Source organism: Lutra lutra, chromosome 4, assembly GCF_902655055.1.
Source record: "Lutra lutra chromosome 4, mLutLut1.2, whole genome shotgun sequence".
Taxonomy (NCBI): Eukaryota; Metazoa; Chordata; class Mammalia; order Carnivora; family Mustelidae; genus Lutra; species Lutra lutra.
Window position 1 is genome coordinate 79,542,382 of NC_062281.1, and position 143,907 is coordinate 79,686,288.

The 143,907-nt window shown below is 38.3% G+C and overlaps 1 pseudogene; it reads right to left on the minus strand.

The window, feature by feature from the left end:
- Positions 1-21,262: 21,262 nt before the first annotated feature.
- On the minus strand, positions 21,263-97,850 carry LOC125097290 (DNA polymerase epsilon subunit 2-like; annotated as a pseudogene).
- Positions 97,851-143,907: the final 46,057 nt, after the last annotated feature.

A 143,907-nucleotide genomic window follows, 5' to 3' on the forward strand; every position in this document is an offset into this window, starting at 1 on the left:
CCCCCAAATCCCTCACTTTATGCTGAAGACATGGAGATTAGGTGCTTTTCCCTAAGTCATTGCTTGTTTGGGGAGAAATGGTCAAACTGTGCCCCTGGGAAAGAGAGTTGAGGTACCACATTGAGCTGGAGCTAGAATTAGTCTCCTTGTTGCTCAGGTTAGAGGCAACAGACTGGGTTCTTCAGGGAAGGGGTTACAGCTTATCCATTTCATGTCCTGAGTCATTTAGAATCAAGTCCTAGTCTAGTGCTCTTTCCACATTGTCAAAGTGAATTTATTTTTATTTTTTTAATTGTTTTTGTGTCTTGTCTTTTTTCTTTTTTTTTTAAAGATTTGTTTATTTGGGCAGAGGGAGCAGAGATAAGGGGAGAGAACCCTCAAGAAGACTCCTTGCATGGAGTCCAACACTGGGCTTTATCCCAGGAGCCTGAGATCATGACCTGAGTTGAAATCAAGTCAGATACTTAACCAATTGAGCCACTCAGTTGCCCCTCGTGACTGTTATTTGAAACAAAGTGAATTTAATATAGGTGTTTTCTGTTTTTACTACACTCAGTTGGTTAGGTAGGGGAAAGTGCACTCCCCTTCTCTCCTGTGAAATTAATTATAAACTGTTGTCTCTTGTGTGACCTCAAGGCAGTGCCGAGAAACACAATGCACCTCTTATATACCCTCTTTGCTTCTCAATATAAGGAAATTAATTTGCACTTGGTGATCTAAGAATTGTGTCATTGGTTTTGGATAAACCCTTCCTAGCTCTTCACTGTGCTATTTTAAAGTGTTGTAATTACTTGGAGTCAGTGGGAAGGCTGTACTTTTTTTTTAAATGTTTTCTTAAGACTTGGCAGCTGCAGTTGATAAATGGTAAAAACAAAACAAAGCAAAACAAAAATAAAAACAAACCCCTCCCAAACACTGCCTTTCTACCTCTATCTTCAATTTCCAACATGTTATCTCTCTGATAGCTAAATTCTACAGAGAGTTTAAGCTATGTGGGAAAAGGTAGCAGGAACAATTACTTTATAGATTGTCTTGCCCCCTGACAAGTGCAGCTCATGGCTGGTCTGCCCCAGGCAGAAGGGTGTTGTAACTAGTTCTTATTAGCGTCATTTAGCAACTATGAGATGGTCACTCAATGTGGTCAAGGAGAATAATAAAAAGGTAAGATATTTAATAAGAGGTAAGATATTGAATATTCATCAATGGAACTTCTTTCCATGTTTTCAACCATTCCTCTTCAGATCCTTTTTCTTTTGAGTGATTTGTTGAGCTGCTTTTTCTGGACCAGAAGTGCTAGAACTTCCTGAAGTTCGCACACTCTCCCTTTCCATGCACTGCCCCATCATAAACATGTCCTGAGTCCAGGCCTCAAAGGGGTTCGGGATCCTGTCCACAATCTTGTAACACCCATTGTTCCTCTCCTTACCTGTTATCTATTTATTATGTTTTCAGTAACAAAGAAACAAAAATTCCATTCTAAAGAGGCTCAAACAATATGCAGATTAATGATCTACATATTGAAAAGTCCCAAGGTAGAGTGAATGCAGGCAAGGTTGATTCAGTGACTGTGTAAAGTCATTGAGGACTGAGGTCCCTTTCATCTTTCCATTCTTCCATCTTTAGGGTTCTCATCTTGTCCTATAAAACATGTTGCTTTCAGGGTGCCTGGGTGGCTCAGTGGGTTAAAGCCTCTGCCTTTGGCTCAGGTCATGATCCCAGGGTCCTGGGATAGGGCCTGGCATCAGGCTTTCTGCTCAGCGGGGAGCCTGCTCTCCCCCACCCCCACTCTCTACCTGCCTTTCTGCCTACTTGTGATCTCTATTTATTTCAAATAAATAAATAAAATCTTAAAAAAAAAAACAACGTGTTGCTTTCATGGTCTTGTCTATAGGGGTATGGTGTGGAGGCTAAGCTTGGCCTTGGGTTCAAATCCCAACTCTGCCACCTAGAGGGTTGTACTTCAGTCTCTTCATATGCAAAGTAGAGGAAAATCAAGGAACTTAGCCTACTTGTTTGCTATGAGGAATAAATGCTCTATGAGTTATCATTTTTATAACTAGAGTTTAACTACATAATTGCAGACTTCGCAGTCCAGCCCAGCAATGTATAATGGAGGAAAGAGGGATGGTTCCCCCCAGTGTCTTTGTCCAAGGCCACTGTCAATCTACAGGATACCTTAGGACTAATTAGCAAAATTGTTTTCCCCCTAGAGTAGCCTTGAGAGCTGAGAGTGATTTGTATTCATTAGACAACAGTGCTTCCCACCTGCACGGGCGCATCCCAGTGCCCCACATCTGGGTGATTTGATGTTGCCTTTGTGTAAAGACAAAATGTTCTTTTTCTGGGTAGGTGGCTTCTCCATTGTTCATGGCCTGGTACCCTCAGTTCTCTGATAATACTAGGGCAGAACAATGTGAAAGAGATTTGAAGGGCCATGCAGTGAGCCTCAAAACCCTCTGAATATGCATTTCCAAATGCTGCTTTCATAAAAAAGTAGCTATAATTTATGAATGTCTACTATGTTTTAGGCATTGCTCTAGATCCTTTATATAAATCACATCTAATTTTCACAGTAACCTGGCAAGATATATATTATTATACCCACTTTGCATATAAGACAGAGAGATATTGGCTGCGGGTGGGTGTGTGGGGGGGAAGCTCAGTGGAGATTGGAGGTTTAGATGACTAGAAGTTGAGACTAGGATACAGTTATTAAGAAAGGCCAGCTGGCATGATAGAAGTCACCTAATATAGCCATTAAGTCATAGGCCAAGAAGTTTTGTAAGCGTCAGAAACCTCTGTAAAATATTCATAGAATGTTAACTTGTTATTTTATTTAGGAAACTTTCTGCCTATTGAAATAAGATTTGCTTTATGGTCTGAATAACTACATTTGTTCTGAATATGTTTTAAAAGAATGTGTGTTTTGCAGTTTTTGAGTGCAGTGTTTTATATAAGCCCATGATACAGTGTGTTTACTGTGCAAATAAAAACTTCCATGTCTTTACTGATTTTTATCTGCTTGTCCTATTACCGAGAGAGGTGCATTAAATCCACTATGATTTTCTGACTTATATTTTAACACAGATTCCCAGGTTCCCATATCATCACACATTCTTCAAAAACATGTTAACTTGTGTGTACTGTATTTCTCTGTGTGTACATGCCATGATTTATTAATCACTATTTGGATATGTAGACGGTTTCAGTTTTCCCCAAAGTTTTCACATATACTACTGATAATCCAATTTTGTGTGTTATCCACACTATTTCTATTTCAATTATAAGGCTTTAATATATTCTTGATAAATTTTGTTTTGTTCAAACACCCACACTTTGTCCCACATTTAAAATGCTGGGAGAGAAGAAAGGAACATTATATCCACATGTTTGCAACTATTTCAAGGGAGAGTGGGGCTTGGGGACATATTTCAGAATTTAGGGCTTCTTTTGGGACAATGCTGCCTTCCTCCTAAACTTTGTAACCCTGCCTAATGACAAACCCTTCTGAAAGTAACACAAACACACACACACACACACAACCAAGCCATCTTGATAGCAACAGAAACAAATTTATAAAATATATAAGTCAATACATTGTAAGTACATTCATAAAGTATAAAAATCATTATAAGTATATATACAAAATATATAAGTATGTTTAGGGTAAAAGGACATTCAGGTAAGTGGTTCCAAGGACAGGAAGCTTCCAAGTTTCCAAGTTTCTAAGTTTCCAAGTTTCCAAGTCCAAGCTATTTCCCAGCCTGCTTTTCTAAGAATGCCACATTAGTTTTTTAGTTCAAATAGGAACTACTCTCAATCAAAACTGACCGAGAAATTTACATCTTCTGATCTTCAGGATCTCCACCTATACTAAAACCGCTGACTTTTTTCTAATGTCATTCACCACTGTACCTAGAGCCTCTGGTGTTATTTTTCTCTTCAACTCATGACCATGTTGGTTTTTACCCAGAGAAGTCAGAGTCATGTCTTGCTTTCTCCTAAAGAGCAAACTGCTCACACACCTCAACAGAGGCTCAACAAGACTCACACACCTCAACAAGGCTGCCGGAACAATGCCATACAGTCTATATGCCACAACAAAAAAAGATGCGCATGATAAATGTTGGGGCAGGAAAATATGTGGGTACAAGATAATATGAAATTCCTTAGAACAAAGATAAATTGTTTTGTAATGCTTCATTTTAGGCTCCCTGGGAATGAGGGACTCAGCAGCAGCAGCAGCGCCCCCTCTTGGGCAGAGATGGAAGAGCCACAGAGGAGCCCAGACTCCCCAAGGCAGGAGCAAGGATGGTTAGTTAGCTCTTCCACAGGTGCACTCTCTACCAGGACTACCACATATTATTTTTGTGAAGATTGAAGAAAATAAAATATAAAATATGACTATCATTTGTCTAGCACATATAAAGCATTGAGAAATAAAGTAAGATGGTTTGTGGCATAAGGAAATTTCCTGAGAAACTACATTATTTTATTTTTGTAGAAAACGTGGATCTGATTTGGTTTTCCCTGGCTGTTCTGCAAGAGCCATGACAAGTTAAAACAAAAGGTACAAGATTGACAGGGTTGGAGAAAGCAACTGTGTCTAACATCTCCTGACATTCGAGAGAAAAAGAAAGGATTAGGTGCACAGCTTGCAGACTGAAGGAAAAAGCATTGCTTTTTGTCACCAGTTGGTCTTAGGCTTCCATGGCCCTGGGCACCTGTCCCAGAGCCCTCGGCTTGTTCTGTGCCAGCTGCTCTCCCCAGGCCATATCTTTCCCTCCTTCACACAGAAGGGTGACCTTGGGGGACTTCTGTGCAGATGTTTCTTCCTCCTGTGGCTTCCTCAGGGCTGGATTTTTGGGGAAATCCTCGGTGCTGAATTTCTTTGGAAATTCCTTTCATTTATGCAAGACACCAAAGGACAGGGATTGTCTCCAAGCAAGCACTTTAAAATGCAAAACACACCCTCATCCATCTCTAGGGGCCCAAAGCCCTTGACAGGAAGTGGCCATGATCAAGTGTGGTTGCTGTCTGCAGGGCCTAGTCAGGGAGACAGATGGGCTGGGCTCTGTCGGAACATTCTAAAAAAAAAGTGCTTATTTTATTTTTCAGTGCTTCATATGCACTTGACACAATAATAGCAATAATTTATATTTTGGGATGCCTGGGTGGCTCAGTTGGTTAAGGGCCAGACTCCTGCTTTGGCTGAAGTCATGATCTCAGGGTCATGAGATGGAGCCTGCTCTCTCCCTTCCCCTTTGCCCCTCCCCTTGCTTGAGATTTCTCTGTCTCTCTCTGTCTTAAATAACCAACCAACCAACCAACCAACCAATAAAATCTTTAAAAAATAATATTTTATTTGCTTTAATTCTCACCAAAATATCCTATGTGGTAGTCTGGATATTCTGAAATCAGAAATGGCATCTGGCAGGGCTAACCATCCTCACCCCTGCTCTGGGAGCCTGTACTCCTCCGCGTCTATTCCATCTCTGCCCCAAAGGGGGCGATGCTGAGAAAGGCGGGCTCACCTTGTGCAGCTCCGTGTTTGGGTCTTCAGGTGCAACAAGGAGATGGAGAGAGATGAGCAGTAGAGGTGGGGAAGCCAGTGAGAAGCTGACAGCAGCGTACACGGAGGGAGTCGCTGACATCCTAGGATATGAGGAGGCTGGTCTGGCCTGCCTATTCCTTTTCCCTCCCTCTCCTTCCTCCCCTCCTCCCTCCCTCTTTCCAGTGTCTACTCGAAATTGTATTTGATGGTGCTTCTGGGTCGCTCAGTGCTTAAGTGTTTGCCTTCACCTGGGGTCATGATCCCAGGCTCCTGGGATCGAGCCCTGCATCAGGCTTTCTGCTGGGCGGGAAGCCTGCTTCTCCCTCTTCCACTGTCTCTGCTTGTGTTCTCTCTCTAGCTGTGTGTCTCTCTGTCAAATAAATTAATAAAATCATTAAAAAAAGTATTTTATAAGCTCAGCAGCATTCTCAGTTTTACTAACTAAAAGCAGGCTTCATTAGAACTAGCTAAGTCTTCACCCTTAGATTTCAAGATTGTTCGGTGTAACTCTCTGGTCTTCTTCTGCTGCTCTCTCTATTCCTACATTGCCTGCTCTTCAACTGTCAAGAGTAAGAGATAGGAGAAACCAAGGGTATTTGGGAAGCTGAAAAGTTCTTTTTTAATTTCTGTCTTCCAATTTGGTCAGGGAGGAAGAATCAGTGGGAAAATCTTTTGAGCATTTGTTTGCTTTACAGACAAAGGAGCCTCCTCTTAATTGTATCCACTGGGGGAGGGGCGGGGGTGGCTTCTCTTGGTTTCATTCTGGAGTTCCAGTGGCACTGTTTCAAAGGTTGGGGATGTGTCTGGTTTTTAAAAATTAGTTTTTGAATTTCTTTGCAGTGGTTATGTTTGAAATAGGTCCATTCTCTCTCATTTTCTTTTTAGTTTTTCCAGGGTGGTTATAGATTTTTTCAATGCTAAATATGAAATGGATGAAAGAGAAGAAGAGAAGACTCAGGAAAGATAAAGACAAACATAAGCAAGTGCTAGCTGCCCACCCTGGCCAGGTGGGGTTTCTCAGACCACATGCTCCACTCACCACAGAGCCTCCCTGTCCCTGCCTTGATGTTCAGGGCCAGGGAACAGTCAAGTCCTGGAAGACACAGCTGAAGGACTTGAGACTCACTGTGCAGCTCACGGGTAGCCCACCCCCAGAGCAATTCGTAGCATCTGCTGGTGTGAGATGGCCACTCTCTTGGAGAGCCAGGAGGGGTGCAAGGAGGTGACATGTGGGGACACTGTACCTCTCATTCCCCCACGAGTACTTGTCATTGTCTCTCTTTATCCCCTCCTTCCATTGTTTTCTCTAATTCTTTAAGAAGGAAATGAACAGCCAGGCAGTGGATAGTGTCGCACAGATTTGGGCAGTTGTCATTCTTACCCCAGTCTGTTTCTCTTCAGGCTTAAGCTCATGATCACTAAGGTCACAGGGATTGAACTTGGAACCCTTGAAGCCTTTAAGACTCTGATACTAGAATTCCAAGGGGATGTACTGTCTGAACAAAGTGGGTTCTAATACCCAAGAGAAGGTTTCAGAAGGAGGTGAGTATTGTTCTCTAGGACTTTGTGGAAGGGTATCATGTGGTTGTGGAAGGGAGAGAGGGGTATGTTTTCAAGTGAGGATGAATTCAGAGTCTGGATATTCCTGGCTCAGCTTTCCTTTCTCTGTAGAATGTGCAGCCTGTCGGGAATTTTAGGGAACCCCATTCCCTAATCCCTTCTAGGGAGGCTGTACAATGAGAAATGATTGATCCATTGATATTCTTTGAAGTTTTGAATAATAATCGGCCATAAGACTAGCTTTGGTTATACCTCTCCAAATGTGTTATTGCATTTATATATATATGTATATATATAGTATAGATATGTATTTATAAATATTTATCTATACTCATTATATGTCTATTTAAATATGTATTTCTATTTATTATATATTTATATTTAAAACAAATTTATATTAATTTTATATATTTTAATATTTTATATATTGTATAAAGTACATATATGTACATTAAATATATATTTACTTATATGCATCTATGCTACTTATATGCATCTATGCTATATATGTATCTATAATATATATGTTAAATATATATATTTAATGTACATATATGTGCTATATATAGTTACACTATATATTATATATTAATGTTATGAATTATTTTAAAAAGTCTTTTTTGATGGGGAGGATACTATAAAACATATCTCAGCAGTCTTTTTATGAACCATCTGATGAAAATAAAAAGTTCATCAGAACCATCTAATGAAAATAAAAAGTTCACTAATGTTTCTTATTTGATAAAAAAATATCAATATTACAAATGAAGATTAGTTGCATGGCCATTATAAACAAATTAGGAGCCATAAATTACCTGATACTTTCCTCACACTATTAAATCTTCCACTCATTCTTTCTACAGTCTCTTCATATTTAGCAAATGTCATTACCTGATACAAAACTTTGCTGAGATTGTTATTGTTGTTAGCTTTAGAGTAATAATATGGGTGAGCTATGATGTGTTTCAGCAAGAAAAAACAAGTTAGGTAGGTTCTTAGTGATGACCTCAAAGCAGAAAATTGTTTCAGTGCAGAATCCTAATGGAATTTTTTTCCTATTGGATATACTGGAAGAAATCACATGAAAATGATCACCAGAGTGATGCTCAGTTCGCACTTCTTACAGTTTGATTCAAATCTAATTGATAATTAGACATCAACTTCACTACCAGATAGTCTTAAAAATTTAAATTTTACATGTCTTATGCCCATTTCTTGACTGGATTTTTTGGCCTTTTTTTTTTTTTTGGGTATCAAGTTTGATAAGTTCTTTGTAGATTTTGAATACTAGCCCTTTATCTGATAAGACATTTGCAAATATCTTCTTCCATTCTGTAGGTTGCCTTTCAGTTTTGTTTGCTGTCTCCTTTGTTGTGCAAAGGACTTCTAGAAGAAGTCCCAACAGTTCCTTTTGCTTTTGTTTCCCTTGCCTTTGGCAATGTTACTAGGAAGAGGTTGCTGCAGCCGAGGTCACAGAAGTTGTTGCCTGTGTTCTTCTCTAGGATTTTGATCTCACATTTAGGATTCCCATCTCACATTTAGGGCTTCCATCCATTTTGAGTTTATTTTTCTGTATGGTTTAAAGAGGTGGGCCAGTTCCATTCTTCTGCATGTGGCTGTCCAATTTTCCCAATATCATTTGTGGAAGAGACTGTCTTTTTTCTTTCTTTTTTTTTTTTTTAAAGATTTTATTTATTTATTTGAGAGAGAGACAGTGAGAGGGAGCATGAGCGAGAAGGTCAGAGGGAGAAGCAGACTCCCCATGGAGCTGGGAGCCCGATGCGGGACTCGATCCCGGGACTCCGGGATCATGACCTGAGCTGAAGGCAGTCGTCCAACCAACTGAGCCACCCAGGCATCCCGAGACTGTCTTTTTTCCATTGGCTATTCATTCTCTCCTGCTTTTTCAAAGATTAGTTGACCACAGAGTTGAGGGTCCATTTCTGGAGTCTATTCTGTTCCATTGATCAATGTTTGTTTTCATGCCAGTACCATACTGAAATTTCTCCAAAGAAGACATACACATGGTTAACAGACACATGAAAAAATGCTCAACATAACTGGGCATCGGGGAAATACAAATCAAAAACCACAGTGAGATACCACCTCACAAAAATTAGAATGGCTAAGATTAACAACTCAGAAAACAGCAAATGTTGGCGAGGATGCAGAGAAAGGGGAACACTCTTGCATTGTTGGTGGGAATGCAAACTGGAGCAGCCACTCTGGAAAATAGTTTGGAGCTCCCTTAAAAAGTTAAAAATAGAATTACCCTATGACCAGCAATTGCACCACTAGGTATTTATCCAAAGAATACAAACATTGTAATTTGAAGGGACACATGCACCCCAATATTTATGGCAACAATGTCCACAGTAACCAAACTATGGAAAGAGCTGAGATGTCCATCAACAGATGAATGAATAAAAAAGAATGAATATGCAATGGAATACTATGCAGCCATCAAAAGAAATGAAATCTTGCCATTTGCAAAGACATGGATGGAACTAGAGGGTTTTATGATAGGCAAAACAAATCAGTCAGAGAAAGACAAATACCATATTATTTCACGCATATGTGGATTTTAGGAAACAAAACAGATGAACATAAGGGGAGGGAAGGAAAAACAAAATAAGATGAAAATTGAGAGAGGGGCAAACCATAAGAGATATGAACTCTAGGAAACAAATTGAGGGTTGCTAGAGGGGATGTGGGGTGGGGCAAGGGATAATTGGGTGATGGACGTTAAGGAGGACACTTGATGGAATAAGCACTGGATGTTATATGTACCCGATGAATCACTGAATTCAATCTGCATCTGGAACTAATAAAAACATTTAAATTGTAAAATATATCATAATAAAAAAAGAGCATGTAAGCTAAAATAAAGCAAATGCCCAAGGGCCCATGACCCAAGGTAGAAAGAGTGCAGTCTTTAGACATCTACCCTGGGCTCGTCTTCATTGTTTGCCCATCTCACCCCAGCAAGTTGACTGCTGTCCTATGTCTGGTTTTCACCACTCACTTTTTTAAATAAATGGTTTTAATACCTATTCATGTATCTCCAAGCAATATCTTACCATTTTGAAAAAAACTGAGTAATAATTACTTATCTAGCTTTGTAATCGAGAGGCAATTTGTCCAGGATCAGATGAAAGGAAAATTACTGTGGCAATCATGTGGGACCTGGAAGACCTTGTCTCTCAGAGTTGCTAAGAGTGTCTGTCCAAGAAGCTTGCAGGTGAGGTGGTCAGTCCTGGAAGTACTTGCATTCTGCAGGTGGAGCATCATGCTGGTTTTGGTGTGGGCTGGGTACTGAACATGGGGCAGAACTGGGGTATGGAGAGTGCTGCTTTGCATGGTTCTGCTTCCAAGCTCCCTGTGGCCTCTCTCTAACCCTCTGGTGCTATCAGAGCAGAGCCTTTGGTGAAATAAAAGGAGCATATGTACTGGGTACGCTGGTATGCTACCCCTCAACAGGTGTGTCTCTCCAGTAAGCCCCATGGACTCTTGATCCAACATAAGCTCTCATTCTGGGACATTCTCCCCCATCCTCCCAGGAATTGCCTTGACATTCCCCTGTAGTGGATTCCCTGTTTTCTTTATCTTGTGTCTTTCTTGCCCTTGGATTTTGCTCCTATTTTGCTGAAGCACATTCTGTAGTGGCTTTTTTTTTTTTAAGATTTTATTTATTTATTTGACAGACAGACATCACAAATAGGCAGAGAGGCAGGCAGAGAGAGAGGAGGAAGCAGGCTTCCTTCTGAGCAGAGATCCCGATTTGGGGCTCAGTCCCAGGACCCTGGGATCATGACCCGAGCTGAAGGCAGAGACCTTAATCCACTGAGCAACCTAGGCACCCCTGTAGTGGCTTTTTAAGAAAAAGTCCAAAGGTGAAATATTTTTTTGAGGTCTTGCAGGTTTGAAAAATGTATCTATTCAATCTTTATATTTTATTGATAGTTTGGATATGGACTTATAGGTTAGAAATCATTTTCCTTCAGTGTCTTGATGGTTTGGTCCTTGTTTTCGGGTGTGTTGCTGAGAAATCCAAAGTCTTTCAAATCCTCGTTTTTTCTATATAAATTGTTCTTCCAACCACTGATGGAAGATTCTGGAATTTTCTCCTTGGTTCCAGTATTCTGAGATTTCATAATGGCATTTCCTGTTATTTATTTAATTTATCTATTTTGCTAGACATTTGGTGGACCCTTTCAGTAATAGGAAGCTTTCTTGAATTATTTTAGTCATGATTTCTTTTCATGTATAGTCTCTGTTCTGTCTTTCTGAAATGCCTATTGTTTGGATATTGTACCTCCTGATATTGTCCTCTGGTTTTTCACTTGGTTTTTCTTTCAAGTTCCCATTTCTTAGTCCCCCTTTTTGGGAGAGTACTTTGACTTTGTCCTCTAGCTCTTCTGTTGTGTTGTAATTTTGTGCTTTTACTTGTCAAGTACTTTTCAAAATGTTTCTTTTTGTTCTCTGAATATTTCTCTTAATAATATTCTGTTTTTGTTTCATGGATACAGTGTCTTACTTTGTACCTCTGATATTAATAAATTTTAATTGATATTTTCTTTGCAGAATCTCTATTACATCCATTTGCTTTTCTCTGCTTCTTTTTAGTTTTACTTTCCTATGTAATGAGTTCTTGTAAATCTGGTAACTTTTGCTTGTCTGTTCATGATTAAGAGGGAATTAAAAAGCCTATCAAAGCTGTGACTCTATGGCAATCACTTATTGATTTTGAATTTATTATGGGGTAATCTGGGTGGGCAATTTGTTACATCTATTCTGGTAAGGATCTGTAGAAAGGATTCTTTCTAACTTTCATGTCTTGAGGCTAAAGAACTGGCTTCTAGCATTGTAGGAACTAAAAAGAGAACAGGAACTAGGCATCTTAAATTTGGCTTTCAGTACACATGTGATTATTTTTTTTTAAAGATTTTTTTTTAATTTATTTATTTGACAGAGAGAAATCACAAGTAGGCAGAGGCAAGCAGAGAGAGAGGAGGAAGCAGGCTCCCTGCCAAGCAGAGAGCCCGATATGGGGCTCGAACCCAGGACCCTGGGACCATGACCTGAGCCAAAGGCAGAGGCTTTAACCCACTGAGCCACCCAGGTGCCCCCACATGTGATTATTTAATCTCCTTGCTTTCTTTATAGGACCAACCGCTTTTACTTGTGAGGCATCATTCATTTCAGATATTCTTGGTTTAACTCTTTCTAGGAAATACACTAAACTTTCGTTGGTAGGGTTAGGTTTGTTATTCAAAGGGGCACTAAATAGGAAAGGTGATCCAGGGACTAGTGGCTTATCCAAGAACTCTTACGCACTCTCCTTATTTTATGCATATAAAGGACTCCTCCCATCCCACTTTTTCTCTAGTTTTGCTTCCTGTATTTCTGTATCTTTTAAGGATTCTGATGTATAAATTGGATTAGATCTTAGCTTTCTCTTCTGGAGGCTTTGTGTTTTGTGCTGTTGGGCTGCCAAGCCAATTATCATGCATCCATCTGTTGTTGTTGACTCTTCCTATGTTCTTTTAACCTTCAGTGAGCATGTCTTAATTTGTGTGTGTATGTGGTTTTACAGAGTTTTCAGGAGGGAGCAAAATTTTATGCATATGTTCAATTAACTGTCATTTAAAAAATATTTTATTTATTTATTTGTCAGAGATAGAACCCAAGAAGGGGGAGCTGCAGGCAGAGGGAGAGGGAAAAGCAGGCTCTCTGCTGAGCAGGGAACTGAATGTGGGGCTTGATCCTAGGACCCCAGGATCATGACCTGAGCCAAAGGCAGACACCTAAATGACTGAGCCACCCAGACATCCCTCAATTAAATATCTTAACACAGAAATTGGTCAGCAGTTTTTTTTTTTTTAAGATTATTTATTTATTTATTTATTTGACAGAGAGAGAGATCACAAGTAGTCAGAGAGGCAGGCAGAGAGAGAGGGAGAAGCAGGCTCCCTGTTGAGCAGAGAGCCCGATGTGGGGCTTGATCCCAGGACCCTGAGATCATGATCTGGGCTGAAGGCAGAGGCTTAACCCACTGAGCCACCCAGGCACCCCTGGTCTGCAGTTTTTATAGTACAATTCATTTTATGTCCTATAAAAACTGTTGGGTTGGCGGCTTCGGGAATGCAGGAGGAACAATAGAAATGACCGCTGGGGCCGCCATCTTCCAGCCCCCTACCCCCTCTTCCTTAACCCTTGACTCTCCTGCCAAAAGGATGTATACCCAGGTCAGGTCTCCATAGGTAACCCAATACCTATGTAGGAAATAGGAGTATCCGGAGCCCCCACCCCATACCCTCTGATCACCAAATACCTTACCATATATGGACATGAGCCCATGCCCTGCCTTGGCCCGATAAAAGACCCCGGCTGACTCTCTCCTCAGTGCGACTTCCCTGACTCTCCTTTCCGGAGTCGTGGAACCTCGCCCGAGGGTGCCCACCTCCTCCCGACGAGACTTTCCTGGCTCCCCTTCTCCTGAGCCCTGAAACTTCGCGGGAGATTGCCTTTAATAAATCTTGCCTTGCGCCTACCTCGCCTGTGTTGTGCTTACCTCGCCTACAAAACTTTACATTTGGTGCTGAAACCTGGGAGGAGATTGAGCCCCCACCCCAGTGAGGAGGCTCTCTCCTCTCCCTAGCCGGACCTGGACCTGCCTTTCCGAACGCCACTTCCGAAGCCATGGTGAGTTTCCCCCAATTCCGCACCTCCCTCTGGAAAGCCCTGCCCTAATCGCGGCTGCATCAAGGCGGACCCTGCTGATCACCAGGTGACCTCCTTGACTCTGAGAGGCTGGGAGATGTCCTAACCTCTACGGCAGTTGACACAATTTTTCTGCAACCCAGTGGTGGACCAGAGGACACCTTCCTCCAGCTCTCGGGTTGCCCGGCAATGAATCATGGGGACCTCCCAATCCAAATTAGACCCTAAAACATCCCTGGGGTGTTTTAGGCCTGTTGGCCAATCTTAAAACCTGGAACTGGACCAAGACCTGTGAACATGACGTTATTATGCTGTTGCTTGGCCACAATACCTATTAGACAATCAGTCCCAATGGCCTCTGGAAGGCACGTTTAATTACAGATTCTGATGGACCTAAATAACCTTGGCAGACACCAAGGCAGATGGGCCAAGCTCCCTTATGTTCAGGATTTCTGAACCGGTGCCCTCGTCTACCCCTTCCCCTCCCCACTCCTATCCCAACTCCTGACAAAGTTATTAGCAGTAAACGTGAAACTTCAATCAAAGTTTACTGAAGGTCAAATTGATGAGGGAGCAGAAGCCTGGCTGAGGACAAAACAAAAGCTGGCACCTTTCACCCCCTCTCCCTCCCACCTCGGTAAACTCCTATGTATATAATCAACCATTCCTCAGGATATTAGGGCAGCATCTCCTCCTACCCATGGGTCCTGTCTCCGTGCTTTAAAGTTGTAGAAGTTTTGTGAAGGGAAATCATTTAGGAGACCAATGAAAACCTGGCCATGTTTCTTAACCAACTTACCGAGGCACTGACTCAATACGCTCGCCTAGAACCGGCCTCTCCAATGGGGCGACTGTTTTAACTACCCACTTTATTTCTCAGTCAGCTGCAAACATTCGGAAAAAATTAAAGAAAGTGGAGGAGGGCCCTCAAACTCCCATTTCTGATCTGGTGAAAATGGCATTTAAAGTCTTTAACTCCTGAGAGGAGGCAGCAGAACTTAAGCACCAAGCCAGACTCTCAACAGAAGGCCCAACTGCAGACCCAAGCCCTGGTAGCAGCCCTGAGGCCGGCAGGTTCTGGGGGTCCATAGAAGGGAGCACCTAACTGCGTCCCTCCAGGGGCCTGTTTCAAGTGCGGAACCAAGGGACACTAGGCCCGTCAATGCCCCAATCCAAAAGCGCCTACTAGGCCGTGCCCTCAATGCCGCATGATGGGCCACTGGAAATCAGACTACCCCAGCCTTGGGGGATTCCTGGCACCTCCATGCGGGGGAGACCCTGAGACAGTAAGCCCCGCCTTCCAACTTCTCGGATTGGAGGATGACTGACAGAGCCCAGACTCAGACATCCTTCTCACCCATGCTGAGCCCAGGGTCACACTCCAGGTAACGGGTAAGTCCATTTCCTTTCTGTTGACACAGGGGCTACCTATTCTGTCCTGCCTTCCTACTCAGGTCCTACTCATCCCTCCCCAGTTGCAGTTATGGGAATTGATGGTACTTCCTCCACTCCAAAGGCCACCCCACCCCTTACGTGCAGCCTGGATGGGTTCCCCTTCTCACACTCCTTCCTCATTATCCCTTCCTGCCCTGTTCACATCCTCCACTTCAGGCCACCATTCGCCTCTCTCCCTCTCCCTCGACTTCTGCTCACCTCATCCTCCCTCTACTCCCCTCTGACTTGTCCTCTATCCTGGACCCGCAGGTATGGGACATTTCCAGACTTACAGTAGCAACCCACTGGTGAGGACTTAAACCCATCATCGACCACCTCCGGAAGCAGGGTCTCCTTATCCCCATTAACTAGATGTCACTGCCCGGGGATGGCAGCCCTGCCTCAGGGCCCTAGTGGCAGCTGCTTCTCCAACAAAGGAGGCTCTCAAACTTACCTTAGGACAGCCCCTCACGGTCTTCTCCCCCCACTGACTGACTGACTTAGTCAGCCACAGATCCTTGGCACAACTCACTCCTTCCCGTCTCCAACTCTAACACCTGCTATTCATAGAAAACCCCCAGGTCACACTCTGTCTCCCCTCGACTAAATCCCGCCACTCTCTTGCCAACACCTTCATTTACCCCCCACTCCTTCCCACTCCTGCTCTCAATTCCTGGAAGAACTCTCTCCCCCCAATCCAGGACTTTCAGACTGGCCACTGCCTGACCCTGATTGCACTGTGTTCATGGATGGGAGCTCCCTCATAGCGCCAGATGGACAGCGACACACGGCCTATGCAATGGTCACCATGGACGCTGTCATATAAGTGGCCCCCCTTCCCATTGGGACTACTTCTCAAAAGGCAGAACTCGTGGCTCTCACCAGGGCCCTTCACTTATCTGAGGGCCAACAGGTCACTATTTATACTGACTCCAAATATGCTTTCCTTATTACTCACACTCACTCTGTCCTCTGGTGAGAAAGGGGATTTCTCACGACCAAGGGAACCCCCATAGTCAATGGGCCTCTTATTGCCAAACTCCTTGAGGCTCTCAATTACCCTACCAAGGTGGGTATTGTCCACTGCTATGGCCATCAGGCCTCCAAGGACCCCATCTCTTTAGGGAACAACAAGGCCGACTCTATTGCCCAACAGATGGTCTTAAACTCCTCTCCAGCCCCTCTCCTGTTTCTCAACACTCCCCACAGTCCCTCATACACTGATGGGAAGACTCGGGCCCCCAAAACATTAGGTGGCAGGTTGGGAGACAAGGGATGGTATTATGTCCAGGACAAAATTGCCCTCCCGAACAGCCTAATCCACACCCTCATTACTGACATCCACCAGTCTCTCCACATCAGTCCTAAGGCACTATACCAATTTCTCCAACCTTTCACCACCCTCTCCCCCAAAAAACCATTAAGGAGGTACACCAGGCCTGCAGAATCTGTTCTGTGGTCTACGCCCAGGGTGGCCTCCGCAGACCGGGACCCACCCACCATCTCCGCAGGCATCAGCCAGGTGAGGACTGGCAACTCGACTTCACTCACATGCCTTGACACAAAACCTTCAGATACCTGCTAACTCTCGTGGACACCTTCACAGGCTGGATCGAGGCATTTCCCACTGCTAGGGAAACAGCAGACGTGGTTGCCATGGTTCTCATTGAACACATCATCCCGAGGTTTGGACTCCCTTGAACCCTATAATCTGACAGCGGACAAGCCTTCATCTCCAGCATCACACAAGTCTCTGAGAGCCTCAACATGACTTGGAAACTCCATATCCCCTATCCGTGGGTAAGGTCAAGAGGGCCAATGGCCTCCTCAAGGAACAACTCACCAAACTCACTCTTGAAACCTGCCTCTCTTGGCCAACCTTTCTCCCACTAGCACTCACCCGTCTTCGGGCCTCTCCTCGTGGCTGGTCAGGACTCAGCCCCTTTGAGCTCCTGTATGGCAGGCCTTTCCCACTCAATCACAACCTGCCTGCCTCTACTCCCCCCCTCCTATCTTATCTGCCCTATCTGGCCCTCTTAGGAACCCTCTTAAGGGCTCATGCAGATGCAACCATCCCCGCCCCGGACAGCCCTGGTGGAGACTTCCCCCAGGCCCTAAATCCTGGGGACCAAGTTCTCCTACAAGAACTTCACCCAAAGTGAAGTTCACCTTAAAGCCCAGCTGAAGTGGCCCCCATACTGTTATTTTCACAACTTCCACAGCGGCAAAACTCCTAGGGAACCATCCGTGGGTACACATCTCCAATCTAAAACCAGCCCCACCACAGGATGGCTGGACTTCCCAAACCCTGGGGCCCACGCAGTTGTGGATTTCCTGCACCACTTCTCCTTACCCTCCTCCTTCTACCCCTCCATACCCCTCCTCTGGTGACCCTGGGTTCAGGTGGCACTTATTCCTAGTGGAAACCTGGACCCATGGGGACACCATACAGTCTAGTCAGCTGGTCACCACTGATTGCCAGCTCAGAGGGTGCCAGCCCTAGCGGAAATGGCCATCCTCTCCACCCCCCTCCTGCGACAGAAAAGGGCTGTGTTTCTTCCCCTGGTTATTGGGGTCTCCTTGGCATCTTCCCTAGTGGACACCGGGCTGGGCACTGGGGTCCTAGCTCACTCCATAGATGCTGCCCGAGATTTATCTGAACAGCTCCGAACAGCCGTGGAGGCCTCAGCTGAGTCTTTGGCATCCCTACAATGACAGATTACCTCAGCGACCCTGTAGGTAGCCCTACAGAACTGACGAGCCCTGGACCTGCTCACTGTAGACAAGGGAGGAACCTTTGTATTTCTCAATGAAGAATGTTGCTATTATATCAACAAATCCAGTATAGTCAAAAACAATATCGGTGCCCTGGCAAAAATCCGTGACTCCCTCATGGCCAGCATCACCCTGAAATAAACCCCTCTCAATGGTGGCTCTCCCCCTTAACGACCTGGCTCCTTCAATCCTAAGTCCCCTTATTCTCCTCTATTATCACTAATCACCCCCTGTGTTCTTCACTTCATTCAGGATCATATGAGGTTTCCAGGGTCACTGTCAACCAACTTCTCCTGCATCCCTATACCCACCTACCCACATCTGAAGGACCCTATGATGATGCCCCTTTGCCAGCAGGAAGTAGCCAGATCTGAATCGCTGCCCCTATTACACCAAAAAGGTCGGGATGTTGGGTCAGCGGCTTCGGGAATGACGGAGGAACAATAGAAATGACTGCTGGGGCCGCCATCTTCCAGCCCCCTACCCCTTCTTCCTTAACCCTTGACTCTCCTGCCAAAAGGATGTATGCCCAGGTCATGTCTCCATAGGTAACCTGATACCTATGCAGGAAACAGGAGTATCAGGAGCCCCCACCCCATACCCTCTGATCACCAAATACCTTACCATATATGGATGTGAGCCCATGCCCTACCTTGGCCAAATAAAAGAACCCCGCCGACTCCCTCCCAGTGTGACTTCCCTGACTCCCCTTTCCAGAGTCATGGAATCTCGCCCAAGGATTCCCACCTCCTTCTGGCGCAACTTTCCTGGCTCCTCTTCTCCTGAGCCCTGAAACTTCGCGGGAGATTGCCTTTAATAAATCTTGCCTTGTGCCTACCTTGCCTGGTGTTGTGTTTACCTCACCTGCGAAACTTTACAAAAACCATAAAGTTTAAAGTAGAAAAAAAGTTTGAACTTTATATAGTCTAATGACCTCATTTTATGTATGGAAACATTGTCTCCAACAAGGAAATAGCTTGTCTAAAACCACACAGTTTGTGTTAATGCCCAGACTTACAGAAAGAAAAAAGTCAAGCTCGAATTTCTAGATTGTCCTAATGTCCGAAGCTGCTAATGTATCAAAATTTAGCTGCTTCTGTAGATTTCCTGAGCATAGTATGTAAAAGGTGATATGAAGATCATGAGTTGTAGAGACTGAAACTTTGTCCTATAGGAAATTATGGGGTTTACCAGACCATAGTATTGTAAATAAATAATGGGACCTCTCCAAAATTAAACAAATATTTGATATAATCCAGGAACAGATAATTAATTTGGATTATGACAACACAGAAGTAAGTCTATATCTAAGCCAATGACTGCAGAATCACCATGCAGGAAAAATAAATCTGATGTTTTAAAAATGTTCAGAAACCATGGTATGTGCAGAGAGTACTGCCATCTATTCTTTTCATTGTTCCTCTGAATTTTGGGACCTCCCTTCCTTTTCCTCCAGGGCCTCAATATCCCTTTCTTTTCCAAGGCTCTTCTAGCGCTAATGTGCTGGGTTTCCTTTTCTACCTTTCATTTCATTAACAAAACAAAACAAAAGACTCTAATTGTGCCAACATATGTCTCAAAACAGCCTTTCTGCATAATTGACTAACTCTTCTTTGAAAATCTTTTGTTGTAATTCTCAGTGCCTGAAGGATAGGACATCATAATAAGCATGAAGGCAATAGGATGTCTGTCATGAGTTATGTGACTTGGCCCAGCTATGACAGGTCTCTCCCTTTCCTGATTTGCACAGTGATCCTTGCAGCAGGATTCCTCAATTATTTTAAACAAATAATTATTGGTTATGTAGAGTTCACAATCAATGGAATGGATTTCTAAGTTGACATTTTACTCTGTTGTGGAGGCCGGGATGTTTGGATTTAGGGCTGTGGGAGAGGAACTACAAAATCCCAACATTTAGGTGATTATCTTTCCTCCCAAATGGAGACCATCCAAAAATCTGAGGTGCAAGGGAACAGGTGTGATTTTGTGGTCATAAAAACCCATGAGATACAATTTTAATCTCCATATATTGATGACAGATGTTTATTTTGCAGCTGTACTACTGATGATTTAAAATTTAAGCTTTCACTTATTTTCTCTTGAATTAAGAAACTAAAAATATGTATGGAAAATAACTTGTAGTTAAATTCTGTCTTCCATAGGGAAATGACATTTATACTGTTACAACCTTGATAAATATATATATTACTTCCCAACCAATGAGTGATAAATCAGTGATTTAACTGTCTTTTATGTTGACTGCTTTGGACTTTATAGGCATTTGGTTTTGAATTAGCCTAGTAGTACATCATCCTGAGAAGGAATCACATAATTTAAAAAAAGGAACTAAAAAATTTGCCTTGTTGGGCAGGTTTGATGTCTGAGTTATGAGTGTTATGCTTTTATGCTTGTTTGTTTTTTGTTTTTTGTTTTTTTTGATGTCAGAGGGGTGGCTGGAAGTTTCATTGGTGCTCTGCTTTTTAGAATTTTTAGAGTATTAGTTTTGAATTATTACTGAATTGTTATTAGAAATAATTTATCATGAACATCAAAGTGAGTGAAAAGAGATTTTAGGAGTCATTAAAAAAATAAGCATACGTTCTGAGCTGCTCCAAGTAATTATTCTTCCTTGCTCATTCAGTTGTCTTCTGTTTCTGCTTCCTACAGTCTAAGCCCACAACCTCCAGGCAGCTCTTAAATGTGGCCCATGATTTTGCAAGACTGAGGGTCAGACAACAGTCCTAAGGGGCTTCAAAACACAGAGCCCTTAACCCCATATGGAAATATTCAGATGGTGGCTTTCAGCAGGATGACAGGAAGGAAATGAGATGTGTTTCCCTATATATCTGCTAAATTGGAAGCCCAGTATTTTTTTTAATGGAAACATAGTTGATATCAAATATTATAGTAGTTTCAGGTGTACAACACAATGTGACCACCATTAAATGCATTAGGAAATGTTCACCATGATGTGTAGTTACCATCTGTCACTGTACAGTTATTATAAGTTATTTGACTATATTCCCTATGCTGTAATTTTCATCCCCCTTATTTATTTTATAACTGGAAATCTGTAGCTCTTCCTTGCCTTCGTGTGTTTCACCTGTACCCCAATCCCTTCCTGTATTTGTTTTGAAGACTTTTTATGAATTGTTTGTTTTTGAGTCAATGGTGTACAGATGACACTGGGCTAGGTTCCTGCCCCTGGAAGTGTCCTTAATCACTCCACATGTGGTTCACACCAGGAACATCTTCTTCATTGCTCTCACAGGTAGTAGTGATGTTGTTCACTGTTATTTTCTTGCCACGCTCATCGTCTTTGCTACTGAAAACAGAAGAAGGAAGACAGGATATTCAAAAACCAGGAAGAACAGTGACCTTCCTCCCACCCACAAACAAAATTGAAGGAAATGATGGGTGACTTTAACAGAGACCCTTTAGCTTGCTGTGTCTCCTGATACAGATAAATGATTCAATTTCAAGAAGACAAAATGTGAAATGGAGAAATAAATTTGAATAAATTGGCATTTTATTTATTTATTTATTTTGTAAATGACAATGAGTTTGATACTAAACCATGGTTTTTATTTTTTTTTCAAAGATTTTATTTATTTATTTGACAGAGATCACAAGTAGGTAGAGAGGCAGGCAGAGAGAGGGTGAAGCAGGCTCCGAACTGAGCAGAGAGCCCAATGCAGGGCTCAATCCCAGGACCCTGAGATCATGACCTGAGCCAAAGGCAGAGGCTTAACCCACTGAACCACCCAGGCTCCCCCTAAATCATGGTTTTATTGCATGGTTCATATACAGAAGTTTTTTATGTTTTGTCAAGCTTGGATAATTTCCAGTATAAATGGGTCTTCCCCATTTGTTATTTAACTTCACTTTGTTTCTTAAGTTGGTTTCAAAAATGCTAATTCCCAAGGACAACAGCATTGGTCAGTTTCTCTTTGGTGCTTTGGTTTTACAGTTATCAGCCATAGATGCCAGATATTTTTCTCCTGTGAATATCAGTTATATTTGTTTAACCAGATTTACATTGTTTTTCTTTTATTATTGGCATTCTTATATAATTGAATGATTGTAGGCTTAGCAATAAGGAAAAAAGGAAAAGCTTCTTTAGTGTTAACATCAATCCCTGTGGAGTAGGAACATTATTCTACTGAAAATATGTATGTATGCACTTAGTGAGGGATTTGCACTTTAGAAGATATGATGAGTAAAGCAATACCCTTACTCATATGCTTTCAGATTGATGAGACAAACATGTATACCCTGCAATGAGAAAAGTACGAAGTATACAGGAGATGTGGCAGAAATTGATCTGCAGGTCCACAGTGTGATGACATTTTCCATAGGAAATGACATCCACAGAATGTGGGCCACTTTAATGGCTGTTGTATAAAACTCCAGTGAGTGCCCCTTATGGATTCTTTTTCCAATAGCTGGTTGCAGATGACAATGAAACCCCAGGAGACAGTAATTCCTCAAGTGGAAGGCGCCCAGGTCCCTAAATGGAAGAGAGTCACCTTCACATCCAGGACAATAGTCCTGTCAGAAAAGTTTGGTGAGCAAGAATTACACTCACTGTTCTGTGAGACTTTGAATTTGTGAGATTTATATTGTTCACACTGTTTAAGCTAACTGTAATAAGCTAAGTCCATGAAGCTGACAGGAGAGAACTAGAAGAACAACAGCAAACATCTACACAGGTGTTGTTTAAGTCCTTTTGTTTAGCTATTATTATCGCTACTAGTAGCTATCATTTTAATAATGAGTGAAGTGAAGCTCACAGATTAAAAACAACAACAACAACAACAACAACAACAACAACAACAACAACAACCAACATTCCATGCAACAGAGTTATTTGGGAGGACAGCTCAGCTGAAAATTTTGCCTACCAAATAATCTATAAGGAAGAGCCATGCATTTTCTTAAATTTAGAGTGACACATTGAAGGTAAGATGGATTCAAAGCTCAGAGAAGTACATATTTTAAAAAATTCAATACAAATATAGTCAGATGAAACTAATAAACTTTACTATACTCTGTGAAAAACTTGTCCAGAGAACTTAAGTAGACAAAATTTAAGATGCTTTAAGTGCCACATCCTTGTCCTTTTTTTTTTTTAAATTTCTGTATCCCAACCTCCAGAAAGCCCTGAACATTAGATACTAAAATTTAAAAAAATACAGGTTACCACAGATCTATTTAAGGGCAAGTTACAAATAGGTCCATATTTTCAACAGCTATAGCAATGGAGGCATTGCTATAAGTATAATGTATATTTTATATATTTTCCAGGAAACTCTTAAAGATGCAATGTTGCAGATCAGCTAATCTAGGGCTTGGCAAACTGTTTCTACAAAGGTCCAGTTAACAAATACTTTGAAGTTTGTCAGTCAAGTGGTAAAATGAAAGATGCTATGTAATTCTGTCATCCTTTAATAATGTAAACACCATCCTTTCTTTGTGGACAGCACAAAAGTAGGTAATGGATTTGTCCCACAAACCTCTGAGCTAGCAATTCTGGAGAAATATATTCATATTGTGTGTGTGTATGTGTGTGCATACACATGCCTATGAGACTTATAAGACATTTACAAAGGGTATTGGTAACATGGTTTAAAACTGCAGCCAGATGAAAAGCACTTCATTGGTTAATATGGGACCATAGAAGATGATGCAGGCTGAGCTCGTACAGCACCAACAGAACTAGATGAAGGAAATATGACTGGTTACTGATGGGTACACTTTTCCTGGAGGGGGCAAGGCAGGAATGTTTATGTGATGCTAGTAAAATAATTTTTACAATTTTATTTCATTTTCTTAACTGACTTCTCATTTTAGTGACCCATAGGTGTCGTCATACCCTTAAACATGACTAAAACATAGTTGAACTGAACTAGCAGACATCCACAAGCACCTCCCTACATAGCTTGCTCAGCCTCAGATTCCCCATGTGGGCCTGGATTCCTAAGACCTCCCAACATGGTAGGAGAGAGGCAGATGAATTCGAGCTCTTGTCCTGGAAAAACAGCTGCTATGGACAAGAAAATGTTTTCTGAAAAACAGTATGGAGGGTCCTCAAAAAGTTGAAAATAGAGTTACCTTATGACCCAGCAATCACACTACTGGGTATTTACCCTAAGGATACAAATGTAGTGATCCGAAGGGGCACAAGCACCCAAATGTTTACAGCAGCAATGTCCACAATAGCCAAACTATGGGAAAAACCTAGATGTCCATCAACAGATGAAGGGATAAAGAAGATATGGTGTATATATGCAATAGAATACTACATAGCTATCAAAAACTCCTGAAATCTTGCCATTTGCAATGATGTGGATGAAAGTAGATGGTATTATGCTAAGTGCAATAAGTCAATCAGAGAAAGACAATTATCATATGATCCCTCTGATATGAGGAATTTGATAGGCAGGGCAGAGAGTCATGGGGGGAAGGGAAGGAAAAAATGAAACAAGATGGGACCAGGGAGAGAGACAAACCATAAGAGACTCTTAATCTCAGGAAATAAAGTGAAGGTTGCTGGAGGGGAGAGATGTGGGAGGGATAGGGTGGCTGGGTTATGGACATTAGGGAGAGTATGTGCTATGGTGAGTGCTATGAGTTGTGTATGACTGATGAATCACAGACCTGTGCCCCTGAAACAAATAATGTATTATATATTAGTAAAAAAATAAATTAAAAGAAAAAAAAGGAAAGAAAGAGAATGAAGTTGCAAATTGGGAAAGCCAAGTACTCAGGGGTCCTCATGGATTGTTTTTCAAAATATTTCATAGTGCAAGTAATATTCCCATTATAGAAAATTTATAAGAGAATAAAATCTTTTCCAACAATTCTACTCTCATACTCATGATTAGTATTTTGATGTGCTTCCTTCCTTAATACTTTCTTATGTGTATTCTTAAGTGGCTGAAATCTCATAGAATGTACAAATCCAAATTTGCTCTTTGTTCACCTGATTATATAAACAGTATATATACATTTTAAAAGATTTTATTTATTTATTTGACAGAGATCACAAGTAGGCAGAGAGGCAGGCAGAGAGAGACGTGGAGGCAGGCTCCCTGCTGAGCAGAGAGCCCTATGCAGGGCTCAATCCCAGGACCCTGGGATCATGACCTGAGCTGAAGGCAGAGGCTTAACCCACTGAGCCACCCAGGCGCCCCTATAAACAATATTTTGCTCGTTAGTACAAAATCTTCAAATGTCTTCAGTATAAAAAATAATATATGCTGATTAAATAAAATTGGATAAGAAAAAAATAGAATGATCTCTCTTGTGACCATCACTCAAACATAATCAGAATATTCGACCTCATGCACTCAGTATGACATTATAACGATTCTATGCTTTTATCTAAGCTTTAAAAACTATGATTGGTAATTATGAAACAAATACATATTCTTTGCTCATTACTGAAGGACACAGAAAAGCAAAAAGATAAAATAAAATGCCTTACAATCCTACCAGTGCAAGGTAAATAATAGTAAACAGATACATTTGCAATGTCTTTGTCTACTAATATATTTAAATATATGCACATAGTTTTTATAATGGTAGCATATCATACACATCATTTTATAGACTGTTTTTTTTTTTAACTTCGTACTATATCTGTGTTGGTTAATTTTATATGTAAATTGGGTAGGGTATAGTGGCCAATTGTTTGGTCAAACACTCCATATTGCTGTGAAGATATTCTGTAGAAGTGATTAACATTTACTATTGGTTGACTAAGTAGTTTACACTTGATAATGTTGGGGAGCCTCATCCAGTTAGTTGAAGACATAAAGAACAAAAGCAGAAGTTTTCAGCCTGCCTTTCAGTCTTACAAATTTCAGTCTTAAGACTGCAAATTTAAATTTTGCCTGAGTTTCCAGACAGCAGACCTGTTATGTAAATTTTGGACTTGCCTGGTCTCAGTTGCAAAAGTCAATCCTTAAAAGAAATTTCTCTATATATCTGTACCTGTATCTATCTGTATCTGTATCTATATATATATCCTATTAGCTCTTTTGCTCTGGAAATCCTGACTGATACAATATCACTGGTATTTTCCCATGTTAATATTCTCCTACAAAATTTTAATGGTTTTCTAATATTTAATTAAATGGTAATCATCATATTAATAAGTAGAAACATAATGTTCAGTTGAATGAATGTTACATTATTTATATATCCATTTATCTACTGTTAGACGCTTGGATTGTTAACCATTTTTTTCTTGTGGTAAAAATACATCGAACATAAAATTTACCATTTTGGCCATTTAAAGTAAATGATTCGGTCGTTTACATTCATAATGTTGGGTAACCATTGGGACTATCTATATCCAAAATGTTGTTTTGGTTTTTTTTGGTCATCCCAAAGAGAAACTCTGTAACCATTAAGCAATACTTCTCCAGTGCTCTATCCTTCCCACTGGTAACTTTTAATTTACTATCTGTCTCTATTAATTTGTTTATTCTAGATTTTATTTTTTACTCTAGATGTTTTATACTAGTGGAATCATACAACATTTATCTTATTGATCAGTTTATTTCATTCAGCATAATGTCCTCAAAGTTCTTCCAGGTCACATCATGCATCAGAACTCCATTCTTTTTTATGGATGAATAATATTTCATTGGATGTATAAATCACATTTCATTTATCTATTCATCTATTGATGGACACTAGGATTGTTTCCTTTCTTTGGCTTTTGTGAGTAATACTGTAATGAACATTGGTGTACACATGTTTGATTTGAGTGCTTGTTTTCGTTTCTTTTGGATATATTCCCAGTAGTGGAATTTCTGGGTAGGATGGTAATTCTATGTTAAGCTTTTTGAGAAACTGCCAAACTGTTTTCTACAGTGATGCATAATTTTACATTTCTACCATCAATGTACAAGGGTTGCAATTTCTCCAAAATCACGTCCTGCCAACATTTGTTATTTTCATTTCATTTCTCTACTTTTCCATTATAGTCAACCTAGTGGGTCTTCCATATAATTCTTTTTTTTTTTAAATTTTTTTAAATTTTTTATAAACAATAACTTTTTATCCCCAGGGGTACAGGTCTGCGAATCGCCAGGTTTACACACTTCACAGCACTCACCATAGCACATACCCTCCCCAATATCCATAACCCCACCCCCACCTCCTAAGCCCCCTCCCCGCATCAAACCTCAGTTTGTTTTGTGAGATTAAGAGTCACTTATGGTTTGTCTCCCTCCCAATCCCATCTTGTTCCATTTACTCTTCTCCTACCCCCTCAACCCCCCATGTTGCATCTCCTCTCCCTCATATCAGGGAGATCATATGATAGTTGTCTTTCTCCGATTGACTGATTTCGCTAAGCATGATACCCTCTAGTTCCATACACGTCGTCGCAAAAGGCAAGATTTCATTTCTTTTGATGGCTGCATAGTATTCCATTGTGTATATATACCACATCTTCTTTATCCATTCGTCTGTTGATGGACATCTAGGTTCTTTCCATAGTTTGGCTATTGTAGACATTGCTGCTATAAACATTCGGGTGCACGTGCCCCTTCGGATCACTACGTTTGTATCTTTAGGGTAAATACCCAGCAGTGCAATTGCTGGGTCATAGGGTAGTTCTATTTTCGACATTTTGAGGAACCTCCATGCTGTTTTCCAGAGTGGTTGCACCAGCTTGCATTCCCACCAACAGTGTAGGAGGGTTCCCCTTTCTCCGCATCCTCGCCAGCATCTGTCATTTCCTGACTTGTTAATTTTAGCCATTCTGACTGGTGTGAGGTGATATCTCATGGTGGTTTTGATTTGTATTTCCCTGATGCCGAGTGATGTGGAGCACTTTTTCATGCGTCTGTTGGCCATCTGGATGTCTTCTTTGCAGAAATGTCTGTTCATGTCCTCTGCCCATTTCTTGATTGGATTATTTGTTCTTTGGGTGTTGAGTTTGCTAAGTTCTTTATAGATTTTGGACACTAGCCCTTTATCTGATATGTCATTTGCAAATATCTTCTCCCATTCTGTCAGTTGTCTTTTGGTTTTGTTCACTGTTTCCTTTGCTGTGCAAAAGCTTTTGATCTTGATGAAATCCCAATAGTTCATCTTTGCCCTTGCTTCCCTTGCTTTTGGTGATGTTCCTAGGAAGATGTTGCTGCGGCTGAGGTCGAAGAGGTTGCTTCCTGTGTTCTCCTCAAGGATTTTGATGGATTCCTTTCTCACATTGAGATCCTTCATCCATTTTGAGTCTATTTTCGTGTGTGGTGTAAGAAAATGAGCCAATTTCATTTTTCTGCATGTGGCTGTCCAATTTTCCCAACACCATTTATTGAAGAGGCTGTCTTTTTTCCATTGGACATTCTTTCCTGCTTTGTCGAAGATGAGTTGACCATAGAGTTGAGGGTCTATTTCTGGGCTCTCTATTCTGTTCCATTGATCTATGTGTCTGTTTTTGTGCCAGTACCATGCTGTCTTGATGATGACAGCTTTGGAATAGAGCTTGAAGTCCGGAATTGTGATGCCACCAACTTTGGCTTTCTTTTTCAATATTCCTTTGGCTATTCGAGGTCTTTTCTGGTTCCATATAAATTTTAGGATTATTTGTTCCATTTCTTTGAAAAAAATGGATGTTACTTTGATAGGAATTGCATTAAATGTGTAGATTGCTTTAGGTAGCATAGACATTTTCACAATATTTATTCTTCCAATCCAGGAGCATGGAACATTTTTCCATTTCTTTGTGTCTTCCTCAATTTCTTTCATGAGTACTTGATAGTTTTCTGTGTATAGATTCTTAGTCTCTTTGGTTAGGTTTATTCCTAGGTATCTTATAGTTTTGGGTGCAATTGTAAATGGGATGGACTCCTTAATTTCTCTTTCTTCTGTCTTGTTGTTGGTGTAGAGAAATGCAACTGATTTCTGTGCATTGATTTTATATCCTGACACTTTACTGAATTCCTGTACAAGTTCTAGCAGTTTTGGAGTGGAGTCTTTTGGGTTTTCCACATATAGTATCCTATCATGTGCGAAGAGTGATAGTTTGACTTCTTCTTTGCCGATTTGGATGCCTTTAATTTCCTTTTGTTGTCTGATTGCCGAGGCTAGGACTTCGGGTACTATGTTGAATAGCAGTGGTGATAACGGACATCCCTGCCGTGTTCCTGACCTTAGCGGAAAAGCGTTCAGTTTTTCTCCATTGAGAATGATATTTGCGGTGGGTTTTTCATAGATGGCTTTGATAATATTGAGGTATGTGCCCTCTATCCCTACACTTTGAAGAGTTTTGATCAGGAAGGGATGCTGTACTTTGTCAAATGCTTTTTCAGCATCTATGGAGAGTATCATATGGTTCTTGTTCTTTCTTTTATTAATGTGTTGTATCACATTGATTGATTTGCGGATGTTGAACCAACCTTGCATCCCTGGAATAAATCCCACTTGGTCGTGGTGAATAATCCTTTTAATGTACTGTTGAATCCTATTGGCTAGTATTTTGGCGAGAATTTTTGCATCTGTGTTCATCAAGGATATTGGTCTGTAGTTCTCTTTTTTGATGGGATCCTTGTCTGGTTTTGGGATCAAGGTGATGCTGGCCTCATAAAATGAGTTTGGAAGTTTTCCTTCTATTTCTATTTTTTGGAACAGTTTCAGGAGAATAGGAATTAGTTCTTCTTTAAATGTTTGGTAGAATTCCCCCGGGAAGCCATCTGGCCCTGGGCTTTTGTTTGTTTGGAGATTTTTGATGACTGTTTCAATCTCTTTACTGGTTATGGGTCTGTTGAGGCTTTCTATTTCTTCCTGGTTCAGTTGTGGTAGTTTATATGTCTCTAGGAATGCATCCATTTCTTACAGACTGTCAAATTTGTTGGCATAGAGTTGCTCATAGTATGTTCTTATAATTGTCTGTATTTCTTTGGTGTTCGTTGTGATCTTTCCTCTTTCATTCATGATTTTATTTATTTGGGTCCTTTCTCTTTTCTTTTTGATAAGTCTGGCCAGGGGTTTATCGATCTTATTAATTCTTTCAAAGAACCAGCTCCTAGTTTTGTTGATTTGTTCTATTGTTTTTTTTTGGTTTCTATTTCATTGATTTCTGCTCTGATCTTTATGATTTCTCTTCTCCTGCTGGGTTTAGGGTTTCTTTCTTGTTCTTTCTCCAGCTCCTTTAGGTGTAGGGTTAGGTTGTGTACCTGAGACCTTTCTTGTTTCTTGAGAAAGGCTTGTACCGCTATATATTTTCCTCTCAGGACTGCCTTTGTTGTGTCCCACAGATTCTGAACCATTGTGTTTTCATTATCATTTGTTTCCATAAATTTTTTCAATTCTTCTTTAATTTCTGGTTGACCCATTCATTCTTTAGAAGGATGGTGTTTAGTCTCCATGTATTTGGGTTCTTTCCAAATTTCCTCTTGTTATTGAGTTCTAGCTTCAGAGCATTGTGGTCTGAAAATATGCAGGGAATGATCCCAATCTTTTGATACCAGTTGAGACTTGATTTAGGACCAAGAATGTGATCTATTCTGGAGAATGTTCCATGTGCACTAGAGAAGAATGTGTATTCTGTTGCTTTGGGATGAAATGTTCTGAATATATCTGTGATGTCCATCTGGTCCAGTGTGTCATTTAAGGCCTTTATTTCCTTGTTGATCTTTTGCTTGGATGATCTGTCCATTTCAGTGAGGGGAGTGTTAAAATCCCCTGCTATTATTGTATTCTTGTTGATGTGTTTCTTTGATTTTGTTATTAATTGGTTTATATAGTTGGCTGCTCCCACGTTAGGGGCATAGATATTTAAAATTGTTAGATCTTCTTGTTGGACAGATCCTTTGAGTATGATATAGTGTCCTTCCTCATCTCTTATTATAGTCTTTGGCTTAAAATCTAATTGATCTGCTATAAGGATTGCCACTCCTGCTTTCTTCTGATGTCCATTAGCATGGTAAATTCTTCCCCCCCCTCTCACTTTAAACCTGGAGGTGTCTTCGGGTTTAATATGAGTTTCTTGTAGGAAACATATACATGGGTTTTGTTTGTTTATCCATTCTGATACCCTGTGTCTTTTGATTGGGGCATTTAGCCCATTAACATTCAGGGTAAGTATTGAGAGATATGAATTTAGTGCCATTGTATTGCCTGTAAGGTGACTGTTATTGTATATTGTCTCTGTTTCTTTCTGATCTACTACTTTTAGGGTCTCTCTTTGCTTAGAGGACCCCTTTCAATATTTCCTGTAGAGCTGGTTTGGTGTTTGCAAATTCTTTCAATTTTTGTTTGTCCTGGAAGCTTTTAATCTCTCCTTCTATTTTCAATGTTAGCCTAGCTGGATATAGTATTCTTGGGGCATGTTTTTCTCATTTAGTACTCTGAATATATCATGCCAGCTCTTTCTGGCCTGCCAGGTCTCTGTGGATAAGTCTGCTGCCAATCTAATATTTTTACCATTGTACGTTACAGACTTCTTTTCCCGGGCTGCTTTCAGGATCTTTTCTTTGTCACTAAGACGTAAATTTGACTGTTAGGTGATGGGGTGTGCACCTATTCTTATTGATTTTGAGGGGGGTTCTCTGAACCTCTTGAATTTTGATGCTTGTTCCTTTTGCCATATTGGAGAAATTCTCTCCAATAATTCTCTCCAATATACCTTCTGCTCCCCTCTCTGTTTCCTCTTCTTCTGGAATCCCAATTATTCTAATGTTGTTTCGTCTTATGGTGTCACTTATCTCTCGATTTCTCCCCTCGTGGTCCAGTAGCTGTTTGTCCCTCTTTTGCTCAGCTTCTTTATTCTCTGTCATTTGGTCTTCTATATCGCTAATTCTTTCTTCTGCCTCATTTATCCTAGCAGTGAGAGCCTCCATTTTTGATTGCACCTCATTACTAGCCTTTTTCATTTCAACTTGGTTAGATTTTAGTTCTTTTATTTCTCCAGAAAGGGCTTTTATATCTCCTGAGAGGGTTGCTTTAATATCTTCCATGCCTTTTTCAAGCTGGCTAGAACCTTGAGAATCATCATTCTGAACTCTATATCTGACATATTACCAATGTCTGTATTGATTAGGTCCCTAGCCTTTGGTACTTCCTCTTGTTCTTTTTTTTGTTGTGAATTTTTCCGCCTTGTCATTTTGTCCAGATAAGAGTTTATGAAGGAGCAAGTAAAATACTAAAAGGGTGGCAACAACCCCAGGAAAATATGCTTTAGCCAAATCAGAAGAGATCCCAAATCGTGAGGGGGGAGAAAGGGGATAAAAAGGGGTTCAGAAAGAAAAAAAAAAAAAGAAACTATTAAAAAAAGAAAGCCGATAAAGAAAAAATATAAAAAGAGGAAAAAAAATATATATATCTTAGATAAACTATTTAGAAAACGTTAAAAAAGAAAACGGTAAAAGTTAAAAAAAATTTAGCAGAAGAAGAGAAAAAGAAAAAAAAATTAAATTAACTGCAAGGCTAAAAAATCATGGGGAGAAAGCCATGAGTTCCGTGCTTTGCTTTCGTCTCCTTGGAATTCCGCCGCTCTCCTTGGTATTGAAACTGCACTCCTTGGTAGGTGAACTTGGTCCTGGCTGGGTTTCCCGTTGATCTTCTTGGGGAGGGGCCTGTTGTTGTGATTCTCAAGCGTCTTTGCCCCAGGCGGAGTTGCACGCCCTTACCCCGGGCCGGGCTGAGTCATCCGCTCTGGTTTGCTGGGTTTGCTTTCGGGAGCTTTTGTTCCCTGAGCGCTTTCCGTAGAGTTCCGGAGGACGGGAGTGAAGATGGCGGCCTCCCGGTCTCCGGCCCGGAGGAGCCGAGAGCCCGGGGCCCCACTCTCAGTGAGCCCTCAGAGAACAGCGCCCAATGACTCCCGTCACCCTGGCCTCCCACCACGCTCCGAGCTGACCGAGACTGTGACCGGTTCAAGGCAACCCCGAGCTGAGAGTCACTCCTCGGCTCTGTCTCTGTAGCCGGCTTCCCCGTTCTAATACCGGTAAGCTCTGCGACACTCAGACACCCCTGATCCTTCTGCGACCCTGCGGGACCTGAGGCCACGCTGACCCCACCTGGGCTTCACCCCAGTTAAGCCTCTGGAGCGATGTCCCTCAGCGGAACAGACTTTTAAAAGTCCTGATTTTGCTCCATTGCTCCGCCGCTCACCGGGAGCCGGCCCCTCCCCCCGCGGTCTATCTTCCCGTCGCTTTGGATTCACTTCTCCGCCAGTCCTACCTTTCAGATAGTGGTTGATTTTCTGTTTCTAGAATTGCTGTTCTTCTTCTCTTCAATCTCCCGTTGGATTTGTAGGTGTTTGCAATCTTTAGATAAGCTATTTAGCTGATCTCCCGCTACCCGAAGTAGTCTCAGCCTGCTACTTCTCCATCATCTTGACTCCGTCCTAATTCTTTTTTTTTTTAATTAACATATAATGTATTGGAGGAGAGGCAAGATGGCAGAGAAGTAGGAGACCCTGTTTCAACCAGTCCCTTAAAGTGAGGTAATTATCTATCGGAACACTAGCACCCATGAAATCAGCAAAGGCCAATATCCGAGATCTATAAAGCACTCCTCAAACTCAGCACACACAAAACAGATAATCACATCAAAAAATGGGCAGAAAACATGAACAGACACTTTTCCAAAGATGACATACAAATGGCTAAGAGACACATGAAAAAAATGTACATCATCATTAGCCATTGGGGAGATTCAAATCAAAACCACACTGAGATACCACCTTACACCAGTTAGAATGGCCAAAATCAACAAGACAGTAAATAACAAGTGTTGGAGAGGATGTGGAGAAAGGGGAACACTCTTACACTGTTGATGGGAATGCAAACTGGTGCAGCCACTTTGGAAAACAGTGTGGAGATTCCTTAAGAAATTAAAAATAGAGCTACACTATGACCCTGCAATTGCACTACTGGGTATTTACCCCAAAGATACAGATGTAGTGAAAATAGGGGCCATCTGTACTGCAATCTTCATAGCAGCAATGGCCACAGTCACCAAACTGTGGAAAGAACCAAGATGCCCTTCAATGGATGAATGGATAAAGAAGATGTGGTCCAAATATACAGTTGAGTATTATGCCTCAATCAGAAAGGATGATACCCAACTTTTGTATCAACATGGATGGGACTGGAAGAGATTATGCTGAGTGAAATAGGTCAAGCAGGGATAGTCAATTACCATATGGTTTCACTTACTTGTGGAACATAAGGAATAACAAAAATATTGGGAGAAGGAGAGGAGAAGTGAGTTGGGGGAAATTTGAGGGAGACACGAACTATGAGAGACTGTGGACTCTGAGAAACAAACTGAGGGTTTTGGAGGGGAGATGGGTGGGGGGTTGGGTGACCCTGGGCATGTATTTAGGAGGGCAAGTATTGCATGGAGTACTGGGTGTGGTGCATAAACAATGAACTGTGGATCACTGAAAAAAATTAAATTAAATTAAGAAAACATAATGTATTATTTGTTTCAGGGGTACAGGTCTGTGAATTTTATAATACTTTTTATTTCTGTAAAGTCAGTAGTTGTATCTCTAATTTCACTTTTGATAGTAGTTATTTGCATTTTCTTCTCTTTATCAGTCTAATTAAGATTTGTTAATTGTTTTGATTTTTTCAAAGAACCAACTTTTGGTTTTATTGATTCTATTGTGCTCTATTCTTTGTTTTTAGCCCCATTATTTCTTTCCTTTTGTTAGCTTTGTGTTCAGTTTGATCTTCTTTTTCTAGTCCCTTCTGGTGTAAAGTTAGGCTTTGAGTTGGGATATTTCTTCCTTTTTAATGCAGGCATTACAGCTAGAGATCTCCCCCCAATTGCTGCCTTACTTCATCCTATGAGTTTTGCTAAGTTGTTTTTTCATTTTCATTCATCTCTAAGTATTTTCTCATTTCTTTTGTGATTTCTTTTTTGACTATTGTCTATTTAGCAGTGTGTATTTAGTTTTGATATACTTATAAATATTTCTCTTTTCCTTTTGTTATTGATTTATTCTGATTATTGTGGTTAAAAAAGGTACTTTATACAATTTTAATCTTTTAAATATATTGAGATCTAACATATTGTCTATCATAGAGAATGTTTTGTGATCTAACATATTGTCTACCATAGAGAATGTTCTGTGTGCACTTGAGAAGAATGTGTTCTGTTATGGTTGAGTGGAGTGTTATATGTATCTCTTAGGACTAGTTGGTTTATAGTACTGTCCATTATTGAAAGTGATGTATTGACTTCTTCAAATACTATTGCAGAGTTGTTTATTTCTCTCTTCAATTCTAACAACACTTGCTTCATATTGGGACTCTCTTGTTTGTATGTTTATAGTTGCTATATCTTCTTGAATTGAAACTTTTATCAATATATAATATCCCTTTTTGTCCTTGTAACAGTTTTTGACTTATAGTTTCTTTCATCTGATATTAGTATACTAATAGCTGCCTTGTTTTTAACATGTTGAATATTTATTTGTCCTCAAGGGGAAATTGCCTGAAAAAAACACCTGTTCATTCATACTTTTTAATCTAGAGACAAAACATATCTCAGGAAAACTCAATTCAAAATTTGCATTGGTTGTGCCCTAGAAAAGGACACTTAGTTTGTTCATACTTTGTTTAATGTTGGATATAAAAACAATGTCTCTGCATCTTGCCAAATTCATTGAAATGGTGCAGTAAACTCAATCTAATTATAAGAGATAGATTTCATGGCTTTATTTTGGAAAATCCTAATTTCCTCACCCCTCAAAACCTCAGATTCAATTTCTGCCTCTTTCCTCTTTCTCATTTTTAAAAATCTAAGTGTTGTATGTTCCTTGTAGTGTCGTATGCATCCATCTCATTCTTTCTAGGGTCATTGCCATAGGCACAGATTAATTTTTATGAGGAGAGGGATGACTGGGTGGCACAGTTGGTTAAGCACCTGACTTGGTTTTGGCTCAGGTAGTGATATCAGGATCCTGAGACTGAGTCCTGTGTTGGGCTCTGTGCTTAAGTGTGGAGTTTGCTTGAGATTCTCCCTCTTCCTGCCTCTCCCCCTTGTGCTCTCTTTCTAAAATAAATAAATAAGTCTTTAATTTTTTTTTCATAACAAGAGCTTATATAATTAAAAGGATATGACTAAATAGTATTGCTAATTCCATTAATAAAGGTTGTTGTACTGAATTATCTAATTTTTGTTTATCTGAAAATTCCTTTATTGACCTTTATTATTAAAATATAGCTTCCTTGGTACACATTTCTAGACTGACAGGATTTGCCCCCCCTTTATTATACAGATTATTCACTGGTTTCAGACTACTATTTTTGCTCTACAGATTCCAAGATGAATTGTGTTTGAATTGCTGTTAATCCACTCACTGATTTTTAAATTTTCATCATCTTTAATTTCTACAGGTTCTATTTAATTTCTACAGGTTCTATTTAGAAATTTTCCAAACCTTCCTGTTTATTCTTGATAGTCTCTTGCACCTTTCTAGTTTTATGATATTTTTAAAACCTTTCAGTCATAGTTGTTTTATAAACTTGTATCTGATGATTCTATGACTGAAGCTTCTGGAATCTACAACTATTGTTATTTCTTCTGACTGATAGTCAGGGTGGATGATCTTGTCTGTGCATGGTGATCTTTTTTTCTGATCTTACAACTGACTGTTTTTCAATGTGCAAACACTGGGCCTTGAAGTTGAGGATGTTTTCCTCTGGAAAGGAATCACAACTACTTCTTCAGGTGAGCCATGGCCAGCTCCCTCCAAGTTTCCTCCACTAATTACGGGTTTCCATGATTTCCAGTTATAGTCCATGAGTTCCATGACTAATCAGATTTAGTTATTTCAACTTGTTTGGTCTCTGTCCTCCTACCCTAATACCTATATGAATTTCTGCTTTTAAGAGGATCCTCCCTGTCATATAGATTCCTGCCTTCACTTTCAGTTCAATATTTTCTTATGATAGAAACAAATGTTATGTATACCTCAGATTCTCGTGACAGCCTTCTCTTCCCCAAGGTGCTGTCCAGCCATCTGGCTGAGCTGTGGTCATCTTCTGCCTAACCTGGTTGTAGAACCAGTCTGCAGCCCAGGACTACAAGACCGCTGTCCTATGGGGTGTGGGATTTGGTATTGAGAGGAGCCACCTGAGGGGACAGATGACTCAACTGAAAGGGACAATTAATTCTTCACTGGGTAAATGTTGAGCCTGGAAGAACTGGAGATGAAAGGGAGCAAGGAAGAGAAACTTGCTCTCTTTCTTCTTGCCTGAGAATCAGTCTGAGGCACATTTTTTCTTTTTAGCCTTCCCAAGGAGTCTTATGTGCTCAACGGATGCACCAAGCATCTCAGTGTATCCACTCACAGATGGTGAGGGGTGGTAATTGGTGGATAATGCATCACACTGCATCGCTTCACATCTCTCTTTATTCTGGTAGATTATTTGAAAAGATGGTTTTAATGTCTCCTCTCCTCCTTTTGCCCATGTATGTTTGCAATGTAACCTTGACAATCTTCCCATGAAGTGGGAGAGTCCCTGCCTTTTGAGTCTGGGGTGGTCATGTGACCTGTGTTGACCAACAGAGAGTGATATTGTGCTTGACCTGGAGACCTTGTAGCTTTTGTTCTTTTGGAATAATGCCCTCTAAAGATGACTACGTAAAGAAATCTCTATGAACAAGAATCTGTGACAAGAGAAGCCTGGCCATCCCCGAAGTTCTAGACAAGCACAATGAAAGCCCAAATATGTAAACGATACTCTCATAGGTCATCTAGGCTGAGTTGGGCCATTTGCTAGCTACAACCTCACAAGCAAGTGAGACCAACTGAGGAACTGCCAGATAGACAAAAATTAATGGGAAATTACACACCAGCATTCTTTTAAGTTGTTAGGTTTGGGAGTGTTTGTTACATAGACATATATCTATAAAACACATAAATTGGTACCATGAATTGGGTGCTATGAAGAAAAATGGAAAAGAACTGTCATTGGTCTTGGGAATGGGCAGTGGGCAATGCTAGAAAAGTGGTGAAGAGGCTGCTATAGCCATTGGTGTAGGCAGAAACATGTGTGAGAAAATTCACTTGTTGAGGCTGGGAAAAGGGTGATCTGTGTTAGGTAGGAATGGACTAACTGGCAAATATGTCACCTGTACTAACTAGGGAGACAGGAAATGTCCCTAATAAACTTGGGTCTCTGGTTAAGGAAATCTCTTGATAGAATGTTGAAAATGTCAGTTGGGCACTTCTATCTGCGTATGATAACCTGCAAAATGCTCGAGAAATGCTGTAAACAGAATTTTTCAATTTCCAAGCACAATTTTGAGAAAATATAGAAGATGCAGTACTTTGTGCGTTGGAAAATAAAGCTGTTTCTCATTTGCCATGTTTCCAGTCTCTCAAACAGTCACAAGGTTTTTTAGAAATAAGAAGTAGCCTCAGGGTAAAGACCAAATCAAGGTTGTGGTTATAAGAGCCTTTGTACCTTGGAAAGATTTAAGGTTATGCCAGAACCTCTTAAAAGAGAAAGGGCTTCTAAAAATCTTAAGGGTATTTCCTACAGCAATCTCACAGACCCCAAACTGAAATAGGTCTGTTTTAAAAAGAATTATGGCTATGAAATTTAGGGTATAGCATGAACCCCACAGTTTTAAGAGTCATATGAGTCATAGCCTGAATGGACTAAAGAGATAGAAAGTTCAAAATGAAAAGAGATTTCTGGAACCTCAAATTTTATGGGAAGGAGTACACTAGAAAGCAACTTGGCTGCCAACCTGGTCCATTTCCTATTGAAAAGGAAAGATACTTCAGGAAGTAGAGCTAAGAGCAGAGAAGAACAGAGGATTAAAGATGAAAAAAACCACCCCCATGGAGCAGAACCAACTGTGCCTCCTCCTTTGCCAGAATGGGGGACTCAACAACATGTCTGACTGGATTCGGAATTGCTGCAGAGAAGTGATCACTTTGTATCCTAATCTTCCTTTTGTATATGGTGTCTGGGTTTTCCTGCCACATCTCACCATTTTAAGTTTTGCTTGTGGGCAAAAGGAAACTTTTCTTTCTTTTTTTTTTTTTTTAAAGATTTTTAAAAAATTTATTTGTCAGAGAGAGAGAGAGAGAGAGAACACAAGCTGGAGGAGCAGCAGGCAGAGGGAGAACCAGGCTCCCTGCTGAGCCAGGAGCCTAATGCTGGACTCAATCACAGGATCCTGGGATCACAACCTGAACTGAAGGCAGACGCTTAATCAACTGAACCATCCAGGCAATCAGGCAGGAAACTTTTCTTAAATCCTCAGGCTCTTGGATTACAATGGATAACACCTAAGATGTTACTCCAAGGATCCTCTCATCTGCCTTTGTCCATGATGCCAGACAGGAATTGTGGATGGTCTGCGGCCATGATCAGACGAGAATTTAGGGCTCTTGGGAAGGAATGTTTCTCATCAGAAGGATGAATTACTGTGGCCAGAGGGCAGGCTAGGGCAGATAGTTTGTGACAGTGGTTGCCATAACGCTCTTGTTCCTATTGGTGCCTCTCTGCAATGTGAATTCACCATGCTTTCCATCAATAGGTAGAGTCTAGTTCTTGGTGAAGACACTGTGACCTGTCATGACCCTAGAATATGGCAGCAGTGACATAGCATAAATTCCAGGGCCCAAGCCTCAGGAGGCCTTATAGCTTCCCTCTCACTCAGATGACTTCATAAAGATTCCCAGCAGGAAAGAGCATGAAGAATGTGTGGCCAGCCCTCAAGATATATATGTGACCGAGACTCAGACAAACCATCCAGACCCCATTACACTTGTGGAAAGACAGCAGAAACAATGCCAACCAAACAAGAGTGCAGAAAAATACTCACTGGTTTTAAGCCACATGGTTTTGATATTATGAAGCCATAGATAACCAATATAGTCATTAACATTGGTTTTTTTAGGTTCTCCATAACCTTATATATAAATTGATATAAATTATATCAAAATTAGATAAAATATAAAGGTAACTAGAAAGCTGATGAATTTTGTTTCTTCATATCATAGTTAATAATCTCAAAGCCTTGAGATTTGCTATCTTTTACATCTTATTAGGAGAATTAGAAATCTTTTTTTTTTTTTTTTAAAGATTTTATTTATTTATTTGACAGAGAGAGATCACAAGTATACAGAGATGCAGGCAGAGAGAGAGAGGGAAGCAGGCTTCCTGCTGAGCAGAGAGCCCAATGTGGGACTCGATCCCAGGACCTGAGATCATGACCTGAGCTGAAGGCAGCGGCTTAACCCACTGAGCCACCCAGGCGCCCCGGAGAATTAGAAATCTTAAAAGAAAATCCTCTTCTTGAGAAACAGGCAAGGTTCATGCAGAGGTGTCTGGTATTGGTAACAATGCAAAATCAGATTTGTCCATGATGGAATCATATCAGACCCAGGACACATTCTCAGACAAAGTCATATGCCTGCCCGCCCCCACCCCACAACCTTGGGCAAACAGAGATGAGGAGAGGACTTTCATGTTCTTGATATAAAAGGATGAGCATTTTACTAGAAGTTATACTGGAAAAAGGAATACAGTTTTTGCACATTCACCAAGTTTTCACAAGACAGTAATTTTTTGTGTATAATGCTGAATTCTGCAAGGATTAGTACATGGTACTTAGTGAAAATTCATTAGTGAAGCTTTTAACTAGTCATGGCCTTGGTCAGATGGAACCAAATCCATGATACTCTAGATCAGAAACTCAGGTACTACGGACAAACCCAGAATGACTGCTTTCAAAGATTCAATTTGATTTTTTCCATGTGGTATTGCTGAAGAGTTATCACAAAACATAAAGCAGTTATATTCAACTAATGAATCCTTGAACATTTTATCAAAAACTAATGATGTACTATATCTTGTGTGATTGAATTTAAATAAAAAAAAAAGATAAAGCAGGTTGGGGGGGTGCTGGTGAATAACCAGAAAACATAATATGAAGTTTTTCTCATACTTTTACTTCGTCCAACCAAACATCGACTATAAACACAAATAGGGAATCCTTCTTCTTATCTTCTGGTTCTTTCAGGTTTTCAAAAGTTATCACAGATGTATTAGGAGGCTCTCTGAAAAACAAGTTCCACAGTAGGCCAGTAGCACTAGAGCTTGCCACAGGAGAAAATCCAAAGACATTGACATGAAACACTGGATCTTCAAACCACCCTTCTGCTAAGACAAACTTCTGTATAAAACCACTATGAACTGAGCTTTATGGGGACTGAGCTATACTGTCCCATAGGGCAGGCAGAAAAAAAAGTTCCCTTTTTTACCTGGGTTATCATTCCAAAAACTATTGCCCTTCTAACTTTGGTTGTACTAACCAATAAAGTTCCTATTTTAGCTGGGATCTGCTTCTGCTTTCATTGGAATGAAAACATAACCACTGGAGGAATTAGGAATTCATGGCTGTGGATTCTCTGGTGCAAAATGCTATGTGGTATAGAGTTGGTGCTTCCTAATAAGATACTTGTGTTTTAATTTTTTCAGCCTCTGTTTTGGGGGCCAAATCTATGAAATTTGTTGACCCCCTTGGCATTTTTTTTTTTTTTTTTTACTTTCTGTATGCCCAGCAATGCAATACAACATTTGTTTTATGCAGCATGTAGTTGCTTGTAGGGGAAGGGACTTCCTCCCTAGAATGTGAAAACCAGTACACTTTGCTCTCCTTAGTCTGGACTTACTGTCAACCATTGTATCTTGCCAATATGTAATGCGTAATATGCCAATGTCAGATTAATATTTCCAGAATTTGCTTAATGTTCATCTATCTACTTCATATTCTTAGAAGGCACTATGGAAGCATGTTGTCATTCACTTGTTGTCATTATTGGAAACCTTGGGTGTGCACTCCCGGGATGGGGATGGACACAGGGACTTATAGTCCCACAGGGGATACATGATTACCTGCAGTGATAACTGACAGGTGCCTCCATTTAAAGTCCTTTCTTCTTTTTCGTGTGCAGGAAAGGCAATCTTGGCTTAAAGCTCAGTAATGTTCCCTGATCCTCTCAGACCAAGTTGATTTCCTAGAACTTAGATGCCCTCACTCCTGCACCACTCATCATATGCCACCTTAAGTTTCTACTTATTTTTCTTCTGTCTTGTGAATAAATACATTATTAACTCCTTGAGGGTTGGGAGCATGTCTAACAGTTTCCTTACACTCATCAGAAACTGAAAAATATCTAATAGTAAATCTGGAAATTTCCTTTTAACTATATTGATTTATATGAGAGTAAGCTTATAGAGTAGTACAACTGTGAGGTAGTCTTGTCTTAAACACTGATTGATTTGAGTGTTCAGATTATGTCACCAGTGTTTAGTTTCTGTGTCTTCATTTTTGGGCTCTGCCTCCTCTGGTTTGGCTCCATTTCTGTTTCCCACATGTCATAACAAGATGGCCTCGGCAGCTCCAGACCCTACATCTGTTCAGGTGAAAGCCAGCATGATAAAATATTTTACTACTTGACAGAGAGCTGAAAAATATCCTAGAAGTTCCTGAACCAGGAGCAGAGCCAAATCTGTTGGCTCATATAAATAAGGGCAGAGAAATGATATTTTGATCAGAACAAGGAGACCAAGACTCCTGGTTTGTCAGGGACTGTCCTGGTTTTAGCTGCACAGATTTATGTTCTAGGAAATCCTCAGTCTTTTTTTTTTTAATTTTATCACTATTTTTAATATTCCACCAAACAACAACTGGCAATAGTTTGGTGTGCATAATCCCAGAACAAATTCTGAGAACTTACTAATATTTACTTGTACTTAAAAATATCTATCATCTATTGATCTATTATTTCAATACCTTTGTTTTAAAGATTTTATTTATTTGACAGAGAAAGAGATGGCGAGAGAGGGAACACAAGCAAGGACAGTGGGAGAGGGAGAAGCAGGCTTCAATCCCAGGACCCTGGGATCATGACCTGAGCAGAAGGCAGACACTTAACAATTGAACCACCCAGGTGCCCTGGAAATCCCCAGTCTTGATCAAACTCAAGACTCGGTTTGTCACCCGACCTGAAGCAAAATAAAGATGCTGTTCCCTGAGGCAGGGTGAATGGAAGATGGGTGGCTGATGAACAACAGATGTCCCAGGTATCAGAGAGTATAGAACAGGTTTTTAATAAGTTCCAACATCTGTCTTAATCTGATTTATACTGATTTCACTAGGGTTGGAATTGTAGGAGTTCGACTCTGGATGTGCTAGCCTCATTTCCTTTCTCATAAGCGTTCATGGGCACCTACTTATGGTTGAGATCACTTCAGTTCTTGCAGTCTGACAGAATTAAGCTCCAATGACTGTAATATATTATGATTAGAACTTGGACCTTCACACTGAGGGGAAAAGTCAGTGGAAGATCTCCCAGGGTCCTGTGGGAGTGATTTGTATTGTGTGACTGGCAGCTCATCTTGGAATATCATCTGGGAGAGAGATACTAGAGGTTATTCCTGGTGCTGGGAACTGACCTCTTTTATATGTTCACCAATACGATAATTATTTGGCACACAATAGGTTCAAGATAGTGTTAATAATGAATAGCATCTCTGTTTTGTCATGTGCCAGGCCCACTCGAGTGTTATGCACTTGGTATGCTCTGTGCATTCCCAACAGCTGAAAAACATGTCATGAAATAATTATGTCAAATGAATCTGTGAAATTGGGATTTTTCAATGTTTCTCCAGGTGTCCTAGGAATGTATCTATAATTTGATCATGGTCCAACCTTTCAACAGCTAAGCTTTTTTCCTCCAAGCTTCCCAATATTAAAAATTAAGTATCCTAAGAGAAAATTAGAAAATATATGTTAGATCATTTGAACATCCTGAACAAAGTTGAATTTTCACTGTACAATGTCCAATTTTTTAGTAGAAGGAGCTAATGTATTATAGACACTGACTTTCTCTCTCTCACCGGCTAGTACCAGTGGTTACTGCAAGAGTCATCAATACCCATCAATACACATGGGCCAGGCTCAGCTGGTAGTTGTTGAGTGAATGAATGAACTGATTGATTGATGGATGGGCTCATAAACAAGATTCAGGATGCATCTGTGGAATAATAATACCCCTTTGTTTCTTATTCATTACTTCAGAGATAGGTCTCAGATAGCCCAAGGGTTAGGGCTGAGGAAGAATTAGCCTAAAAATTGAACTTCAATTCACCCGGTTTCCCAGTAAATACTAAGATACGTTCAAGTTATTTGCACATCACAGATTGTCAGAGTCCCTAGAGCTGTCAGGCTGGGGAATGGAATAAGGGGAGGTGGATGGATACATAATCCTGCCCACACAAGAAGGGCAAAGGTAAGTGGGGAGATTTTCCCCTTCCATGGGAATCCCAGACTACAAGCATATAACCATCCATAGCTTTATTTCTCAAGGGAATTCTGAGGTACCTGGGAATGAGACTTTCCATGGCTTGCATGACTCACTGCCTCCTGCTCTGTTTAACTTTCTGAGTCTTCACATTTATATCCTCTCACTCTGTTGATGCCTTTCCATCATTCATATCACAAACCCATTGTGACTACATGTAGGGAAAGTGTGATTTCAGAAACATTTCCCCACTTGATTTGAATATAAATGTAAATCTGTGGAGTAGGAAAAGAATCTCCCGGAAAATAAGGAAAGAGGTTAAAGAGTTTGTAAGTCAAAGTAGGAATCAGGACCCAACCCAAATGTATTTTTTTTTTTTTTTTTTTGGTCTCAAGCCTGCTATCTTTCTGTCATGTTGCTCAGCTTCCAAATTGTTTGGCAAATTGCTGCAATCAGTGGGACTACCCCTTCTTGTTGATTCTTCGGGTTATCACGAGGGAGTTGGATTGGACCTCCCCCAACCTCTGGATGCTCTCTGGGGGTGAGGATGGGAAGAGGGAGCTATCTTTCCTTGTCTATTTTGCAAGACTATATTATTCTTTAGTTTCCTTCTAAAAAGCTCTTTGACACCTTCCTTACTTTATAAATTACATCTAAGGAAATTATTGAACTGCTGTCAGTGTTAGCCACCATGGGGGAAGCCACAGTATGGGATGTGTGAAAGGATCTCTGGAGTGGGAGCTAGGACCTCTGCTGTCACACTCACAGCCCCTGGTGCAGGCCCTGGTATGCACAGGGAGGGGCCCACTGGATGCTTGCTTACAGACTTCACACGTCGGTCTTGTGCACAGTGTGCTTAGGGATGAACTTCTTCCCCTCTGTCTTCACATTTACACCTAGAAGGAAGTTTTCATTCCTGTCCTGAATGTGGATGTCAGAGTGTAGTGTGTGGTTTTGGAGTAAACACATTTAGTTGCTTTCCCACACTACCCATTTACTTGTCCCTTCAGAAAGAGGAGTAGATAATTTGACATTGCAAAGAACCTGCTGTTAGTTAAGCCAGTGTGTGTGTGTACGGGGTATATGGAAAAGGCCTGGTTTCTTTTGCTGGCTTCCTCTTGAGTGTGTGTGTGCCTCTGGGTGCTGTGAGGCTGACCTCTCCTGTGAGCTCCTGGTCCTGTGCTGAGCTGTCCCCGTCAATCCATGGCCTCCCCAGAGGACTGAGCCTTCTCCTTATAGGTTCTGGGCTGCTCCCCAGTGGCTGCACCTCTGTCCTGCAGCCTAGGGTGCTCAGGACTTAAAGCAGAAGAGACTGGAAGCTTGTGTTCTGCCATTCAAACAAGCTTTATTGGGAAACTGCCATTCCAGCCATTATCGACTAAGTTAAGATGATGAATTCCTATATGGCTTCTGTCTACTCCACTCTAGGAAGAACATGGAAGTCTGGGAATCATAGGAGGGTTAGGGTTAGCATTGGGGTGAGGGATGGGCAATCCACCCCTACACCAGTTTGGATTTCTGTGAACTTGCCTTCTCCATTTTTCACCCCCAGCCTGGAAACCTTGGTTGCAGGCAGTCTTTCTAGTACAGAGCATTAGTTTCTTCACTAGTAAGAGATATTATTTCTTATTCTTCAAACTCCTGTCTCATCAGGTTCCCACCAGGCTTCCTGTTGGAGTGCAACCTAACCTGCATTTCAGCACTCACATATGTCATCACATAGGACATCAGGGACCTTGGGGAGGTCATGGATGAACAGGGCTGTTGCCTGCCTCCCTGGGTAGTAACAGCCATGGGTAATCACTGTCCCTTGGGGAGAGTAGCTACAGAGCATCTCTGCTGAGCCATGACCTACAATGGTAAGCAAAGCCAGCTGAGCAGTTTTATTGGGAGTGAAGAGACTCCTTCACTCAGGGAAATTGTAGGCACCTGGTATTTAAACTTGTCAATTGATTGATTAATTATACACCAACTATTGGGTGTCTGTCTATGTCAGATAATAACACTAATACCAATTTGAGTTTATTCTGTAATAAACATTTTGCAAATATTATTTCATTTCACTTACACAACAAACGTGTGAGGGATGCATTTTGTTTACCGTCTTGCAGAAGAGGGGGAGGAACGCTAGATGATTGAATAACTTTTCAATGTCACAGAGTAAATGTCAGAACAGAAGTTAGATTTCAGGCAGTCTATCCAGGCTCAGACCTCTTCCTGCCTTTGCTCTGCTGTTTCCAGATGATGAGGACAGGCAAGGGAAGAATGGAGAACATTTCGAAGATGACTGACACAGGATCCCTGAGCTCCAGGAGCTGGGAGACTAGGACAGGAGATAAATTGCTGGACAACAAACACAACTTGAATATAAGTTGATACAAAAGGTCATGAAACAACAGAAAGACAAAAATGTTATCTGGAAAATTGTTTGCTCTTGAATGGGCATGAGTCTCTCAATGGACATAACTGGATCCTTGCCTTTTTACAAATTTGTGCTTACAGGTAACCAAAATTTTTTATTGAGCATCTATCTTATGCTCTCATTTAGCCAGGCATTGGATCTACTCATGAAAGACAGAGATTTAACTCTAATTTCCAGCTCAGCAGGGGGATATTATTGAAGGTCATTCCAGCTTAGAAAGTTCTTGACACATATATGCATTCAATAAAAACCTGTTGAATTAAATTTATATGATAGGTATAATATTCAATTCTATCTTCTTCATAGTTTTGTTGTGAGTGCAAAATGAGATAATATAGATAGAGTTGCCAAAAAAGAAAGTGTCAACATCTGTCCTTTGAAAGTATGTCCCCACTTGTAGTGATACAGAATATGGGGAGAGTCAACACCTGGGATCAGATGGCCTTCCAGCCTGGCATGCTGTAGAGGATGCATATGCTTCATACAACACACTTGCAAAGGCTGGAAAAAACAAAAACAAGTGTAGGAAAGGAGTATCCATCCACAGATTCAGTATGTGAGAATAGAGAGGCATGAAAAGAAAAACATACACATATGTGCCTATTAGCATGGTCATAGGTACACATGCATAAGCAAGCCCATGATTGCTTTTTTGCTCACACACAGGCATGCACACACACACACCTACAGATATTTATTATACATATTTATAATCTCAGACTTATGTCCATCAAGGAACAGGGTAATAAAGTAGATTTCTTTAAAAAAGTAAAAAGTAATCAAAGAGATACAGATAAATGACAACAAATAGAAAGTGAACATTAATATCAGAGAAGATGGAATTTTATTTTATTTTTTAAGATTTTATTTATTAATTTAAGAGAGAGAGAGGGAGTACAAGCAGGGAGGAGGGGCAGAGGGAGGGAGAGAAGCAGACTCTCCACCAATCAGGGAGTCCAAAGTGGGGCTGGATCCTAGGACCCTGAGATCATGATCTGAGTCGAAGGCAGTCACTTAAATCACTGAGCCATGCAACTACCCAGAGAAGATGGAATTTTAGACTAAAAGTACTAAGTAGAATAGTAGCAAAAGTCATTTATGTATTTGACTCCAGAAAAGACCTTATGAAACATCCAAAAAAGTAAAAATTTTATATATCACTTTCTTTAATCAGAAACCTATGACATGGGCACCTGGGTGGCTCAGTGGGTTAAAGCCTCTGCCTTCAGCTCAGGTCATGATCTCAGGGTCCTGGGACCGAGCCCTGTATCAGGCTCTCTGCTCAGCGGGGAGCCTGTTTCCTTCTCTCTCTCTCTGCCTGCCTCTCTACCTACTTGTGATCTCTCTTTCTGTCAAATAAATAAATAAAATCTTAGGAAAAAAAAAGACACCTATGACATTAGGAGTAAATAATAAAAACAAAAGAAAAGAATTAGAATACTTAGAATTTAATGAGGACACTTCTAGATAACCCTAGAATCAAAGTAATTACACCAGAAACTATGAAAATAAAATTTAATCCAAAAATCTATGGAGGGATTTCTGCTACTAGTCAGAATGTAGAAAGTTGTGTGAAAATGCCATTCATAGGTCAATAATGAAAAGAGATCAGAAAAGCTCCAAAACAAAAGTTTTAAAGTAATTTTTAAATTAGAGAAACAGCCAATTTTTAATAAGTTTTAATAGTTTCCTATAGGCTGGCATGAAAGTTTAGAAGTTTTGTTTTATTTATTTATTTATTAAAGATTTTATTTTTTTTTTTTTGAGAAAAAGAGAGAGTGAGAGAGATCATGAAAGGGGAGAGGGTCAGAGGGAGAAGCAGTCTCCCTGCATGGGGAGCCCCATGTGGGACTCGATTCCAGGACTCTAGGATCATGACCTGAGCCAAAGGCAGTTGCTTAACCAACTGAACCACCCAGGCACCCCTAGAATTTTAGAAAATGCTGCCACAATATTGGGAAGTTTCTCCCTGGGTCTTCCCAGGGTTCCTGGGGTCATACAACAGGCACTGAGAATAAGGCAGGCCAGTTAGAGTCATCTTTCCTGGGCAGAGTGAGCTTCCTCCATCCCACCCAAAGCAGCACCCTCAGAAAGTGGGAAGCAGTACTTATTTGAGGCACTACAGGCTTTCAGGAATTGCAGTCTGAGAGCAGGGCAGGAGAGCTGAAAGAATTCTTCCCAAAACATGCTGGGATCGGGAAGACTATTAACAGTTTAAAGCAGGAATAGTGATAATATATACTGTGTGTTTTATAGCATATATAAAAGAAAGGTATGGGCTAACAAAAGTATTATAGGCAATAGGGGGATAATGAAATTATATACTTATAAATTTTTTACATTCCTCATGAAATAATATAATGTTATTTAAAGAATGGACTATGGCAACTTAAAGATATATATTCTAATCTTCTAATCTTTAAAGCTATGCTGCCTGCTACAGTAGACACAGCCATAGGTAGCTATTTACATTTTAATTAATTAAGATGAAATTAAGTAGAAATTTCAGTTTCTTAGACTAGCCATAAAAAAACTCAGTGAAATAACACTGGTCTAGCTATTTTCATATCACTCAAAGTAGATTTCAAGACAGAAATCAGTTTTAGTAGAAATAAAAATAGGAGATGGCATAATGTCACAAAGATAGATTTATTAAGATGGAACCATCCTGAAGGTGCGTGCATCTAATAACAGTACTCCTATGTATATGAAGCAAAATTTGGAAGAACTAGAAAAAGAAAGTGACAGACGTATAATCATAACTATAAATTTTAATGCCCTCTCTCAGTAATTTAGAGAAATTCACAAAAAAATTAGTAGAAAGCACACAGAATATTTAAATAATTTGAATAACATTATGAACAAATCTGACCTAGTTGGCATTGATAAAACCATAAAACCAATGCTGTGAGGTGTTCTCTCTCTTCAAGTGCACATAAAATCCTGGCAAAACTGGATGATGGATTATAGGCTATGCTACACCCAGGTCTTGATAAATAGAAATATCAAAAAATTGACATTTTACAGCACCATAATGATATTTAAAAATCAGTAGCAAAGACCTATCTGGAGAATTCTTAAATATATGGGAATTTAACAATGTACTGCAAAATGATCCTTATAGCAAAGAGGAAATCACATGGGAAATTAGGAAATATTTTCAAGGAAATGATAGTGGAAACCTAAGTCCCCAGGTGTGGGGATTAAGGAAAGTGCACCTGTCAGTGATGAGCACAGGGTGATGTATTGGAGTGTTGAATCACTATCTTGTACACCTGTAACTAATATCACATTGGATGTTAAGCACACTAGAATTAAACAAAATAAAAACTTGGAAAATGCAAAACAAAAGCCCTAATATATCAAAATTTGTTGGATGCCACTGAAAAACTGCTTGGAGGAAATATAAAGTTTACAGTATTCATTTTAGAAAAGAAGATATGTATAAAATTAATTTCCCAATTTTCCATATTCCAAAGATAAAGCTAGGGCAAGAAATTATGCTTTAAATATGTAGAAAATAGGAAAAACAAACATAAAAACTGAAACTGGTGAAATGAAAAATAAACAATAGAAAAAACAAAAATGCATGTTTGTTAAAAGATTAATGAAAGTGGTAAACTTCTAGCAAGACTAATCAAGAAAAAAAGCTAAGAACACAAGTTACTGACATCAGTAATGAAAATGTCTATCATTAAAAAATGTAATTAATAGGGCAAGATGGCAGTGGAGTAGCAGACTGAAACGACATTAGATTCCAGGAGTTCAGCTAGATAGGTATCAAACCATTCTGAACACCTACAAACTCAACAGGAGATAGGAGAGAAGAAGAGCAACAATTCTAGAACAGAAAATTGACTACTTTCTGAAAGTAGGACATAAAGAAAAGTGAATCTAAAGCAACAGGAGGATAGACCACAGGGGGAGGGGCCAGCTCCTGGCAAGCAGCAGAGCAGTGGGACACAAAATTAGAACATTTAGAAGTCTGGTACACTGAGGGACATTGCTCCAGAAGCTAAGTGGGGTGGAGCCCTTGTGGGGACAGTGTAGTCTTAGGCCTGCGGGGTCACAGAAAGATCAGGGGTGTCTGACTGTGGCAGAGCTGCCAGGTGTTGGAGTGGGGAAGACAAATACAGAGACAGAGCCAAAGAGTGAGCTATCAGCTCATGGTTACCTTAAACCATGATCTGAGGCACAGTTGGGCCACTGCTCTTCAAGCAGGGACCCCACAAGTAGCATCTAGGGAGACTCACCTTCCTCTTCCAGGAGGAGCAGCATGGTAGGAATCTGCTGGGTTTGCAGACTCCAAACAGGGCCATGTGTCAGAGATAGAAATGCTTGGTTACAGGCTGGGTGAGCTCAGACTGTGGCTGGAGACCAGGGAGACAGGAGTGATTGACTGCCTATCTCTGATGGCCCACTGAGGAGTAGGGCCCTGAGCTCTCAGCTCCTCTGGCTGGAGATTGAGAGCCTCCATTTTCATTCCCATCCTCCAAAGAGGTACGGAAAGTGTTCAGGGAGCAAAAGCTCTGAGAGTGAACCTGAGCAGATTACTTAGCCTGGTCCCTGGCAAGGGTGGCACAGTTCTGCCTTGGGCAAAGACATTTGAGAATCATTGCAACAGGCCCCACCCACAGAAGATCAGCAAGAACATCCAGCCAAGACCACGCTTACCAATCAATGAGAACAGCAGAACACCAGAGCTAGGGGAAAGCAACGCATAGAATTCATATCTTCCCCCCCATGATCCTTTAGTCTTGTAAAGTTAAATTTTTAAAGTTTTTTTCTTATTCTATTTTTTTAACTTTCTCTCTTTCCTCTTTTAACATTTTTAACTAGTTTATCTTAACAATACCTTTCTAAAAATAAAAATCTTTTAAAGCCTTCATTGTTACAGTCATATTTTATCCTTTATCTTATTTAACCTTATTTTTTATATACATATAGGGTTTTTTTTTCCTCTAAAATAATTTGGGGTACAAGTTCTTCTAAGAGATCAAAATATACCCAAAATCTAGCACATGGCTTTGTTCTAGTCTCCAGCCGGAGAACATTCCTTCATCTTTTTTTTTTTTTTTCTTTTTACAACCAACTTATCTTATCAATTCCTTTCTTACAATTTTTTGTTTTTAATTTTCATCTTTACAGTCATATTCCATCCCTTCAACGAGTTTACCCTTAATTTGTACATGTACAAAATTTTCTTTCTTTAAAATTTTGGGAGGTAGTTTCTTCGAAGAGACCAAAATACACCCAAAATCAAGTGGGTGGCTCTGTTCACAAGTCTATTATTATCTATATTATTATCTATATTATTAAAAATAATAATATTTTATATATATATATAAAATATTATTATTTTTAATTATTTTTATTTTTATTTCTTTTTTCCTCCTTCTCATTTGGTTTTGGATCTCTTCTGTTTGGTTAGCATACATTTTTTCTGGGGTCTTTGCTGCCCTTTTAGTATTTTATTCTCTTGTTCATATATTCTAATCTGGATAAAATGACAAGGCAGAAAAACTCACCACAAAAAAAAAGAACAAGTGGCAGTATCAATGGCTAGGGACGTAGTCAATAGTGATATTGGTAATATGTTAGAACTAAAGTTCAGAACGATGATCCTCAAGGTGCTAGCTGGGCTCAAAAAAGGCATGGAAGATACTAGAGAAACCCCTTCTGGTGAGATAAAATCCTTTTCTGGAGAAATAGAAGAACTAAAGTCAAAACAAGTTGAAATCAAAAAAGCTATTAGTGAGGTGCAATAAAAAATGGAGGCTCTTACTGCTAGGATAAATGAGGCAGAAGAGAGAATTAGTGATATAGAAGGCCAAATGACAGAGAATAAAGAAGCTAAGCAAAAGAGAGACAAACAACTACTGGACCATGAGAGGAGAATTTGAGAGATAAGTGAGACCATAAGACAAAAAAATATTAAAATAATTGGGATTCCAGAAGAAGAAGAAAGAGAGAGGGGCAGAAGGTATATTGGAGCAAATTATATTAAAGAATTTCCCTAATATGGCAAAGGGAACAAGCATCAAAATCCAGGAGGCATAGAGAACCCCCCTTAAATCAATAAAAATAGGTCCACACCCCATCATCTAGCAGGAAAACTTACAAGTCTTAGTGACAGAGAGAATATCCTGAAAGCAGCTCAAGACAAGAAGTCTGTAACATACAATGGTGGAAATATTAGATTGGCAACAGACTTATCCACAGACACCTGGCAGGCCAGAAAGGACTGGCATGATATATTCAGAGCACTAAATGAGAAAAATATGCAGCCAAGAATACTACTATATCCAGCTATGCTGTCATTGAAAATAGAAGGAGAGATAAAAAGCTTCTTGGACAAACAAAAGTTAAAAGAATTTGCAAACACCAAACCACCCTACAGGAAATATTGAAAGGGGTCCTCTAAGCAAAAAGAGAGTCTAAAAGTAGTAGACCAGAAAGGAACAGAGACAATATACAGTAACAGTCACCTTACAGGCAATACAATGGCACTAAAGTCATATCTTTCAATAGTTACCTTGAATGTAAATGGGGTAAATGCCTCAATCAAAATACACAGGGTATCAGAATGGATTAAAAAAAAAAACAAAACCCATCAATATGTTGTCTACAAGAAACTCATTTTAGAACCAAAGACACAATAAAAGATGAGGAAGGACACCAAATCATACGCAAAGGGTATGTCCAACAAGAAGATCTAACAATTTTAAATATCTATACCCCTAACATGGGAGCTGCCAACTATATAAACCAATTAATAAAAAAATCAAAGAAACACATCGACAATAATATAATAATAGCATGGAACTTCAACATCCACCTCACTGAAATGGACAGATCATCCAAGCAAAAGATCAACAAGGAAATAAAGGCCTTAAAAGACACACTGGACTAGTGCACATGGAACATTCTCCAGAATAGGTCACATCCTGGGTTACAAATCAGGTCTCAACCAATACCAAAAATGGGGATCATTCCCTGATTATTTTCAGATCACAATGTTCTGAAGCTAGAATTCAATCACAAGAGGAAAGTTGGAGAGAACTCAAATACATGGAGGCTAAAAAGCATCCTACTAAAGAATAAATGTGTCATCCAGGAAATTAAAGAAGAATTGAAAAAATTAATGGAAACAAATGAAAATGAAAACACAATGGTTCAAAATCTGTGGGACACAGCAAAGGCAGTCCTGAGAGGAAAGTATATAGTGATACAAGCCTTTCTCAAGAAACAAGAAACAAGAAAGGTCTCAAATACACAACCTAACCCTACACCTAAAAGAGCTGGAGAAAGAACAGCAAAGAAAGCCTAAACCCAGCCTCTAGAAATTGATATTTCTATCAATGAAATAGAAACCAAAAGAACAGTAGGACAGATCAATGAAACTAGGTGCTGGTTCTTGAAAGAATTAATAAGATTGATAAAACCCTGGCCAGACTTATCAAAAAGAAAAGAGAAAGGACCCAAATTAATAAAATCATGAATGAAAGAGGAGAGATCACAACCAACACCAAAGAAATACAAACAATTATAAGAACATATGAGCAACTATACACCAGCAAATTTGACAATCTGGAAGAAATGGATGCATTCCTAGAGACAAATAAACTACCACAACTGAACCAGGAAGAAACAGAAAACCTGAACAGACCCATAACCAGTAAGGACATTGAAGCAGTCATCAAAAATATCCCAACAAACAATTGCCCAGGGCCAGATGGCTTCCCAGGGGAATTTTACCAAACATTTAAAGAAGAATTAATTCCTATTCCCCTGAAACTGTTCCCAAAAATAGAAATGGAAGGAAAACTTCCAAACTCATTTTATGAGGCCAGTATTACCCTGATCCCAAAACCAGACAAGGACCCCACCAAAAAGGAAAATTACAGTCTTGTTGAACCTTGAGGAACACAGATGAGAAAATTCTCACCAAAATACTAGCAAATGGGATCCAACAGTACATTAAAAGGATTATTCACCACGATCAAGTAGGTTTATTCCTGGGCTGCAAGATTGGTTCAACATCTGCAAATCAATCAATGTGATACAACACATTAATAAAGAACAAGAACCATATGATACTCTCAATAGATGCTGAAAAAGCATTTGACAAAGTACACCATCCTTTCTTGATCAAATCTCTTCAAAGTATAGGGATAGAAGGTACATACCTCAATATCATCAAAGCATTTTATGAAAAACCTACAGCAAATATCATTCTCAATTGGGGAAAGATTGAGAGATTTCCCCCTAAGGTCAGGAACGCGGCAGGGATGTCCACTATCACCACTGTTATTCAACATAGTACTAGAAGTCTTAGCCTCAGCAAACAGACAACAAAAAGAAATAAAAGGCATCTGAATCAGCGAAGAAGACATCAAATTCTCACTCTTTGTAGATGATAAGATACTCGATGTGGAAAACCCCAAAGACCACTCCAAAACCGCTAGAACTCATACAGGAATTCAGTACAGAAATGCACAGAAATCAGTTGCATTTCTATACACCAACAGCAAGACAGAAGAAATAGAAATTAAGGGGTCAATCCCATTTACAATTGCACCCAAAGCCATAAGATACCTGGGAATAAACCTAACCAAAGAGGCCAAGGATCTGTACTCAGAAAACTATAAAGAATTCATGAAAGAAATTGAGTAACACAAAGAAATGGAAAAATGTTCCATGCTCATGGATTGGAGGAACAAACATTGTAAAAATGTCTATGCCAGCTAGAGCAATCTACACATTTAACACAATCCCTATCAAAGTACCATCAGCTTTTTTCAAGGAAATGTAACAATGAATCCTAAAATTTATATGGAACCAGAAATGACCCCCAAACGCCAGAGGAATGTTGAAAAAGAAAGGCAAAGTTAGTGCCATCACAAGTCCTGACTTCAAGTTCTATTACAAAGCTGTAATCATCAATATAGTATGGCACTAACACACACACACACAAAACACACATAGATCAGTGGAACAGAATAGAGAGCCCAGAAATGGATCCTCAACTCTATGGTCAACTAATCTTTGACAAAGCAGGGAGAATGTCCAATGGAAAAAAGATAGTCTCTTCAACAAATGGTGTTGGGAAAATTGGACAGCCACATGCAGGAGAGTGAAACTTGACCAGTTTTAGTACACCACACACAAACATAGACTCAAAATGAATGAAAGACCTCAATGTGAGATAGGAATCCATCAAAATCCTTGAGGAGAACACAGGCAGGAAACTCTTTGACCTCAGCCGCAGCAACTTCTTCCTAGAAACATTGCCAAAGGCAAGGGAAGTAAGGGCAAAAATGAACTATTGGGACTTCATCAAGATCAAAAGCTTCTGCACAGCAAAGGAAACAGTCAACAAAACCAAAAGACAACTGAGAGAATGGGAAAAGATTCACAAATGACATATCAGATAAAGGGCAAGTACCCAAAATCTATAAAGAACTTATCAAACTCAACACCCAAAGAACAAATAATCCAATCAAGAAATGGGCAGGGGACATGAACAGACATTTCTCCAAATAAGACATCCAGCTGGCCAACAGGCACATGAAAATGTGCTCCACATCACTCGGCATCAGGGAAATAAAAATCAAAACCACAATGAGATACCACCTCACATGAGTCAGAATGGCTAAAATTAACAAGTCAGGAAATGACGGGTGTTGGAGAGGTTGCAGAAAAAGAGGAACCCTCCAGCACTGTTGGTGGGAATGCATGCTGGTGCAGCCACTCAGGAAAACAGCATGGAGGTTCTCGAAAACTTGAAAATAGAGCTACCCTACAACCCAGCAATCGCACTACCTGGTATTTACCATAAAGATATAAATGTAGTGTTCAGAAGGGGCACATGCTCTCTAATGTTTATAGCAGCAATGTCCACTGTCGCGGCCAGCGTGACAAATTGACCAGGAACGTGAGGGTAAGAGGATGAAGAAAAGAACTTGAGAAGCAAAGAGATGGGGGCAGGAGGAGCACTGAGGAGGATGTCTAACAGTGCTAAGTCTATTCAAAGCATTAAGGCCATATATATAGTGATATTACATCTGTGTCTAGTTTAACAACCATGAGTTCCTCATGATGCCAAATGGCTGATGCCAGTACAAATACAGCAAACCTGAAAGTAATTTATGGGCTGTACTAGGGCAGCAAGGACCAGCAACGAACTTTTGACCCCAACCGAATTGTTCTCATTTGTTTAGCAAGCGTGTGGGAAGTCACGTAGGAGAGTGCACAACACATAGCACAGACCCTTTCTCAGTGCTACTCAACTTTTCCTGTCCTAAACCTTTTGTTAGGTTATTCGGACTTTAAAGGAGGCACAAGTCAGGGCCTGGTTGGTCCTCGTCTCAAGCCTTATTGCAGCCTCCCACAGTCCACAATAGCCAAACTATGGAAAGAACCTAGATGTCCATCAATGGATGAATGGATAAAGAAGATGTGGTGTATATATACAACAGAATACTATGCAGCCATCAAAACAAATGATATCTTGCCATTTGCAAAGACATGGATCGAACTAGAGTGTATTATGCTGAGTGATATAAGTAAATCAGAGAAAGACAATAATCATATGATCTCTCTGATATGAGGAATTTGAGAGGCAGAGTGGGGGGTTTGGGAGGTAGAGAAGGAAAAAATGAAACAAGATGGGATTGGGAGGGAGACAAATTATGAGACTCTTAATCTTACAAAACAAACTAAGGATTGCTGGGGGTGGGGAGGAGCGATAGGTTGTTGGGTTGTGGACATTGGGGAGGGTATGTGATATGGTGAGTGCTATGAAGTGTGTAAGCCTGACGATTCACAAACCTGTACCCCTGGGGCAAATAATAAATTATATGTTAATAAAAATAATTAATAAAAATGTAATTAATAATTTTATGGTGATAACTTAATTGACTGATAAAATGGATACATTTCTTGAAAAACATAACTAACCCAAAGACTTCTGAAGAAATAGAAAATATAAATAGCTCAAACTTATGGAAGAAGTTAAATTTGTAATGAAACCCTATCCAAAGAGACAAAGAGAATTCAGTCTTAGGTAGATTCACTGGTGTGTTCTATCAAGAAAGAATGAACTTTGCACATTTAAACTTCTGACTCTTAAAAGTTAGTTAGGTATAAGTTCTTAAATGTTGCAATCAGAGAAGTTTAGAACTGAAATGGACTTTGAAGAATAAATTGAAAAACTAAAAAAAAGAGAAATAACTCAAATATTACCACAATCTTTTAGAAAATAAAGGAGAAGGAAAAAACCTCCAGATTTGTTTTATGAGGCCTGCCCTGGATATGCCAACCTGACAAATGCTCAATGAAAATTACAAAACAATTTCCTTTATGAACGTAGATCTAATATTAGTGAATCAAATCCAGCAATACACAGAAAAGAATATATTATGACAAGTGGGATTTATTCAGGGAGGTAAGATTTATTTAACACATGAAAATCAGTAAGTGTAATTCACCACTTACTATCTATATGAATATTTCAACAGAGTCAGAAAAAGTAGCTGGAAAAATTTAACATCTCTTCAGGAGAAAAACTTTCAGTGAACCGGAATTAGAAAGAAACATCTTCAATCTTATACGAGGCTACTGTAAAAATCTCACACCTACCTTCTTAATTAATAATGAAGCATTAAATTACTTCTCCCTGAGATTGGAACCACAGCAAGGATGTCTGCTCTTGTTGTTTTTATTCAACTGAGAGTCCTAGTCAATGAAACAAGGAGAAGAAATGTCACAAAAGTCTGAAAAAGGCAACATGATTTTGTATGTAGAAAACACTATAAAATGAATTTAGAACCTTCACAGAGTAAAAGGTCACAAAGATAAAAACAGTTGTATTTTATAGACTAGCAATGAATTTTTATAGATTAGTATTTTGAACTTAACATTCACTTTACAAAAGAATAAAAAATCAAATATTAGAAATATATCTAACTAAAGAAGTGTGAGACCTTTATTCTTCAAATTATAAAACATTGCCAAAAGAAAGTAAAAGTTTAAACTAATAAAAAGATATATAACTATATTTATGATTAGAAAGTTCAATATTACTAATATGTCCATGCTTCCCAATTGACTAATAGAGTCAAACCAATCACAATAAAATCATAAAAGCAGGCATTTATGAGGAAATTTGAAAGCTAATGCTTGCATTTTTTATGTAAATGCAAAAGCAGCCAAAATAATTCCAAAAAAGAAAAATTTGAAGGACATTTACTACATGATTTCAAAATTTGCCTTGAGGCTACAATAGTCAGAAGTGTGTAGTATTGGCATAGGAACACACATACAGTTCAACAGAACATAATAGAAAGCTTATAAGCAGACCCAATGTATAGTCCTTGATTTTCAGTCAATCTATTTTAATCCAATTCAAATGATGCTGGAAAACTGGATATTCTTATAGAAAAAATATGAACCTTGATCTCTATCTATATGGAAATATTAATTTGAGATGTATCATAGGCCCAAATACAGAATCCAAACAAATCTAAAACCTGGATATAAAGCCAGATAAGGTTGCTGGAGTAGAGCATAAAGGGTATTCCTAGGTAGGTTGATTTCTCAATCAGGACACCTAGAACACTAACCATAAGCAAAAGTTGACAGACTGGGTCAACAAAATTTTTTTCCAATAAGAATACACTATTAAGAAAATAAATATGTAATTTTCAAAAGATATATGTGAGAAGAAACTCACATTCAGCATGTGTAAAGTTTCTACACTCTAAAAGAGAAAAGAAGATGAAAAACTCAATTTTAAAAAATAGGCAAAAGATTGGAAGAGATACTTCCCAAAAGAAAATATATGAATGTCCTACAAGCCATGGAAAAGTGCTCAACATAATTAGTTATCAGAGAATTGTAAATTAAAACCACAATGAGATACAATTCCATACCAGCTAAATCGGCTGATTTAAAAAAGACTGATGCCACCCAGTTGTTGACCCAGGGGAGTAGTGGGTATTCTCAGACATTGCTGATGGAATATAAAAAGGCTCAAATACTTTAGAGAATGGTTTATAACATTTTTGTATGAAATTAATCATAATCTATGGTATGACCCAGCAATTTTACTAATAATTATTTGCTCAAGAGCCATACACATTCATGTGCACAACATACTTGTTGAGGTAACGCTCACAGCAGCCTTTTTTATAGTATTCTCAAAATGGAAACAAACCAAATATCTATTAATAGAATAATAGACAAATTGAGGTATAGTTATATAATGGAACAATACTCAGCAATAAAGCCTGAGAGGTACTGACGCAGGCACAAAATTTGGTAAGATAATATGTCAATAAGATATCAATATATGTTATATATCAATAAGATAATACTTATTGATGGTGGGATATGAGGAGAAAAGTTCCCACTTATTATTCTTAGGCAAAGTATGAATCGTTATAATATTTATTTCTATTTGATTTTATTATTATTTTTTAAAATTTATTAAAATTCCAGTTAGTTAACATACAGTGTTGTATTAATTTCAAGTGTACAAATGGTGATTCAGCACTTCAATACATCACCTAGTGCTCATCACAAGTGCATTATTTAATTCCCATCACCTATTTCACCAATCTTCCCGCCCATCTCCCCTCTGGAGACCATCAGTTCATTCTCTATAGTTAAGAGTCTGCCTCTCCTTTCCCCCCTTTTGCTTGTTTTGTTTCTTAAATGTTGCAAAAGAGTGAAATCATATAACGTTTTTTCTTTCTTTCACTGGCTAATTTTGCTTAACTTTACACTCTCTAGCCTCACCCATTTCAGTGCAAATGGCAAGATTTCATTCTTTTATGCAGCTGAATAATATTCCATCGTATATATACACCACATCTTTATCCAATGTTCAGTTGATGGATATGTAGGCTGTCTCCATAATTTGTCTATTGTAAATAGTGCTGCTATAAAGGTATCAATATATATTAACCAACATATACATACCCCAGAAATTCATTTCTAGTGAATATTTCCCATCAAAATAAAGACATAAGTATATAAGAATACATAGTCAAGATATTTATTGCATTTTATTTATAGTAGCAAAGGAATATAAAGAAACCATGTCCATCAATAGAAGAAGGGTTTATGAAACATAAAATTCTTGTATTCACAGAATTTTATGCAGTCTTTGAAGATAATGACTTCAAACTTGGTAATCTGATTTGGATATATTGAAGACAGGATTGGTATGGCTAAACGGGAAATGCAAATATGCAGAGAAGAATGAATAATGCAATTTTTTTAAATGAAAAAGAACACAACCTTTATGTATCTGAATATAACTTTATAAATAAAGAGAAAATTTGGAAGGATGCATTCTGGGTTAATAATAGGAGCTTTACTAGGAATAGTGGTGGTGATGCAGTCAGTGGTGAAAGGAAGAAGAGGGAGAAAAGAAAAGAATGATCAAACCAAACAAAATATGAGATTCCCTGTATGCCTTCAGGTAAGTTCTTCCTCCACTCTCTCACTTCATTCCAGCTGGGGAGCCTCTTTGCTGTTTTCCTGACATACCAAATATGCCCCTGACTCCCAGTCCTTGCACTTGCCATTCATGCTGTCTGGAACCCACTCCTTTCAGGATTCTGTGCATGTCATACCTTTGCTTCTCACCCCTCTCTGCTCAGTGCTGCCTGTCCTGGAGGCCTTCCTTGGCTACTCTCTATAAAGTAGCAACACAACTTTCTCAACTATTCTCCTTACCCTGCTTTGTCTTTCTCCACTGAGCTTATTTCTATCGGACATGTTCTGTTCTTATGCATTTGTTTTTGTCCTCACTGTCTCTATTCCAAGAATGGCAGCATCGTGGAGTAGAAATCATTTTATCCTTTTATGTAACTCTGGAAACAAAAATAGTGTCCGGTGAAGACCAGTCACTTACTACATACTTGCTGAATGAATGAGTGAATATATCTGTGGGTGAGCGACGTATACATATGTGGGAAAATTAAGCAGTCTGTCTACATATAAATGAGAATTCTCTTAATGCTTAACTTGGAGAATCAGTTACTGATTCTCTCAAGGGAGAAAGCAATTTCCTCACGTGAATTAGAATGTATTTTTACAGTTGAATTTGATTTGATTTTTACATTTGACCAAGAAGGAGCATCAGAACAGTGAATTGGGATCCTCTTCCGCTGGGACTCAACAGGTAATCCATTTTGGTCTTTATTTTATCTGTGGCTAATCTATGAACATTGTTGTAAAGTGTTGGCCAAAATCTATTTGTGAAAGTACTTTGTGTTATTGAGGTGCATTTCCTCTAGATTTCAAGTTTTTCAGGCTAATAAATACTACTACCTTTATTTTAAAAATTCTAAGTGCATACTTGGTATCTGCCATGTACACTCCATTAGCCAAGCACTGAAAGCCAACTGTCATTTAGAAAATTAGCAGCTACCTTTCTTTAACATCTGAACCTGTTCTTATAAGATGATTGGTGGAAAATCTGTTCACACAGTTGGATGAAATGGGATTAGGTCATTGTCTTTCAGTTTTGGCTTTGAATCAACTTTATAATGCTCTCCACATTGTTCTGTGCAGGTGTGGATGCTTTGCAAAGTGCTTTGAGGTGCTTTTGACCTAGATTTGTTGGTTTCTGTTTTGTGTGTAATAGCTTAGAAATGAACAGGCATAATGTGGTCTATGGCCTTTTAAAACCTAGACATTCTGGACTCTGCTGCTGAACAGGAAGTGAAAACCTGTAGTCAATCATCTCATTACTTAATCAGATTAAAATATATATTTAAAACTTGCTGTGAAGACTAGAACTGTTCATATGTATATCAGATTTTTATCATAGATATATCACATAATACATATAATCATTTTTTTATTCATTCATTCATTGCTGGACACTTAGGTTGTCTCTATGTCTTTGCTATTATAAATAATGCTGCAATAAACACGGAGATGAAATCTTTTCACGATAGTTATTTCATTTCCTTCAGATAAATATACCAAAGTGGAGTGACTGGATCATATGGTAGCTCTATTTTTAATTTTATAAGGGGCTTCCATATGTTTTCCATAGTGGCTGCACCAATTTACATTCCCACCACAGTGTATAAGGGTTCCATTTTCTCCATATCTTCACCAACATTTATTTTTGATGTTTTTGATACTAGCCATACTAACAGGTGTGAGGTAATATCCCATTGTTCACGTATCTTTAGAACATAAGACACAGCCTCTGTGATGGAGTTCATGGTTAAGGGGCAAAGGTGTCTGGGTCTTACTGGGCAACTTCTTCCCCCTTAGAGTAAGGAGAATCACTAAGAAGCAGTTTTATAAATGAAGGACCACATTTGCTCATTTGTCAAAGACTTGAGCCTCAAAAACCTTAAATTGCAGTTTTAAAAGTATAAACTTCCATTTCAGTGTATCTCATATGTATTCTATTGTTAAAGCTTCTTACTGATGTCTCACTTGAAAGAATGGCAGTGGTCATGGATGGCCATTCAATTTCAAAATCTTTTTCACATCAATAACGCTAATCCTGTGAGAGCAAAGAGGAAGCTTGATTAGTTTTAGGAAGGAAAGGGAATGGTGGGCAGGTCAACAACACTCATCATTACTTTATGTATTCCTGCCAACAGCATGTATTTCTACTAAGTCCATACACAAATTGATGCATCTGTCAGGCAGAGATAATCATTATTTAAAATACATTAATCTGCAAGATCCAGTTCCAAAATTTCCTGGAAACTCTAAAGGATGTCTCAAATGCCTTTTTTCAGCCAGTAAAATGATGGGTCATCTGTGGCTAAAATGCTTCTCCATGTACCATTATATCTTTTGCCATTATTTTCAAGTGTAAAATTGCATCTTGTGTTGACTGTGAAATTGGAATGCCCTCCTTTTGAAGGCCAAACCTGATAATTGAAAGGAATGATTGCCGAAGTTAACAGGGCCTTTTCTAAAGGAACGGTTTAGAAACGTTTGTAACTGAATTGAATGGAAGATGAGAAGTAAAATAGACCAAGGTTGCATAGACTGGTCCATTGCTGCCTGCCTGAATAGCATTGCTCTTGGAGATTTGGTATTCTTAGCTGAAGTCAAGGACTTTGATCCTAGGGCCAGTTAGTTTTCAGTTTTTCAGTGGTGACAAGTTACAACCTGACCCAGGTCAGCTGTCTGGAAAATTCATGCCCCTTAATTATAAAAGGACTTAGTAGAGTGAATATATTAGCACAAATTCTTCTTTGTCCCTGGAAGCACAACTCAGAACATTTAGCAGCCTGGTGGGGTGGTAGTAGTGCTGTGTGTGCACAAGAGGCCTGTGTTCAGACACACACAGCCACACACACACACACACACGCGCGCGCGCGCAATGCCCACATCAAAGAACAATTAATAGATCATTAAAGAGCCTATTTACTCTCTCATTGCTAATAATATTTATATTTAATAAATGTGAGTAATAGACAACATTATACAAAACTATGGGCTGACATAGAATGTCTGATATAAAATACCCTGAATATTGAAGCACAATGGTGGACATTCAAGCCCATTCTTACATACAATCACTAATAACAGTAGACAAGCAAGCTGTCTCTGTAAAACCTGTTTTATTTATTTATTTATTTTTTATTTTTAATTTTTATTGGAGTATAGTTGACACACAATGTTACCTGAGTTTTAGGTGTATAACAGAGTGATTCAACAACTTTGTATGTCATACTGTGCTCACCGCAAGTGTAGCTACCACGTCACTATACAACACTATCACCATACCATTGACTATATTCCCTGTGCTGTATCTATTATTCCCAAGACTATTCATTCCATAAGTGGAAGTCTGTATCTCCCACTCATCTTCATTCGTATTGCCCATTCTCCCATTCTCTTCCCCCTGGGAACCAACAGTTTGTTCTCTGTACTTACAGGTCTGATTCTCATTGTAAAAAATTTTAAATGGGAGGTTTCATCCATAGTTAATTCTTCTTCTTCTTCTTTTTTTTTTTACTATGCTGTGAGTATGAACTCACTCTGATTATTAAGGGGTTATGAGGGGGGATCAACCATTTTCATATAGAAAATAACAAGAGTTAGGCTATCTCTATGCCCATGAAAAAGTGTCCTACAGGATGTCCTTGCTATCCATCTAGTTCACTGTGGGTATGTCTTTGATTTGTCTGAAGCACAGTTGTGCAAGCAATGCTGTGGTCTATGTTGATGGCAAAGATGATCTCAGGTAAAATCCAACCTTTTGGCAAAGTATTCATTAGTTGCAATAGGTACACTTCAGAGATACAAGGGTGTAAAAATCTCATGATATTTGTCACCAAAGAATATACTCTGTGTACGAATAGCAATTGTTTTAATGCATAAGATGGAAAATGATAAACATCCTGAGAGAGGTGAAGACAGTGCTATGGGCATTCAGAAAAGGGTGTGGTTATTAATGACACTTGTAAATGGTGCTATGCTATTAATACACAAGACTTGATCTAATATTTTATACTTTTCAAAGCGTGTTCGAATACATTATCAAGTGTTTTCCTGAACCAACATGTTGACAGGCTAAGGAAACCACAGCATCATTGTGTAATCAGTGAGAAAGATGAGTACAGGACTAACATTTGAGTGATGGAGCTATCTTCCACAGCTATTTTCAGACAGAGCTAAAATGAGTAGCAGGAAGACAGTCCTATTCTAACTCACTGATGTTTCTAACATGCCAGAGTCAGGAGTGAAAAGGACAGGAAGCTTTTCATTCTCCTTTTACTGAGTGTTTGAAACAACTTAGCTCTAGATAATGCATTTAGAAAACAGAGCATGGTGTCTGGAAAAGAGTCCTGGCTTGAGTGCCAGAATATCTGAGATTTGCCACATTGATTCATATTATGACACAAGGTCAGGCATTTAATTATTTTTGTGCCTCATTTTTTAACCCGGAAAATGAGCATAATTGTGTTTTCTTCCTTTCAATGACAGAGATAACATGAGGCTGAATGAATAACACTATTAACTCTTTATACCATTGATATAGAAGAGGAAGAACATAATTTGCATGTAGTCCAGGAGCTGATTAAGCCCCATCTTATCTTTTCCATTTGCAGTTAATAGAGGAGACACCTGATTTGATCTGTGCTATATTACAATCTTATTCTTGTGAGATGCTTCAGAAGAAAAGGTGTCAGCCCTGTGTTACAAATGTGCCTCTTATTTTTTGGCGGGGGGTGAAGAACAAGAGTAAGGGAAGATTATATCATGGCAATACTCTAAGTTTAACTCAGCTTTATTTCCTGTCATATATTTGGACAATCCTACAACGTATAAAATGCTTCTTTGAATTTTCACGTGTAAAACTAAGAGGGATAAAATATAATGACCTGGTAATAAACTGGTCCTTTCACTTTCTATCGAAGCCCAAAAGCATTTTAGCAAATGCTGCTATCAGCTCTTTTTGGAGTGTTTCCTACACTGAGTACACTTAGGTCCTTTTTATGTTTCAGATAGAGGTTCATTCACTAAGTCATGTGATCTGGTCCAATAGAATGTAAAAAAGGTATGTGTAGTTTTATCTATTCTGTCAATTGTTTCTGCAAGTACCAATCAATCAAGCAACTTTAATCTGCCTCGTTTAGCAACATTGCCATTGAATGGAAAATTAGAACAGGAGCTTTCAGCAATCGATCAATTTATCAATATCCTGTGAATAACACATAGAGTATTATCCATTTGACACATACTTGCTCATTGTGACAAAATCCACAACTGGGTGCTGGAAGGATTGGCCTAATCCCTTGAACCCAAAGATAGAAATTTTGGTCCAAGATTCTTTCCTCTTTCACCAAGAAGTACAAAATCTCCAAAGATATTTTAATGCAGAAAATATTTTAATTCCGATGAAGAGAAATGTAAAATTTTTTCCCTGGGCATTATTGTTGATCACAAAACCATATAAAAAACCATAGAATCAGATAAAAACATATAAAAACCAAATAATCATGCATATAAAATATTTATTCTTGCTACTATTCAAACATGTCTTATAATCGTTTTCCTTTTGCAACCTTTCTATCTAGTCAGTGTCATACTTTTATTGTATAATTACACTGCAACTTGATGTGTCTTCTGTGGACATTTAATGCTTTCCAGATTTAAAATATTTCATAACTCCTCTTGACAGGACTTTAAGCACGATTATCATTATCTTTATTTCTGTAACGCTACCTCACATCCCCAAATACCATCCTAGTTGCACCATGATTCTTACTACTATCAATGAGTCCTTTCAGATTTGAGTCTCACTTCCCAAATACCTGCAGTGAGTGGTTTGGTCACTGTGATAAATGATTCAAACTCTGTGATATTGGTAATATTATCTCATTCTGATAGGTGGAGAAACAGGGTATGAAGTATTATGCCGTTCTCCCATAATCATATGTATAATAAGCAACAAGGTTTAGACAGATAAAATAGATTGAAAGTATAATTTTTTTAAAAAGTTCAATGGACAAATGGATAAAGAAGATGTGGTCCATATATACTATGGAGTACTATGCCTCCATCAGAAAGGGTGAATACCCAGCTTTTGTATCAATATGGACGGGACTGGAAGAGATTATGCTGAGTGAAATAAATCAAGCAGAGATAGTCAATTATCATATGGTTTTGCTCATTTGTGGCACATAAAGAATAACACGGAGGACATGGGGAGCTGGAGAGGAGAAGGGAGTTGGGGAAAATTGGTGGGGGAGATGAACCATGAGAGACTGTAGACTCTGAGGAACTAACTGAGGGTTTTGGAGGGGAGAAGGGTGGGAGGTTGGGTGAGCCTGGTGGTGGGTATTGCGGAAGGCACATATTGCATGGAGCACTGGGTGTGGTGCATAAACAATGAATTCTGAAACACTGAAAAGAAATTAAAAAAATAAATAAAAATTAAAAAAAAGTTTAACGAAACAACAAAAAGTCTAACAATCCAATTAAAAGAGGAGAAAAATTTAAATAGATGTTTCCCCCCTGACACCAAAAAGAGTTATACAAATAAATGGTCAATAAGCACATGAAAAGATGCTCAGCATCATTAATCATTAGGGAGATACAGATAGAAATCATGAGATACTACCCTCTACCTAGTAGAATGGCTGGAAGCAAACAGCCACTTACAAGTCTACAATCAACAAGTGTTGGTGAGGATGTAGAGAAATAGGAACACTTACATATTGCTGGTGGAATGTAAAGTGGTACAGCCCCTGTGGAAATGAGTTTGATAATTTTCCAAAAGTTAAATATAAAATTACCATATAACCAGTAATTCCACTCCTAGATACATACCCAGGAGAATCAAATGCATATGTCCACACAAAGTCTTATACACAAATAGCTGCATTGTTTGTAAAAACCAAAAAGGGGAGACAATCCAAATGTTCACCAACTGATGAGGGGATAAGCAAAATGTGCTATATCCAAGCAATGGAATGTTGCTGTTATTAAAATATTGCCTATTATTATTCAGCAATAAAAAGAAATGAAATACTAACACATACTACAACATGGGTGGATCCTGAAACCATTATGCCAAGTGGAAAAAGCCACAAGGGACCACATATTGTATGATTACATTTTTAAAATGTTCAGAATAGGGAAATCATTCACAGAAATAGTAGATTAGCGATTGCAGGGGATGCAGATAAGGAAACAGGGCATGAATTTGGGGGGGTTATGAAATGTTTCAAAATTGATTGTGGTGATGGTTGCACGATTCTGTGAATACACTAAAGCCATTGAATTGTAAACTTTAAAGGGATGACTTTGATGGTATGTGACTCATATCTTAATAAAAACATTTTAAAAATGAATAGGAGACCCTCAGTCATATCCTACGAGCAAAACTTGAAGTATTTGGAGTGCCTTTATCCTAGGATAGTGAAGCTTAAATATCCTCCGTTACTAGAAGATTATTTTTGGCTTAGTGTCACTGTGAATTTAGCAATATTGCAGCTTCTCCTTTTGTAGTAGTAGGGTGACCATAAACTAGCTGTTCCAGAGAACTCCAGTTCAAGTGGGAAGAGTTAGGGTTCTTAGGAACTTTGGAGTACCAGGAAATCCTGAGCTGCAGGGTGTTGGACCAGCTGCTGTACCCCTGCCTGGAATTACTCAGGTATGGTCCTTGACCAGCATTCTAGAACAGAAGGAGGGGCGATTGGGAGTCTCCAATGAAGTGGGTTTAAATCCAGGATCCACCTCTGCAAGATCTATGATTTTAGGCAAGTTATGTGACTTCCTTGACCCATTATGTTTTTATTTGTTAAAAAAAGAGAGAGTAATAATATCCATTTAGTTTTAGGGGATTTTTATGAGATAGTTGTAAAAATGACTAATGCAGTATCTTATTACTTAATTATATACTTGTTATACATTTATTCCATAATTCAATTATATAATATATACTATATTATATAATGCTATTATATGATTACACAATAGCATTGTGTAATATAATTGTATAATCATATATAATCATAGATAAAAGATTATTTAATATGATATAGTATGTATATTTGATATTTATTAGATTTAATAGCTTCTTTTTCCCTCAATTTTGTCCCTTCTTTTTTTATTTAGCAGATTTTTTCCTTCCTCAACTTAATACTTTGAATAATTTTAAAGCTTAAAATTTAAAATACCAGCAATGAACACCTGCATTCCTTTCATTTACAAATTCAATTTGTTACAATTTGCCATATTTATCTATTTCAGTATATATTTATATACTTTTATAAGTATATATATACTTTTATCTTCTGAACATATACTTTTATATATATATATATATACTATATATATAAAGTATATATATACTTTTATCTTCTGAACTATCTGAAATAAACTACATATATCATGGTGCTTCATTTCATGCTTTAGTAAAAACATTCTCATGACACCAATTTCACACTTAGGCAATTTATTACTGATTTTATAATATTATTTATTATGTGAACCATACTAGCATTCTCTAAATTGTTCCAAGATATTTCATGGTGGATTTTTTTTTTTTTTTTGGTCAGTATTCTTATTTAATAATAGGATCCAAGTAAAGTAAATGCACTGCATTTTGGCACCATGTCTCTTTGGTCTCTCCTCCTCTTCTTAATTAACATTCTTCTGAAAAAAAACCCTCTCCTCTCCCTTTGTCATGATCATTTTGAACCTATGAATTCTCACCTTTCTCTCTCTCTTTTTATTTACTTTTTATTTTTAAAAGATTTTATTTATTTATTTGACAGACAGAGATCACAATTAGGCAGAGAGGCAGGCAGAGAGAGAGAGGAGGAGGAGGCAGGCTCCCTGCTGAGCAGAGAGCCCGACGCGGGGCTCGATTCCAGGACCCCGGGATCATGACCTGAGCCGAAGGCAGAGGCTTTAACCCACTGAACCACCCAGGCGCCCCAATATTTATGTTATTTCTAACATTGATGCTCTTGAAATTTTCAGAAATAGTCTCCTATCATCTGAAAATAGAGATAGCTTTGCCTTTTCCCCCCCAAATTTTTATGCCTTTAATTTTTCTTTTCTGATTGTATTGGTTAATGCCTCTAAATAATGATAACTAACAGAAGATACAGTGGGTGTCCTTGCCATATTCCTGAGCACTGTGGGGAAAGTGTATCTCCACTGAATAAGAAACTTGGTTCCTGGTGTATATTTTTGTCATTTGAAGCAGGTATCCATTCATATTTTATTGCTTGTAAAAGGAACAGATGTTCAATTCTGCTCAATATCTTTTCTGGATCTATGAAGGTTACCACATGATGTGATCTTTTTTTCTATATCTATTAGTATAGTAAATAGTAATAAGAGTTTTTCTAATACTGAGTTATCCTTACAGTCTTGTAAATCCCACTTAGGTAATGATGTAGAATGAATTGTGACCTTCAAAGATGTTCACACTCCTATTCCTGAATCTGTGAGTAGGTTAACTTCCATGGCGACAGAGCCTTTTCAGATATGATTGGTTAAAGGTCTTATGATGGGGAGATTATCCTGGATTATCCATGTGAGCCCAGTGTAATGCCAGGACCTTTGTAAGAGAGAGGCTGGAAGATCAGAAGCAGAGACAAAGGATGTAAGTGTGAAAACTGAGATCAGATGAGAGAAGATGCTCAGCTATGGCTGTGAAGATGGATGAAAGACCCTGAGCTAAGGAATATGGGCAGTCTCTGGAAGCTGGAAAGGCAAGGACATGAATTGTTTCCTTGTACCTCAAGAAGGAACACAGCCTGCTGACATGATTCTAGCCTAGGGGTACCCATTTCACACTTATGACATCCAGAAGTATAAAATAATAAATTTTTGTTGTTCTAAGCTACTGAATTGTAGCAGTTTGTTAGAGTAGGAATAGGAAATGCATACAATTTAGGATTTTTTTGTTGTAATATGCTATGGAATGCTATTAGCTATTATTTCATTTAGAATTCTTACTTTATATTTTCAATGAAATTGGTTTATATTTTGCTTTTTTGGTGCTAATTGACAAGTTAGGTGTTGAGGTTATATTTACTTTTAGAAAAATAACTTTATGGATTCCTGTCTCACATTGAGGCCTTTCATCGATTTTGAGTTTATCTTTGTGTATGGTTTAAGGGAATGGTCAAGTTTCATTCTTGTGTATGTAACTGTCCAATTTTCCCAGCACCATTTATTGAAGAGACTGTCTTTTTTCCACTGGATATCTTTTCCTGCTTTGTTGAAGATTATTTGACCATAGAGTTGAGGGTCCATATCTGGGCTCTCTACTCTGTTCCATTGGTCTATGTGTCAGTTTTATGCCGTCTTGGTGATCACAGCTTTGTAATAAAGCTTGAAATCAGGCAAAATTCTAGAGGAGAACATAAGCAGTAACCTCCTCAACATTGGCTCCAGCAACTTATTTCAAGACATATCTCCAAAGGCAAGGGAAACAAAAGTGAAAATGAACTTTTGAGACTCCATAAAGATAAAAAGCTTCTGCACAGCAAAGGAAACAGTCAACAAAATGGAGAGGCAACCCATGGAATGGGAGAAGATATTTTCAAATGACAGTACAGACACAGGCTGATATCCAAGATCTATAAAGCTCAAATTCAACACCTAAAAAACAGAAAATCAACTCCAAAACTGGGCAGAAGACATGAACAGACATTTCTGCAAAGAAGACATACAAATGGCTAGCAGACACATGAAAAAATGTTCATCATGATTAGCCATCAGGGAGATTCAAATCAAAACCACAATGAGATACCCCTTTATACCAGTTAGAATGGCCAAAATCAAGACAGTAAACAACAAGTGTTGGAGAGGATGTGGAGAAAGGGGAACCCTCTTCCACTGTTGGTGGGAATGCAAGTTGGTGCAGCCACTTTGGAAAATAGTGTGGAGGTTCCTCAAAAAATTAAAGATAGAGCTGCTCTATGTCCTAGCAATTGCCTACTGGGTATTTACCCCAAAGATACAGATGCAGTGAAAAGAAGGGGCATCTGTACCCTAATATTCATAGCAGCAATGTCCAAAATAGCCAAACTGTGGAAAGAGCCAAGATGCCTTTCAACAGACAAATGGATAAAGAAGATATGGTTCATATATACAATGAAGTACTATGCCTCCATCAGAAAGGATGATACCCAACTTTTGCATCAACATGGATGGGACTGGAGGAGATTATGCTGAGTGAAATAAGTCAACTGGAGAGAGTCAATTATCATATCATTTCACTTACTTGTTGGAGCATAAAGAATAACATGGAGTCCATTAGGAGAAGGACAGGAAAAGTGAAGGGGGGGAATCAGAGGGGGAGATGAACAGGAGAGACTATGGACTCTGAGAAACAAATTGAAGGTTTTAGAGGGGAGGGGGTGGGAGGATGGGTGAGCTTGGTGGTGGGCATTAAGGAAGGCATGTATTGCATGGAGCACTGGGTGTTATATGTAAACAATGAATTTTGGAACACTACATCAAAAACTACTGATGCATTGTAACATAACAATAAAAAATGAAAAAAAAAAAGAAAAATAACTTGAAAGCTTTTCCTTGTTTTCATATTCTGCAATTTAAGTAGCAATGGAATTACCTGGTTCTTGAAGATTTGGTTGATATCACCCAAAACCATCAGGGCTTTATGGTTTTTTGTATTATTTGTATTTTGCAGGTTCTTAACCTCTCAGCCAGACTCTTTCAATTACCACTTGAATGATTCAGTCCTGCCTCTTACAGTGAAAACAATGTTTCCTTTAGTCCAGGGGACTCCATAGAAAACAGAAAGATAGATTTTGTTGGCTCACCATTGAGAATGGTCTGATATAAGTAGCCATCTTCCAGTAAATGTTTTTTTTTCTGTTGTTTTCTGTTTTTTTTTTTTTTTTTTTTTTTTTTTTTTTTGACTGAATTCCTTTCCTGGACCTTAACACCCCAGTAAAAGGAATTCCCAATCCCTGCTCCTATTTTTCAAGACTGCTTAGTTCTTTCTTACAATATCCTTCAATTGACTTAATGCCCCTACAAGCATGTCATTTTATGCCTGATGTCTGAGTCCTTACATTGGATTCATCTTTAATCTCTGCTGCTCTACTGTTTACTGCTTGGATCTTCACCTTGCCCCTGAACTCTGTTTGGAAAAATGTCTTGGGTTTTAGAGTCAGGTGTTTTACCTCATTAATCAATCTGATCTCAGGCATGAGATTGGAATTTGTATGCACATTCCCATGTGTGTACCTCGAGGATAACTCATTTTCACTTCATATCCATTTATAACCTCTGAGCAACACCATGAACTTCTTTCATCCAGAGGTTCCAAATATTCAAAGGCATCCTGATGGCACTGAAGTGTTAATTCTGACAAAATCCTCTGAATTGCAATGGCTGTGTACTTTGCTTTGCACACTGTAATTAATTTTATAAATTTTATTTCTGATTGATTACTTTCTTTAAAAGGTTTAATCTGAATATAACATGCTATTATAATATGCTGAAAGAACTACTAACAATCTTATCTGAAGTCTTGTATCTCTTTGTAGTCATAGATTTCTATCCATCGGTCAGTTTATTATGCTCTTGCATAACTGTTTAGAATATTATCAATCTATTTCATTATTATGTTGGATCAGTTCAATGATCACTTCTTCATAAGTAATTGGAAGTTATTAATAACTATATATGTGAATTGTGTGGTAGTTGACCATATTTTTAAAAATTTTAATTCCAGTGTAGTTAACATACAATGTTATATTAGTTTCAAGTGTACAATATAGTGATTCAACAATTTCATGTATTATTCAGTACTCAACAAGATAAGTGTATTTTTAATGTCCTTCATCTATTTCACCCAAACTTCCCACTACTCTTCCCTCATAGTTGTCTGTTTTTTATAGTTAAGGGTCTGTTTTATGGTTTGTATCCCCTTTCTTCCCCTTGTTCATTTTTTTCCCTTAAATTCCACATATAATGAAATCATATGGTATTTGTTTCTCTCTGACTGGCTTATTTCACTTAGTATTATACTTTCTAGCTCTACCCATGTTTTTGCAAATGGCAAGATTTCATTCTTTTATATGGCTGAATAATATTCCATAGTGTATATATATGCCACTTGTCCTTTATTCATCCATCTATTAATGGACAATTTGGCTATTATAGATATGCTGCAATAAACATAGGATTCAGTTGATTCAAAATTACTTCAAACAATTCTCAATTTTACTAATAAGTACTAAATTTGGGGGGTTATATGAGTAAAATTTTTCAGAAAATGCATTTTATTGAATTTCTTTCAATTTACAGCTTGTGGAGTTGAAAACATAGCAAATTTTTTTGCCAAAATATTTCATCAAACATATAGAATAATTTACTCATTCTTTGTCAGATACTTATTGAATGCCTACCATGTACCCAAATACTATTCCATGTGGTTGGATAATACTAGTGCACAAACTAACTCCTCTCAGGGAGCTAACATTCCAGTGGCAGAGAGAAAGATAACAAAAGAGAAGTATAATATACTGAATAAATTATATGTGTCACTTTAGAAAGTGATAAGAATTATGGAACAAAACAAAAAATATAGGAATATGGAGACTGGGGATGCTACAGATGGAGGGAGGCCAGGATGCAGTTTTAGGAAGAGTGGTCCCTGGGGTCCTCACTGAGAAGGTAAACTATGAAGACCTCAAGTCAAGGAGATGGGGTATTCAGGTATCTGGAAGAAGAACAGTCAGAGTTAAGAGCCAGCGAAAATGTCCTAAGGTAGGATTTGTCTGACTTGTTCTCGGAATAGCAAGGAGACTGTGGTTGAACTGAAATGATTCAGAAGGCAGTAGTAGTTGAGATCAGAGAGGTGATTATAGACTTGACACTGTAGGGCTTTGTAGACAATCATGAAAACTCTATCTTGTATTCTAAAGGAAATTGGGGGATTTCGAGCAGAGAAGCAATGTGAAATAATATACTGTAAAGAGATTTTTCTGGATGAGGTGTAGGGGAGACAGTGTAAAATTAGAGAGTAGTAATGGCAGCATTCTATATGAGTACACAGAAAACTACTGAACTGTGAACTTTCCATGAAGAAATTTTATGCAACATGCATTATAAAACTGTTAAAAAACAATCTTAGGATAGAATAGAGAGGGCCATGTATGTTTGACTGAAAATTTAGAGCAAGATATGAGACTATGTGATTTGCTTAGTTCAGCTGGCAGCACATTACAGGTCATTAATCTGTGATTTCCAACTCGATTCTTTTAATTCTTCTGGGCAAGTGGATTGTCATAAATAAACATCAGCAACAGCTGTTTTTCACTGAACACCCTTTATGTGCCAGGCATTCTACTGCACACTTCACTTACTAAATCATCACAAGGATTCCAAAGACACAGGAATTATTAATTCATTCTTGTAACCAATATTTGCGAAGCATTGTATATGCAACTTTCCTGGGGCCTGAAAATACAGTTATAAATAGGACAGACCAGTCCCAGACTCTAGTATTTGCATTTTTTTTTAAAGATTTTATTTATTTATTTGACAGAGAGAGATCACAAGTAGACGGAGAGGAAGGCAGAGAGAGAGAGAGAGAAGCAGGCTTCTTGCTGAGCAGAGAGCCCGATGTGGGACTCGATCCCAGGACCCTGAGATCATGACCTGAGCCGAAGGCAGCGGCTTAACCCACTGAGCCACCCAGGCGCCCCTAGTATTTGCATATTTAAGAGTTTTTTTAGGGTCATACTCCTAATGCAGATTAGAAACTGGACTCCACTGTTCATTCTTCTCTTCACACAAGCTCTGGAGCTGGCCATCTAGATAAGATGTAGTTGATTCATTCTGTTTTAAAGATGAAATGGAGAAGAAAAGGGAGAGTAAAAATAGAATGGAAAGAGGGAGAGATTTTATAAAGTTTATTATTGGATATTAAAGCACTGATTAGGTTTATCATTTAATTTGATGTCCCCAAACCTACAATGTAGGTAGGACAGTTCTAGCTATAAGTTTCACTAGAGACTTGTGTTATTTAATGTGACTATTTTGGCTGATATATGGTGTCCAATGGTGGCTATTTTAATACTACTAAATACTAGTATTACAACTAAAATGTCCATTTTAATACTCTATGAACATGGCTTTTTTAGCTCCAAGGCCTTCCAGCTGTCACAAACTAATAATTTAATTATAATTTAATCAATCCACTCAGAAAATATAATAAGATAATTTTTACATTACATAAGTAAAACATGAGCTTGGCACTTTTAATCAATACATTTTCTTATTATGTACTTGTTGGCCTGACATGGCTAATTTTTCAGATTGAACTATTTGTCTTTTCTTCTTGTACTTATTCTAATTATTGATGATGTTTGGGAAGTTAATTCTTTCCAGATATAAACCCAGATATAGCCTGGGTTTTTTTTTTTTTTTTAAGATTTTTATTTATTTATTTGACAGACAGAGATCACAAGCAGGCAGAGAAGCAGGCAGAGAAGCAGGCAGAGAGAGAGGAAGGGAAGCAGGCTCCCTGCTGAGTGGAGAGCCCAACGTGGGGCTCGATCCCAGGACCCTGAGACCATGACCCGAGCTGAAGGCAGAGGCTTTAACCCACTGAGCCACCCAGGCGCCCCCTGGGTTTTTTTTTTTTTAAGATTTTATTTATTTATTTGACAGACAGAGATCACAAGCAGGCAGAGAGGCAGGCAGAGAGACAGGAGGAAGCAGGCTCCCTGCTGAGCAGAGAGCCGGATGCGGGACTCGATCCCAGGACTCCGAGATCATGACCTGAGCCGAAGGCAGCAGCTTAACCCACTGAGCCACCCAGGCGACCCATAGCCTGGGTTTTAACTTCTAATGTGTGGTTAGACAACTTAATAGGGTAGGTAAACATGCAACAAAATTGAGTGTCTAAGGATGCTGGAAAGGTTTATATAGTAAAGTATCCATAGCACTTCAAAGCAATGGAAAAATGATAGAATTTATAAAAAAGAAGAGGGCACAATTTCATTTGTTTTTAAACACCCAGTGATTTTTTAACTTTTACTTTTTGATCTAGACTCATAAGATCACAATAGACTATGAAATGATGCTAGTATCACTGCTACTATAGTTTTTTTATTCCATTTATTTATTTAGAGAGAGAGAACATGATCCAGAGAGAGAGAGAGAGAGCAAGAGCAAGCGAGTGCACAAGCAGGGAGAGACAGAGGAGCAAAAGAAGAGGAAGAGGCAGATACCCTGCCGAGCAGGAAAGCCAATGCAGGGCTCAATCCCAGGAAACCCTGAATCATGACCTGAGCTGAAGGCAGATGCCTAACCGGCTCAGCCACCCAGGCGCCCCTGCTATTATAACTGTTTTTTCCTTAATAGGGAAATATAATACACTCTTCAGGGTATGGAATGAATGAATCCACAGCATATTTGAATTTTAATTTAGAGATTTTTGTCTTTATTATGTATTCCAACATATCATATGTGTGATATATGATATATCAGTATATCATATACCAATATATCTATATCTATATAGTCATCCAGTGAGATTTGGGGCCAATATTTATTGGTAGTCAGTGTGGCCAGAGCAGTAAATATACATTTTTCTCATTGACTTTTCCAAACTTCCCCAAGTTTATTACACTCTTTCTGTAGATGAAGACAGGCTGGAAAGGTTGTCCAAAGTCACACAGCCAAGAAGCAGCTGATAGAGCTAAGATTTGGGCATGACCTGTCTGATTCCAATCCCACATTGTCCTAGGACTGTGTTTCTGTTTATTGTGTTGACAACTTGCCATTCCTTTTCATTTAACAGTCCCCTGTTCTTCACCAAACATGGAGCTTGGCACAGCGATTATTCCATTTTCTTGCTATTTTGCACAATTATGTGTCATAATATGTGAAAAGTGTAGACTAACAAAATATAAAAGTAAATCATTAGAAGAAACTTGAGAATGACATTTAAACAATTGTTTTCTTCTTTTACTATGCAGAAATCTTTTCCAAAATAGTTTTTATAAAGGAATTACCTTCAACTTCCAGCTAAAAGGCCATATTGAAGGCATTATCTGTCTTCTCTCCCCCATCAGCTACATTGCAGAGGAAGTACCTGGAGGGAGGACATGAGGTTTGTGAGGAGTTTTTTTTTTTTAAAGATTTTATTTATTATTTATTTTGACAGAGAGAGATCACAAGTAGACAGAGAGGCAGGCAGGCGGAGAGAGAGAGAGAGAGAGGGAAGCAGGCTCCCTGTCGAGCAGAGAGCCCGATGCGGGACTCGATCCCAGGACCCTGAGATCATGACCTGAGCCGAAGGCAGTGGCTTAACCCACTGAGCCACCCAGGCGCCCCTTGTGAGGAGTTTTGAGGATCAGTGAGAGAGCCCACCAGGCTTCTGGAAGAGGAAGAAAAGTTGGTGTTAGAGGTAACTGCTGAAGCGGGGTGCATGGAACCAGTCTGGAGCACTGGTTAGGCATGGAGAGAGTGAATGGATATGGTGATGTGGTGGAGGCTGCAGGCAGGGGCATTCACTGGAAATCTGATCTGATTATATTGTCTTTTCTCCACTTTCATGTGCAGAGTATGGGTGGCCAAGCATTTATCTCTCAGGCAAAATAGCTGGAGGCTTTTATTTAGGAAATTGAAAGGCTTCAGGGAAAATGTCAAAACCTTGCATTAGAAACTCTCCAATAAAATGATATCCATTTTCTCAAATATACCAAAGCAGATCCTGCTCAACAACAAGCCCCACTTGTGTGCATGGACCTCACAAATTAGGGCCTTCCACTTGAGGAAGTACCCTAGAATGACCAGATGTGTGAGGCAAATCTCCTGCATGAAATCTTTTCTAGCATTTACATAGCTCTGACTGATAGTTACTGTTAGAGTCCTTTTCATATATTCACCCATTCAGCTCTTACAACAACCTCATGAAGTGAGTGGTGTTATTCCATCTTTAAATTCGGTGAAACTCCACTGTAGCTGGTCTATAGATACTTTGGAATGCAAATGCAAATAATTTTCTTAAAGGTAGGACAAAAATACAAAGAGAGTATCTCAGAGAAAACAGGGCTAGAGACATAACCCAGGAGATTTTATGTCTTATAAGAGAGGGAGGAGAAGAAATGAGAGTGTAAATACTCAACACAATGAATTAGTAAATAACTGATACATACATAATAAGACATACATAATCTCACTATAATTTCATAGCACCTAGGGTTAAAAAAAAAGCTACCCCAAATTCCAGAGACCAAAATACAACATACACACTCATGGACATACACACACCCCAACAAGCCAGCATGGTGAACAATAGCACTCTTGAAGAAATGGAGGTAAAAGAGATCAGTTTTCTGAGCAGCACTGTTGGATGCTAGCACACAGTGGAGCAAATTTCCAAAGGGAGATTATCTTTGATCCAGAATTCTTTTCTGGCTAGTTCTAGCTAAATTGCTATAAAATTTGAATATAGAATAAGATATTTTCAGAAATGCAAGGATTCAGACCTTTTACTCTTTTTCTTATTTCTTAGGCATCTACTTCAGAATGTATGTGCCATAGGCCAAAAAGCGAACTGAGATAGAATAAAGCCATGGATCTAGAAACCATGACACCAACACTGGATGTCAGAAACACTAACAAATATGGAGATACCATGTGGGAGGGAAAAAATTTAAAAGTACCAAAAATGGTTGTCTTTGAAAAATGAAGTGACTCATGTGTTTGTCACAAGTAACCATGTTCATGCATTTCTTTGAGAAAATTGTTTTTGTGTTATTATTAACAAAATTGCCATCTCTAAATTCAAAAGTCCACAATAGGCTTTCTTCAGCAGGTTACCAAAGTTAGGAACCATGAAGATCTTGTAAATTTGTTCTATAAAGATTCTACTAGCATTCCGAAAATGGAACAAATTTAAAAGATAGGTATCAAGCCAAGAATTCTGAAATATATATATATATATGATATATATATATCATATATATGAGGTATATGTAATATTAACTTTATTTCTGTATATATAGAAATATATATAGAAATACATATATATAACTTTATATATAAATAAAGTTATAGAAATAAAGTTAATATTTTTGTTATTTAAAGGCTGCTTCTAAATCAAGCTAACAAAATTAAATTTCCCATAGAAAAAAGAGTTAAGGACAAAAAGTGGACAATTACAGAAGTTGTACTGTTCAGTCTTCTGAAGAAGAAAATACTGCTTATCTAAATTAGCAAAGATTAGAAAAGAATGCATTAAAAACATGAGAAAATGGTCACTGTCATACCCCTGATGGAGGTACAAACTGTACAACCTTTCTAGGTTGTTATATGGATGGAAGCCCTCTAACATACTTTGATGCATCAGTTCTACTCTTGAGATTTATTCTAAGAAAATAACTGGACAAGTTCAAAAGACTGTGTGTATGAGTGTGTTCACTACAGCTTTTTTCTAATATTGAAAAATTTAGTATATGTGCTGCCGAAGCGAGCACTAATATTGAAATTTAAAGTAATTATGCAATAAAGTGCAATTGGTGAGGGAGACCCTGATATACTCATTCCATTCATTTTTAAAATTAATTTTTAAAATTTCAACTCAATTTCATTAACATGTAGTGTGTATTATTAGTTTCAGAGGTAGAATTTAGTGATTCATCAATTGCATATAACACCCAGTGCTCATTCCATCATGTGCCCTTCTAATGTCCATCACCCAGTACCCCATCCCCTCACCACATCCCCTCCAGCAACTCGTAGCTTATTTCCGATGATTAGGAGTCACTTATGCTTTTTCTCCATCTCTGATTTCATCTTATTTTATTTTTCCTTCCCTTCCTCTATGTTCATCTGTTCTGTTTCTTAAATTCCACATATGAGTGAAATCAAATGGCATTTGTCTTTCTCTGATTGAGTTATTTTGTTTAACATAATACACTCGAGCTCCATCCACATCATTGCAAATGACAATATTTCATTCTTTTGATGGCTGAATAATACTCCCTTGTCTATATATACACCATATCTTCTTTATCCATTCATCTATGGATGGACCCATGCCATTCAATCTGCGGCCATGGACATGCTAAGGAGGATCCATATTAATGAACAAGGACTGGACAATCCCTGAGCCTTAAGTGAAAGCATGGTTAGTGAAAGCCCACAAATGCCTATTTTACCTGTGGTCTCAGGGTCTCTTGGATGGCCCCCATACCAGGCTGAGCCACAGTCATCTCTTACTTGGGTTGCTACCATATAGTATAATACTTTCTCTACATTTGTCCTTCTAAGATTTAGGTCCTAGAAATCACCACAGTGTAGTCAGAATCAGTTTTTAAAATACACACATGACACTATCACTCCCTTGCCTAAACATTTCAATGCTTCTTTTTAGTGTTTGTAGGCTCAAGTCTCAAATCCTCCACGTGACCAGCAAGGTCCTGCATGACCCGCACCTGTTCTCTAGCTTCGTCATTGACCCTTCTCCCCTTTGTCCTTCTTGCTCCAGCCAAACCAGCATTCTTTCAGATCACCAAATATTTCCTAAAGAAACTGAGCTCTTTAAATATTTCCTTGTAGCACTTACCATGTATTTCACAATGGTTTATTTATTGCATATCTTTCCATGAAAAGAGAGGTCACATTTACCTTCTTTCCCACTGTACATCATAGGCTAGCACAATGCCTGGTTGCAGAAGAATCCTCAATAAGTATTTGTTGAGGGGCACCTGGGTGGCTCAGTGGGTTAAAGCCTCTGCCTTCGGCTCAGGTCATGATCTCAGGGTCCTGGGATTGAGCCCCACATCAGGCTCTCTGCTCAGCAGGGAGCCTGCTTCCTTCTCTCTCTCCCTGCCTGCCTCTGCCTCCTTGTGATCTCTGTCTGTCAAATAAATAAATAAAATCGTTAAAAAAAATAAGTATTTGTTGAATGAATACATGAATGGATTGATGAACCAATGAATAAATGAGCATACATAGGTCAAGGAATGCATAAATTGCTCTACATTTGTACATCTATGTACAAATTTGCACGGGAAAAGTTCTAGGTGAATGCACTTCGACATTGATTATCAGCCCTGAGTGGTATCATTTGGGTATTTTAAATTTTTTATTTAGTTAAAATTCAAATTTTCTTAACAATTATTTTTTGGATATATTAATAACTTCCCTAACAATAACATTGTTTCACCATTGCCTTAGTGCAGCTAGTTCCTCAAGAAAAAAAAAAAATCAACAAAATTATACAGCCAGAATAAAATATGTGGAATTATAGCCAAATCGATAAATGTAAGCATAAACATTAACCTGCTAGGCATATAATTGAGACAAATTATTTAACCATGCTGAACCATGGTTAATTTTACTGTGAAATGGGGATAATAATGCGGGCTTCAAAGAATTATTATAAGGTGCAGATATAATGTATGTTCAATGCCTGGCTAATAGCAGATGCTCAGTGAGTTTAACCATTATTATCGAAACAATCTACGTAAAGAATTTTAGAAAAACCCAAGAAAATGATCATATTACTTTCAAATGCCTTTATTGGAGGAAAAATGAAAATATCCATAAAATTTAATAATAATCACTTTGAATATTAGAGACCCTTAAGTTTAAAATAATAAGTTTAGAAAACAGCATGGTAAATTTAAAGTACTCATGAATTATCAAAAAATCTTTAAAAGTAGCAACAACTCCTCACCCTGTTTTCTTTTCCAGAGGAAAAAAAATAATCTCAAACTCAATTTTTGAGCATTCAATTACCTAGCTCAAGGATAACTTTTTTACATCTTTCATCTTGCTCTGTTTTTACTTGCTTTAAGATACATTCTTGTAAAAGAGGAAAAGGGGGAGGCAATTTATAATCTATTTGTGTCAAATATTAACAACAGTTCTGTGAATCGCACATGCTTATTAAGATTGTTTAAAATATATTTTCACGAGCTGTTCTATGTTTTAAGCTGATGAACAAGCACAGTAATTTCCTCTTAATGATATTATCGTTTGATTGTTTCAGTTTGTGCATTCCTGGGGGCTTTATTTTTCCCTGAATTAAATAACCTTCCATTTCTAGAAGACTTTTCATCATGAATTGGACTTGTTACTAAAGTGGAATGCTTAATAGACACACACACATGCACACACAAACACACAGGGAACATGGGGTTGAGTTCAGTTGATCTACACAGAAAAGCTGCTGAAAGAAAAGAAAAGAAAAGAATGAATAAATTTCTAAGTGAAAAGACAAATAAATGTTTTTTGACTTTGCCTTTGACACAGTATCTGGGGAAACTATTTATGGTATAGATTTCATAAAACCTCTAGGTTTGAGAAGAGATACATAGTGGGCACAGTTTCAATGATCAGATAACTATATCTCTCTGTGTGCCTATGATGATTCTGTTGGGTTTCACATTTGTTTGGAATTCTTCAGTTCAGTTGAATTTCTTCTCTCAGTTCTTCTCATATTGCTGATATAGAGGAAATATCCAGGGCTACTCAGTTTTCAGGTGCATTCATATCACCTGGGATCTTGCAAAGATGCATATGCTGGTTCAGTAGGTCTGAGTGGGACCTGAGATTCTGCATTTCTAGCAAGCACCCAGGTGATGCTGCTGCTGCTGATTCCACAAACCATACTTTGAACCACTGGGAAATCAATGATGCTGCTTCTTTGCCAGCTACCTGAGGTACCTAATAGGTACCAAGACCACTTGGCCACCATTTGGTGGGGTCAGTGGAAACCGTGGGAAATGATAAGGTAATTGTATATGAGATATGCCTGGGACATAGAGACTGAAGAGCCTTAAATACTCTGAATAATGCTACATACACTTAACATGTGATGTAAATCTACAGTTTCTTTAATTGTTTAGTAGTGCATTTTAAAATTATTTTTGAGTTGCTTGGGTGGCACAGGTAGTTAAGCATCCAAGTCTTGGTTTTGGCTTCAGGTGACGATCTCAGGGACACAAGATCAAGCCCCACTTCTGGCTCTGTGCTCAATGTAAAGTCTGCTTGAGATTTTCTCTCCCTTGACCTCTGCCCCTCCCCTCCCCCACACTCCCCCCTCTTATTCTCTGTCAAATAAATAAATAAAAATTAAAAAAAAAGATTTTATTTATTTATTTGACAGAGAGAAACACAGTGAGAGAGGAAACACAAGCAGGGAGAGTGGGAGAAGGAGAAGCAGGCTTCTTGCAGAGCAGGGAGCCTGATGTGGGACTTGATCCCAGGACCCTGAGATCATGACCTGAGCTGAAGGGAGACACTTAATGACAGCCACCCAAGCACACCATTAAATCTTCAAAAAATATTTTTAAGTAAGCCCTTTTGATAGTTATGAGCTAAAAAATCAAAATCCATTTTCAAAGAAAAATAGAACAAATAAATATAGAAGGTAGTGAGAAAAGTGCTATATTCAGATTGTGTGACTCGTTTAACTTTCCCTACAGTGAGAGGTTGTCACTGACCACATGGTAATCAGAAGATACATATCACTGAAGAGGCTTCAGTCCCAGAACCTAGGGGTCACTTAAGAAGGAGGCTAATATGCACAGCTACAGAAGATGTGCTGACACAGCACTCTATAAAGCAAGATTCATTATTTAGACCCAATGAATGTTCTAAGCAAATTTCAGTTTATAAAAAAAAACATTTTCTTTATTTGTTTGAAAGAGAGAGAGAGAACAAGCAGAGGGGGAGCAGCAGAAGGAGAGAGAGAGAAGCAGGCTCTCCACTGAGCAAGGACCCTGATGTGGGACTCGATCCCAGGACCCTGGGATTATAACCTGAGCCAAAGGCAGACCTTTAACTAACTGAGTCACCCAGACAGATGCCTTCTAAGTAAATTTCATTTATCATCAACTTCAAGCATTTTTAAAGAATGTGCAAATGTGAAACAAAACCATTAGCAGGAGAAGAACTTTGCAAGAATTAAGTGAAGCTGGTTTTGTATCATTGTTATAAGATGCTTCACAAAGGAAGTCAGTTGAGTCTGGTTTAGGTTTGACTCATCTTATCCAATCCATAAACTCAGAGTAGAGGACTAGGAAGTTCATCCTGTCGAAGGTAAAAACATGACTTCTGTGAGAACTATTATAAATTCAGTTTAATAGTTCAATGCTGAAGACAAAATCATTTGTTTTTGTCATGATAAGATAAACTCAGATTCTGGTGAAGCACATTATTGTATAAACAACATTCCTACCAGATGACAAAAACTGCAGAGCAGAAAATATAATTGGTATCAATGAACAAATAATGTGTAATTACACTCTGAAAATGTGAGACACTCTACTTATTCCAAAAGATATTATACATATCCAAGTTTATAGGCATTTTGTATGAGTAATGGTAAATAATCTAACTACACAACTGTGATAACAACTGATGTTGGAAACAGCTAATGTTCAGTTGGTGGTGTGGGCTTTCCCTCTTTGCGTTTCCTAATCAAGCGTAGTTTCAGGAAATTTGAGCCACTGAAAAACTACTTTGTGAATTTATGTGTGTCCTGCCACCTGTGCTGCAAAGAAAGTGAACTTACTGTGAATGAGTCCTCTCAATTATGGTTACAATATTTTTCGAAGTGGTAGAAAATTTTTAACCAACATATTCATCTCATGGAGCACCAAAAACTTAGCTTTTGAGGCTTTTAGCTATTTTTAATTATTGAAAGCAAAACTTGCAAATAGGAAGACTTTGAAAATTTTCTGTATACATGCAAAGGAAGAAGTAAATTAAATAGTGAGTGCTTAAATGTCTACAAAATTAATTTGGAGATCTATAATTTGTGCTGATGTCTTAACATGTGACAAGAAAGACATTTTGATTGAACTTCTATTTCTAATTGGATGAGCTTATACACTCTAATGGAGAAATGAAATGGAGAAGTCATATAATTTTGCAGAATCTAAAATTGTCAGAATATTCAAAAGAATAGATAAATATATAAATAGATATAATTTACATAAATTTATATAAATAGATAGGATTTATATAAATAGATATAGAAATACAAAAATAGAGAAAACTACTCAAAATGCTTTGTGTCATAAATTTTCTTTTTGTCAAATACGATATCTGAATGTAAGCAAAAAGACATTATCTGTGAAAATAATTGGGCTGAAGCAGCCACTTTGGAAAACAGTGTGGAGATTCCTTAAGAAATTAAAAATAGAGCTACCGTATAATCCCGCAATTGCATTACTGGGTATTTACCCCAAAGATACAGAGGTAGTGAACAGAAGGGGTATCTGTACCACAATGTTCATAGCAGTAATGTCCACAATAGCCAAACTGTGGAAAGAGCCCTTCAACAGATGAATGGATAAAGAAGATATGGTTCAGGGAGGAGTCAAGAGGGCAGAGAAGTAGCAGGCTGAGACTACTTCAGGTAGCGGGAGATCAGCTAGATAGCTTATCTAAAGATTGCAAACACCTAGAAATCCAAAGGGAGATTGAAGAGAAGAAGAACAACAATTCTAGAAACAGAAAATCAACCACTTTCTGAAAGGTAGGACTGGCAGAGAAGTGAATCCAAAGCGACGGGAAGATAGACTGCGGGGGGAGGGGCCGGCTCCCAGCAAGCGGCAGAGCAACAGAGCACAAATCAGGACTTTTAAAAGTCTGCTCTGCTGAGGGACATTGCTCCAGAGGCTTAACCAGGGTGAAGCCCATGAGGGGTCAGCGTGGCCTCAAGTCCCGTAGGGTCACAGAAGGATCAGGGGTGTCTGAGTGTCTCAGAGCTTATAGGAATTAGACCGGGGAAGCCAGCTACAGAGACAGAGCCGAGGAGTGAACTCTAAGCTTGGGGTTACCTTGACCGGTCGCAGGCTCAGTGAGCTCGGAGCACGGCTGGAGGCCAGGGTGACGGAAGTAATTGGGCACTGTTCTCTGAGGGCACACTGAGGAGTGGGGCCCTGGGCTCTCGGCTTCTCCAGGCCGGAGACTGGGAGGCTGCCATCTTCATTCCCATTCTCTGGAACTCTACGGAAAGCGCTCAGGGAACAAAAGCTCCTGAAAGCAAACCCGAGCGGATTACTCAGCCCGGCCCCCGGTAAGGGCGGTGCAACTCCGCCTGGGGCAAAGACACTTGAGAATCACACAACAGCCCCCTCCCCCCGCCAGAAGATCAACAGGAAATCCAGCCAGGACCAAGTTCACCTACCAAGGAGTGCAGTTTCAATACCAAGGAGAGCAGCGGAATTCCAGAGGAGGACAAAGCAAAGCAGAGAACTCATGGCTTTCTCCCCATGATTCTTTAGCCTTGCAGTTAACTTAATTTTTTTCTTTTTCAATTTTTTTCTCTTCTTCTGCTAAATTTTTTTAACTTTTACCCCTTTCTTTTCTAACGTTTTTTAACTAGTTTATCTAATGTGTATATATATATATATATATATATATATATATATATATTCCTTTTTATATTTTTTATTCGTTTTCTTCTTTTAATATTTCATTTTTTTTCTTTCTGAACCTCTTTTTATCCACTTTCTCCCCCCTGACGATTTGGGATCTCTTCTGATTTGGTTAAAGCATATTTTCCAGGGGTTGTTGCCACCCTTTTAGTATTTTACTTGCTCCTTCATATGCTCTTATATGGACAAAATGACAAGGTGGAAAAATTCACCACAAAAAAAAGAACAAGAGGCAGTACCAAAGGCTAGGGACCTAATCAATAGAGACATTGGTAATATGTCAGATCTAGAGTTCAGAATGACGATTCTCAAGGGTCTAGCTGGGCTCGAAAAAGGCATGGAAGATATTAGAGAAACGCTATCCAGAGATATAAAAGCCCTTTCTGGAGAAATAAAAGAACTAAAATCTAACCAAGTTGATATAAAAAAAACTATTAATGAGGTGCAATAAAAAATGGAGGCTCTCACTGCTAGGATAAATGAGTCAGAAGAAAGAATTAGCGATATAGAAGACCAAATGACAGAGAATAAAGAAGCTGAGCAAAAGAGGGACAAAGAGCTACTGGACCATGAGGGGAGAATTCGAGAGATAAGTGATACCATAAGATGAAACAACATTAGAATAATTGGGATTCCAGAAGAAGAAGAAAGAGAGAGGGGAGCAGAAGGTATATTAGAGAGAATTATTGGAGAGAATTTCCCTAAATGTCAAAGGGAACAAGCATCAAAATCCAGGAGGTGCAGAGAACCCCCCTCAAAATCAATAAGAATAGGTCCATACCCCGTCACCTAATAGTAAAATTTACAAGTCTTAGTGACAAAGAGAAAATCCTGAGAGCAGCCTGGGAAAAGAAGTCTGTAACGTACAATGGTAAAAATATTAGATTGGCAGCAGACTTATCCACAGAGACCTGGCAGGCCACAAAGAGCTGGCATGATATATTCAGACCACTAAATGAGAAAAACATGAAGCCAAGAATACTATATCCAGCTAGGCTAACATTGAAAATAGAAGGAGAGATTAAAAGCTTCCAGGACAAACAAAAACTGAAAGAATTTGCAAACACCAAACCAGCTCTACAGGAAATACTCAAAGGCGTCCTCTAAGCAAAGAGAGACCCTAAAAGTAGTAGATCAGAAAGAAACAGAGACAATATACAATAACAGTCACCTTACAGGCAATACAATGGCACTAAATTCAGATCTCTCAATACTTACCCTGAATGTTAATGGGCTAAATGCCCCAATCAAAAGACACAGGGTATCAGAAAGGATAAAAAAACAAAACCCATCTATATGTTGCCTACAAGAAACTCATATTAAACCCAAAGACACCTCCAGGTTTAAAGTGAGGGGGTGGAAAAGAATTTACCATGCTAATGGACATCAGAAGAAACCAGGAGTGGCAATCCTTATATCAGATCAATTAGATTTTAAGCCAAAGACTATAATAAGAGACGAGGAAGGACACTATATCACACTCAAAGGATCTGTCCATAAGATGATCTAACAATTTTAAATATCTATGCCCCTAACGTGGGAGCAGCCAACTATATAAACCAATTAATAACAAAATCAAAGAAACACATCAACAATAATACAATAATAGTAGGGGACTTTAACACTCCCCTCACTGAAATGGAGAGATCATCCAAGCAAAAGATCAACAAGGAAATAAAGGCCTTAAATGACACACTGGACCAGATGGACATCACAGATATATTCAGAACATTTGATATCAAAGAAACAGAATACACATTCTTCTCTAGTGCACATGGAACATTCTCCAGAATAGATCACATTCTTGGTCCTAAATCAGGTCTCAACCGGTATCAAAAGATTGGGATCATTCCCTGCATATTTTCAGACCACAATGCTCTGAAGCTAGAACTCAATCACAAGAGGAAATTTGGAAAGAACCTAAATACGTGGAAACTAAACAGCATCCTTCTAAAGAATGAATGGGTCAACCAGGAAATTAAAGAAGAATTGAAAAAATTCATGGAAACAAATGATAATGAAAACACAACAGTTCAAAATCTGTGGGACACAACAAAGGCAGTCCTGAGAGGAAAATATATAGCGGTACAAGCCTTTCTCAAGAAGCAAGAAAGGTCTCAGGCACACAACCTAACCCTACACCTAAAGGAGCTGGAGAAAGAACAAGAAAGAAACCCTAAACCCAGCAGGAGAAGAGAAATCATAAAGATCAGAGCAGAAATCAATGAAATAGAAACAACAACAAAAAAAAAAAAACAATAGAACAAATCAATGAAACTAGGAGCTGGTTCTTTGAAAGAATTAATAAGATTGATAAACCCCTGGCCAGACTTATCAAAAAGAAAAGAGAAAGGACCCAAATCAATAAAATCATGAATAAAAGAGGAGAGAACACAACAAACATCAAAGAAATACAGACAATTATAAGAACATACTATGAGCAACTCTACGCCAACAAATTTGACAATCTGGAAGAAATGGATGCATTCCTAGAGACATATAAACTACCACAACTGAACCAGGAAGAAGTAGAAAGCCTGAACAGACCCATAACCAGTAAGGAGATTGAAACAGTCATCAAAAATCTCCAAACAAACAAAAGCCCAGAGCCAGACGGCTTCCTGCGGGAATTCTACCAAACATTTAAAGAAGAACTAATTCCTATTCTCCTGAGACTGTTCCAAAAAATAGAAATGGAAGGAAAACTTCCAAACTCGTTTTATGAGGCCAGCATCACCTTGATCCCAAAACCAGACAAGGATCCCATCAAAAAAGAGAACTACAGACCAATATCCTTGATGAACACTGATGCAAAAATTGTCGTCAAAATACTAGCAAATAGGATTCAACAGTACATTAAAAGGATTATTCTCCATGACCAAGTGGGATTTATTCCAGGACTGCAAGTTTGGTTCAACATCCGCAAATCAATCAATGTGATACAACACATTAATAAAAGAAAGAACAAGAATCATATGATACTCTCCATAGATGCTGAAAAAGCATTTGACAAAGTACAGCTTCCCTTCCTGATCAAAACTCTTCAAAGTGTAGGGATAGAGGGCACATACCTCAATATTATCAAAGCCATCTATGAAAAACCCACCGCAAATATCATTCTCAATGGAGAAAAACTAAAAGCTTTTCCGCTAAGGTCAGGAACACGGCAGGGATGTCCGTTATCACCACAGCTATTCAACATAGTACTAGAAGTCCTAGCCTCAGCAATCAGACAACAAAAGGAAATTAAAGGCATCCAAATCGGCAAAGAAGAAGTCAAACTATCACTCTTCGCAGATGATACGATACTATATGTGGAAAACCCAAAAGACTCCATTCCAAAACTGCTAGAACTTGTACAAGAATTCAGTAAAGTGTCAGGATATAAAATCAATGCACAGAAATCAGTTGCATTTCTCTACACCAACAACAAGACAGAAGAAAGAGAAATTAAGGAGTCCATCCCATTTACAATTGCACCCAAAACTATAAGATACCTAGGAATAAACCTAACCAAAGAGACTAAGAATCTATACACAGAAAACTACAAAGTACTCATGAAAGAAATTGAGGAAGACACAAAGAAATGGAAAAATGTTCCATGCTCCTGGATTGGAAGAATAAATATTGTGAAAATGTCTATGCTACCTAAAGCAATCTACACATTTAATGCAATTCCTATCAAAGTAACATCCATTTTTTTCAAAGAAATGGAACAAATAATCCTAAAATTTATATGGAACCAGAAAAGACCTCGAATAGCCAAAGGAGTATTGAAAAAGAAAGCCAAAGTTGGTGGCATCACAATTCCGGACTTCAAGCTCTATTACAAAGCTGTCATCATCAAGACAGCATGGTACTGGCACAAAAACAGACACATAGATCAAAGGAACAGAAGAGAGAACCTTCTATTAGACCCTCAACTCTATGGTCAACTAATCTTCGAGAAAGCAGGAAAGAGTGTCCAATGGAAAAAAGACAGCCTCTTCAACAAATGGTGTTGGGAAAATTGGACAGCCACATGTAGAAAAAAGAAATTGGACCATTTCCTTACACCACACATGAAAATAGACTCCAAATGGATGAAGGACCTCAATGTGAGAAAGGAATCCATCAAAATCCTTGAGGAGAACACAGGCAGCAACCTCTTCGACCTCAGCCACAGCAGCATCTTCCTAGGAACATCGCCAAAGGCAAGGGAAGCAAGGGCAAAAGTGAACTATTGGGTTTTTATCAAGATCAAAAGCTTTTGCTCAGCAAAAGAAACAGTTAACAAAACCAAAAGACAGCTGACAGAATGGGAGAAGATATTTGCAAACGACATATCAGATAAAGGGCTAGTGGCCAAAATCTATAAAGAACTTAGCAAACTCAACACCCAAAGAACAAATAATCCAATCAAGAAATGGGCAGAAGACATGAACAGATATTTCTGCAAAAAGACATTCAGATGGCCAACAGACACATGAAAAAGTGCTCCACATCACTCGGCATCAGGGAAATACAAATCAAAACCACAATGAGATATCACCTCACACCAGTCAGAATGGCTAAAATTAACAAGTCAGGAAATGACAGATGCTGGCGAGGATGCGGAGAAAGGGGAACCCTACTACACTGTTGGTGGGAATGCAAGCTGGTACAACCACTCTGGAAAACAGCATGGAGGTTCCTCAAAATGTTGAAAATAGAACTACCCTATGACCCAGCAATTGCACTACTGGGTATTTACCCTAAAGATACAAACGTAGTGATCCAAAGGGGCACGTGCACCCGAATGTTTATAGCAGCAATGTCAAACTTTGGAAAGAACTTTGGAAACGTTGGAAAGAACCTAGATGGCCATCAACAGATGAATGGATAAAGAAGAAGTGGTATATATACACAATGGAATACTATGCAGCCATCAAAAGAAATGAAATCTTGCCATTTGTGACGACGTGGATGGAACTAGAGGGTATCATGCTTAGCGAAATAAATCAATTGGAGAAAGACAACTATCATATGATCTCCCTGATATGAGAGAGAGGAGATGCAACATGGGGGGTTAAGGGGGTAGGAGAAGAGTAAATGAAACAAGATGGGATTGGGAGGGAGACAAACCATAAGTGACTCTTAATCTCACAAAACAAACTGAGGGTGATGGGGGGAGGGGGGTTGGGGGGGGTGGGGTTATGGACATTGGGGAGGGTATGTGCTATGGTGAGTGCTGTGAATTGTGTAAACCTGGCGATTCACAGACCTGTACCCCTGGGATAAAAATACATGTTTATAAAAAATAAAAAGGAGTAAGGAAATGATCCAATTTCATTTTTCTGCATGTGGCTGTCCAATTTTCCCAACACCATTTTTTGAAGAGGCTGTCTTTTTTCCATTGGACACTCTTTCCTGCTTTGTCAAAGATGAGTTGACCATAGAGTTGAGGGTCTATTTCTGGGCTCTCTATTCTGTTCCATTAATCTATGTGTCTGTTTTTGTGCCAGGACCATGCTGTCTTGATGATGACAGCTTTGTAATAGAGCTTGAAGTCCGGGAATTGTGATGCCACCAACTTTGGCTTTCTTTTTCAATACTCCTTTGGCTATTCGAGGTCTTTTCTGGTTCCATATAAATTTTAGGATAATCTGTTCCATATCTTTGAAAAAAAAGCATGGTACTTTGATAGTAATTGCATTAAATGTGTAGATTGCTTTAGGTAGCATAGACATTTTCACACTATTTATTCTTCCAATCCAGGAGCATGGAACATTTTTCTATTTCTTTGTGTCTTCCTCAATTTCTTTCATGAGTACTTTATAGTTTTGAGGGAGACAAACCATAAGTGACTCTTAATCTCACAAAACAAACTGAGGGTTGATGGGGTAGGGGGGTTGGGGGGGTGGATTATGGACATTGGGGAGGGTATGTGCTATGGTGAGTGCTGTGAAGTGTGTAAACCTGGTGATTCACAGACCTGTACCCCTGGGGATAAAAATATATTATATGTTTATAAAAAATAAAATTAAAAAAAATAAATAAATAAAACGGAAATAAAATAACATATGGTTCATATATACAATGGAATATTACTCCTCTATCAGAAATAATGAATACCCAACTTTTGTATCAACATGGACAGAACTGGAAGAGATTATGTTCAGTGAAATAAGTCAAGCAGAGAGAGTCAATTATATGGTTTTACTTACTTGTGGAGCATAAAGAATAACATGGAGGACATTAGGAGAAGGAAAGGATAGTGAATTAGGGGAAATCGGATGGGGAGATGAAGCATGAGGGATGGTGAACTCTGAGAAACAAACTGATGGTTTTGGAGGGTTGGGGGAGAGGTGAGCCTGGTGGTGAGTATTAAGGAGGGCACGTCTTGCATGGAGCACTTGGGTATGGTGCATAAACAATGAATCTAGGAAAACTGAAAAAATAAATTAAATTAATAAAAGATTTTTATCTTTCAACAAGAAATAAATGAAATTAGGAACATATTTTTTAGCTTTTAGCAGAATATGCTCTGAACCTACCATGTACCTCTGCTCCTTTATATTCTCCCACTTAAAAACAATATTCTTCCACTTAAAAATATTCTGATCTGCATACAGAGGAGAAACAGTTGATGGTGTCAATGATGCCAAATTCATTCATCATGAAAGGTAACTTGGAGGACTCACAGGTAATTTATAGAAGAAGTTTAAATCATTAAGAGTGTGCTGAAAAATACCAGTGACACAGTGTTAGAGGCAGATAATACCAAGAAACTAATGCACCTGAGCATCACACAGGAGTAATTATTTTGCTTGTATCAATTTTTGATATTTAGTTAATCAATATAAAGTATTTGAAAATTTCCTTTATCGCATACAGATGTTATATTTTCTAGAATTTTATTTTTTAAAATAGTTTTGGAATAGAATCATTTATAGGTCTACTAATAAATGCGTCTATTTTTTGAACTGCATGTGTATATCTAATATATATTTGTGTTTGCATGTGTATTTGTATAATGTGTATATATATGTGTATATATATATATACACACACGTACACAAATACACACACAGACACAATTTTAATGATTTTTGTGTCTCCTTCCATACTTAAAAGAGGCCTGGTTTAGATGATAAATTGTACTGTTACTTTGTACCTTTATCTTTTATATAAGCACATGACGAGAAGTTCCTTCCATTATTTGGCTTAAATTTGAATTGTTCCTTTACTTATTTTTAATCTATATAAATGAAACCAGGTTCCTGCTGGGAAGGAGTTTGTTTCTCTGGAGAGAGTGCAGTGTTTCTCTGGAGAGAGTCCCCCTTTCTCCTTTCCTAGAGAGGTAATGATTTTCTGCCATTCTCTGCCCTGTCCCCACACACCCCCCAGGTGAACTGACAGGTCTCATAGAATCCCATTTTTCAAGCAGGGATTTGGGTCAGAGTGGGTATGGACCCAATTCTGGTTAAGAGTAAGTAAGGCAGTCTTCACCGAAGCTCCAGAAAAAAGCTTTTCTTTCTCTTAAGAGGAAACTATGACAAGTAGCTGTCTGTCTCCTGCTAGATGTGGCTGTTAAAGGATGAAGTATATATCTGCTGTTGCTACTGCAGGATCCTGGAATTATCTGGGGAGGCTGCCTTAGCAGAGACTGATGTTCTGGATGACAGGCAGAGGCAGAAAGAATCCAGTCTTTGGTGATGATATCTTTGAACTTCTGACTTCACATCTTCCTATTTTGTGAGCCAATGAATAACCTCACTATATGTGTTTTCCCTGAATTGGCTCATCTCTCACTCTCAGATAAGAGTGGCTGAAAGGAAATATTTTCCCAGAAGAAGCAGCAGTAAACTCTCTCTTCACTCACATTTCTCATTTGTCACTTTGTTTGTGACATATATGTATGTATATTATGTGATCAAAATGTGATTGTAAGATCCTTGAGGGCAGAGATTATATGGATGTACATATATATAATATATATGTGAATAATACTCTAAAAACAATATGTATAATAATTTAATTCATTAGTGACTACCTACTACATCCTCGGTATTGTTGGTAGTATTTAGGAGATAGAAGACTAAAATTGGTGTTTCTGCCCTCCTGAAATTTCAGACAGGACTTTACCAACTTGTCTTACTGTGGTCACATGGCACATTTACTTAGTTAAATTGTATCTATTTTAGTAGAAAAGACAGGGCCTTTATTATAGCAAAGAAGCAGTCAGACCTTCTATACTTGAGACATGGGATCAAGCAAAGACTTGAAAACCCTTCATGAACATTTTACTTCCATAAGCCACCTTTGCAATAATTACCTGTGTATTCAAAGAGTTTGTCTCTAAATGGTTTGATTTGATACCTGAGTTCTACATCAGCTACTGTGCATGAATATTACCTTAACGTAAAGATTTTTCCTTGTCATCTCAGTGGGGAGTGTTGCCGAAAGTCCCCTGACTGACCTTTCTGTGACCATTTTCTTCATATTTTAAACTATTCTCTTCTCTGTGGCCAAAATGATTACTCTCCAAACATAAATATGACTATGCCTCCCATTGCTTATAACAGCCCTGAATTTTTAGGATGGTTGAGACAACCAAGTGTTACTTAAAAGGCACAGGTGACTTCAATGAGCTGGGCAGTAAGATTACAAGTGATTATGCCCAACTCTTGATTTAAATAACATTTGGAATAGCAGGGGAGACAGATTTATAAACTGTTAACTCCATGTCCAATGAAAGTGGTATATATAAGGTGTAGAAGTTGTGTACAGGGCTGGATGATTATCACATCAGGCGTGACAGGGGAAAGGGGACATTCTAGCAGGTTTTCATTTTGGGGAACATTTTTTGGCTTTGTGGAGGATGGATTTGAGGGGCCAGAAGAGTCAGATTGACAGGGGGAGTGGAGAGGAGGAAACACAGGGAAAATATGAGATGGGTGGCAATCTGGCCCCACAGGGAGCCGGCAGGGAGTCCTTGGTTACTGAGCCCAATGTCAGTGCAGGTCTCATCCCTGGGTGGCTCAGCTTTACCTTCTGTCCTTTCCCTAAGAAACCATCCTTTTGTTTGAGTGGGCTCCATATAACCCAAAACCAAAAACCAAATCAAACAAACAACTTCTTCAGAAAGAATGCATGCAAGAAATGCCTTGTGGAGCATAAAACATCAAGCAGCACTAACACTTACTGAGCTGTGTAGCTCAGAGCTCTCCAAATCTGTTTGATAGCTGTCATTATGACCCTGGGCTTTAGATGAACGAACTGAAGCACAGAGGTTACCTGTAAGTTAATGATGGTGGTAGGACTTGCATCCCAGTCATCCTGGCAGCAGAGCCTGTGCTTACAACCATCCTCTTCCTTGCCTCTTATCATACCCCTTTGCCTTCCTGGTGCAGATAAATTACTACCTAGCTTTGCTCATTCTCAGAACCTGCCATCCCTGCTCTGTCCCCCTGCAGTTCTGAATTTCCACTGGCAAAGTGCTCTCATCCTTTCAGATATAGCCTGAGTACCCACTCCTCTGTCAGGGCCCCTGGTCCCTGCCCCTCCTCCCACCCTGCTCCTAGCTGGAAGAATGGATGACTCCTCTTAAGGCCCAGGGAGGCCAGGGACATATGTCTGCATGTCAGTGCACTGTCTTCATTAGTTAGCATGCTTCTTTCCCCATTCCATTTTGATCTTTTGCCAGAATGCAGTTTAGCATCTGGCATGTAGTAGGTGGGTGCTTGGGATCAATAATCTTGCAAATAAATAATGAAGAATGTGAATCTATAATGCTGGCGAATATTGGAAGTGTCAGCATGGACTAATACTTTCCTGAAGCAGGGGGGAGTGTTTTTCGATACTCAGTGGACCATCAGATCTCAGGAAGGAAGGAACTTCAGAAATTTAAGCAATGATGATTTGAAGACATTTCTTTTATCCCATACCCCCTATTTTCCAAGACACTTTTATTCCACTGCAATGGCTGAGCTAAGACAATCTATTTATGATTTCTTACAAGTCAGAGATGCCTTTGCGCTCTTCCAATTTGCTTTAAAAGACTCACGGGGGACAGATTTTGCCTGCCACCCCGACCGGTTGCTCGGTTTCTCGGTTGCTTGGCAGTTTTTGTTTGCGTCCAAAGCACTCCAGCCTCTCCTCTGGTCCAGTGGTGCTCATCTCCATGTCTCCCCTGCAGCAAGCGGCTGCATGACGTCTGTGCCCAACACTTGTCTCCTCAATCTCGTTGCCTTGGCATTGTGAGCCCTTCAATACGCTATTGTTAAAGGAGGCAACGGATCACTCCCTAGCCTGTGTCCTCCTTTAAACCCTGACTTCTGCTAGACTGAGAAATTGGCTGTGAGGCACAGAAGTTTCCAACCACAATACTGTGAATAAGTCGGTATTCTTGAATATCTGTGTGTGCAAGTGTATTCAGAGCTCTGAATATGCCTTTTGTTTTGCAACCTTAAATTACATTTCTTCTTTCCTGGTAATTAGTGAACGATGAGATAGACGTGGTTACTAAGAGAGTGATGGCAATGCCTTCTGTTCTGGTGCTTTACGCAATAAGTACTGTCATTAAATAAAATGAATCTGATTTTCAATTTCTTTTAAGCTGTCATTTTAGCATCTTGCCATCATTTTTGCCACATGCCTTCCATGGTCCAATCCTTGTTTACACTATTGCATTATAATAAAGACTTGAGGGGGTGCCTGGGTGGCTAAGTCAGTAAAGCATCTGCCTTTGGCTCAGGTCATGATCCTGGGATCCTGGGATTGAGCCCCACATTGGGCTCCTTGCTCAGTGGGGAGCCTGCTTCTCCCTCTGTTCCCCTCCACCTGCTTGTGCTCTCTCTCCTCCCTCTCAATCTCGGTCTCTCTCAAATAAATAAATAAATAAATAAATAAATAAATAAATAAATAAAATCTTAAAAAAAAAAGACTTGAGTTTTACTCATTGATATGTCAGTGAGGCCAGGCCAGGCCTGATACTCACAGGATTAAGAGATTTCAAGAGACTGTAGTGTTTGTACACAGTAGCGGTTGATAAATGTCTGAAAAACAAAACAAGCGTGAAAAACCAAAGAAAATAATTGAGGGAATTTAGGGGAATCCTGAAAGAGCCAAGACTTCTGTGTGATAGATGAGAGGATATATTGACTTCCTAATAAAATCTAAGGCTCATGTCCTTGTAAGTACGTTCTCCTACAGGACAAAGTGAGACCTGACTTAGTTCCCTGGGATCATTAACTAGCAGAACACCGGGTCAGCAGGCAGGGGAGGAAGTAGATGAGACAATCTCACCATCCTTTTATGAGTTTTTCACATTAAATCATGCTAGTTTTTACATGTACATGAAAACATGTACAAAACACCTGTTCCTTTAAAATAATTCATACTGTATCATGACCTGTAGATATGTCTGTGTAAACTGTTGGAATAAGCTGCGACATGAATGGTCTAGGAACACCTGTGTTCCTAGATGCTCTCCCTATCTTAAAAAGTAGCAGAGGGATTTTTTTAATGCATTAGTTTTGCTTAATTGGGAAATTCCAGTAGCAATCACAAATGGGTCCATAAGATGAAGGAAGATATGATTTCTTTCATGGGAGCCATACTACATTACTGAGGAAAAACACTTTGTAAGGTGTCCTAAATAATCAGACTTCACAGTCTAGAATAAAGGTGAAGGTTTTAGTTGCCTTAATTCTACTAGCTATTGTCTGGTTGCTTTTAAGTGTCAAAGCTTTGTGTTGGTTGCATTATAGGAGTTCTTGAGGCATTTAAAACACAAACAGCTCGCAGAGACTTGGATAAAATACTTATTTCCTCTACACACTAAAATTGGCAAAGGATTTTTAGAGCACTGTGTTCATTTACTAGGGAGCATGTGAACAAATGAGAACTTGAGTAGGTGGTGAGCAGGAATCCAAGTTGGACAGTCGCAGATAGGACAGATCTACTGAGAAGAGGTCAATAGAACATCGAGATGATGGTCTTTCTTTTGATAGAGTAATAGAGTTTCTTGAGCAAACAATCTCTTGCTTACACTTTTCAGGAAATGATATAAGAAAGCTTATTTTGCTTGGGTGATATAGATCATCTTCCTTTTCTCTACTTCATTTGTTTCAATAGATTATACCCCAGGAATTCAAGTGGAGATTTTATGCTAGAAAGGGAAAGTGGATTTAAAAGCAGCTTTTAAAAGTTAAAAGAACTGTTCAACTATAAAGCACTGGCATTGCCTTGTCTCCAAGTACAACTCTGCTGCCATCTAATATGGGATTGTACCCAAGGGCTAAGCAAACTCTAAAAGGAACTGTTCTTGAATGATCTGGCCCAAATGATCCTATCCCAGCTTCAGGCTGCCTGTTGATGTTTTCTGAGATTATGGGCAAAAGGGTGAGGATTACCACCACATTGAGCAATACTGACCTTTCTGTGAATGTTTCCCATGTTCACAATTCTCTCTTTGATCATGTAATTTTGAGCTCCCCTTTTTTGGCCTGCAGGCTTCTTTCTAGGTCCATCTCAAATATCACTCAGTCTCTAAGCCTTCCTTGAATACCATGGTAGATTGGATCACCCTCTTTTGTGTACCCATTACCTTTCATTCACACCCTCAAAAACAGACCAAAATACATCCAGGACCTAGTGTATTACTTGGTTCTGTCCATCTGTTTGATTATATAACTAAGAGTCTTATGGTTTGCCTCCCTCTCTTCACAGATGACATGATACTCTATGTAGAAAACCCTAAAGAGGGATGCCTGGGTGGCTCAGTCAGGTAAGCATCTGCCTTTGAATCAGGTCATGATCCCAGGGTCCTGGGATCAAGTCCCACACTGGGCTCCTTGCTCAGCGCAGGGAACCTGCTTCTCCCTGTGCCTGCTGTGCCCCCCCACCCCTGCCCCCGCTAGTACTTACTCTCGCTCTCTCCGACAAATAAATAAATAATTTCTTTAATAAAAAAAAAAAAGAAAGAAAAAAGAAAACCCTGAAGACCACCAAAAGATTGCTAGAAGTGATACAGGAACAAATTCACAGGATATAAAATCAACACACAGAAGTCTTTTGCCTTTTTATACACCAATTTGAAGGCATAAGCAAGCATTTCTCCAAAGTGTACTCTTTTATCCCCACCCCTTATTTTCTCCTATTCCCCCCACCTGCCTCTCCTCTGGTAACCATCAGTTTGTTCTCTACAATTAAGAGTCTCTGCATTTCTTTTTCCCCCTTTGTTTGTTTTATTTCTTAAATTCCACATATAAGTGAGATCATATGGTGTTTGTCTTTCTCTGACTTATTTTGCTTAGCATAATACTTTCTGATTCTATCCATGTTGTGGTAAATGGCAAGATTTTACTCTTTTTTGTGGCTGAACAATATTCCATGTGTGTATATATACACCACATTTTCTTTATCCATTTATGAACTGATGGGATGGACACTTGGGCTGCTTCCATATTTTGGCTATTGTAAATAATGCAGCAATGAACATAAGTGTGCATGTATGCCTTTGAATTGGTGTTTTTGTATTGAATTAATGTATTTGTATGGTGGTAAATAGCCAGTAGTTCAATTACTAGATTGTAGGATAGTTCTATTTTTAATATTTTGAGGAACCTCCTTAGTGTTTTCCACAGTGGCTGTACCAGTTTGCATTCCCACCAATAGTGCATGAGGGTTCCTTTTTCTCCACTTCCTTGCCAACACTTGTTGCTTCTTGTGTTTTTGATTTTAACCATTCTGACACATAGGAGTTGATACCTCATTATAGTTCTGATTTATATTTCCCTGATGGTAAATGATGTTGAGCATCTTTTCATGTGTCTATTGGTCATCTGTATGTCTTCTTTGGATAAATGCCTTTTCATGTCTTCTGCTCATTTTTAATTGGATTATTTGATTTTTGGGTGTTGAATTTTATAAGTTCTTCATATGTTTTAGATAGTTACCCTTTATTGAATATGTAATTTGCAAATATCTCATTTAGTAGGTTGCCTTTTAGTTTTGTACATTGTTTCATTTGCTGTGCAGAAATTTTTTTACATACTTTTGACAACCAGTTTGCTTTGACAATCAGGATGAGATCATGCCAACTTTGACCTGAATGGTTTGGATCAATGTAGCACAAATGGCCGAGAGAAGGATAGTTTGTCTTGAGAACCTCGAGAATTTTACTGCTCTACTTCTTCTCGAAATAACCTACTTCAAAATATGTTATATTCTTTATGACAAATCAAGATTAGGAAAAAGTCTAGCTAGAACTTGTAGATTATATCATTTTCTTCAAAAATGCTGCAAATCTCACTCATTCTTTGATCATACACGTCAGTGTAAACATGGACTGGAAGCACATTACAGAGTCTAGAAATGAAGGAAAGCTACCTGAGTTTATATGGTATTTGCATTCCAAATAGAATTTATTTATTTATTTACATATGGAGTTATTTATTTACATATGAATGTATTTATTTATTTAAAGTATAGTTGACATATAATGTTATATTAGATTCGGGTGTACAACATGGCAACTCAACAACTATACATTACACTATGCTCTCCACACATGTAACTACCATCTGTCCCCATACAACGCTATTATAATACATTGACTGTATTTCCCATGCTGTGTATTTATCCCTGTGACTTAATCACTCCATAAGTGGAAACCTGCACCTCCCACTTTATTTCACCCATTTGCCCTCACTTCCTCCTCTCTGGCAACCATCAGCTTCTTTTCTGTATCAAACAAAATTTAGTATGGATTTTTCACAATACAAACTGTATGGCTATTATACTGTGAATTACCTGGAAGGAAGGGTGGCTATTATCCATTTAACTCAATCAATATGTAGAGTCAAGAGGGTCATTCTAGGACCATTAGCGGAGTTTTATTTTGTAATTAAAATAGAGTGAAGTCAGTGTTCTGAGCTTTAAAAAGTAAGATCAGACAATTCATGTCTAAAAATATCACACTGGGAACTGATTAGGTAAGAATGATTACTTAAATTAAAAATAGAATCTATATTCAAGCAGAGCCATTGAGTTATAGTATTCTAAAAAATGAAGTTCTGAAAAAGCAAATCATAAAATATTTACTTTTTATCATTATTATGCTCCACACACCCCTAGTAATCCCCATTGTAGCTAAAGCTGTTATTTTCATCTCTTTGAAGATAACTTGGAACTAAAAACTATAAACTCTTTGTCCTTTGAGAAGACCCATCTTTTCTCCCTGTCTGGGACCTCTCACTTTCCCATCAATACACGTGCACCCATCTATACACACACACAGACACATGCTGACAGAGGACTTGGGTATAAGTTTTCAGTTTTATTTCAGGGTAGATTATTTTGAAACATCTTAGAGAAGTTCACATATCTACAAATCACAGCTCTCTTACTCTGGTGTCACAGCTTACACAAATTAAGCTAAAGTTGGTAGCTCATTTTATATTCACAGGCTTTTCAGTCTTGGTCAAAAATGCAAGAGGACCTGAGTGGATGGCATGGGCCCCACCTCAGGGTGTCTTTCCCATCTCCTTCAGTTGAGGTCATGGTTACCCTTCTCTTCCCCTCACCCCTCTTTCCAAGTAGGACAGATATACAAATTAATTTTATTTGGTCATACCGGAAATTAGTTGATTAAAAATACACTTCTGCTTCTGAACCTGGTTGTTTTGTGCCAGATGGACATACTTTTTAGTTATTAAAAACAAATTGTACTTGGAACTGATGTTTCTATATCGCTAATGTCACGTCATTACATTTTTCCATTTACTTGTTTCCATCAAATTCATTTCTTTTTTTTAAATTTTATTGTATTTTTTCAGGGTTCCAAGATTCCTTGTTTATGCACCACACCCAGTGCTTCATGCAATACGTGCCCTCCTTAATACCCACCACCAGGCTCACCCATCTCCCCATCCCACTCCTTTCAAAACCCTCAGTTTGTTTCTCAGAGTCCACAGTCTCTCATGGTTCATTTCTAAAAGTAGAAGCAAACCATTGAGACATTGTCTTTGCATTCATGTGGCACAGTGCCATTTGACATAATTCTACAAGATTTATGTCTTTTATGGCTTTCGGTGTCTCAGCTCTAGAAAGTCATTTGGTCTTCATTACCTTGAGACTGTTTCAAGTTTAACAAAATGTTCTTTGTAGGGGCTATAAAAGTCAACATGATAAGCAGTTGAATCACTGAGGTAAAAAGTTGTAAATAAAAGCTAGATTACACTGAATCCTAGAGGATGTGTATGGATGTGGGAGAAGTGTTTAGAATTGAGACTCTTTGAAAGTAGTCATAAAGAAAAATGGAAGCTCCCTTTTGGCTTTATACCAACTTTACCTCAATTGGCTACCATTTATGTAAATGAACAGTGCTATAAAAGGACTTAGAGATTCAATAAATTTGGGCAAAAATAAAACTGATAAAGAGAACACATTGGAAACCTGGCTGGGGAATGTCAATTTGTGAAAATGTTGGGTTATTTAAAAACCAAAAGAAAACTGAGAAAGGTATGTGGGAGAAAAAGTTCGGAAAAAAAGTAATTGTGTGTGTGTGTGTGTGTGTACTGAGGCACACTTAATGCTTTTCTATGAACTTTTTATATACTGCTCAGTTCACACTGTGGACCAACTGTGTGTAGGTTATTCAACTACTCTGCTGTGTGTGAATATCTAAGTTATTTCTAAGATTTTTGCAATTGCCAACAATGCTGCAATTAATACCCTTGTGCATACACATTTTCTCTTTTCATATTGGTGCATGTGTAATTTTAGGATAGACTCCTAAAAAGTAGGATTTACTGAGAAATAAAGTAAATACATATATTTTTAGTTTTGTTTGGCATTGCCAGATTCTCCGCAAAGACTGTCAATTTGCATTCCCATCAGTAATGTGGGAGTGTCCTGTTTCCCAGTCTCACCAACTGAATGTGTTGTTATGCTTTTTAATTTTCACCAAATTGTTAGACAAGGAATGGCATCTCAGGACACTTTTAATTTGCATTTTGTTAATGGGGAATGAGTTTGAACATATTAACATTGTTTAGGGTCTAAAAATTATGTTTTAATAACTGATCTATCTTTTGCTCATTTTCTTATTAAAGTTTTGGCCTTTTCTCCACTCTAGTTTCAGAGTTTATTACATATTAGGGACATTATCCCTTTATCTGTGATATATGTTGCAAATATTTCCTTCCAGTTTCAAAGTTGTCTTTTGACTTTTTATGTTTTTGAAATTTGAAAATTAAAAAAAATTTAGGTTCTCAAGTTTATCTGTATTTTCTTTTATTACAACAGGGTTTTGAATCGTTGCTAGAAAGTCTTTCCTCAATCCAGGTTTTAAAATCTTGGGGCGCCTGGATGGCTCAGTGGGTTAAGCCTCTGCCTTCAGCTCGGGTCATGATGTCAGCTCAGGTCATGGTCTCAGGGTCCTGGGATCGAGCTCCACATCCGGCTCTCTGCTCAGCAGGGAGCCTGCTTCTTCTTCTTTCTCTGCCTGCCTCTCTGCCTACTTGTGATTTCTCTCTCTGTCAAATAAATAAATAAAATCTTAGAAAAAAGCCTTTATGATTACTTCTAGTACATATACAGTTTCATTATCATATATAGATCTCTGACCCATCCGGAGTTTATTCTTGTACATGATGTATGTTATGGATATACTATTCTTGACATTTTACATTGATCCCATTTGCATTCTTGGATAGATACCACTTAGTCATTGTTATTTTCCTGTTATGGTGTGGGATTCTGTTTGCTAATACTTTAATATTTTTGCATTAATATTAGAAAATGATACTTGTAATTTCCTTTGCTGTGTATGCAATCTCTTTACCAGATTTAGTTATTAATGCCACATTTGCTTCATAAAAACATTAGAAACTTCTTTTTTTTTAATTTTTTTATTTTTTTCAGCATAACAGTATTCATTATTTTTGCACCACACCCAGTGCTCAATGCAATCCGTGCCCTCTACAATACCCACCACCTGGTGCCCCCAACCTCCCACCCCCCACCCCTTCAAAATTCTCAGATCGTTTTTCAGAGTCCATAGTCTCTCATGGTTCACCTTCCCTTCCAATTTCCCTCAACTCCCTTCTCCTCTCCATCTCCCCTTGTCCTCCATGCTATTTGTTATGCTCCACAAATAAGTGAAACCATATGATAATTGACTGTCTCTGCTTGACTTATTTCACTCAGCATAATCCCTTCCAGACCCGTCCATGTTGCTACAAAACTTGGGGATTCATCCTTTCTTTCTTTTTTTTTTTTTTTTTTTTACAGCTTTATAAACATATATTTTATCCCCAGGGGTACAGGTCTGCGAATCGCCAGGTTTACACACTTCACAACACTCACCATAGCACATACCCTCCCCGATATCCATAACCCCACCCCCTCTCCCAACCCCCTCCCCCCATCAACCCTCAGTTTGTTTTGTGAGATTAAGAGTCACTTATGGTTTGTCTCCCTCCCAATCCCATCTTGTTTCACTTACTCTTCTCCTACCCCCTCGACCCCCCATGTTGCACTCCTCTCCCTCATATCAGGGAGATCATATGATAGTTGTCTTTCTCCGATTGACTTATTTCGCTAAGCATGATACCCTCTAGTTCCATCCACGTCGTCGCAAATGGCAAGATTTCATTTCTTTTGATGGCTGCATAGTATTCCATTGTGTATATATACCACATCTTCTATATCCATTCGTCTGTAGATGGACATCTAGGTTCTTTCCATAGTTTGGCTATTGTAGACATTGCTGCTATAAACATTCGGGTGCACGTGCCCCTTTGGATCACTACGTTTGTATCTTTAGGGTAAATACCCAGCAGTGCAATTGCAGGGTCATAGGGTAGTTCTATTTTCAACATTTTGAGGAACCTCCATGCTGTTTTCCAGAGTGGTTGCACCAGCTTGCATTCCCACCAGCAGTATAGGAGGGTTCCCCTTTCTCCGCATCCTCGCCAGCATCTGTCATTTCCTGACTTGTTCATTTTAGCCATTCTGACTGGTGTGAGGTGATATCTCATGGTGGTTTTGATTTGTATTTCCCTGATGCCAAGTGATATGGAGCACTTTTTCATGTGCTGTTGGCCATCTGGATGTCTTCTTTGCAGAAATGTCTGTTCATGTCCTCTGCCCATTTCTTGATTGGATTATTTGTTCTTTGGGTGTTGAGTTTGCTAAGTTCTTTATAGATTTTGGACACTAGCCCTTTATCTGATATGTCATTTGCAAATATCTTCTCCCATTCTGTCAGTTGTCTTTTGGTTTTTTTAACTGTTTCCTTTGCTGTGCAAAAGCTTTTGATCTTGATAAAATCCCAATAGTTCATTTTTGCCCTTGCTTCCCTTGCCTTTGGGGATGTTCCTAGGAAGATGTTGCTGCGGCTGACGTCGAAGAGGTTGCTGCCTGTGTTCTCCTCGAGGATTTTGATGGATTCCTTTCTCACATTGAGATCCTTCATCCATTTTGAGTCTATTTTCGTGTGTGGTGTAAGGAAATGATCCAATTTCATTTTTCTGCATGTGGCTGTCCAATTTTCCCAACACCATTTATTGAAGAGGCTGTCTTTGTTCCATTGGACATTCTTTCCTGCTTTGTCGAAGATGAGTTGACCATAGAGTTGAGGGTCCATTTCTGGGCTCTCTATTCTGTTCCATTGATCTATGTGTCTGTTTTTGTGCCAGTACCATGCTGTCTTGATGATGACAGCTTTGTAATAGAGCTTGAAGTCCGGAATTGTGATGGCACCAACTTTGGCTTTCTTTTTCAATATTCCTTTGGCTATTCGAGGTCTTTTCTGGTTCCATATAAATTTTAGGATTATTTGTTCCATTTCTTTGAAAAAAATGGATGTTACTTTGATAGGAATTGCATTAAATGTGTAGATTGCTTTAGGTAGCATAGACATTTTCACAATATTTATTCTTCCAATCCAGGAGCATGGAACATTTTTCCATTTCTTTGTGTCTTCCTCAATTTCTTTCATGAGTACTTTATAGTTTTCTGAGTATAGATTCTTAGTCTCTTTGGTTAGGTTTATTCCTAGGTATCTTATAGTTTTGGGTGCAATTGTAAATGGGATGGACTCCTTAATTTCTCTTTCTTCTGTCTTGTTGTTGGTGTAGAGAAATGCAACTGATTTCTGTGCATTGATTTTATATCCTGACACTTTACTGAATTCCTGTACAAGTTCTAGCAGTTTTGGAGTGGAGTCTTTTGGGTTTTCCACATAGAGTATCATATCATCTGCGAAGAGTGATAGTTTGACTTCTTCTTTGCCGATTTGGATGCCTTTAATTTCCTTTTGTTGTCTGATTGCTGAGGCTAGGACTTCTAGTACTATGTTGAATAGCAGTGGTGATAACGGACATCCCTGCCGTGTTCCTGACCTTAGCGGAAAAGCTTTCAGTTTTTCTCCATTGAGAATGATATTTGCGGTGGGTTTTTCATAGATGGCTTTGATAATATTGAGGTATGTGCCCTCTATCCCTACACTTTGAAGAGTTTTGATCAGGATGGGATGCTGTACTTTGTCAAATGCTTTTTCAGCATCTATGGAGAGTATCATATGGTTCTTGTTCTTTCTTTTATTAATGTGTTGTATCACATTGATTGATTTGCGGATGTTGAACCAGCCTTGCAGCCCTGGAATAAATCCCACTTGGTCGTGGTGAATAATCCTTTTAACGTACTGTTGAATCCTATTGGCTGGTATTTTGGCGAGAATTTTTGCATCTGTGTTCATCAAGGATATTGGTCTGTAGTTCTCTTTTTTGTTGGGATCCTTGTCTGGTTTTGGGATCAAGGTGATGCTGGCCTCATAAAATGAGTTTGGAAGTTTTCCTTCTATTGCTATTTTTTGGAACAGTTTCAGGAGAATAGGAATTAGTTCTTCTTTAAATGTTTGGTAGAATTCCCCCGGGAAGCCGTCTGGCCCTGGGCTTTTGTTTGTTTGGAGATTTTTGATGACTGTTTCAATCTCCTTACTGGTTATGGGTCTGTTCAGGCTTTCTATTTCTTCCTGGTTCAGTTGTGGTAGTTTATATGTCTCTAGGAATGCATCCATTTCTTCCAGATTGTCCAATTTGTTGGCGTAGAGTTGCTCATAGTATGTTCTTATAATTGTCTGTATTTCTTTGGTGTTCGTTGTGATCTCTCCTCTTTCATTCATGATTTTATTTATTTGGGTCCTCTCTCTTTTCTTTTTGATAAGTCTGGCCAGGGGTTTATCAATCTTATTAATTCTTTCAAAGAACCAGCTCCTAGTTTTGTTGATTTGTTCTACTGTTTTTTTGGTTTCTATTTCATTGATTTCTGCTCTGATCTTTATGATTTCTCTTCTCCTGCTGGGTTTAGGGTTTCTTTCTTGTTCTTTCTCCAGCTCCTTTAGGTGTAGGGTTAGGTTGTGTACCTGAGACCTTTCTTGTTTCTTGAGAAAGGCTTGTACCGCTATATATTTTCCTCTCAGGACTGCCTTTGTTGTGTCCCACAGATTCTGAACTGTTGTGTTTTCATTATCATTTGTTTCCATAAATTTTTTCAATTCTTCTTTGATTTCCTGGTTGACCCATTCATTCTTTAGAAGGATGCTGTTTAGTCTCCATGTATTTGGGTTCTTTCCAAATTTCCTCTTGTTATTGAGTTCTAGCTTTAGAGCATTGTGGTCTGAAAATATGCAGGGAATGATCCCAATCTTTTGATACCGGTTGAGACTTGATTTAGGACCAAGAATGTGATCTATTCTGGAGAATGTTCCATGTGCACTAGAGAAGAATGTGTATTCTGTTGCTTTGGGATGAAATTTTCTGAATATATCTGTGATGTCCATCTGGTCCAGTGTGTCATTTAAGGCCTTGATTTCCTTGTTGATCTTTTGCTTGGATGATCTGTCCATTTCAGTGAGGGGAGTGTTAAAATCCCCTACTATTATTGTATTCTTGTCGATGTGTTTCTTTGATTTTGTTATTAATTGGTTTATATAGTTGGCTGCTCCCACGTTAGGGGCATAGATATTTAAAATTGTTAGATCTTCTTGTTGGACAGTTCCTTTGAGTATGATATAGTGTCCTTCCTCATCTCTTATTATAATCTTTGGCTTAAAATCTAATTGATCTGATATAAGGATTGCCACTCCTGCTTTCTTCTGATGTCCATTAGCATGGTAAATTCTTTTCCACCCCCTCACTTTAAACCTGGAGGTGTCTTCGGGTGTAAGATGAGTTTCTTGTAGGCAACATATAGATGGGTTTTGTTTTTTTATCCATTCTGATACCCTGTGTCTTTTGATTGGGGCATTTAGCCCATTAACATTCAGGGTAAGTATTGAGAGATATGAATTTAGTGCCATTGTATTGCCTGTAAGGTGACTGTTATTGTATATTGTCTCTGTTTCTTTCTGATCTACTACTTTGAGGGTCTCTCTTTGCTTAGAGGACCCCTTTCAATATTTCCTGTAGAGCTGGTTTGGTATTTGCAAATTCTTTCTTGTTTGTCCTGGAAGCTTTTAATCTCTCCTTCTATTTTCAATGATAGCCTAGCTGGATATAGTATTCTTGGCTGCATGTTTTTCTCATTTAGTACTCTGAATATATCATGCCAGCTCTTTCTGGCCTGCCAGGTCTCTGTGGATAAGTCTGCTGCCAATCTAATATTTTTACCATTGTACGTTACAGACTTCTTTTCCCGGGCTGCTTTCAGGATCTTTTCTTTGTCACTAAGACTTGTCAATTTTACTATTAGGTGACGGGGTGTAGACCTATTCTTATTGATTTTGAGGGGGGTTCTCTGAACCTCCTGGATTTTGATGCTTGTTCCCTTTGCCATATTGGGGAAATTCTCTCCAATAATTCTCTCCAATATACCTTCTGCTCCCCTCTCTGTTTCCTCTTCTTCTGGAATCCCAATTATTCTAATGTTGTTTCGTCTTATGGTGTCACTTATCTCTCGAATTCTCCCCTCGTGGTCCAGTAGCTGTTTGTCCCTCTTTTGCTCAGCTTCTTTATTCTCTGTCATTTGGTCTTCTATATCGCTAATTCTTTCTTCTGCCTCATTCATCCTAGCAGTGAGAGCCTCCATTTTTGATTGCACCTCATTAATAGCTTTTTTGATTTCAACTTGGTTAGATTTTAGTTCTTTTATTTCTCCAGAAAGGGCTTTTATATCTCCCGAGAGGGTTGCTTTAATATCTTCCATGCCTTTTTCAAGCCCGGCTAGAACCTTGAGAATCATCATTCTGAACTCTATATCTGACATATTACCAATGTCTGTATTGATTAGGTCCCTAGCCTTTGGTATTGCCTCTTGTTCTTTTTTTTGTTGTGAATTTTCCCGCCTTGTCATTTTGTCCAGATAAGAGTTTATGAAGGAGCAAGTAAAATACTAAAAGGGTGGCAACAACCCCAGGAAAATATGCTTTAGCCAAATCAGAAGAGATCCTGAATTGTGAGGGGGGAGAAAGGGGATAAAAAGGGGTTCAGAAAGAAAGAAAAAAAAAACTATTAAAAAAAAGAAAGCCGATAAAGAAAAAATATAAAAAGAGGAAAAAATATATATATATTAGATAAACTATTTAAAAAACGTTAAAAAAAAGAAAACGGTAAAAGTTAAAAAAAATTTAGCAGAAGAAGAGAAAAAGAAAAAAAAATTGAAAAAGAAAAAAAAATTAAATTAACTGCAAGGCTAAAAAATCATGGGGAGAAAGCCATGAGTTCCGTGCTTTGCTTTCTTCTCCTCTGGAATTCCGCCGTTCTCCTTGGTAGGTGAACTTGGTCCTGGCTGGGTTTCCCATAGATCTTCTGGGGGAGGGGCCCGTTGTAGTGATTCTCAAGCGTCTTTGCCCCAGGCGGAGTTGCACCGCCCTTACCCGGGGCCTCGCTGAGTCATCCGCTCGGGTTCGCTTTCGGGAGCTTTTGTTCCCTGAGCGCTTTCCGTAGAGTTCCGGAGGACGGGAATAAAGATGGCGGCCTCCCAGTCTCCGGCCCGGAGGAGCCGAGAGCCCGGGGCCCCACTCCTCAGTGCGCCCTCAGAGAACAGCGCCAAATGACTCCCGTCACCCTGGCCTCCGGCCGTGCTCCGAGCTGACCGAGCCAGCGACCGGTTCAAGGCAACCCTGAGCTGAGAGTCACTCCTCGGCTCTGTCTCTGCAGCCGGCTTCCCCGTTCTAATACCGGTAAGCTCTGCGACACTGAGACACCCCCGATCCTTCTGCGACCCTGCGGGACCTGAGGCCGCGCTTACTCCGCCTGGGCTTCACCCCAGTTAAGCCTCTGGAGCGATGTCCCTCAGCGGAACAGACTTTTAAAAGTCCTGATTTTGCTCCGTTGCTCTGCCGCTCGCCGGGAGCCGGCCCCTCCCCCCGCGGTCTATCTTCCCGTCGCTTTGGATTCACTTCTTCCGCCAGTCCTACTTGCAGAAAGTGGTTGATTTTCTGTTTCTGGAATTGCTGTTCTTCTTCTCTTCAATCTCCCGTTGGATTTGTAGGTGTTTGCAATCTTTAGATAAGCTATTTAGCTGATCTCCCGCTACCCGAAGTAGTCTCCAGCCTGCTACTTCTCCGCCATCTTGACTCCTCCCCTCTGTGTTTCACTTTTCAACCATTGACATTAGAAACTTCTTAATGATCAATACTCTGGAATGGTTTACGGAGTGCTGGTAGAATATAAGGTTCATAGAATTCCTCTGTGGGATAGTCTGGGCTGTGTCTCTTTTACAGCTTAGTTCTTTGATATCTATTTTATGGTAAACTGGTTTAAGCTTTCTATTTTTGCTTGAATTAATTTCGTTAAACTGTGCTTCTTAGTGTAATTGTTTCAGATATATTTTCAAAATTATTTTCCCCCTGTCATTTCTTTTTTTGCTTTTGTGTGCATCTTCTCTTGTTCCTTATGCTAATTAGTGTTTGTCTGTTTAATAAAAGAAAACTCAATTTTTTATTTTGACTTACTAATTAGATGTATTATGTGTTTCTTTTCTACCTCATTAGCTTCTGCTTTGTCTTTACTATTATTTTATGGGTTTTTTTTGCTTGTTTATTTGGTTGATTCATTTGGGTTGGGAATTTGGGTTATTTTTCCTTCATTTTTTTTAAATAGGAGTGTTTGTTCTAAGGGTTCCTGATCACAGCTTTCATGGATCATATGTTCTGATATATATGTTTTCATTATTATTATTTTAAAAAATTCTTTTATTTCTGTCTTTATTTCTCCTTTCACCCAAGAATTATGTAATGGGCAGATTTCTAGGTTGAAGGTCTTTTTAGAATTTTTAATTTTGTTAATAATGATTAATTATATTGCATTGTGATCCGAGCATGTTTGTACTGTGACTACTGCTCCAAACTTAAAATGTTTACTTTGTAACTAAATATATAATTAAATATTTTGTGAATATTCCATATGCACTTGAGGAAAGGTGCCTTTCCTATTAGCAGGATGTGAAGTTTAAGGGCTGCTGCATTGATTATGCTGCTTATATTTACTACAGTCTTACTTGTTTCTGTACTTGATTGGGTGTATTAAAGTATCCTACCATTATCATATTTTAACCTATTCTCTTTTTGCTTCTCTTGTTCCTACTTTTTACAGGTGACTAATGTGTTATTCAGCGATTGACATTTATGACTCTTCTATCTTCATTGCAAGTTATGGCTTTTGGCATGGAAACTTGTATTTTGTCTCCTTTAATGTGTTTTTGTTTGAATTCTATTTTTGTCTAATACTAAGATCACCACCCTGATTTCAAAGTGTTTCTGTTTGCCTACTACAGATTTGCTCATTCTGTTAGATGTTAGTTGGACACTTAGGTAGTCAGGGCCAGGGTTCCCAACAGAAAACAAGGAGCTAGGACAGCTAGGATAAAGCACACTAGCATCCTGGTTTACAGCTTAGGCAAGACCACAGCAGCATCCTGTCTAACAGCCTCTGTAGAAGTGCCTTTTGCAAAACATCTTGAGACAAAAAATTAACCTTAAGACATTGGTCACTAACACAAGTTGCAGCAGTTAGTCTTCAAATATCAGTCCCAAAGACCATCAACATGGGAACAATAACCCAATAACCCAATAGGTAGACAGGTGTGAGATCAAAGCCCCGACTGGCACACGTTAGCGGCCAATCCTCAGGGAGCCCACACTAAGGATGCTCAAGATAGTTCCACTAAAGAGCTTATAAAGTCCCTGGATGTGGGATGCCTGCATGGCTCAGTTGGTTAAGTGTCTGCCTTCAGCTCATTTCATGATCCCAGGGTCCTGGGATTGAGTCCCACATCTGGTTCCTTGCTCAGCCAGGAGTCTGCTTTTCCCTCAGCCCCTCCACCTGCTTGTGCACTCATTCTCTCTCTCTCCCTCTGACAAATAAATTAATAAATCATAAAAAAGAAAAAGAAGAAAAAAACCCTGGATGTGAATGCCAAAAGGGCAGCCCTCTCAGGTCCCCTCCCTCTTCAGGAGCTTTGTATTAGGCTCAATAAACTTTGCCTTGCTGACCACCACTCTTTGTCTGGTCTACCTCTTCATTCTTTGAAGTGATTTGACCAAGAACCTCCAGCACCAAGGAAATAGAAATCCTGTAACATTTCCATTTATTTATTTATTTATTTATTTATTTATTTATTTTAAAGGCTTTTAAAATCCTGCCATTTTCCATAACTCTCTTATACATGGTATTTTCTGGGATTTTGATCTGTGAGCCAAATTTAAAAAAATGTTTTTCTTCAGGCAGGTGAATTTTTATTAACATTCACATTCACATTCACATTCACACACACATATAACATTAAGCCTTACTAACATAACATATAATACATGTTTGATCCTAGATTTGTCATATATTTTATATTGTAATGTTAATGAGCACTATTAAACTTGCCATATTTATTTAAATGCCTTAGGGGTTTACTTTGCTCCTTATTTAAAGATTTCTTTTGGAGGGGCTCCTGGGTGGCTTAGTCTGTTAAAAATTTCTTTTGTCATTTAGAAGCATTTTAATTTTTGTTCTATCAAGTCTCTTATCTTTATTCTTTTTGATGTATTATTTCCCTGTTTTCTTATTTAGCCTTTAATTATCTGGCTTGTTGATTTAGCTTACTGGTGTTTGGTTGGTGTTACCGGCTTGTTGATGTTAGCTCTGTAACAAGAAATGAGCTTATTCTTTCTTTTTTTACCTCCTGATTTAAGTTGAATTATTGCTACTCTGTAAGAATGTATTAACATATAAAACATAACCCATACTACACAACTCATAGCATATTCTTCTTCTATCCGTTTCCCCACTTTTGTTTCAGCTTTACATCTGCAATTAAGAATTAACTGCTCACCTCCGGTCTTCTGTTGAGGTTTGTCCAGTAATCCCTTGGTTGGGTAAAACTCATCTTCTATTACATTGCTCAAAAATGGTTCTTGGGTACAGAATCCCCTATGTCATGCACATTTAAAGCTCTCTTTCTATAGCCTTGTTACTTGAGAGAGAGCTTGAATGTCGATTTTGAAAAATCTGATGCCAGTCTAATCCCTCTGCCCTTATGAGTTATTTAAGCTTTTTGTCTGAAGGCCCTGTGGGATTTTTCTTTTTAAGTTTGAGCATATTTCTAAGGTATGTCTCAGCATGGACTGCTGCAAGTCTGTTTTTCCGGCTACATAGTCAGCCCTTTCAATATATGAAATGTTTTCTTTTATTTCTAGAAAGTTTTGGGGGTTATACTTTTATATGTTATATTTTAAGCCATAATTTCTGTTCCATTGTCTTGTTCCTCTTTTTCAGGGACCCTAATTATGCATAAATTATGTCTTCAGTTTAAGCACTTTCTCTCAGACACGTTTTACTTATGTTGTCTCATTTTCATTTTTTTTGGAATATGTTCCTTCTTATTTTTAGCCCTCTGTATTAAGTTTTCACCTAGAGTTAATCATTTTTGGCCACCTCATTTGGCCTTCATAATTGACAGGATTTTACCTTTTCCTTCTTTTTATGTTCTGTGTTCAATTAACTCTCATTGCTTTTCTTTTTACATCTTTTCCATTTCAATGCTTACTCTTTGAAGTTCATATTCAAGATGTTTTCACATGCCCCAGTTCTCCTATGAGATTAGTTAACTGAGTTTGGAGCAGATAGTTATAGTTTTTTTTCTGATACTGTTTGGGGAATGGGCAGATCATTTCCATTGAACGAATTATTTTAAAATATCCTTCTCTGTTTTATTTTTATAATCAGTTTGAATATATGATGCTTGCTTTCATTTCTACCTTTCTGGTAAGGAGATGGGGTTGCTTAAGGGTGGTTTATAAGATTTTAAATTTAAGAATGTTCTCTTTTTGTCAGTGTAGCAAAGTATGGTTTCTTTATTTGATGGCTCTTGGGAAAGATAGAGTGGTGGAAGGAATTGTGTGTCTTTAACTAAAGATGTTTTTTCTCTGGTGCCTTAATGTCTTGTTACCACATGGTCCAAAGGTGCTTCTCCTTTCTTTTTTACATTCTTTCTGAACTTTTTCTCCCTGAAAGGTGTCCTTTTTCAAAAATTCTTTATCAAGTCCTGTGTGCATGTTTTTTTCTTTTTAAAGATTTATTTATTTATTTATCTAATATATATATATATATATATATATAGAGAGAGAGAGAGAGAGAGAGAGAGCGAGCAAGCCAGAGGAGGGGAGGGGCAGAGGGAAAGAGAGAGAGAGAAGAGAATCTCGAGCCTATTCCCCGCTGAGCATGGATCTCAAGACTCAGAACATGACCTGAGCCAAAATCAACAGTCAGCCACTTCACCGACTCTGCCACCCAGGCATTGCTTGTGTGCGCAATCCTTTCTCCATGGTGGGTTCTAACCTATTAGAGTTCTTCTTCGGCACTTTCACAATGAGTGTTGCCTCTGTCTGTCTGGTGGGGATTTGGGGATCAATCTTAGACTTGTCACTAACCTTCATTCTTGTCCTTTTCTCACAGATGTTCCCAGACTACTCTTGCTCTCTGAGTGTGGTAGGAGCAGTAGAGATAAACTACTGGACTTAGTGTTGATTTCTCTGCTTTCAGGTAATTTGAATTTTGGATATTCTTCAAGTTCAACTGAATGTAGGTGGTAGCTTTACTGGTGTTTCTTGTCATTGTCATTGTTGTTGTTCTTTTGGCTTTATCGGGATATTTTAATTTAAGAAGTGCCATTTCTTTGGCTACTATTTATTACCTTCCCTTTTTAAATTAAAAAGTATTCATCAGCTCACAGCTTGTAGCATTCAGATATATAGGAATATAGCACCATTTTTTTTTCCCTTGTAAGAGTTTACATAGAGCCTAGAGCCAAGTCTGGCAAACTTTTTCTATGAAGAACCATGTGTTAAATAGTTTTCACTTCATAGGTCATGTGACCTTCATAATAATTCTTCAAACCCCAAGGTGTGATGTGAAATCAGCAACAAAGTAGCACTCTCAGCTGACCTGCAGATGTGTAACTGTAGATGGTTTCCACCAACCACAGATGCATGATGTGTTATACTAAACAATTTTTGTATTAAGTTACTTAGTTTGGGGTGATTTGTTTAAAGCAATAGATAACTGGATATAGCCCATTAGAATAGATATACTCATAATATATTTATATTTACACAGTAGACCTTTGAATAGATATATTCATAATATATTTATACTTACACAGTAGATCTTTGAGCAACACAGCTTTAAACCATGTAAGTCCACTTATATGTGGATTTTTAAAAATTAATACAATACTGTAAATGTACTTTTTTCCTTATGATTTTTTAAAAAGATTTTATTTATTTACTTGACAGAGAGACACACAGTGAGAGAGGGAACACAGGCAGGGGGAGTGGGAGAGGGAGAAGCAGGCTCCCCACTGAGCAGGAAGCCCAATGCAGGGCTCTATCCCAGGACCCAGAGTCATGACCTGAGCCGAAGGCAGATGCTTAACTGACTGAGCCACCCAGGCACCCCTCTTTATGATTTTCTTAATAACATCTTTTCTCTAGTTATTGTAAGAATGCACTGCATATTACATAGAACATATAAACCCTATTAATTGATGATTTATGTTATCAGTAAGGCTTCTAATCAACACTAGGATATTAGCTAAGTTTTGGGAGAGTCAAAAGTTATACACAGATTTTCAGCTGTGCAGGGAGTTGGTGCCCCTAACTCTTGGATTGTTTAAGGGTAAACTGTATACAACATACCACTTTTGGTGCTAGGAGAGAGAATGGCATTTACTCATTTTTTTTTAATTGAGCAATTCATTCATTTCTTATTAGAGCTTTTTGTATATTAAGGATTGGCTTTGCATTTTTTTAATAATAGTGAATAATCTCAAATGATACAGAATTCATATGTCAAAAAAGTTTCCATTTATTTTTAAGTTGAATAATGTATTATTCCAATAAAACATTTACACAAAAGTTAGTTATTTCCATGGTCATATTCACTTTGCATGACTTTCTGAACGATGACAGAAATTTCAGTATTAGAAGGGAGCTGGAGGGATCTTCTAGGTCAGTATTGATGAATACTTTCTTAGTTCTTTTGATAATTTAATGAATTTCTCTTTCCAGAAAGAAAAGACTAAAATTATTTTCTTTACACATAGCAACGCAGAGCTCCTTTTTACAGATGGATCCAACATTTGTGGAAGGTAAGGGGAGTACATGGATGTCCAAAAAAGAAAGAACCCATAATAGGTGATGAATTTGAACCAAGTAGATTATTGGCTTTTGATCATTTGAGTTAAACTCTTAGTCTGAACTAAACACAATTTCTTCAGCTCTCTGCTGTACTTTGGTGGCATAGATAAAGTTAGAGAGCTACTTTAAGGTTCATTTAATTCTCTCGGCAAAGAGCCAGCTCATAAAATTGAGTGATTCTTCACTTTCTTCAGAACACTTTCTCTGGCTTACATTTTTCCTTCTGACAATTTCCTGGGAAGTAACTTCATGAACACATAGAGCACTGCAAATGTGAATGTGGGTGAGAATCTATGCGTGAAAATCCCAAATGACCCAAAACATTGTTTGTAGCCAGAGGAACAAATTCAAGAGGACTTGGCACCATCCAGACATATGTTACCAGATTTTGTTTAGTCAAACCTGACATAATAAAATATCAAAGGTTTGTTATTTGAATAGAACATTGTACTTTATGATCTTCGTTAATATTGCCTTGGATAACTTTTGTGTTCTTTTTATATTTTTGATATATTGTGGAAAGGGGAAGAACATGTACAAATAGAGATTTTTTTTCTTGGAAGAAAAAATGGAAATCTATGATAATCATTTTCCAGGGCCACAGCAGTATTTCACAGATTTTATGCAATTCTTCTCAACATTAGACTCACTTGGGAAAGTTTAGCAAAATATTCATACTCAGTTCTATACAGACTCAGTTCTTACTAGGTATGAGACATTATGCTAAACTCAAAGGAACAAGACCTTGATACTCTTTTCAGAACATCGTATTCTAGATCAGAGGTCATAAAATTGGCACCAGTTTGGTCTGAATATGTCCATTATGTTAGCCAATACAGAGTTAGACTCCCAAATTTTAAATTAGTGGCAAATTCAATTCATATTAAGCTATTGCATTTGGCCTTAAAAATCAGAATATATAACAACACTAAGCACATGTTACACATGACAGCTATCAGCTGAGTTAGTGCTGCTCCTTTAGAAGGTATGAACTCTCGCTTAATTCTACCTGATCTATACATTCATGCTGTTTGTGGGACCTTGTAAGCACTTGAGTCTGAGACGTGGTCACATTGATATAGAAAAAAAATATAGACTCATTGATAATTACATTTTATGAGAAAGGCTGAATAGAGGCATTTTTATGAAGCCATGGGATATGGTATGTATGTGTGTGGGGGGGTGGATATTTTGGAGGAATATTTCTGGAAATATTTTATTGACAACTTATGTTAAGTTGCATTTGTTTGTGAGATTGATTTCCTGGTTGTCTAACAATGTTTTAAGAAAAAAAAACTCATAGTGAACTGTGAACTCCATCAAGCATAATTTAGGCACCCACTCCTTTATGTTGTCAATCTATAGTTCCATTCATTGTCACATGAGTGTGTACGATGCTACATCCACTCATTTATACACTGGATGTTGAGGTCTCCCTGGGGATTGGCTTCAGTGCCATTCTCCTCTCTGCCTAAGTATCACTCCAGTTCTCTTCTCCATGGTCTTACTCAGGTAGGATCATTTTTTAAGTGGTGGTAATGATTTTAGCTCTTGTTACTATCACAGAGGTCTATGAATTTTTACTATGAGGTATTTCAAATCTGAAATACCTACACAACTGAGAAGATTAGAGTCCTAACAGTAAAATGCTCTTCATTATAACAAGCCAATATTTGGAAGCAGGTGCCCATCGAATTATGTCATATAGACTTGGATGTTCATCTTACTTTTGAGATAAGCCTTGACTAAGTACTTGGAAAGCATGATAGATGAACTGAGGGAGAGTGAAAGGAAAGCAAAAGAGTACTAGACTACACAGTACTCTAGGATGCTCTGGGCTACCCTGGGTCAGGGGGACAACAAGACGCATGTGACTGTGCAGCTGTGACCATGAAGAAAGGATCATGTGGGAAGAAGGAATTCACAACTTAGACTGGTACTTCACCTGCATCTGAACTTATTCTGCTGTACTTGGCATTTAACAACAGCAATCATCTGCACATTTGAGAAATACAGTGACAAGTAAAATGTTTGCTTGCCAATAAGCTCTATGTGTGTTTATGTCCTCAAAAAACCCAAGTAATTAACTCTGAGGTTTCAATCCAGAAGAATCATTTAAATGATGTGATATTCATGACTACAGAATGGGATCTTGGTGTTTCATATGAAATATAAAAGGCCCCAGGAAAAGAAAACCAAAGCATTTTCTTGCTTTCCTTTAATACCAACCAGATTAATGTAAGCAAAATAAATGAATAATGGAAATAATGAATTATACTGTTTAAATTTATTTCCATTAAAAAAATGCATTGCCTCAGAAACCTGAGTGCTCTAGATGGATTTTTCATATTGGTACAAATCATTACATTATTATTTAATCCTTCATTTCATCATACCCGGTTGAAAAAAGCCATGTCATGAACAGCCACATAGTTAGTCCCGTTTCCCTTTTTTTGGTGATTTATAATTTCTCTGCAATTAGTCTATTTTATACTGTCATTAAACACAAAAAAATTACAAAGAAAGGCAGTACTTAATTTCCTGCATAGGCAGGTGGTGTTGATTGCCAAAGATGAAGGGCCCCACAGGAATCAGCTTTAGACTTGAAATTTAATATCTCTATCAATTTATTAATTACCTTGAAAAAGTAGTATACTGCCTCCTAATTTCCAAATTGCAATTACAAAGGATAATCGATTTGCAATGGAACAACCGAGTTGAGAGCAGCTAAAATGCAAAAAGGGCAAGAATTTGTAGGCATATCCAGAGGGAAAAAAAGTTTATACAGCACAAAAAGGTGAAAAGTAATTCTAGATCTACACTGCTTAGAAAATTAAAGAAAAAATATGAATTTACAACTTTCTTCATTGCAATGTCTCCAAATAATGATAAACAAATGGAATTTTCCAATGAGACAGGGGGATGAAACATCCTGAGATGCATTTCTTTCCACTGTCCCTAATCTACCCGATGATTAATTGGGATGTTTTAGTTGTCAGTCCTGAATTTCATTTTAAAAAGTAATTACTCTCTGGGTGCCTGGCTTACTCAGTCAGTAGAGCATGGGGCTCTTGATGGCAGGGCTGTGAGTTTCAACCCCATGTGGGGCATAGAACTTACTTAAAAAAAATGAAGGATCCTTTTAAAAGGAAAAGTAATTACCCTCTCCTTTGTTATGACAATTCCTGTGCCAGAGATACTGTAATTAAAACCATAAGAAGATGTCCTTGAAAAGTAAATGATCACCTAACCCCCCAAAACACACCCACATACACTCAGGATGAGGGGACAAGAAAGGAAGAGAGAAAGAATTCACGGCATTTGCCTTAGTTCATGGCACTTGCCTTAGCTTGGATTACCTCCCCAAAACAAACCCTAGGACAAGGGCTTGTATCTTTGGGAACTTGGAAACAGGGCCTGAGGTATAGATTTGTGCTGAGTGGGTTTTCCAAATAAACATGTATGAGGAAGTGGAAGTGGATTTGGACAAATGGGGAAATTGAACTGTGATGACCTGCCAACAGAGGCCTCAGCCAATTCTACAGAGGGCTCTGAATCTGAGATGGCCTTGCAGAGTTATTCCCAACTAGGGAAGAGGTCTAGGCCTTTGTACTCCAATACTGACCTGTCCTTAGATTTTAACTCACCCTGGAAAAGTAGGATGGCCTTGAGTAATGCAGCTCTTTCACTGAAAAGCAATTCTCAGAGAACCATCAACAAACAATACTTTCAAGACCTTTGACTTGAGGGCCTTTGATCTCATAAGAGGGTGGCAGCAGAGCACTTCAGCAGCCAGTGCAGCTTTCCTGAAGGTAGATTGTTTTGAAAAGTGATCACAAGGAAGAAGATGGGGGTGTGGGGCTGTGAAGAATAAAACGGAGAGGAGGCATGAGTTCCTTATTGAGTGAACTGGTCACAGATGTGGACAACTGGGGCTCCTGCTGGGAACATTCCAAAGAATTTTGTGGAATGCACAGAAACATCCATCTGAGACAGAAAATGGGAATTTTGTTGATTGGCTTCATTCTCCAGTGTGCAAGTGTTGCTCCAGGGCTGTTAACTGTCTTACACTTCTAGACTTGTGCTTGTGCCAGAATAACTGAGCAGTCTCCTGCAGGAATCCCACATGACTGTAGCTAAAACATGGCAGAAGGCAAGAGCCACATGGTGTAATTGAGGTAAGGTGCTCTCAGACTATACCTGATGGTGGCTGGTTGCCAGAATAGGGGCCAAAGCAAAAGGGTAGGTTGAGGTGGTATCCAATAGAGAGTAAATCATAGTAGCTTTGCCTTATCTATTCTTAATAGCTACCTGACATAGGATCTTCAGTCTTTCTTGCTTATTTGACAAACTCATAACTGGGAATCAATATTTATTGGCTTTATGTCCAGTTGCATTTTGCCACAATATTACCACCAGGAATATTTGGAAAAGCATGATGAAAATCTTTAGAACTATGTTGGACTCCAATTGAAGAGCTTTAACCTTTTTTCTCTTTAGATCAAGGCAAAAATATCAAGATTTTTATATTGCTTTTTATAATAATGAGTTTGGTAGTATGCGTTTTCTCATTTATTCAGCAGCCTCAAGGAAGTACGCAATACACATACATGAATTTTTCAAGTAATTTCTAGAATCCTAGAAAGGGAGATCATATTGGAGAACATCTAGTGAAATTCACCTTATTTACACTAGAGTGAACTAAGGCCAAAACAGAGTAAGTCACCTTGGTGATAGCACACTGCTCATTAGTGACTGGACTGAGTAGGACCCAAGTTCATGACTGCAGTCCAGCACCTCTTCCATCCAATACTTCATTTCCTCCCATACTACATTCCCACCTTTTCACTCCTAACCATGACTAAGCACACTACCTTGTTCCTACACTTTTTTAGCAGAATACACTGAGCATAATCTGTTATGTAAAATGTTAATTTTGTTGCAAGATGGTGAATTAGGTATAAGTTCCTCTCTTCTAGCTAAACCAAATCAGAGAAACCATGCTTGTTTTGTAGAAAGTAAATAAAAAGCTTTGCTCAGAAACAGGAGTTTTTATCTGAAAGACAGGAGACTCTCATTTCTGAAAGAGCAGCGTGGGTAGGGTTGAGCTGCCGAAGAAGACAGGGGCCAACGACGTGTAAGAGAGCAGAACATAGCTGGAACTGTGGGAGTGACATCAGGGGAGGGGCAGATCCGGGGGGCCATAGAACAGAGAGCAGAGGAGGGTCAATGACACGATGAAGTAGGTGATTAGTTGGGACACCAAAGCCAAAGAGGGTGGTTATGCCCACTGCCCACTCACTTAGCCCTGCTCCCCAATTGGTTGCAACAGAATTGTTGCCTCCAGGAAGCAGAACTCAGGGCAGAGCGACAGGGCCGTGCCTTGGGCCAGAAGAAACCTGCCAGCAGGCAAAAAGAGCCAACAGAATAACTTGCCTGTTTTGTCCATAGCTCTAGGTTGAAAAAATACTTTTTTCTCTGGAGAATTTGCAACCCTGAAAATGCACTTATATATTTTTGAAATTTAAATTATGTTACCTTTCTGGTTCAGACAGTTATAAGCTAAGGATTAAATGAAAACATGCTTAGAATGACAGTATCCTGGATACTTATAGAAGAAAATAATTGTATGGTGAAAATATTCTCCATTCAGCCTCCTTCAGGATTCCCCTCAGTTAAGTTCTGTTGGGTCCCCACAGTAAAATTACAGGACACTGGAGCAGAGACAACAGTGGTAGAGGAATAATCTAAGAAGCACAGACACTGGGATTGTTAGCTAAAGAGCACTAAAACAAAGGAGCACTAAAATTGCTTAATTGAAATGAAGGAGGAAATACAAATATCAGCAAGAAATCATATTGTCAAGTAAGAAAAAGGAGGGGTCCCTGGGTGGTGCAGTTGAGCGTCCATCTCCTGGTTTTGGCTCAGGTCATGATCTCATGGTCTTGAGATTGAGTCCTGCATTGGTCTCTGAACTCAGCAGGGAGTCTGCTTGAGATTCTCTCCCCCTTTCCCTCTGCCCACTTGTACTCTCTCTCTCTCTCTCCAATAAATAAATAAAATCTTAAGAAAAATAAGAAAGGGCAGATTTGACAAATAACAGAATAAAAACATTATAAATGAAAAATAGTTCTTGAAATTAAACATTCTGCTTTTCAAACAGCAGATTAGATACAATTTAGAGGGAACTATCAAACTATGAAAGTGGTTTGAATGTACTTAAAGGAAGAAAGTACTTATAATAAGAGATGAAGAAAATGTGTCTGAGAAGTTATGAGACAGAATAGGAAAAGATGTCCTAACAGACATTCAACATTCCAGGAGGAAAAAATAGAGAAAGTGAAGAGGGAAAAAAAGTTTAAAAAATCGATGGAGGGTCTACAGATGTGTAATCAAGAGGAACATGGAATATTCTCAGCATGGTAAATTGTTTTTTCTCAGATAAAAGCCTCAGATAGTTGTTGTTACAGAACTGGAAGAGGAAAGACAAAAGATCTTATAAATTGGCGAAAAGAAAAAAATATTTCAACAGAGGAGTGATGTTTAGACCAAGATGATGGAACCAGGAACAAGAATAATCCTATCTACAAGGGGCTCAGGGAAGTTAACTATAACTCTACAATTATGTGGTCAGCCTAATTTTTGTTGCTGAATTAGCACAAAATAAAGGTATTTTCAAACAAGCAAAAATTGAAGGCATTCACAACCAGTAGTCTCAGTGAAAGAACTTTTGAAGGAATTTGAGGAAGAAAAACAATGGTCCATAATAGAAGGTCTGGGGTACAAAAAGATTCCTCCCACTGTAGATAATATAGTCAATAATATTGCAATAATTCTACATGGTGACAGATGGTAACTAGACTTGGCAAGGGGGTTATTTCATAATGTATAAAATATCAAATCAGTATGATGTACAACCAAAACCGGTAGGATATTGTATGCCAGTTATACTTCAATTAAGACCAAAATCCTTTGAAGCCAATAAATGGTTAAAAAAGAAAGGAATGATGTTTATTTGGGGTGATTATAATATAACTAAATTGCTGACAGTAATATTACATAAGTTACAATGGAGTCGTATTGAATGTGCTTTAGTTCGTTTCCGTATCTTACCTGAGGTAAAGAGGTGGATTTACTCTAGAATTCAAATATGCATGTGTGCTAGACATACCCCATTTACCACTCAGCCCTCTCTCCATCATCTTGCTCTGTGCCTGGGAAGGGGACCCTTGTGGACTTCTGCATGGGCCCCCTTGCTCTTTAGATTTCAGTTGGTTTGGAGGTGGCAGAAGAATGAAGTAGAGATATTTGTTTGCCTGGCTCCCTCCCAACAGGGTCACAGGTGGGCTGCATCCCTCTTTGAAAGATAGAGTCTGTTAGATAGGCCTCTTTTAAAGCTCTTACAGCTGCATCTGCTTTTCTTGGGCTTGGAAACCACTCTTTCTCCCCTGTTCTTTGAAGCCTCCATGTGCTAATGATCACTTATGGTTCCTTACAAAACACTGTTATACCCTACTATACCTCAGGAAAAATCCTTTATTAAAATATTCTCGGGGCACCTGGGTGGCTCAGTGGGTTAGAGCCTCTGCCTTCAGCTCGGGTCATGATCCCAGGGTCCTGGGATTGAGCCCCACATCGGGCTCTCTGCTCAGCAGGGAGCCTGCTTCCTCCTCTCTCTCTCTCTCTGCCTGCTTCTCTGCCTACTTGTGATCTCCATCTGTCAAATAAATAAAATCTTTAAAAAAAAATATTCTCATTTAAGTGCTTAGTTCCTTGAAAGTACCCTGACTTATATAGCATGCTAACAATATAAGGAGAACTGCTGAGTAAATAAGAAAACAGTGTATAACTTGTGAAAGAGTAGAGGTTGAAAAATAAAATAACCAAGTCAATCAGAAAGAAGAAACAAAACAGAGGAAAATATTTAAAAATATGGAAATATAGAAAGACAAAATGATAGCACTAAATTCAAATACATCAATAATTACAAAAATATAAATGAACTAATCTTAACAATGAGAAGTTACTGAATGTCATATTGGGTAGAAAAACAAATATATTTTATTTTTTTATTTGTAAGATATATTTTTATTTGTAAAATATATTCTTACAGGGCATACACCTATAACTTCTCAAAAAATTTTTTTAATTTTATTTTTTATAAACATATATTTTTATCCCCAGGGGTACAGGTCTGCGAATCGCCAGGTTTACACACTTCACAGCACTCACTATAGCACATACCCTCCCCAATATCCATAACCCCACTCCCCCTCTCCCAACCCCCTTCCCCCCATCAACCCTCAGTTTGTTTTGTGAGATTAAGAGTCACTTATGGTTTGTCTCCCTCCCAATCCCATCTTGTTACATTTACTCTTCTCCTACCCCCTTAACCCCCAATGTTGCATCTCCTCTCCCTCATATCAGGGAGATCATATGATAGTTGTCTTTCTCCGATTGACTTATTTCGCTAAGCATGATACCCTCTAGTTCCATCCACGTCATCGCAAATGGCAAGATTTCATTTCTTTTGATGGCTGCATAGTATTCCATTGTGTATATATACCACATCTACTTCTCAAAAAATTTTTAAGCAAAAGAATAAAATCAGGAAAGCTGGCATTGCTATATTAATAAAAGACAAACTAGAATTTTGGTTGAAAATATTAAGGATACAAAGGATTCAATAAGTAATGATAAGCAAAGGATCAAATATATGGAATATAAAAAATAATTCTGAACTTGAATTTATAATATTACCTCAAAAGACCTAAACTGAAAATGGGTAGAGGGGCATCTGGGTGGCTCAGTTGGTTAAGCAGCTGACTTGAGTTCAGGTTATGATCTCAGGGTCCTGAGATTAAGCCCTGAGTCAGGCTCCCTGCTCAGTGGAGAGCCTGCTTCTCCCTCTCCCTTTGGCCCCCTCTCCTCTTGTGTTCTTTCTCTCTCTCTCAAATAAATGAAAAAATCTTAAAAAAAAAGAAAATGAATTGAAGCTAAGGAGAAACTGACAAATTTAACATGCCTCTTTCAGTAATTGATAGATTAGGTAAACAAAAGTAATTACAATAGTATCAATGATGTGAACAATACAGTTAGTGAGTTTAATATAATGGGTGCATGTAGAATCCTGTATTCACTTGTTAAGAATACATCTTTTATAGAACACCTGGGGTATTCATATAAAAATGGACTGTGTACTAAACTTTAAAAAAACTGTCAGCAAATTTCAAAGTCTTGATATTAGAAAGAGCACATTCTGAAATCAAAATTGATTAAGTTGGAAATAAATTATAAACATAAAACATGTTAATTATAACATTTAAACATATAACTTTGGGGGGCATTGAAGAACCCAGGTACTTGCCTTTGTACCCATATCCGGTTTTGCTAACTGCATCTGTGGTGATAACACAGTCCTCTGTTCCCTGTACCATCTGGATCTTTCATTTTAGGAAAGTCTGCAATTGGTGCTATTCATAAAAGTGCTGGTAAAATCAGATTTGCATCCTGTCCTAAACAACTATAACACCTGGAAAAATATATTAAAATAAAACAACAACCACTTTCAGGCATTGGAAAGCAACTAATGCAGGCTTGTAATGCTGGAAACTCAGGGTACACAGGGTGAACCACAGATTCACCCAGGCTTGCATCCTGAGGACATACTTCCAGGCCATGATTCAGGGAAAATGAGTCCAAGAAGGAAGCAGTGGTTTTGCTGGTAGAAGCAACAGAGAAGAGTTCAAAGTACTAAGGTGACTGAGATTTTGGTGGTAGATTGACTGAAGGTGGACCACAGAGAAGGAGCTGCAAAATATGAGTGGAAACTCATCTTAGGTCCTTGGAGGACTTGTGGCTATGTGAGAACATGGGAGAAAGCAGCTGCTGGGAGGTCAAGATGTAAGTGAAAGTTCTGAAGAGCATACATTTCTGGGAAGACATTAGAAGTCAAGCTTAGAGTGGAGAGATTTGGAGGGACAAATATCCCAGACCTTCAGAAAACCCAAAAGACCATACCGTTTGAGAAAGGATAATACACCAGGCATAAGGCTATACCTTAGGAATAAACACAGAACTACATTAATAAAAATCTTTTAAATTTGAGAACAGTTGATACAATGTTACATTAGTTTCAGGTGTACAACTTAGTGATTTGACAAATTTATACATCATGCTATGTTCACCACCAGTGTAGCTACCATTTGTCCCATTACATTACTATTATGATATCATTGACAATATTCCTTATCCTGTGCCTTTTATTCCTGTGACTTATTCATTCCATAAATGGAGGCTTGTATCTCCCATTTCCCTTCACCCTTTTTTGACCATTCCTTCATCCCCTCCCTTCTGGAAATCATCAGTTTGTGTTCTGTATTTATAGTTCTCATTCTGCTTTTTGTTTGTTTATTCCTTGTTTTTAAGAATCCATTTATAAGTAGAATCATATGGGATTTGTCTTCTCAGTCTGACTTATTTCTCATTTAAGTATAATACCCTGATCATAAAGTTATTCACTGGTCTGGAGAAAAGAGTGGAAGAACTCAGTGAGACCTTCAACCCAAAATGACATTTGAAGTGTCTTAGCCTGACAGAATATAGATAATCTACCAGCAGTTTATCTACCTGTCAGAACAAAACCCAGACTCTTTAGAAGGGGATGGTATAATCCCCAGCTTTTATAATGTTCATCTACAATGTCTGGCATTCTGTTACTAGGTACTTAGATACTTAAATAAGCAGGAAAAGGAACTGATAATTAAAAGATAATTCTGTCAGTAAAAGGACACCAAAAATGATGTAGATTTTTGAAATAATAGATGAGGCTCTAGTATAATCATTATTACTATGTTAAAGAAAAAAGATTAAAAAAATGGACAAAAAATGGATGAAAGAGGAGTATTTCAATGAAAAATTAGAATTTATAAATAAATCAAATGAGCATTACAGAACTAAAGATATAATATCCTAGGTGAGAACTCACTCAATAGGCTTAACAGCTGACTAGATGCAGCAGAAGATAGCATCAGTAAATAGGAAGGCAGGCTTATTGAATATACCCAAAAAGAAGGAAAAAGAGAAAGCAAACAAACAAAAAAAACAGGACAGAGTATGCCAAAAATACAGTGGGGTATGATCTAAAGGTGTAACATATGTGTAATTGGAGTCCTAGAAGGAGAGGCAGGAAAAATGGAAGAGAAGAAAATTTGAAGAAATAATTGTTGGGAATTTTCTAAAATCTCATTAAAAGTACAGAGAAACACAAAGTCCTGAAAATAGAACAGGAAGCAGAGAGTAAGCAGCAAGTTTATAGTGTAGTTTTTCATGTGACAAATGCTTAATGTCCCTTTAATTAGTGTTCTGCAGTGCACCCATAGGAAGGAGCTCAAACATGGGAATATCTGCTCCAAAACGTTCTCCATGAATCCCCCAACCAAAAGGTTTTTATGTTGAATTTTTCCTATAAGCCAATGAAGCTCCTGCCAGAGTGACACAAGCCCTGGGGGGCTTGGGGTATCTTTTGTGTAATCCTATGGCTCTGCATTACCATTTAAATGTCAATGACCCCTAAGTGTATCTCCGTAGTTGGATTCCCTTCAGTGATTAATAGAATTATTTCCAAATGAGTAAAATACTTTCATTTGGATGCTGAAGAATGATCTATAATTAGCATGTCCAAAGCATCATTAATGACAGACAGTTCAACTCTGAAACTCCCCACATTAGTAAACTGGCACAGTTATTAAAAAAAAAAATCTAGAAACTACTCTTGATTTCTTCCTTTCTTTCATCTCCTACATTCATTCCATTAGGATTTTTGGTTAAGTTCTACATAATCTTCAAATTCATTCATTTCTGTCTATTTCCACCACTAGCCCATAGTCCCTACCCCTATCATCTCTGCCTAGACTACTAAAATATCTTCTTTGTTTACCTTCCTGTGTTCACTCTTGTATCCTCATCGCTGTAATATTTTGCAAATACAGCAGTATGAGTAATGTTTTTGGAATTAAAAAAATCAGATCATTTGGTTTAAATTGTCTACAGACAATTAAAGGTTTAAATTTTCATTGTACTTGGGATAAGTTTCCTTAGTCAGACCTCTGAGACCCTGTGTCATCAGGCACCTGATTTTTCTTCAGCTTCATCTCTCATCCTTCTTCCTTTGTCATTATAATGACTCCAGCTACTGCTTTCTTTCCGTTCCTTGGGACAATTGAGCTGCCAGGCTGTCCCTGATGGCTGGCTCCTGGCTGTTTTTCAGACCCCGGTTCAAGTATGGAGACCTCACAGGTGCCTTTGCTGAACAGTCTCTCTCTTTCACAACTCTGTTTTATGTTTATTTATGCATTTATTTGTTTATTGCCTTCCTTTCTCATTAGTAAGTTTCATGTGGCAGGGGATGTTTTTCTCCCCAGAGACTAGGATATTGCCTACATGTAGTATGTGCTCAATTATCCATGGACGAGTGAAGAGACATACAGAAATGTTGATGTCCAAAGCAGTCTTATTTTCAGACGAGATCAGGTGCATTCAGGGTGGTATAGCCGTAGATGCAGTCTTATTTTCAAAGTTCCATACTAGGGACATTGAGCACGCATGTACTAGTTTGCTCTCAGGTACATTCCACACTTGACCTTTTCTCTGTATTGTAAGGAATGCATTTCCATGCTTTGTCATGTTCTGGCTTTCCAGCAGTTTAACCAACAGGGGATCCAGGAGAAATATGGGTTTTAGAGGAGCTAAGAGGCCAGAATGTTTCGTCCCCAGTCTCCCTGTTTCAAGTGGCATCTCTAACAGTACTACACTACCTTGTGGCTCTAGCCGTGGAGTCTGGAACAATGGGGTCTGAGCTCCCCCTGGGAAGCCCTTCGTGTTGTTTTATCTCTTGCCATCAATACACCCCCAGATCCTGTCTGGGCTTTATGAACACCATTTTCTCAAGTCCTTCAGTCTTGAGCTGGTACAACTTCTTGCTGTTCACTGGTCCCCTGTCTCCTGTTTGTCTCTTTCGCTATGTAACCAGTTCCCAGGACTAAATATTCTTGTTTGCAATACCTGCAGTAGTTTCTATTTTTTTTTTTGAGTGGACTTATACTGATCCAAGCACATATTTCCAAAATGCTGTCATTGCTAAGAACACTTTGATGCTCCTCTTATACAACAGGTATCATATCATGTTTTATGAACCATCGAAAACAACAGTCTGATTAGTTTGATTCACTCTACAAGCCTACAAGTCACTTTTACTATTACCAAATACCTGAATGATATTTAAATTTTTAAAAAACCCACTATTTCCACATGTACTAAAATTTCTGGTTGGAATTATAAAAGGGACATTTAAATTTTTTGAGAAATGACTATATTGTTGGCATAACCATATCCTTCTAAACATATCTATGTATTTTGTGTCCCTTTCTCTCATTCTTTCTCTTTCTTTGCCCCTTCTTTCTTTCTTAGATCAATGATAGTATTTTATAGTTACAGCAACTCACTTTTGCCCTTACAGATCTCAAATAGTATGGCTTATGGTTAGATATTGGCATATGTTTGATAATTTTAAAAGTTGATTTGTCAGCTCTAGACAGAGAAATGAAGAGAGATAGGAAATTTCAATAGCATTCTGTAATCTATATGTTCATTGTATTTTTATATTGTCCCTTGGATGTCAGTTTCATGCTTTAGTTTCATTCTACAAGTTGTTTGTATGTAATTCATTCTGTGCAAGATATTCTACCTTCTCATGAAACAAGCACAAACTTGAGAACTTTTACATATTCAAGAGAAATGAAAACAAATCCTAAATTTATAACTAAATTTATATTGATTCTCTGATCAAAAAAAAGGCCAAGATCTTAAGCAAATGACTAAAATGAGTGTCAGTCATTTGAATTTCAAAATATGAACTGATTGTGTTCCAAGCAGCATTGGTGCCTACATCTCCAGAAGAGCCTTCTCCAGGAAGGTGTGTACTTCACAACAGGCTTGTCAAGGTCCACAGACAGTGAAAGTTTCACTGTAACTCTTGTGGGAAAAACACAAATTTACATGCAATACAATTCTTGTAATTGAAGTCTGGTGTGAGTAATGCAATATTTAACTTGCCTTTACAAAAGAAACTATTCATCAGATCAAAATTTGATATAGTAGTCTTTGTAACTTCTAAAAAATCATGAAACAAACAATTGTTAATTTGGTTTAGTACCTGTCACCCACTGTGTGGTATAAACAAACTGAAAGGCATTTTTACCCTTCAGAGCTAAACGGTGCTACTTTTGTGGTGGCAATCTCTGAATCTCAATATGAAATATTTTTTTTCGAGTTCTGTCATATGGGAGAGCTTTATAAAATCTTTACAAAATCTTGTTTTGTAGTACATATATCAATGGAATTTAATGTTTAAATTGCATAATAAAATATATTTATTTATTTGTCTTTTATATCAATTGACCAATATAACAAGAGTTGTGTGTGCATCAGAATATCTTTTCTAGAGGCCCCTGGATGGTGCAGGTGGTAAACATCTGCCTTGGGCTCAGATTGTGATCCCAGGGTCCTGGGATCAAGACGCATGTCGGACTCCCAGCTAAGTGGGGAGTCTGCAGCTCCTTCTCCCTCTGCCTTTCCCCTTGCTTGTGTTCTCTCTCCCAAAAGAATGAGTAAAATGTTAAACAAATAATCTCTTTTCTGGTGTTTCTTCCTTCTGAATCTTCCATAAAGCTTGTCAGAGTCAACACCACTGATAAAATGCTGGGAGAGAGAAAAAGAGAAAAAGTGGACTTAATCCTGAAGATTAGTTTTATTTTAAATATGCTTGGTTTGTGATACTATGTAGCTAAATAGCATGTCTAAGATACATAACCCTCCTTGATTCTGCTCCAAGGAGAGTGGATGGGGACTTAACTGCCCCCTCCTATGCAAGTAACATGACCACATGACTACTTAGAGACTTTATCTTTTGAGTAGGCCACGGAGTATGTCCAGTATAAGGAGGAGGGACCTAGAGAGTGTGCTCACATCCCAGACATTCTGTGTGTGTGTGTGTGTGTGTGCGTATGCACACACAAAGATGGATAGAGAAGAGGAGCAAAAGAAGAGGTGGGAGTGGGGAAGCAGTCTCTAGTCCTGTTGCTGGGGTTTCCTGCCATTAGAAAATGTTTCTTGGTTTATATTTATACTTTGTCCCATAAAATTGTTTTGTTTTCTTCAGTTAATTATACATTTTTACTTTTCATCTGTGTATATTATTTCCTCCCAATCTCCTTTTAAATATATTTTCTTTCCATTTTTTCCCTTTGATTATTCACAATGTTTTTTATTTTTATTTTTTTTCCTGGAGCACCTAGTTGTAGGAAGTTCTTATAATGAAAGGACAATGTCAAGATAACATTCCATGCTTCAGAATCTCTACCAAGAGACTGACTTGTACAATCTGAAATGATATGCTTTGTACCACAAAATTTGGTCTGAAGTGATCAACATTAAGAAATAACTAGGTAAATTTATTGGACTTTAAAAAAATAATGAAAAAATTTTGTGGGCAGTGGAGAAAAATGATCTAGTCTATAAGAGTAACACAATTAAGCCAGCTTCATTTCTCCCTGGCAATAGTTAAAGCCATAAAACAGTGAAATATTTAGTATTTGCAAAATACTCAAGGAAAGGAAGTGTGAACCAAGAATCTTACATCTAATAAACTGTCATTTATGTGTAATGACAAAGAAAAATTATTTGAATATGTAAAAATTTAGATAATAGAATTTTATAAAATTGTAATCATAAACATGATAATTTCATCTTTAAAAACATTGTTATGGATTGAATTGTGTCCCCACAAATTCATATGTTGAAGCTATTATCCTCAATGTGATTGTATTTGAAGATAGGGTTTTTAAGAAGATATTAAAGTTGAAGGACTGATATCCTTACAATAAGAGAAAGAGGCACCAACTTTCTCTCTCTGTACACATGCCCACCCAAAAGGAATGGGTTTGGAGGGTACTCCTGTATTGTGTGAGAATTGAATTAAAATTCAATAGCAAGAAGGCTATGAACCAAAAAGAGAACTCTTACCAGAAACCAGCCCTGCTGGCACCTTGATCTTGGACTCCCAGCTTCCAGAAAGGTGAGAAAATAAATTTCTGTTGTTTACACTCCCCAGTCTGTGGCATATTGTGATGGTAGCTCTAGCTGACTAATACAAGCATACAATCCACCCTAAATAATAGGAGAATTATGTATAAAACACAAGGAAAAGAAACAGCCTATACAGGAAAAGTTGTAAGAAAAAAAAATTACAGAAAGCAGAAAATGTAATACAAAATAATCTGAGATAATTGAGTCTAAGTATATCTGTGAAGTTAATAAATATAAATGAACTTAATTCACCTATAAATGTATAAAAGACTTGAAATGGAATTAAAAGTCAAACCTCAGTTCTGTTCTATATGTAAGGGACATTCCTAAACTGAAGTGATTCAGAAAAGTTGCAGATAAAATGATGAAAAATTACACTAGAGAAATGCAATGGAAAAGAGAAAGCAGAGTAATGATGTGTTAGCACATAGGATTCATTTTTTAAAAAGATTTCATTTATTTATTTGTCAGAGAGAGAGAGCAAGCACAGGTAGGCAGAAGGAGAAGCAGACCCCCCCCTGTTGAGCAAGGAACCCAATGTGGGACTTGATTCCAGAACCCTGAGATCATGATCTCAGCTAAAGGCAGACACTTAACCAACTGAGCTACCCAGGCATCCCTACCATGTAGGATTCAACTGTGGCATTTGTTATGGCCTACTCAAAAGATAAAATCTCTAAGTAGGCATGTGATCACCTTACTTGCATAGGAGAGAGCAATGAAGTTATGAAACACCTCCATTTTATCTCAGATGTACCTAACTTATGTGCTATTTTCTAGGAAGCCATGGCTCATATATCTTAAGATACATAACTTAAGATTATTAAGTTATTTACCACAAACAACAGCCAGGAACATCCTGCTAAGAGCATTTAATAAATAAGGATATTTACCCTAGCTGTTTCCATTAATTTATTTTCTACAGCATCTGTTATGGCATGCTTACAAGTAATCAGACAGCCACCTGCCTCTATATATTACACAGGAGTACCCTCCAAATCCCATTACTGAAGAGAAATGAATTGCTGGCCAACTGCTTCACTTCTTTCTTCCTAGATATTAATATCAGACAACATAAAATACAGGACAGAAAGAACTACATTAATGTTAATAAGTTAAATTTGCAAGGAAAACATAAGTTATAAATAACTATGAATGGCAATGCATCAGAAATATGGAAGTAATATCCATGAAACAGAATATAGAGGCACAAGGAACAGAAAGAAACACATTTCTGGTAAGGGAATTTAATTCAATTCTCATACAACACATCAAGTTGACAGTAAATAAATAAGAATACAAAGGACTAAAACAACATGATTAGTAAGGTATGTCTGATTGACTTTTACTAACATTTGTATTTTTACATTGGAGAGAATTTTTTTCTTCAAAAGCTTGAGGAACATTTACATTTACCTTCTGTTAAGTCACAGAAACAAATTGGAATATGTATTGAAAAGGACAAAAAGAAAGAAAGAAGGAGGTGTGTCTCGGTGGCCCAGTGGGTTAAAGCCTCTGCCTTTAGCTCAGGTCATGAGCCCAGAGTCCTGGGATGGAGCCCCACATGGTGCTCTCTGCTTGGAAGGGAGCCTGCTTCTGTGGCCCCTCCCACCCTTCTCTGCCTGCCTCTCTGCCTACTTGTGATCTCTGTCTGTGAAATAAATAAAATCTTAAAAAAAAAAAAAGAAAGACGGAAAAGTTCAGATAACACTTATTTTACTTTTTACATTTTAGTCATGATGGTATTAATAAATAATTCTTTAGGCAAGTAGTAAATTTTCTTCAAATTCCAACCTGATATGTTTCACTCAAAATTAAGGGAAGCTTCTGGAGCAAAATGGTTTTACATGATACTTGTACATTGCTTAAATACTATTCATAATATAACTATGCATGTCCATTTAAATTGGGCAAAGAGTAGGAGACAAAAAGTGAATCCTACATTATATGTTTTAGGAGACTATTTTGACAATCCTCTGGTGGCAAGTAAACCATATTTTTCAATTTAATTTTGTTAAAGATTTATTTATTTTATAGAGAGAGCAAATGTGAGTGGGGGGAGGGGTAGATGGACGGAGAGAATTGTTGAGCAGACTCCCAGCTGAGCAGTGGAGCTACATGGGACTTGATCCCAGAACCCTGAGATCATGACCTGAACTGAAATCAAGAGTCAGCTGCTTAACCGACTGAGCTACCCAGGCACCTCTCAATTTAATTATTTTTTTATTAAGGTATAATTGACAAATAAAATTTTAAGGTATTTAAAATACAATATGATCATTTCATTTACATATACATTGTGCAAGGACACCACCACATCAATTCAACACATCCATAATCTTTTTTTATTAAATTTTTTAATTTTTTAAATTACTTTTCAGTGTACTAGAATTCATTGTTTATGCACCACACCCAGAGCTCCATGAAATATGTGCCCTCCACAATACCCACCACCAGGCTGGCCCAACTTCCCACCCCCCGCCCCTTCAAACCCCTCAGATTGTTTTTCAGAGTCTGTAGTCTCTCATTGTTCATCTCTCCCTCCAGTTTCCCTCAACTCCCTTCTCCTCTCCATCTCCCCATGTTTTCTGTGTTATTTCTTAAGCTCCACAAGTAAGTGAAACCATATGATAACTAACTCTCTCTGCTTGACTTATTTCACTCAGCAGAATCTCCTCCAGTCCAGTCCATGTTGATACAAAAGTTGGGTATTCATCCTTTCTGATGGAGGCATAATACTCCATAATGTACATGGACCACATCTTCCTTATCCATTCATCTGTTGAAGGGCATCTTGGTTCTTTCCACAATTTGGCAACTGTAGCCATTGCTACTATGAACATTGGGGTACAGATGGTCCTCCTTTTCACTACATCAGTATATTTGGGGTAAATACCCAGTAGTGCAATTGCAGGGTCATAGGGAAGCTCTATTTTTAATTTCTTAAGGAATCTCCACACTGTTCTCCAAGTTGGCTGCACTAACTTGCATTCCCTCCAACAGTGCAAGAGGGTTCCCCTTTCTCCACATCCTCTCCAACACAAGTTGTTTCCTTTCTTGTTAATTTTGCCCATTCTAACTGGTGTAAGGTGGTATCTCAATGTGGTTTTAATTTGAATCTCCCTGATGGCTAGTGATGATGAACATTTTTTCATGTGTCTCATAGCCATTTGTATGTCTTCATTGGAGAAGTGTCTGTTCATGTCTTCTGCCCATTTTTTGACATGATTATCTGTTTTGTGTGTGTTGAGTTTGAGGAGTTCTTTATAGATCCTGGATATCAACCTTTTGTCTGTACTGTCATTTGCAAATATCTTCTCCCATTCTGTGGGCTGCCTCTTTGTTTTGTTGACTGTTTCCTTTGCTGTGTAGGAGGTTTTGATCTTGATGAAGTCCCAAAAGTTCACTTTCACTTTTGTTTCCATTGCCTTAGGAGACATATCTTGAGAGAAGTTGCTGTGGTTGATATTGAAGAGGTTACTGCCTATGTTCTCCTCTATGATTCTGATGGATTCCTGTCTCACATTGAGGTCTTTCATCCATTTCGAGTTTACCTTTGTTTACAGTGTAAGAGAATGTTTGAGTTTCATTCTCCTACATATAGCTGTCCAATTTTCCCAGCACCATTTATGGAAGAGACTGTCCCGACTGTCCTTTTTCCACTGTATATATATTTTTTTCCTGCTTTGTCGAAGATTATTTGACCATAGAGTTGAGGGTCCATATCTGGGCTCTCCACTCTGTTCCACTGGTCTAAACACATCCATAATATCTTTTATCTTTTTTTTTTTTTTTTTTTTTTTTTTTTTTGGTGTGTGAAAACATTTGAGTTCTATTTTCTTAGCAAGTTTCAATTATAAATTACAGGGTTATCAATATGGTCATCATGTTATACCTTACGTCCTCAGATTTTATTAATCTTATAATTGAAAATTTGTATCTGTTACCAAAAATCCCTATTTCCCTACCTCCCAGCCCTCTGCTTGCAAGAATTCACCTTTTTTTTTCTTTTAAGTTCCACAGTAAGTGTAACTATACAGTATTTGTCTTTTAAGTCTGGCTCATTTCACTTAGCACAACACCTTCCATGTTATCACAAATGGCAGGGTTTCCTAATTTCTTAAGGCTGAATAATATTCCACATTTTCTGTATTCATTTATCAATTAATGGACACTAAAAGTTACTTCCATTCCTTTGTTATTGCAAACAATGTTGCATTGAGCATATGAGTACATATTATCTCCTTGAGATAATGGTTTTATCTCCTTTGGATATATACCCCAAACTGGGATTTCTGGATCATATAGAAATTCTGTTTTTAATTTCTTGAGGAACCTCCACACTGTTTACCATAAACAAATTACTTGGCTGTAGTTACTTCTTCTTCTTCTTCTTCTTCTTTTTTTTTTCTTTAAGGAAAGAGCACAAGCGGGGAGAAACGGAGGGAGAAGGAAAAGCAGACTCCTCACTGAGCAGGGAGCCCAACACAGGTCCTGATCCCTGGCCCCTGAGATCATGACCCAAGAACAAGACAGCCTCCTAACCAACTTAGCCACCCAGGCACCCCAACTGTAGTTATTTTTAGTAGTTTTGTCTTTTAACTTTCACACTAGAGTTATAAACCATTTACCCATTACCATTACAACATTAGAATATTCTGAATTTAACTATATACTTACCTATCTCAGAGTGATTTATACTTTTACAATATATTTTTCTTTTACTAGATAGTGTCCTATTATTTCAGTGTGAAGAACTACCTTTAACATTTTTTTGTAAAACCAGTCTACTGCTGATGAATTCTACTGACTAGAAAACTGTCTGTCCTTCAATTTTAAAGGACAACTTTGCTAGGTTCAACATTCTTATTTCACAGTTTTTTTTTTTTCTTTCAGCACTTTGAATATGTCACCCCACTTTCTTCTGGTATGCAAAGTTTCCACTAAAAGAAATCCTCTTATAGTCTGTGGATATTCCCTTGTTTGTAAAAAGTGCTTCTCTCTTGCTGCTTTTAAAATTCCTTGCTTTAATTTTTGACAATTTAATTACAATGTGTTTTTGTGTGGGTGTCTCAATTCATCTTGTTTACAACTTTCTGGGATTTCTCTATCTAGATGTCTATTTCTTTGCCCAGGTTAGAAAAATTTTCTGTCATTATTTCTTTGAGTAAGCTTTCTGCCTTTTTTCTCTCTCTTCACCTTCTGGAACCCCTATAATGTGTATAGTGGAAAACTTCATAGTATCCCTTTACCTTTATTCCTTTCTAACCTTTTTTTCTTTTTGCTCTTTTATTTAGATGAATTCTACTACCCTGTCTTCAAGTTGCCTTATCCTTTTTTCACTTGATCTAGTTTTCTGTTTAACCTCTGTATTGCATTTTTTTCAGTTTAATTATTGTATTCTTTAGCTCTATAATTTTTGTTCGGTATTTTAAAAGTATTTTTTATCTCTTTGCTGAAATTGTCACTTTGTTCATGCATTGTTCACACTCTGGGGTGTCTGCATGGCCTCTCCTGAGACAGCCAAGGGTAAGGTAGAAAGCAGTTGTTCAGAGGTCAAAGAGTACCTCAGTTTCTGGGAAACTAGTTATCTTCCAAACTTGCAGTTGGTCCAGTTCCTCAATGGACAGTACCTTTGTAAACCTACCCTAATGTCCTTGTTTGCTAATTTATGTGTGATGAGTTATGGTTATTCCTGAATTAAAAGCTCCTGATCATCTTGCTGTCCTTGAAAGTCATGTTTTTATACATAAAATGAAGCCATAGAACAATAAAGGTCATAAAACAATAAGGTTCTTATTGAACCTTGAATTGCCATGAAATGTAAGGAGACTCAATAAAGTAAGTGAATGCTGTGGAAGGTAAGAACCAGATATCAATTAAAAGTATTTAATTTCAGTTTACCAAAGTAAAGTCTACAAAACTGTTATGGATCACGATTAGATTCAAGTCATCAACGAGTGGTATGCAAATAAATGTTTAACAACCAACTCTCTGGTAAACACTAACCAAACCCTGATTTGTAACATTTGCTAGTTTCTGAGGTGTAAATATACCTATCACTGCTTATTTCAGCTACGAATATGATGCTACTGAACATGAAGTTGGAAAGAGACAGGCAACAGTAGCCCATTACATAGTTTCCCTTGTACTGATACAATAGCTATACCTCCCAAGGCATGGATTTTAGCAAAACATAAAAAAATAATAGGAAGTGACTCATTTTAAAGTATCTGTTACCTTCATTTATAACATAATTTATTTAACTGTAAGTTTATGTAATGTAACTTTTTTTTAAAGACTTTATTTATTTGCCAGAGAGAGAGAGACAGCCAGAGAGGAAACAGAAGCAGGGGGAGTGGCAGAAGGAGAGGGAGAAGCAGGCTTCCTGCTCAGCAGGAAGCCTGATCCCAGTGTGACCTGAGCCAAAGGCAGACACTTAAGGACTAAGCCACACAGATGCCCTGTAATGTAACTTTAGTAATGTCCGCTTTTAACAAATGATTAAATATCCCTAAAATGTTAACAGCTGATTTCAGTATACTACTCCATCTACCTTGTGATCAAATTATCCAACCTCTGGGAATTTATCCTACCTGTATACATATACAGTGACAGTATTGTTTCTGGCAGAAGGCGATGAAAATAATCTAAGTTTCTATTTGTGAAGGATTTGTTACATAAACCCTGGTATACTCACAAAATGTAATGCTCTGGAGAAATTAAAGCAATTTTTAAAAGAATAAGAAAACTGTCTTGATATAGAAATATCTCCAGTGTGTATGCTGTATGAAAAATGCATGGCTCAGGACAATGAATACTTTTGTGTAAAAATGTAGAGAAAGCACTTTAATTATATTTGCATAAAAGGATTAAAAAAAAGAACACAGAGGAAACTCAAAAAGTAGTTTACTTCTATGAGGTAGGGATAGAAAAGGGGAGATAGAAATAGGATGGGAAGGAGCGAAACTTCTCAATACCTTTGTAAACAGTTTGGATTTTTGGTTCATATTACTAAAGCAAGTAACAATCTTTTTAAACCAATAAAAAAGAATCTTTTTCTATATTAAACTATGCAAGATATTTTCTTAATGACCAACTAAACTTGATAAATTACACTATATTTTTAATTGTATTACTTTCACAAGTGTGATATAATCCTGTTCATATCAATTACTTTTCTTCAAATAAACATATTTGCAGTATAACACTTACTCAGTGTCTTTGACTTTACTGTGGAACTGACTAGTCTATCCTTTTACTTACTGTAGGTGTCTAAATATAACTCCTTTTTAGGGGAGTTTAATATACTAACATTGGTGAAATTTTTCAAAATAATTCCCATCGTGACCATTTCTCTGTTTCATAAAATATATTAACTAGCTCTTGCACAATAGACAATGAAGCCACAGTTCATACTTCAAAGTTAGAGTGAACACTTGACACACTTCTCACATTTTAATTTTACTCCTATGACTCATCTCTGTCTTCATTCAAACTAAAATTTTTGTACATCCTGAGGAGGTGAAAAGATCATTGGGTGGGATTCAAAAGAATGATTCTATTTCTGGCTCTTCCACTTACTAAATGATCATGGCTATGTGGCTTAAAACCTTGGAGCCCGTGTTTTAATTATAAAATAGAGATAGGGTTATTCTGCTTAAAGTACAAGGAAGTTATCACATCCAAATGAAATACTATTATATGAAGTACTTCGACAAAATCAAAAGCTTGCACAAATTTATGCTACCATTATTGCCATCAGTACAAAGAGATGCTTTGATATACTGCAAAGATTTTGAAATCAGTAAAAAACAGTAACTTTGAAGTCAAACTGGGTTTTAATTTTGCTGTATTATTGAAAATTTTTATATGTGAATTCTATTTTTATTTACTTTTATCTCTTTACTTAAAGTAATATTTTATAGCACCTACTCCCTCTGCTGTTCAAATGTTTTTGTTTTCACTTTCTGTTAAACTGGGGTCGAGAGGAGGGAGAAGAGGAAATCAGGAATAAAAGCTAACAAAATTCACCTCTGTGTCACCTGATATACTATCGCAATTATCTCTTTCTTAGGGAGGATTATTCAAACATTCTGTACTTTTTTTTCTTTTTTGTAGTTTGTAGAATTAAGCTTTGATCTTCTTTTCAAATATCACTCTTTGAGTGTAGTCTGCAGCCTTTAATTTAATATGCTGTAAAAATGCTAGAAATTAGAGATCATTTTCTTATAAAACAAAGGAGTCAGTCAGAAATGGTTTCATTCTATGTCAGGAGTTATTGTGGCTTCTCCACCCAGGAGATTTTATTTCTAGACTATGAGAGTTAACTGAATAATTGTGAAATTTATTGCAAAACACGTGACATTTTTGGCAAGCCCTCACTTCAAACACAAAGCTTATTTTGAGTCTAAACTCTTTGGAGTCATGAACTTTGAAATTTTGTTAAGCTCAGTGAATTTATTGATCTTAATTAATGTACACAATGCTACCTAAGATTCAAAGGAAACTACCAGCTTATTTTCTGTAGATTTATTATCCCTTGAGTTCTGTCACTTTGCTCATAATTTTGCTTTAAGTATGTAAGAAAAAGGGACAGAAAATGCTATTAAAGTATTAAGCCAAGGTGATATTAAATCAAATGTAACCACTGTCTCAAGTTAATGGTACCTTTCAAACACATGCTAAGATTCTATCAACACCTTTTCTGGTCTCAAGCCCATCCATCTGCTTTTGGTTTTTTATTGTGAAATGTAATATATAACCCACCATTACTCTTCATTCATTCATTCAATATATGTTTTGTAGATGCCAGATACTGTACTGGGAAATATATGTAGTAATATCATTATCAATACTTATAAAATCAAAATACTTTCCACACTTTGCATATAGTACAGTGAATTTGGTGAGGTTGAGTGAGGCAGATGAGTTGGGGGGGAGGAGTGTTTGTGTTTGTGGCATGTACTGGCTACACTCTGGGGTATCTGTTCATCTTATCCTGAGCCATTCAAGGGGAAAACAGAAAGTGGCTATTCTGGGGTCAAAGATTCCCTCAGTTCCTGGTAACCAGTTATCCTTCAAACTAGCTCTCAATTCCTCAATTGATAGGCTTTTATAAACCTGCCCTAAATGTCCTTGTTGCTACGTTGTGCATCAGTAGTTATGATTATTTCTGAATTAAAAACTCCTGACCTTCTTGCTCTCCCTTGATATTCATGTTTTTATGCATGAAGTGAAATCATAAGACAGTGTATGAACTATAAGCAATACAAATAATATGCTCATATTTTTAAAGTGACTCTTCTGATTCAGCTCTCAGAAGTTGAAGATCTGAAGTGCATCCAGCTGTTTTCAAGTAGAAGGGGGCAGTAAAGATGGAAGTAGAGAGGCATCCTC